We start from the raw sequence: 144,179 nt of genomic DNA, 5'->3' as shown, positions 1-144,179 counted from the left end.
GTCCCCACTACAGTTCTCAGATCAGCAGATGACCTTGATCAAGAGCAACTAAGTTGGCTTATCAGAACTCCCCCCAGCACTGCCACTCATCCCATTTCCCCCACCAAGGAGTAAGAGAAGGAATAAAAATATAAAGAATACATGGAAGGCAGAGGAAAAGAGGGGGTGGATGAAAAAGCGATAGAAAGAATAAGATGAAGAACAAAAACGATGGCTAGATAGAGGGATGGGGGAAAAAACAAGAAATTAGGATAGAGAGAGATAAAAGAGAAAGAGAGGAGAACAAAGAGAAATAGTGGTACATCCTAAAATGTACCATAAGGGGTTTTAATACTGTATGAGTGGAAGGGACTCAGGGAGCGCTAAATTTCCGCAGGGGCGCAAATTACTTGTCTTGCCTTGGGTGCTGACAACCCGCGCTACGAAAATAATTTACTGTTAGGGGTCCCCACAACTTGGGAAATTTTATCAAGGGGTCACGGCACTAGAAGGTTGAGAACCACTGGTCTAAGGGAAGACTTCCTTCACTTACTGTTGTGACTCACTCAAAGATACGGGATTGAGGGGGAAATTAGGTGGTACAAACCTTCTCTTAGAGCCTCCAAGACATAGCAGCTAGCGACTCATCCTACGGCCAACTCTCATCCTACGGCTTCCCTCAGCTGTGGAGGAGTGTCAGCTCTAATGCCCAGCTGCTGTGGCGTGGACGCTCTACGGGAAGGTTTGGACCACCTAATTTCCCCCTCCATCCTTAAGCATCATGAACTTTTGTACTGGTCACTCCTCAACAACACTCAGGCCCCGTACACACGACCGAGTTTCTCGGCAGAATTCAGCCAGAAACTCGATCGGAGCCGGATTCTGCCGAGAAACCCGGCCGTGTGTACACTTTTGGCCGAGGAAACCGACGAGGATCTCGTCGGGCCAAATAGAGAACATGTTCTCTATTTCCTCGTTAGTCAATGAGGAAACTTGGCTCGCCGAGATCCTCGGCGGCTTCACAAGGAACTCGACGAGCAAAACGATGTGTTTAACCCGCAACAAGCCAATGCTTTCGACGTGAACGTAAATGACGCCCAGCCCTATTCGCGAACGACTTACGCAAACGACGTATTCGACGGAAAATTTGACGCTGGCCTGACGTCCATACTTAACATTGGTACGCCTCATATACGCCTCATAGAGCAGGGGTAACTTTACGCCGGAAAAAGCCTTACATAAACGGCGTATCTGTACTGCGACGGCCGGGCGTACGTTCGTGAATAGGCGTATCTAGCCGATTTACATATTTCCAGGCGTAAATCAGCATACACGCCCCTAGCGGCCAGCGTAAATATGCAGTTAAGATACAACGGCGTAGGAGACTTACGCTGGACGTATCTTATACAAATTCTGGTGTATCTGATTCTATGAATCAGGCGCCAAGATACGACGCCTTAGACTCAGAGATACGACGGCGTATCTCCTACGTGAATCTGGGCCTCTTTAGCAAACTTTGGTTTTCTAAATTCCAAGCCAACGTTCAGAGCCACAACAATTTTTGGAGAGACAATAGGTGTTTTGGGAACCACATAGAGAGTCGTTAGTACAGGGCCGGTATTGTGCGTCCGGGGTAAGTGAATGATGAATTTTTAATGGCGCGCCATCAATCAGAGCTTTAGATGTCCTGATCCTCTCTATACGGGTTACTGGACCTGTATGAGTGATGGTGGTGGAATTTTTCTCTATGCTCAGGATACATCCTTTTCCTTTTACCCATTATCCTCCCAAATCCTCTTCCCCCCCCTCTGTGAAGGGACCTTTCCTATGTAAAGCAGTCTCTTCAGCATAACTATGGCCCCGGCTATTGGAATGGAGATAACAGATTGAATTAGCTGTCTTTATGGCATTGACGGAGGCAGCAGGGGGGATATTGAGGTGGGGATGGTTAAGGGGGAGCCAGACCTTGCCTGCTTTTAACTTATTAAAAAATAGTCAGCTGCGTTGGACCACCTTAAATAATATCGCTAAACCCAATCGCTCATATAAGCTTTTAGCATCATTTCAAAATGTTGCGGTACAATATATTTTATTACATTTTCGAGAGAGAATAGCAAAGGTTAACCACTTCCATACCGGGGGGCACTTACGCACCTTCCCGCCCAAGCCAATTTTCAGCTTTCAGCGCTGTCGCAATTTGAATGACAATTGCGCGGTCGTGCTACACTGTACCCAAATGAAATTGTTATCATTTTGTTCCCACAAATAGAGCTTTCTTTTGGTGGTATTTGATCACCTCTGCGATTTTTATTTTTTGCGCAACAACTAAAAAAAGACCGAAAATGTTTAAAAAATGTATTTTTTTTTCTGTAAATTTTTTGTAAATAAGTACGTTTTCTTCTTCAATTATGGGCACTGATATGGCGGCACTGATGGGCACAGATGAGGTGGCACTGATGGGCACCGATAGGTGGCACTGATGGGCGGCGCAGGTATGCGGCACTGATGGGCACTCATAGGCGCACTGGGCACTCTTTGGTGGCACTGATGGGCACTCATGGGCGGCACTGATGGGTGGCACTGATGGGCACCTTTGGGTGGCACAGATGGGCACTGATAGGTGGGCTCTGGGCATAGATGGGCACTAAGAGGTGGCACTGATGGACACTGGGTGGCACTGAGGGGTGGCACTGATGGCTTTGCTTTTACATCATTAGTCAGTGCCCATTTGTGTGCCCACAAAATCCCCAAAATTCTTAGTCTTAGTTCTGTACATCCAATCAATTTCCTCGGGGTGCCTACTTTCCATTCGTTAGAGCAACATAAGAACGATCATAGCGGCAGGTTCCGCCGCTATGATCGTTCTTATGTTGCGCAGAATCGCCGGCAACGAATGATATCTGAATGATGCCTCTAGCTCATTCAGATATCCCCCCACAAATCCCAGGACGTCAAATGACATCCACCCAGGATGGGAGCTCCCATCTGTGGACGTCAAATGACTATGGGCGGGAATTGAAGTGGTTAAGTGGTTAAAAGTGAAAAAATAAATATCCTAATAAAAAAAAAATCAATAAAAAAAAATCAATAAAAAAAAATCGACTTACATAGGTGCGTAGTTAGTCTAGTTGAAAAAAGACACAAGTCCATCTATTTCAATCGTTAAATGTGAAAAAAATCCTAATTAAAAAAAAAAAAATAATAATAAAAAATATCAATATATAGAAAAAAAAAAACCTTAACCCCAATAGCCATTAGGATAACCAAAAACTTTCCAATGAAATGTTTCTGGTGCATGGCCAAGCTTAACCTATTACCCTAGCTGTTTGTTTTAGGGGTTTGCAGCCCCTTTTGTGCCCTTGCCGTGGAAGCGGCGGCACCTGTCTGCCATACTCTGAGTTCTGAACACTTAGTCATCCGGTAATAAATAGTGACACATCCTTGACCTAGAGACAGCGGGAGAGGCCAGACCCCAAGGTGGTCCCCCTTCACATAACACTCCAGTGCGGACCGTCTCCCAGTGGTCTCGGCCTTAAAAAAAAAAACATTCCTCAAATGCATCGTATTTCTCCTGTACAAACTGTCTGACATTAATGAGTTTTCCTTCTGACAGAATCGGCAGTTTACTGGCACCCTTTGACCCCGGAGTAAGGCCTACGTATCCTCGCCAACAGTCAGGTCCATCTTGGGAAGACCCGCCCTTTCTGGTCAAAGGAAACACAAGAGTGAAGAAATATTGGAGGGAATCGCTAATTGATAGCAATTACAATTTTATTTATTCAAGTTCTTTCCCTGATATTTTGTGCAGACAAATCGAATAAATACCCGTTGTCAAATTAAAATATAAAAAAAAACGTGAGCCGCACTCCAAAACGTAGGTCTTCTTTCTGTGTATAAAAAATTGTATAAAAAAATACATACATTATTAGTAGGGTTGTCCCGATACCACTTTTTTAGGACTGAGTACGAGTACCGATACTTTTTTTTCAAGTACTCGCCGATACCGAATACCGATACTTTTTTTTAAATGTGTCCCCAAATGCAGCCATGTCCCCCCACAAATGCAGCCATGTCTCCCCCATATCCAGCCATGTCCCCCCATATCCAGCCATGTCCCCCCATATGCAGCCATGTCCCCCCCCATATCCAGCCATGTCCCCCCCAGATGTAGCCATGTCCCCCCCCATGCAGCCATGTCCCCCCATATGCAGCCATGTCCCCCCATATGCAGCCATGTGTCCCCCCCATGCAGCCATGTCCCCCCATATGCAGCCACGTCTCCCCCCATATCCAGCCATGTCCCCCATATGCAGCCATGTCTCCCCCCTATATCCAGCCATGTCCCCCCATATGCAGCCATGTCTCCCCCCATATCCAGCCATGTCCCCCATATGCAGCCATGTCTCCCCCCTATATCCAGCCATGTCCCCCCATATGCAGCCATGTCTCCCCCCATATCCAGCCATGTCCCCCATATGCAGCCATTGTCTCCCCCATATCCAGCCATGTCCCCCAAATGCAGCCATGTCTCCCATATGCAGCCATTGTCTCCCCCCATATCCAGCCATGTCCCCCGTATGCAGCCATTGTCTCCCCCCCATATCCAGCCATGTCCCCCCATATGCAGCCATGTCTTCCCCCATATGCAGCCATGTCCCCCATATGCAGCCATTGTCTCCCCCCATATCCAGCCATGTCCCCCATATGCAGCCATTGTCTCCCCCCATATCCAGCCATGTCCCCCATATGCAGCCATGTCTCCCATATGCAGCCATGTCTCCCCCCATATCCAGCCATGTCCCCCATATGCAGCCATTGTCTCCCCCCATATGCAGCCATGTCTCCCCCCATATGCAGCCATGTCTCCCCCCATATCCAGCCATGTCCCCCATATGCAGCCATTGTCTCCCCCCATATCCAGCCATGTCCCCCATATGCAGCCATTGTCTCCACCCATATCCAGCCATGTCCCCCTTACCTGCATCCCGCTGCCGCCGACTGGTTAATACGCACGGGGAACATTACAGCTTTGAATAGCTGTAATGATTCACGCCACGCTGCGTATAGACACTCCCCCTTGCTCGGGATTGGACAGTTCACCCGAGCAAGGGGGAGTGTCTATACGCGGCGCGGCGCGAATCATTACAGCTATTTAAATGAAAGCTGTAATGTTCCCCGCGCGTATTAACCAGTCGGCGGCAGCGGGGATGCGGCGTTACGGCGGCGGCGGTGGGGGGGGGAGAGTATTCTATTTCGGTATCGGGGGTATTTGCGGGAGTACGAGTACTCTCGCAAATACTCGGAATCGGTCCCGATACCGATACTAGTATCGGTATCGGGACAACCCTAATTATTATTATTATACAGGATTTATATCGCGCCAACAACATACATTGATGTCTCCATCCAAAACCAACCTTCCTTGATGTGTTTCGGCACTGCTGGCCTGCTCAAGGATAGGGGAGATCCTGCAGTGACGAAACACGTTAAAGGGGTTTTCCACCTTTTTTTTAAGTTTATTAAAAGTCAGCAGCTACAAAAAGTGTAGCTGCTGGCTTTTAATAAACAGACACTTACCTGCTCCACGGTTCCAGTGACGCGCCGTCATTCCTAGTGTGGGCACCCGGCAGTGACAGCTTTCGGTTTCACGGCCGGGCACCCACTGCGCATGCGCGAGCGGCACTGCGATTTGGACAGGCGCTCGCCTACAGGGAGAGGCTGCAAGAAGGCGATTAAGCTAGAGAAGGGGAGGGGGACAGGAAGTCCCCTTCTCCTGAAGCCCCCACTCCCCTCCCAAAAAAGGGGGAGTGGGTTAAGCGGAAGTTCCATTTTTAGGTGAAACTCCGCTTTAAGTCTTTTTAACCACTTCAGCCCCGGACCATTTGGCTGCCAAATGACCGGGCCACTTTTTGCGATTCGGCACTGCACTGCGATTCGGCACTGGGTCACAAACAAAATTGGCGTACTTTTTTTCCCCACAAATAGAGCTTTCTTTTGGTGGTATTTGATCACCTCTGCGGTTTTTATTTTTTGCGCTATAAACAAAAATAAAGCGACAATTTTGAATTGTTATTAATTATTTTTTGCTATAATAAATATCCCCAATTTTTTTTTTTTTTTAAAAAGCAATTTTTTTCTCAGTTTAGGCCGATACGTATTCTTCTACATATTTTTGGTAAAAAATTGCAATAAGCGTATATTGATTGCGCAAAAGTTATATAGCCAGATTCAGAGAGAGTTACGCCGGCGTATCAGTAGATACGCCGACATAACTCGGAATCTGCGCCGTCGTAAGTTTAAGTGTATGCTCAAACTGAGATACACTTAAACCTATCTAAGATACGACGGCCTGCAATATTTACGCTTGCCGCTAGGTGGCGCTTCTGTTGAGATCGGCGTAGAATATGCAAATGACTAGATACGCCAATTCACGTACGTACATGCGCCAGTCGCAGTAAAGATACGCCGTTTCCGTAAGAGGTACGCCGGCGTAAAGATAAAGCTGCCCCCTATGTGGCGTAGCCAATGTTATGTATGGCCGTCGTTCCCGCGTCAAAATTTGAAAATTTTACGTCGTTTGCGTAAGTCGTCCGTGAATGGGGCTGGACGTAATTTACGTTCACGTCGAAACCAATACGTCCTTGCGGCGTACTTTGGAGCAATGCACACTGAGATATGTACACGGACGGCGCATGCGCCGTTCGTAAAAGAACATCAATCACGTCGGGTCACCAAACATTTACATAAAACACGCCCCCCCATCCTCATTTGAATTAGGCGCGCTTACGCCGGCCCCATTTACGCTACGCCGCCGTAAGTTAGGAGGCAAGTGCTTTGCGAATACAGTACTTTCCTCTCTGACTTAAGGCGGCGTATCGTAAATACGATACACTACGCCGCCTTAAAGATGCGCCGCCCTACCTGAATCTAGCCAATAGCGGCTACAAAATAGGGGATAGTTTTATTGCATTTTTATTAATATATATTTTTTTACTATTATTATCAGTGATTTTTATCGTGACTGCGACATTATGGTGGACACATCGGACAATTTTGACGCTATTTTGGGACCATTGTAATTTATACAGCGATTAGTGATATAAAAATGCACTGATTATTGTGTAAATTACACTGGCAGGGAAAGGGTTAACCACTAAGAAGCGAGGAAGGGGTTAAGTGTGTCCTAGGGAGTGATTCTAACTGTGTGGGGGCTGGGCTACATGTGACATGACACTAATCACTGCTCCTGATGACAAGGAGCAGTAGATCACTGTCCTGTCACAAGGCAGAACAGGGAGATGCCTTGTTTACATAGGCACCCCCCCCGTTCTGCAGCTGTGTGACACGATCGCGGGACACCGGCGGACATAAAGTTCGCGGGTCCCCCTGGCACCGTCATGAAGCTCGTGGCAGGTGCCTAAAATTTCCTATAAGCTTTAACACATCAATTCTCATTCGGGGTTCCATCGAACGGTACGGTAGGGTTCCTCCAGAGATGTCTATGGTCCATTGAGCTGTGGCTAATTGGCCTCCTATCTGATGGAGCCCCCATAGTTCCAAGTCTGGAGCGGAGCCATGGGTTCATGGATGTTCATTGTCAAACTAATCCCTAAGATTTCCTATAAGTTTTAACACATCCATTCTCATTCAGGGTTCCATCGAACCGTAGAGTTCTTCCTGAGATTGCTAGGGGTCCCTTAAGCTGTAGCTGATTGGCCTCCTATCTGATGGTGGCGCCATAGTTCCAAGTCCAACACCACTTGGCAAAGCCAATAGCATGACACCAATGATCTTTTTAACTTGCTTTGCATATTTGTATTTGTATAATTAATAACCCTTTGAGATCATACCAAGAAGTTCCTTGTTCAAACACATCCTGTTATAGGGTGACAACTCTCTGTCCCTATTTCCCAATTGTGCTCCTGCGTTGTCACCTGGTCACATGGGTTTCTGGTGCAGTAACTGGGTCCCATTCTTTACCCCCCTTGCTCCAACTGCCCATGGTTGGCATCAGTGGCGTAGCGTGGGTTGTCAGCGCCCCGGGGGCAAGGCAAGTAATTTGCGCCCCTTAACTTGCGGAATTTTAGCACTCCCCGAGTCTTGTCCCTTCCCTTCCTACAATAGTATTGACCAGTCTGATTCCTAAACTGACCACTACACTAACCTTCCTGATACCTATACTGACCACTATACTACACTGACCACTACACTACACTACACTGACCACTATACTGTCCACTACACTACACTGACCACTATACTGACCACTACACTACACTGACCTACCTGATTCCTATACTGACCACTACACTACACTGACCTCTATGCTGACCACTATACTGTCCACTACACTACACTGACCTACCTGATTCCTATACTGACCACTACACTACACTGACCTCTATGCTGACCACTATACTGTCCACTACACTACACTGACCACTATACTACACTACACTGACCACTATACTGTCCACTACACTACACTGACCACTATACTGACCACTGCACTACACTGACCAGACCACTACACTACACTGACCTACCTGATTCCTATACTGACCACTACACTACACTGACCTCTATGCTGACCACTATACTGTCCACTACACTACACTGACCAGACCACTACACTACACTGACCACTACACTACACTGACCTACCTGATTCCTATACTGACCACTACACTACACTGACCACTACACTACACTGACCACTATGCTGACCACTATACTGTCCACTACACTACACTGACCACTATACTGACCACTGCACTACACTGACCAGACCACTACACTACACTGACCACTACACTACACTGACCTACCTGATTCCTATACTGACCACTATACTACACTGACCATTTTACTGACGACTACACTACACTACACGACTCTAGCTGGTCTTCTACTCTCTCTCTCTCCCCGGCCGTATTCAGCAACCCCCCCCCCCCCCCCCCGGGGCCAGCAACACGACTCTCACAATCACAAGGGAGTCTCACCTTCTCTTCTTTGGTCTCCATCGGTCCAGAGCAAAGAAGGAGAAGAAGACATCGGCGGCTCAAAATCTCAATTTCTTGTGTCCCCCGCGCTTAGCCAGGTTCAGACTCCGGAAACTCTGTGATTGGGCATATGGGGTCATATAGGTGGGGTTGGCCTGTTAACGATTGTGGTTGCTCCTGAAGTCCCGCCTTCGCCCAATCACAGGGTGCCGGAGACTGAACATGGGCGGAGGCGGAACTCCAGAATCTACCGCGATCGTGGACAGGCCAGCCCCCGCCACCGCACATGACCCCATATTTCCAATCACAGGGCACCTGAGACTGAACATGGCGGCAGGACACTAGGGCACAGGAAAGTACATTTAGGAGGAGGCAGCCAATGTGACACATACTGTACTAAATGTTGCGCCCGGTGCCACGGCCCCCTCCGCACCCCCAACGCTACTCCACTGGTTGGCATGAAGTGTGCACTGCCCATGCATGACCAATCACTTGCTTTCCTATGGCTAGAAGGCAGTTGCATATGCACAGTGGGCCAGATTCAGGTAGATTTGCCCCTTTCTTGCGGAGGCGCAGGGCAACGTTTTTGCCCTGCGCCCCCGCAAATTTACTGCGCTACCCGCGATTCACGGAGCAGTAGCTCCGTAAATTGCGTGTGCGCTGTGTAAACTTGCCCTGCATAAGGGCGCCTAATGTAAATGATCCCGTAGGGGGCGGGAATCATTTAAATTAGGCGCGCTCCCGCGCCGAGCGTAGAGCGCATGCTCCGTCGGGAAACTTTCCCGACGTGCATTGCGGCAAATGACGTCGCAAGGACGTCATTTGCTTCAAAGTGAATGTGAATGGCGTCCAGCGCCATTCACGAATCACTTATGCAAATTACGTAAAATTCGAACGACGGGTATACTTTAGCATTGGCTGCCCCTGCTATTAGAAGGGGCAGCCTTACGCTAAACACGCCGTACGGAAAGGACGTAAATTGCGTACGCAGGGCTCGCGCAACATTGTGAATCGGTGTTAGTATGCAATTTGCATACTATACACTGAGCACAATGTGAGCGCCCCCTAGCGGTCATCGCAAGAATGCAGCCTAAGATATGCGTGGCATAAGAGCCTTATGCCACGCAGATTTTAGGCTGCAGTCGGCGTTACGATGTTCCTGAATCAGGAGAATTCGTAACACCGGGGCAAGTAAGCAATTGTGCTGTGTAACCTATGGTTACACAGGCGCAATTGCTTCTTGAATCTGGGCCAGTGTGTTTTTGTGTGAGCTGTGGGTAGATGGGGGTGTAGAGTTGGTATGTTGGAGCATGGTGTGACAGCAGTAGCTGTCAGTACCGACATGAAACTGCGGCCCCTGGTTGCTAGCCACTGATCTGTAGCTTGCATGTATGTATTGAGGGGGTCATCCTACCCTACAGCTTTGCCCTGGACGGCTGTCCCTTCTGCCCACCCCTTTGTCCTGGCCCTACTCCAGTGGTTGTTTTCAACACAGGCTGTTGTCACCCTCAGAAAACCCGTCCTGAGAAATGCCCTGCAGTGTGTGCAAAGAGGCTGCAGGAGATGCAAAAAGGTTAAAAAAATTTAAGTAAATATTTTATTAAAAAATGAATGGCAGTTGTTAATGACCCACCATGCTTCACCAAACAATGTCATTCAGTTACGGTTTACATCTGCTTTAGAAAGCCTGTATAATTCTGTTCCCAAAACAACATATTCCCCTTTTATCTGCTTGCCCCCTCCATGTTATTATTACCAAATCTCGTACATGTTGTGACCCCGCTGTGCTCCGTCTATTCTTAGACCCGTATAAATAAAGTTATTACGCGCTAATCCTGTGCATTAAACCTCATGATTCAAATAAACCCAACTTTAATCTCCGCCATTCAAAGGGACCTCTCTAAACTTTTGATAGAAGGAGACTGTTTGGACACACTTTCACGGCTCAGGCTGATGGATGGTGGGAGGTGGGGGAGGAAAAAAGGGTTAGGACAAATCATGTAATAATGAGGGCTGAAAGGGTGGGGGGGCATTGCTGAACATAAGAGTCCGAAGGATCTAAGAGGAATGAGGCCTCCTCGGCCTTTGACCCGGCTGTCAGTGATAAAGTAGGTGCTAATACAATTCTCACATGGCTGCCAGAACTCAGAGGAAAAAGAAGACATACGTGGAAGTTTTGTCCTTGGAGATGAAAGGAGGCGCAGCGTCTGACAGGCCCAGGATCTGGTTGGTATGGGCCTCCTGGTCTGGCTGGGCAAGGGTGAGGATTAGTCACGTCAAGCGCTGTGGTCAACTTGTGAGGAGACACCGAGTCTGGGCCTTTCCTAATCCAAATGAAGCTTTATTAATCAGCTTTGGCTTCTTCAGTCAAGAGGTCCGGTGTTGGGTTGGCCAAAACTTCAGCTAGGGTAGATATGGCTGAATGCAAACTTTCTAAAGAGTGGGCAACTAAATTGAACCTTGAGATGGGGCTGGGACTGGTAGAAGCAGTTGTCAGATATGCATATGCCAAAGTTGCCTCTTTATGGTGGCCTTGCTTCAAGTTCATTATAATGAATATCCCACCACTTGAAGCAAGGCCACCATAACTAGGCGTAAGTCTGTTATTTTTATTTTTTACATTTTTTAGCAGGGTTGCTTAAGTATGGCCATGAGGCCATGAGGTACTAGGATTTGAATGCTGTGCCCTGTTAGCCGGCACTTCAGTCCAGGAAGTAGGTAGTAAGAAACACAAGGTAAAGTGCCCCACCAATTGTTGTAGAGTCCATCAATTCAAATGTATTAGTCTTTATCCAGGCTGCTTGACTGGGGCAACACTTCTATATCACACAGAGTACTAAGTCCCTGAACCCTCTTCCGAGAGTCCTCTTTATCAGACTGGTGAAGGGGGACTTTGGCAACCCAGGACATATGTTGGCTTTAACATCTTGTGTTATCCCAACTAATTGGCCTACACGGGGCATATTTCTTTCCTGCAACCACAGGTTGCAGGAAAGACATTTGCACAATGCCCCCATCAATTGCCGGCAGAGGCGGACCAAACAGTTATCCTGACTGGGCTTCATATGACATCCAGCAGATCAATAGCTAGACTTCAGTACAACCAACCTGCATATAGATGGATTGAAATTTGTCCGATTCCTGCTAAACCGGCTTAATTCCATCCATCTAAAGACAGCTTTAGTGAGAACATTGTGCTCAATGAAATAGACCTTGTCCCATGATAATGGACTAAAAAAGCCTGAGATCCATTGTCTCAAAACTTTGCTCTTCAGGAAGTAGGTGGTTGACCTGGATGTTACCCAAAGAGAGATGGCACTGTCCTTCTGCAATGAGAAGCCTTAACCAGAACATTGTGCTCCATGAATTATTAGACCTCATCCCATGATATTGTATTAAAATAGACTAAGATCCATTGCCTTATAGCCATAGTCTTTAGGAAGTACAGTAGGTGGTAACTCTGGATGAAGACTAAAGAAGGATGGCCCTGTTCTTCTGGAAAGAAAAGCCTTAGCCAGAGCATTGTGCTCTATGAATTTGACCTTGACCCATGATATTGGTTTAAAATTGCCTAAGATCCATATCCATTCTCTTTAGGAAGTGGGTTATAACCCTGTATGAAACTTTAAGAAAAATGGCCCTATCCTTCTGGAAGGAAGAGCCTTAGCCAGAACATTGTGCTCCATGCAGTAGACCTTACCCCATGATATTGGACTAAAATAGACTACAATCTAGTGCTTATAGCCATACTCTTTGGGAAGTAGGTGGTAACTATGCGTGAAACCTACTGAAAGAGTAGATGGTGACCCTGGATGAAGCCTAAAGAAAGACGGACCTGTCCTCCTGGAAAAAAAAGCCGTAGCCAGAACATTGTGCTCCCATGAATAGACCTCATGCCATGATATTGGGCTAAAATAGCCTAAAATCTAGTGCTTATAGTCACACTCTTTAGAAAGTAGGTGGTAACTCTGTATGAAACCTAAAAAAAATGGATCTATCCTTCTGGAAGGAATAGCCTTAGCCAGAACATTATGCTCCCATGAATAGACCTCATGCTGTGATATTGGACTTAAATAGCCTAAAATCTAGTGCTTATAGTCATACTCTTTAGGAAGTAGGTGGTAATTTTGCATGAAACCTACAGAAAGATGGCCATGTCCTTCAGGAAAGGAATATCCTTAGCCAGAACATTGTGCTCCATGCATTAGACCTCACCCCCTATGATATTGGACTAAAATAGCCTACTATCTAGTGCTTATAGCCATACTCTTTGGGAAGTAGGTGGTTACTCTGCGTGAAACCTACAGAAAGAGTAGATAGTGAACATTATGAATAGACATCATGCCATGATATTGGACTAAAATAGCCTAAAATCTAGTGCTTATAGTCATACTCTTTCGGAAATAGGTGGTAACTCATGATGAAACTCACAGAAAGATGTCCATTTCCTTCTGAAAAGAAAAGCCTTATGCCTCGTACACACGACCGGTTTTGCGAGCAGAGCTTTTGGCCGGGAATCCCGACCGTGTGTATGCTCCGGGCAGTTTTTCCAACGGAAAAAATGTACCAAAAACCGCCAGACAAAAAAGGAGAACCAGCTCTCTTTTTTCCTGCCGGGAAAACCAGCGGACTTTTCCCTGGCGGTTTTTGGCAGTTTTTCTATGAGAAAAACTGCGATGAGGCTTACACATGGCCGGGATTCCCGACCAAAGCTCCGCAGTTTTCCTGTGGAGAAAACCTCTCATGTGTAGGGTTAAAGACTGACCGAGCAGGTCCTCGGCTTTCCCCTCGGGATTCGGAAATTCTGCATGTGTGTATGGGGCATAAGCCAGAACATTGTGCTCCATGCAGTAGACCTCACCCCATGATATTGGACTAAAATAGCCTACAATTTAGTGCTTATAGCCATACTCTTTGGGAAGTAGGTGGTAACTCTGTGTGAAACCTACAGAAAGATGGCCATGTCCTTCTGGAAAGGAAAGCCTTAGCCAGAACTTTGTCCTCCATGCAGTAGACCTCACCCCATGATATTGGACTAAAATAGCCTACAATTTAGTGCTCATAGCCATACTCTTTGGGAAGTATGTGGTAACCTTAGCCAAAACATTGTCCTTCAGGCAGTAGGTAGTGACCCAGGATGAAGCCTAAAGAAAGACGGACTTGTCCTTCTGGAAAGAAAAGCCTAAGCCAGAACATTGTCCTCCATGCAGTAGACCTCACCCCATGATATCGGACTAAAATAGCTTACAATCTAGTGCTTATAGCCATACTCTTTGGGAAGTATGTGGTAACCTTAGCCAGAACATTGCCCTTCAGGCAGTAGGTAGTGACCCGGGATGAAGCCTAAAGAAAGACGGACTAGTCCTTCTGGAAAGAAAAGCCTAAGCCAGAACATTGTCCTCCATGCAGTAGACCTCACCCCATGATATCGGACTAAAATAGCTTACAATCTAGTGCTTATAGCCATACTCTTTGGGAAGTATGTGGTAACCTTAGCCAGAACATTGCCCTTCAGGCAGTAGGTAGTGACCCGGGATGAAGCCTAAAGAAAGATGGACTTGTCCTTCTGGAAAGGAAAACCTTAGCCAGAACATTGTCCTCCATGCAGTAGACCTCACCCCATGATATTGGACTAAAATAGCTTACAATCTAGTGCTTATAGCCATACTCTTTGGGAAGTATGTGGTAACCTTAGCCAAAACATTGCCCTTCAGGCAGTAGGTAGTGACCCGGGATGAAGCCTAAAGAAAGACAGACCTGTCCTTCTGGAAAGAAAAGCCTAAGCCAGAACATTGTGCTCCATGAACTAGACCTCATCCCATGATATTGGAACAAAAGTGGCCTAAGTTCCAGTGCCTCATATCTTTACTCTTCAGGAAGTAGGTGGTGACCCTTGATGATGCCCTCAACATAAAGGGAAATCGCTAGTGATACGTCCACTTAAAATGGCTGTACAGATCATTTTGTGGACATATTAAGGTAGATATATTATTATTTTACCTAATATTTTCCTTCCAGCCTCTAAAAAAATACTAGATTTGACAAATTGGCCCAAATAGAGCATTGCAGCTGCCATAATATTACAGAAATGTACTACAAGACCTTATGATTATTTTCACAGTTGTCTGAATGGAAATTGATGCACAAATATTATAATTTTTGAGACTTCCAGATAGGACAAGTCCACAATAATGACTTCTAGGAAACTTTTCTGTTATCCAGTTTGTTACAGTAAGCACGTCCACCAATTAATCATTCTGGGTATCTTCAAGCTTTCCTCCCATGGTACCCCCTTTCATCCCGTTGTTCTGGAGATGTAAAGAATGAGGCTGATTCAAACACCGCCGTTCTGATAAAAAGACATCTGGCCACCGAAACTCTTTTATTACCACAGAAAAAAGATGCTTTAGACCCCGGGGGCCTTGTGTGTCTGTGAGAACCTTGGCTATGCTTTGTCAAACCCAACTCCATTTCATATTGGATCTCGATGTTATCCATCACGCAGAGGAAAATGCCTGTGTAGGGGAGGTTTACTTAAGCTATTAATAATTAAACGTTCCCATTCACGTGGACAGGAAGCATTCAAGCATTCCTGTTTCTCCCCATTTGGCCATTTTTTTTTTTGGGCGATCCTTCATGTTCAGTTGGCTGACTTTCTTTTGGAGGAAGTATTGGACAGATGAGAAGAAGACAGTGGCTAATTTTTCATGTTCCTGTCACCATCCTTAACCCCCGGCAGCATGGGGCGAGGAACAGTTTGTCTACTGTTAAGGACTTGAATTAAACATTCCAAAAGGTCAAAAGGGCCTGGAGCTTTTGGTTGAGGCTTAACCAGCTTGGCTAAACGGGGCGCCAGAAACCTGCTCTAGTTATCAAGAGTCTCAACGATCATACTACCATGGGCAATGGTCACTAAAGATACTACAGTGGTGGTTGGTGCTAAAAAAATTGGGGGGGGGGGGGAGCGCAAACAAACTAATACATTTTTGAAAAAAAAACATCAACTGCAGCCACTGTGCCATCAAATGCAGCCACTGTGCCATCAAGCGCTGCCACTGTGCCATCAATTGCAGCCACTGTGCCATCAAGCGCTGCCACTGTGCCATCAAATGCAGCCACTGTGCCATAAAACGCTGCCACTGTGCCATCAAGCGCTGACACTGTGCCATCAAGCGCTGACACTGTGCCATCAAATGCAGCCACTGTGCCATAAAACGCTGCCACTGTGCCATCAAATGCAGCCACTGTGCCATAAAACGCTGCCACTGTGCCATCAAGCGCTGCCACTGTGCCATCAAGCGCTGCCACTGTGCCATCAAGCGCTGCCACTGTGCCATCAATTGCAGCCACTGTGCCATCAAATGCAGCCACTGTGCCATAAAACGCTGTCACTGTGCCATCAAGCGCTGACACTGTGCCTTCAATTTCAGCCACTATGCCATCAAATGCTGCCACTGTGCCATCAATTGCAGCCACTGTGCCCATCAAACACAGCCACTGTGCTCATCAATTGCAGCCACTGTGCCATCAAATGCTGCCACTGTGCCATCAATTGCAGCCACTGTGCCCATCAAACGCAGCCACTGTGCCATCAATTGCAGCCACTGTGCCATCAAAAGCTGACACTGTACCATTAAATGCTGCAACTGTGCCATCAAATGATGTGACTGTGCCCATCAAACGCTGCCCCATTTCCATCAAATGTAGCCACTGTGCCATCAATTGCAGCCACTGTGCCATCAATTGCAGCCACTGTGCCATCATGACTGTGCTCATCAAATGCTGCCACTGTGCCAAATTCTGCCAGTGTAAGTGTGCCCCCCGCCCGCTGGCCGTCTGCCCGGCACTTACCCTGTCTTGTGGAGCAGCGGGTGACGGCGACGAGCGGGGTCCTTCATGTCTCCTGCACTTTTTCTCCCGTCCTCTCCTCCCATCAGGTGTACAGACCCCGGAACTCAGCACGGGGATGGTGGGAACCCTTCATAATGGGCACAGCAGGTGTGAAGATAAAGGAAACCCTTATAATGGGCACAACAGGTAGGCAGACCAGAAGTGCAGAGATGGGTGGAACCCTCATAATGGGCACAGCAGGTGACTGTACCTGTGTATCACAGAGCGTTGTCACCCTATAACAGGAAGTACCTAAACAGGAACCTCCATGGCAGGATCATCAGGGTTTGTCTTTTTTTGTAAATAGCTGCGGATTAGAAAATATAAAAAAATGACTTTCAAAATGACATTAACATTTGACATTAACTTTAATACTTTTTCTAGTGATTTGTATAATGCAGTGCAATGGAGCAGATATATACGAGGGTAAAGAATGCAGATAGTTCAAATGCATTCAACGTTCACAGTGATATAGCAATAAGAAGATACAATAGACACAGAGCTCCCTGTCCTTATTAGTTTACAATGTAGACGGGAAATTTGCACTCTCTAGACAGATAATTTAAACAATAAAAAGTTTATAATAATTGGCTTACGACAGCTACATAAACTAATCAGATGCTGCACCCATCAACTGACAGCCAACGGCCTCACCCAGCACTGTGAACGAACTGCGAGATGCATCAAAGACACCTTCCGGGTTTCCATGAAACCTAGCCCCAATCTCCATGTTTCTCTAGCAGAGAGCAATTAGGTCATAGAAATGAATTGCCAAAAGGTGGTACCCGTTCTACCAGCCAGACAAAGGATAAGGCAACCAGGGATGGGCCTGAGGGCTTGTATTTATGCCAATATGCCAGTCATCAATGTAAAACACATGAATCATTTTCAGCCCTTTCAAGTACTCATTAAGAGGTAAGATGATATAAACTGAGAAGTATTTGGGATATTGTTTTTTGCCATCAATGGTTTACGAAAAGTTCCCACCAAGATCATAAAGGGTAACTCAACTGGTGATCCTGCTAATAAAACACTTCCTGTCCCAGGGTGAAAACACTCCATAATTGGAGCCACATTGTCACCCTAGGACAAGACCCCCTCCCCATCACCTCGTAAGTAGGGTTGAGCTTGGGTTCGATGTGAACCTAGGAGTTAGGTGTTATCGTTGGTTTTTGACATTGACCCAACATGGCCATGTGCCCATATTGGGGCAGATTATTGCCATTAATGGGCAGGTTTAAAAAGTTCCCCACCAAGATCTTAAAGGTTGTCTAAACCCAAGAGCTCAACTGGTGATCCTGCTAATAAAACACTTCCTGTCCTAGGGTGACAACGCTCAATAATGGTACTGTATGTATTAGGCATGTGCAATTTTTTAAGTTACGAATACGTTTTCCGTTATTTTAGTTGATTCGTTAACATACGAATGAACGAACGGTTTAGCGCAATTAATAACGAATAACGATATTTTCAAAATAACGAATATGAAAAACAACGAAGATACGAAAGAAGAAAGAAACGAAAACATAGAAACAACGAAAATACCGAACCCAAAAAAAATAATAATTATGAAAAACAAAATGAACGAAAATGCAAACTTACTAATATTCGAAGACCGAAAAGAAAACAACCGAAATGCCGAACAAAGAATAAAAAACGAAAATCAAAACTAACGAAAAAAAAATTACGAATCTTCGGAAAACGGAAATGAAAACAACGAAAATACGAAATAATGTAAATTAGCTTTCGTTAGTATTGAAATATTTCTGGACATTGACCAATAGCCACTGAGCGCTGTCCCTTTCCTCTGAAGAGGTTTGTTCCTTCCCCCAATGAGCTTCTTTCTCATTACCTCCTGGCTCCTTGTGTCTTTTTCTGTGTTAGACTGCAGTGCATCTAATTTCTAGATTTGTATTTGTAATATCTGACATATTTTAGTTTTCTTCTACGTCAGACTTCATTCTAGACAGGGTGTGTGTGCTAACTAAGACAGTCAAGTCAATCACAGTAAAATCCGAATTACAAAATTACGACGAGTAGTGTGTCGAATAAACGTAAAATGTATTCTAACAGAATTACGAATGCAATAAAATCTACAAAAGTAAGTTTTTACAATCAAAGGAAATTAGACACGAAAATACGAATGATCATAAAGCAACCAAAATATATTTCTTACGAAAATACGAACGCGGCATGATGGAAAATATAATGTAAATATGAATAGCAAAACAACGAAAATTAAACTAACGTAAAAACTAAGGAACGAATAAAATCATTTTAAAAATATGAACGCGGCAGAATACAAAATATAACGAAAATACTAATCTCGATTCAACGAAAAATAAACTAACAGAAAAAAACGGAAACGGAAAAAAGAGTGTTACGAAAATACTAAAGAGTACGAATACGATAACTAACGTCTTACGAAATTACGACTCGTTACGAATCACGATAAACAAACAGAAATGAAACAGAAATAAACAAAATTTTTTGCTGTGCACATGTCTAGTATGTATGTAGGAGTGGCATGATCACCCTAGGACAAGACCCCCTCCCCAACACCTTGTAAGTAGGGTTGAGCTTGGGTTCGATGTGAACCTGGGAGTTAGGTATAATTGTTGGCTGTTGACATTGACTTAATATTGCAGTAAGCCCATATTGGGGCAGATTATTGTCATTAATGGGCGGGTTTAAAAAGTTCCCCACCAAGATCTTAAAGGTTATCTGAACCCAAGAACTCAACTGGTGATTCTGCTAATAAAATACGTCCTGTCCTAGGGTGACAACGCTCCATAATGGTACTGTATGTATGTAGGAGTGGTGTGGTCACCCCAGGACAAGACCCCCTCCCTATCACCTCGTAAGTACAGTTGACCTTGGGTTCAGTGTGAACCTGGGAGTTAGGTATTATTGTTGGTTTTTGACATTGACCCAACATGGCCATGTGCCCATATTGGGGCAGATTATTGCCATTAATGGGCCTGTTTAAAAAAGTTCCCACCAAGATCATAAAGGGTAACTCAACTGGTGATCCTGCTAATAAAACACTTCCTGTCCCAGGGTTACAACACTCCATAATTGTACCATATGTATTTAGGAGCCACATTGTGACCCTAGGACAAGACCCCCTCCCCATCACCTTGTAAGTAGGGATGAGCTTGGGTTTGATGTGAACCTGGGAGTTAGATATAATTGTTGGCTGTTGACTTAATATTGCCATGGGCCCATATTGGGGCAGGTCATTGCCATTAATGGGCGAGTTTAAAAAGTTTCCACCAAGATCTTAAAGGTTATCCGAACCCAAGAACTCAACTGGTGATTCTGCTAATAAAACACTTCCTGTCCTAGGGTGACAACGCTCCATAATGGTACTGTATATGTATGTAGGAGTGGCGCGGTCACCCTAGGACAGTGATGGCGAACCTCGGCACCCCAGATGTTTTGGAACTACATTTCCCATGATGCTCTTGCACTCTGCAGTGTATTTGAGCATCATGGGAAATGTAGTTCCAAAACATCTGGGGTGCCAAGGTTCGCCATCACTGCCCTAGGACAATACCCCCTCCCCATCACCTCGTAAGTAGGGTTGAGCTTGAGTTCGATGTGAACCTGGGAGTTAGGTATCATTGTTGGCTGTTGACATTGACTTAATATTGCAGTAGGCCCATATTGGGGCAGATTATTGTTATTAATGGGCGGGTTTAATAAGTTCCCCACCAAGATCTTAAAGGTTATCTGAACCCAAGAACTCAACTGGTGATCCTGCTAATAAAACACTTCCTGTCCCAGGGTGACAACGCTCCATAATGGTGCTGTATATGTATGTAGGAGTGGCACGGTCACCCTAGGACGAGACCCCCCCCGTCACCCCGTAAGTAGGGTTGAGCTTGAGTTCGATATGAACCTGGGAGTTAGGTGTTGTTGATTTTTGACATTGACCCAATGGGGCCATGTGCCCATATTGGGGCAAATTATTGTTATTAATGGGTGGGTTTAATAAGTTCCCCACCAAGATCTTAAAGGTTAACTAAACCCAAGAACTCAACTGGTGATCCTGCTAATAAAACACTTCCTGTCCTAGGGTGACAACACTCCATAATGGTACTGTATGTATGTAGGTCACCCTAGGACAAGACCCCCTCCCCATCACCTCATAAGTACGGTTGACCTTGGGTTTAATGTGAACCTGGGAGTTAGGTATTATTGTTGGTTTTTGACATTGACCCAATATGACCATGTGCCCATATTGGGGCAGATTATTGCCATTAATGGGTCTGTTTAAAAAAGTTCCCCACCAAGATCTTAAAGCAGAAAATTATAGTTGTCCCCAGGGGGTTCTGCCACAAACAGGTGTATACCGGCCAATGTTGTTTTTAGTCAATACTGTCAACGCGCATTGATACCTGATGCCTCCTCTGTAGTTCCAGCTCCTGGAAACTCAGAGGGAGGCGCCGGGAGTAGTGCAGAGAGTGGCAGGTGAAGAGGGAGGGGATTGCTAATCGCAGCTCTGATCACAAACTGTAGTAGGGAGCACAGAGCCACTGTCAGTTTTTTTTCTCATTGTGCCAATGCTTGGGAGATTCACCCTCTCGATTTATCAATGTGACTAACCCGGGAGGACAGTGTGATTTTTTTCAAATACTGTATATGTCATTTTAATACACAAAACCAATAACAAATTAAACTTTTTTTTTTAACAAGAGAAATAAATAAAAATGTAACTTTAAAAAAACGTAAAACAAATTAGGATAAGACTCTACTACCGAAAAAAGAAAAAGAAAACAGGCGATGCTAATTGAATTAAATATGGAGACGGTGGGTCTGGGGGATTATGTAATCTCTGAAGAATGTATGTATCTAGGGGGGGTTTGTGTAACAGAGTCTGTCTCTGGCATTTCGCACTCTCCCCACCCTGCGTACAGCTGCTACAGGTGAGCTTGTCCTGTCCTCATACAGCACGTAAAGTCGCTATTTCCAATAGTGAATCACTGACCTGGAATGAGTGTGTGAATATCAGGTTTGCCAACACTGGCCGCATGCTTCTTCTAACTGTTGAGGCCGGATGCAACCAGGTAATTAGCATTTTCCGAAGAAGGTTAGCAATAGTAACCTACATGGCGTTATTATCTCCTGGAAGGTGTTCTTAAATTTTTTTTAAACCACTTAAATTCATGGGCCATTACCGTATATATTTGAGTAAAAGCCAAGTTTTTTAGCACTTTTTTTGTGCTTTAAATGCCCCCCTCGGCTTATACTCGAGTCACCTTTTTGTGCCTGATCTCCCGGACTTTGGGGACCCGGAACTGGCACACATGTAGCCCCACTCTTCCTCTACAAGTGTGCAAAGTTTGTTGTCTGGGGGACCTATGGCCGGGGAGCACCGATTTTTCAAAGCCGGCACCCATTCCATAGACTCCCATGTTAAACGTCAGTCTAGTCATGGACACCGTGAGGCATGGGCACAGTGAGGCATGGGCACAGTGAGGCATTGGCACAGTGAGGCATGGGCACAGTGAGGCATTGGCACAGTGAGGCATGGGCACAGTGAGGCATGTACACAGTGAGGCATGGACACAGTGAGGCATGGGCACAGTGAGGCATGTACACAGTGAGGCATGGGCACAGTGAGGCATGGACACAGTGAGGCATGGACACAGTGAGGCATGGGCACAGTGAGGCATTGGCACAGTGAGGCATGGGCACAGTGAGGCATGGGCACAGTGAGGCATGGGCACAGTAAGGCATGTACACAGTGAGGCATAGACACAGTGATACATAGACATGGACACAGTGAGGCATGGGCACAGTGAGGCATGGGCACAGTGAGGCATGGGCACAGTGAGGCATGTACACAGTGAGGCATGGACATGGACACAGTGAGGCATGCAGATGGACACCCTAGGCTTATACTCGAGTCAATACGTTTTTCCCATTTTTTTTATAGTAAAATGATGTGCCTCGGCTTATATTCGGGTATATACGATACACCTTCCTGCCCAAACCAATTATCAGCTATCACATTTTGAATGGCAATTGCGCGGTCATGCGACGCTGTACCCTAACAACATTTTTATCATTTTTTCCCCACAAATAGAGCTTTCCTTTGGTGGTATTTGATCACCTCTGGGGTTTTTATTTTTTGTGCTACAAATAAAACAAGACCGAAAATTTTGAAAAAAAAAAAAAGTTTTTCTTAGTATCTGTTACATAACTTTGTAAATAAGTATGTTTTCTCTATCACCGATGGGCACTGATAAGGTGGCACTAATGAGGTGGCACTTATATGCAGCACTGACAGGCACTGATAGGTGGCACCGATATACAGCACTGATGGGCACTGATAGGTGGCACTGATGGCCACTCATAGCCAGCACTGATGGACATGCATAGGCGGCACTGAGGGCACTGATGGGCACTTATAGGTGGCACGGATAGGTGTCACTGGAGGGCACATATAGGTGATGGGCACTGATAGATGGCATTGATAACCCGCTCCCCACAGTACTGTTTAGAGACAATAAACCTCTTTTGCATTCAAAAAGTGTCTGGCGCCCATCCCTCCATCTTGCATCACACCCACAATGCCTTGTAACCCACTCTATAAAGACAAATGTCAGCTATCCCTGACTCGGGAGGTCACCATTGGGCTTTTGGTGGTCCGGAACCTTGCTACATATATATATTTGTTTATCTAAGAACATAAGCGCTCTCAATCCCTTCAATATGGAGTCGTCTTTACCTTTCCGTCAACGTATCTTCTACAATCTTCAAGACTTTTTTTTTCTCATGACCCCCTTTCTCCTCTGGGAACATTGCTTGGAAATAAAGTCGTTTAATACTTCGCTAAGCCCCGCTAATGATTATTTAATGCCGGGACTTTCTCTCTTTGATGCGCAATGCATGAGCCGCAGGCCTGTGCCGCTTTGAAGTTGCAGGCGGCAAGCCGACTTTCTACCAGAGGGAATTAGTGCCGGCTTATGAGTGAACGCTGAGGATTTGATCCTGCGCTAAAATCGAATTATCTCCGGCCGGTGCTGTTGCTCTTCTGATCTCGAATTTGACTTTATATAATGGGAAACTTCTTATTTATTAGTTATGGTTTAGACTAGGGCCCGGTAAATTTTTCCAAAACATTTCAGTGAAAGAAAAAGTTTATACTCAATAAAATTATAGGGATGCAGAATATTTATTAAAATTCTGGAAGGCTCTGAATGGGGCTGGGTGTCACTGTGAAGGGATTGGGGTTGTGGAGGGGGTTGGGGGACTTTGGAGAAGCCTTGGTGGCCTTGTAGTGAATGAGGTTTTTTGTAGGGAGCTGGGGGTCTCTCCAGGAGGTTGGGGACTTTGTAGGGACACTGTGAAAGACTGGCAGGGGATGCAGGGGTTGGGGGACACTGTGGGAGTTTAGGGGTCAGTGTGGGACACTGTTAGAGGTTGGGTACATATTGGGGGTCACTGCAGGGGGCTAAGGGGCACCGCGGGAGGTTGGGGAAAATTTGGGGGCTGAGGGGCACTGCTTTCCACCACAGATGGTTGGGGGGGGGGGCACTATGGGAGCTGGGAAGCACTGTGGGAGGTTGGGGGCAATGTGGGAGCTGAGGGGCACTGCTTTCCACCATAGATGGTTGGGCAGCACTATGGGAGCTGGGAGGCACTGTGAGAGGTTGGGGCAATGTGGGAGCTGAGGGGCACTACTTTCCACCACAGATGGTTGGGGGGGGCACTATGGGAGCTGGGAGGCACTGTGGGAGGTTGGTGGCAATGTGGGGGCTGCGGGGCACTGCTTTCCACCATAGATGGTTGGGGGGCACTGTGGGAGCTGGGAGGCACTGTGGGAGGTTGGTGGCAATGTGGGGGCTGCGGGGCACTGCTTTCCACCATAGATGGTTGGGGGGCACTGTGGGAGGTTGGGGGCAATGTGGGAGGTTGGGGGCAATGTGGGGGCTGAGGGGCACTGCTTTCCACCATAGATGGTTGGGCCACTATGGGAGCTGGGAGGCACTGTGGGAGGTTGGGGGAAATGTGGGGGCTGAGGGGCACTGCTTTCCACCATAGATGGTTGGAGGGCACTATGGAAGCTAGGAGGCACTGTGGGAGGCTGAGGGGCACTGCTTTCCACCATAGATGGTTGGGGGGCACTATGGGAGCTGGGGGGCGCTGTGGGAGGTTGAGGGTAATGTGGGGGCTGAGGGGCACTGCTTTCCACCATAGATGGCTGGGAGGCACTGTGGGAAGTTGGGGGATCTGCAGTTGCCTGGAGTCCCACGAGGAAGGAAGCCATGGCCTGGCAGCTCGGTGGTTGAGAACCAATGATTTAGGGTGCACTCCAGTCAATGATGAGTAACAATAAGGCCTTGTATTACATAGAGGGAGTAAAAAAGTACCTACTCAGCCCTTTGGCGCCTTCTGTTTATTATCCTATGCTAGTCATCTGGGCACGGCATGCTCCTTGCTGTCACATGTACAGAAAGGTTGATGTGTCATATTGCAAGTGCTGAAAGTTTCTCACAGCCATCCTGAGTTTAAAGCTGAACTCCAGCCTCCCCTTCAGTCTCTCACAGTTGAACAGGCTCTTCTCCTCCACTGAAATGGCTTTTTCTGATTTCACTGCACACTGTGAGCTTATCACAATGTGCATTAGAAGCTGCAGCAAGACAGATCCCACCTCATTTCCTTTCTGGAAGACGTTCAAGATCATCTAACCCTTTCCTTCCCAGTCTTACTGTCTCTGGCCCACCCCTCTCATTTCTTTGATTTCGTATTTTTCAATCATGGAGGTTCAGCATCATATGTGTGCATTATCTAGAGCAGTGACGGTGAACCTTGGCACCCCAGATGTTTGGGAACTACATTTCCCATGATGCTCATGCACTGTGCAGTGTAGCATCATGGGAAATGTAGTTCCAAAACATCTGGGGTGCCAAGGTTCACCACCACTGATCTAGGGGGTCTACATTCAAATGAAGCCTGCCTGGGAATGCTCACTTCTCCGGACAGACACACACCAAATCAAAGCATTTTGATATTTGCATAACTCCTCCAAAGAGCCATCCGATTACTTATGTTAGGGTTGAGTGCTCTTGAGAAGGTTACTGAGGGAGAGAGCTGTGCAGCAATTCCATAGTACAGAGCCACTCAAATCGGCTCTGTACACTCTCTATGTGAACTGAATCAACTAATGACAGCTTGGTTCACTGCCGTTAATGGGCACTAAAGTGGTCAATTACGTTTTACGGCTTGTTAATATTACAGAAATAGTTTAACCTCCCTGGCGGTCTTCCCGAGACTGACACGGGGTTAGATTTTCTTGCTACTATCGGTAACCCCGTGTCAGTCTCGGGCTTGCCTCGCTAGATCCACAGGCACTTTTTACTTACCTTGTCCCTGGATCCAGCGATGCCACCGCGCTGTGTGAGCGAGCGGGACCTCGCTCGATTCACATAGTGCCTCCGTGTGACGCCGATCTCTGTTCCCTGCGACGTTACGACGCACGGGGACGGAGAACGGCGCCAAATTCAAAAAAGTAAACAAACACTATACATACAGTATACTGTAATCTTATAGATTACAGTACTGTATGTAAAAAAAACACACCCCCCCCTGTCCCTAGTGGTCTGCCCAGTGTCCTGCATGTCATTTTATATAATAAAAACCTTTTTTTCTCCCTGCAAACTGTAGATTGTCCATAGCAACCAAAAGTGTCCCTTTATGTCAAAAATAGTTTTAGATCAGCTAAAAAACAGCGATAATAAATTATAATCACTTGCAGAATTGTGCGATAGCGATTTGTGGGGAAATTCGTCATAAAAAAATAAAAGTAATGACAGCGACAATTCTGCAACTGAGCAAATTTCAGTGATTTTGATTTGATTACATTATTGAATAATTTTTATTATAATTATATTATTATTTGTTATAATTATTTATAAATATTTATTATATTATAATTTATAATTTTGTTTTTAAAAAAATTTAATACACGGGATGCCTATTAGAATCTTGTTTGGTCAGATTTAAGTGAGTTATTTCTAAAAATTACAGACCTACAATATAAAACGCCAAATTTCCTTGCAAATAATGGTACCGCTTTTAGCATGTTTTTTCTGAAAGAATCATACCGCCAGGCAGGTTAATGTCCATAGCCTGGGAACTGGCCCCCATAGACTTTATTGAGAACATCTGAAAAATGCATATTTTTTTCGGGCGCTCCCATTTAAAAGTCTAATGGCGCGTACATATGACCGTTTTTCGCGATGTAAAAAATTATTTAAAACGATCGTGTGTGGGTTCCAGAGCATTTTTCTAAATTTTCGCGTAGTTTTTAACGTTGTCGTTTTTAACGTCGTAAAAAATGGTCGTGTGTGGGCTTTAACGACGTGAAAAAAACGCTCAGGAGCAAATTATGAGACGGGAGCGCTCGTTGTGGTAAAACTAGCGTTCGTAATGGAGATAGCACATTCATCACGCTGTAACAGACTGAAAAGCACAAATCGTCTCTCACCAAAGTTTTACTAACATGTAATCAGCAAAAGCAGCCCCAAGGGTGGCGCCATCCGAATGGAACTTCCCCTTTATAGTGCCGTACGTGTTGTACGTCACCGCGCTTTGCTAGAGCATTTTTTTTTTCACGATCGTGTGTAGGCAAGGCAGGCTTAACAATAATCAGGTTGAAAAAGGGAAAGGGGGGAAAAAAGTGCATCATGCGTAAACTGCGCATACCCAGGGCCGTCTTTAATGTTGATTGGACCCTGGGAAAAAAAATTCACAGACAGGTTGATGGTGTCTTGGAAGGGCAGCAGCCATTCAGGCTGGGAACTTCTCCTACTGGACAAGCACAAAGAAGCTCCAAGCCCCAGACTATTTATGCACTCGCCCAGCCACCTTCTGGGCACACTCCTCTAGGGATTGGCTGAGACAACATACCGTATTTATCGGCGTATAACACGCACTTTCTCTCCCTGAAAATAGGGGGGAAATCACGGGTGCGTGTTATACGCCGATAGCATACCTCGGAATCACCGAGCCGTCATGTCCTGTTTACTCGGCTCTGACATCACACACACGTCCCGCCTCCGCCACCGACATTGGACCAGTGTTCTGTCAATCACAATAGCTGGTCCAATGGCGATGGTGGCAATGCCATGATTAAGCACTAGCTCAGTGCGAAACGCGTCGGCTATCTACCTGTTCCTTTGTTGCACCTTGTGAAGTGATGTACTTGCTGTGTTTTTTTTAATAAAAGACAACCGTTTGGTCATTGGAGTGCGGCTATCCATCCTCTTTCTTCTTATCTTATGCATGGTCAGTGCATCGCCAGCACCCACGGTATCCTGAGTCAGTCCATTTCTACATAGTGACCCACCTGGAGCGGTGATCCCTTCTCTTCTCTATTGGTCCAATGGCGATGTTGGAGGCGGGACTGTGTATGTGATTGAGAGTCGAGTACTGTAAACAGAAGATGACAGCTCGGTGATTTTGGCGGCGCTCGTCCCCCTCCTGATTTCCTGCACTGCATGAGAGATGGTAAGGCTGCAGATAGGCATCAGGCTGCATTGGATGGGGGCAGATCAAGCTGCAGATGGTCACAGAGGCTGCATTGAAGCTACAGGTGGGCATCAGGCTGCATTGGATGGGTGCAGATCAGGCTGCAGATGGGCACAGAGGCTGCATTGGATGGGCGCAGATCAGGCTGCAGATGGGCACAGAGGCTGCATTGAGGCTGCAGATGGGCATCAGGTTGCATTGGATGGGCGCAGATTAGGCTGCAGATGGGCACAGAGGCTGCATTGAGGCTGCAGCAGATTGGCACAGAGGCTGCATTGAGGCTGCAGATGAGCATCAGGCTGCATTGGATGGGCGCAGATCATGCTGCAGGTGGGCACAGAGGCTGCATTGAGGCTGCAGATGGGCATCAGGCTGCATTGGATGGGCGCAGATCATGCTGCAGGTGGGCACAGAGGCTGCATTGAGGCTGCAGATGGACACTAATCAGGCTGCATTGATTGGAACTGACCATTATTTTGCTTCAAAGTGGTTTATTCGAAAAAAAACGAATTACATTGGAGCTAAAATGAACTTAATCTAGCTAGCTTTCCTATCAATCTATCTAATAGGGAACTACATTAAAGTGGAGTTCCACCCATAAATATAACATTACATCAGTAGTTTTAAAAAAATGTCATTAGTCCTTTACAAATTTTTTTTTTTTTTTTTAGATGCCTTCAAAGTGTTGTTGCTAGGCAGAATAGTTAATCTTCCCACTTCCTGCACCTAGGTGCTTAATGCTTTCTAACCTAGACCGCACAGACTCCTGGGAATGTAGTGGGTGTAACTTTCCAGGAGTCTGTGCACTCCCCAGTCTCAAAGAATCATGTGACTTGGACAGCACAGGTGCCGAAACCTGATCTGACACTGCTTGTGCAGCACTGAGCATGTGCGAGATCTGAAAGGCTGAAATCCAGGAAGTCATACAGTCTGGCTTCATGATGCCCACACTTAAGGTGGCCCCAGTCAATTTCTATTTTATAAAGTGTCTAAATGCTGTAACAACCTAACAAAACGGACCTTAGTTTACAGACTAACTTTACTAGAATACATTAAGCTTGTGTATTACAGGGGTATTTATATTTAAAAAGTGAAATTGTGGCCGGAACTCCGCTTTAATAAATAATGCCCCAGGGTAGCCCCACTGACACAACTGGTGGCTCTTCTTCAAGACTTTCCATTATCCCCTCCCTTTCATGGAGGTTTTTGGACTCCCACACAACACCAAAAGCCATATTTTTCACAATTGTTCTCTTTATTTAAAAAAAAACAAAACACATATTGACAAATAAATACAGAAGGACGCATATGCTAGAAAAATGAGAGCGACGTGAGAAATTTCTACCTCAGGACAGAAAGCTTCATTAGTTAGCAGGACTACATTCTTTAGCTATACGTTTACATAGAAAAATGTATAAAATGTCCGAAGCCGGTCTAATAAAAAAAAAAGAGCAAATTAATGGCCTTATTTATCAAAGTGTCTAAAAATAATAGATTGCCGACTAGTTGATCTTTTTGCTTTTCAGAGCGGTTTAGAAAATGAGAACGGAAAGGCTGATCTGATTGGCTGTAAGGAGCAAAGCAAACAAGTACTGTGTAAGCTCCAAGTTGGTCTGGATGGAGCTTACACAGGGCTAATGGCAGCCCAATGCACTAAGGCAGGGATATGCAATTAGCGGACCTCCAGCTGTTGCCAAACTACAAGTCCCATCATGCCTCTGCCTCTGGGTGTCATGCTTGATGCTGTCAGAGTCTCGCTATGCCTCATGGGACTTGTAGTTTGGCAACAGCTGGAGGTCCGCTAATTGCATATCCCTGCACTAAGGCAACACAGTGGTTGATTTAGTAAAGGCAAATGGACTGTGCACTTTTGAAAGTGCAGTTGCACTCTGCAAGGGCAGTTGCTCCAGAGCTTACTAAATAATAGGGAGCTCTGCTGACTTCCATCATCCAATCATGTGTCAGCAAAAATGCTGTTTTTGCAATTTTCCTTGCCCATGATTGGATGATGGAAGTCAGTAGAGCTCCTCATCATTTACTAAGCTCTGGAGAAACTGTCCTTGCAGAGTGCAACTGCACTTTTTTAAAGTACACAGTCCATTTGCCTTTAGTAAATCAACCCACAGTGTCCACACAAGTGTTACAGCGCACCACCACGTGCACTACTGTGCATAGTAATGCGCTGCATTGCCAAAAGTAAAAATTTTTGGGCCTTTTGGTGCATTGCCTAATGCATGAAAAAAAGGTGCCTAATGGGAGCTGCGGTGGCTCAACGCGATTGGCACTGCGCTGACAAGCCATTCACCTCTGCAGCTAGGGGTTCGGATCCCGGTCTCGGCTACATGTGAATTGAGTTTGGTGGTCTCAGCCCGGCTCCCGGTGGGTGTGCTATGCGAGGTAAGCCTGCGCTTAGTATGCCCACCCCCCTCCCACAAAAACCACCACACTTACACGCACTCTAAATTGGGTTAACATGCACGCACTTTGACCACGCGGTCTCTAAAAAGAGAGGCGAAGGACTAATGGGGCTGGTTGAGCGGGCTAGATCCTCTCACTCCCTTATAGGGAGTCCCTCTGCCCCGTTGGGCTTCAAAGCGGAGCAGGTAGGACGGTCTGTGTGGGAAGACCCCCTCACACACCCGCCATTGCCACCCGGGGCATGGAGAAAGGTGGCAGATTGCCTCTGGGGGAGGCCTGCCTACTCCCAACTCCTGCAGTCCGGCTCCTCTCTCGAGTATACGCACAAAATACACTTAAAAAAAAAAAAAAAAGGTGCCTTAACTCATGTGCGATTATGCAACGCACCAGAACGCCAAGGTCTGAATGGGCCCTAAAGATAAGTATAAGCATCTAGTGGGCGGGGACTATAGGTGACCTGTGTACAGGTTCATTTTGAAGTAGAAATTCAACTTTTTCACGTTTTTGGATTGGCAGGAAGATAATTCAAACTTCTGCCTTGTTTTAGTGCTTGTAAGTAGAAGATGAGAACACCATTCCATTGACGTGTCACAGTCCAGAGGTCTCCTTTAATCAAGGGCGGAATGTGGTAGATTTGGAATCAGGATTGAAAAAATTATTGTTCAAAAGGAATAACTTTAATGAAAGTCTAAGGCCCCGTACACACGACCGAGTTTCTCGGCAGAATTCAGCCAGAAACTCGGTTCAGAGCTGAATTCTGCCGAGAAACCCGGCCGTGTGTACACTTTCGGCCGAGGAAGCCGACGAGGACCTCGGCGAGGAAATAGAGAACATGTTCTCTATTTCCTTGTTGTTCAATGGCAAAAGTCGGCTTCCACACTGAACTCGACGAGGAACTCGATGTGTTTGGCACGTCGAGTTCCTCGGTCGTGTGTACGGGGCCTAAAAGGTGTCAATTCCAATTTGGTGGCATGTTTTTACTCCTTTCTGGAGACTTCATCTCACTTCCTGTCCTGTCAAATGGCATGCCCTGGGACAGGAAGTGAGGCAAATCTTGGTCTAACTCTTCTCCAACCCAATTCAAAATGCTAAAGTTGTGGTTAGCTGTTTACGTGAAACCCTTTGCTGCTTCAACTGCTTGAATCAATCATACCCATTTGTGAATACAAATATGAGGTTTATGCTTTATCGCGGGTGCCAGTGAATTCTGATTTGGAAAATATGCCTAAAAAGGGAAATGCAACTCAGGCCTCGTACACACGACCAAGTTTCTCTGCAAAAACCAGCAAGAAACTTGCTGGGGGTTTTTTTTTTGCCGAGGAAACCGGTCGTGTGTACATTTTTCGACGAGGAAACTGTCGAGGATCCCGTCGAGGCAAAAAGAGAGCATGTCTTCTTTTTCCTCGACGGGAATGGAGAAACTTGCCTTGTCGAGTTCCTCGTCAGCCTAACAAGGAACTCGACGAGGAAAACGATGTGTTTCGCCCGGCGAGTTCCTCGGTCGTGTGTACGAGGCTTCATACCATTCTGTAGCACTATGAAGCTTTGTCGCAACGTTTGCCTAAAACATACTTGTGGAAAATTCTCTAGAGATACAATCTTAATTATGTGCCCGTGGGTCTTCTAGAAAATTCTCAAGACAAAAGTAAAAAAAAAATCTGAAAAACACAACACAAGGCCAAAGGCAGTCTACTTTGAAGTCGTATTTTTTTTTTTTCAAACAAATTCCTTTTTCAGCTATATATTAGTATAAACGCTAATAAATCAAGTCTTAACCGCGTTTTATTTTTGTATACCTACTAACCTGCCTTCGTCATCTTTCTAGTCAACTATCAATGTACTGGCAAACAGACAAACGAGGCACGTCCTCGGTACGCGGTGACGTCAGCACGCCAACCTCCTATCAATGTACTGCTTTTGTTGTGAGTGTGAGGCCTCGTACACACGACCGAGGAACTCGACGGGCGAAACACAACGTTTTCCTCGTCGAGTTTCTTGTCAGGCTGTCGAGGAATTCGACAAGCCAACTTTCTCCATTCCCGTCAAGGAAATAGAGAACACGCTCTCTTTTTGGCTCGTCGAGTTTCTCAACAGTTTCCTCGACGAAAATGTACACACGACCGGTTTCCTCGGCAAAAAAATATCTCCCAGCAAGTTTCTCGCTGGTTTTTGCCGAGAAACTCGGTCGTGGTGTACGAGGCCTGACGCATTCTAGTTTGACTGCTCATCTTAAAATGGTTCATAGAACGAGATGGCCGTACATTCAAAAATGGCCGAATGAAACCGCTTTCTGGCGCTTCACATTTAAAAATAGGTTCATGGAACCATCCGAGTGCTTCCTACGCGGCGAGTGCTTTGGTTTTTGTGTAATTCTATACATAAAATTGCCTATAATTTTGGAAAAATGAAATGCAGTCATCAACTGCCTATAAATATTCAGAAATTAGTAAATCTTGACAACTCACCTTCCCAAAAACCAATAATTCAACATCTAGCCATAAATTAATCCCACCCTCGACTAAGTTAAGCCCGGACCAAACATGTCCATAGTTGGGCAAAGAAACACTTAGGCCCAGATTCTCAAAGGGCTTACGACGGCGCAGCGCCATGTACGCCGTCGTAAGTCCTAATCTGGGCCGTCGTATCTATGCGACTGATTCTTAGAATCAGTTACGCATAGATATCCATTCGATCCGACAGGCGTAGGGCTCTTACACCGTCGGATCGTAACTGCAATTTTTTTTCCCCGCTAGGTGGCGCTCCCGTCGATTAACGCGTTGAGTATGCAAATTAGCTAGATACGCGAATTCCCGAACATACGCGCGGCCGACGCAGTAAAGTTACAACGTTTACGTTAGGCTTTTCCCGACGTAAAGTTGCCCCTGCTATATGAGGCGCAGCCAATGTGAAGTATGGCCGTCGTTCCTGCGTCGAACATTTATAAAATTACGTTGTTTGCGTAAGTCGTCCGTGAATGCTGCTGGACGTAATTTACGTCCACGTCAAAACCAATGACGTCCTTGCGACGTCATTTAGAGCAATGCACGCTGGGAAATTTTAGGGACGGCACATGCACAGTTCGTTCGGCGCGGGGACACGCTTCATTTAAATGAAACACGCCCCCTACCCGCCGAATTTGAATTCCGCCGGGTGATTTACGCTACGCCGCCGCAACTTTACAGACAAGTGCTTTGTGAAAAAAGCACTTGCCTGAACAACTTGCGGCGGCGTAACGTAAATCAGATACGTTACGCCCGCCCATGTTTACGCCGATCTACGAGAATCTGGCCCAGAGTCCATCAGGGGCCCAAAAATCAGTCTTATCAAAATAGGGACGGTTGGGTTTGTGAACAAGGCTAGTGAATTACACGTAACACATTCTAAAAAAAAAGAAATTCTCGGCTTCATCTTATTACTTCAGATATTGCCCTCTCCCCACCCCCTCCTCCATTCACAGTCATTACAAGATTGCCTGGTTTGGGCATCAGTGTCAAATAAACAAAGTCTAGATAAGAAAGTGGTCATCTCCGACGTCTTCCAAAAGAACCACCCAAGGGATTTGGCCATTTTAGGATGAGCATGGGCTTGCTGTAATCTCTGCTTTAGAAGAAATGTTTATTTTTTTTTCTTAAATTCAGAAGATGGGCTGTACAAGGCCAAAGTTTCTTTCATTCTGAGGATTCAGGGGTTTATTCTCTGATGTAGATCCGTTTGCAGACCACGTCGTCAGCTATCATGAACTGAAAGAATACAATAAGTGAAAACATTAAACTTCCATACTATGACCACCAAAATTATTGTGCATACCATCAGTTCTTTTTTTACTTTAAAGGCAAAGCAAAGAGTAAGGAAAATCACCGCTCAAGGTGGGTCTGCTATAGGGTCATACACAGGTGTAGGATTCCAAGGGTGCTGGCAGTGCACTAGGCAAGCATTGGCGTAAAATGAAGGATGGATGGCCGCACTCCAAACCAAACAGGTTGTCTTTATTTAAACGAAACGTCGGTTATCCTCCTGTTTCTGTTGCTGTGATCTGGTATGTTTTTGCTGTTCGTTTAAATAAAGACAACCTGTTTGGTTTGGAGTGCGGCCATCCATCCTTCATTTTACGCCAAGGCAAAGCAAAGAGTATTGTCATTGGCCCAGATTCAAGTAGAATCGCGCAATATTTGCGTGGGCAAAGAGCAAATTTTTTTCTCTGCGCCCACGCAAATATTGCGCTTTGCCCGCGATTCACGGAGCAGTTGCTCCGTAAATTGCGCGGGCAATATGCTAAGCAGCTGGGCGCAAGGCTGCCTAATGTAAATGATCCCGCCGGGGGCGGGAATCATTTAAATTAGGCGCGCTCCCGCGCCGAGCGAAGAGCGCATGTTCCGTCGGGAAACTTTCCCGACGTGCATTGCGGCAAATGACGTCGCAAGGACGTCATTTGCTTGTAAGTGAACGTGAATGGCGTCCAGCGCCATTCACGGTTCACTTACGTAAACGACGTTAAATTTGAACGTCGCGAGCGGGAGGCGCAGCTATACTTTAGCATTGGCTGCTCCTGCTATAGCAGGAGCAACCTTATGCTAAAGGCGCCGTACGGAAACTCCGTACCTTGCGTGAGAAGGGCCCGCGCAACTTTTGTGAATCGGTGGTAGTATGCAATTTGCATACTACACGCCGATCACAAAGGCCGCGCCCCCTAGCGGCCAACGCAAGAATGCAGCCTGGGATGTGAAGGCATAAGGAGGCTTATGTCTGTCATATCCTAGGCTGCAGTCGGTGTAACGAGGTTCCTGAATCAGGAGCACTCGTTACACCGGAGCAAGTAAGCACTTGCGCCGCGCAACCTATGGTTTCTTGAATCTGGGCCACTGAGTGCACATTTTGGGTTATTGTGGTGTCTACTAAAGTGAAATTGTTTTTTAATCCTTCCATGTCTAAGCCTATTTCTGACATGTAGAAGAATACGGCCAAAAGTGAGGAAAAAATTTGTTAAAAAAAAATTGGGGATATTTATTATAGCAAAAAGTTAAACATTTTGGGCCAGATTCACAGTGAGAGTACGCCGGCGTATCTACTGATACACCGGCGTACTTTCAAATTTGCTGCGTCGTATCTTTAGTTTGAATCCTCAAACCAAGATATGACGGCTTCTGGCTTCGATCCGACAGGCGTATGGCTTCGTACGCCTTCGGATCGTAGGTGCAATACTTCGGCGCCCGCTGGGTGGAGTTTGCGTCGTTTTCCGCGTCGGGTATGCTAATTAGCTTTTTCCGTCGATCCACGAAGGTACGCACGGCCGTCGCATTCTCTTACGTCGTCTCTAGTCGGCTTTTCCCGGCGTATAGTTAAAGCTGCTATTTCGTGGCGTATAGATAGACTTGCCATGTTAAAGTATGGCCGTCGTTCCCGCGTCAAATTTTGAATTTTTTTTTTTGCGTAAGTCGTCCGTGAATAGGAAAGGACATAACTCACGTCTACGTTCAAAAAATGACGTCGGTGCGACGTCATTTCGCGCAAAGCACGGCGGGAAATTTCGAAAAGAGAGCATGCGCATTTCAATCAGCGCGGGGACGCGCTTCATTTAAATGAATCACGCCCCCTACCCGCCCAATTTGAAATACGCGCCGAGAAATACACTACGCCGCCGTAACTTACGGCGCAAAATCTTCCTGGATTCGAAATTCCGCCAGGTAAGATACGGCGGCGTAGCGTATCTCTGATACGCTGCGCCAGGGCAATTCTTTGTGATTCTGGCCCTTTGTGGGTTTTTTTTCAAACTTTTCACTCTTCTTTTGTTTATAGCTCAAGGTTTAAAAACCGCAGAGATGATCAAATACCACCAAAAGAAAGCTCTATTTAAAAAATACTAAAAATTGAATTTGGGTACAGTGTTGCATGACCGCGCAATTGTCATTCAAAGTGTGACAGCGCTGAAAGCTTAAAATTGCTTGGGCAAGAAGGGTGGTGAAAGTGCCCAGTATCGAAGTGCTTAAAGCGGATCTCCACTCTAAAGTGGAGTCCCGCTGATCGGCACCCTCCCCCCCTCCGGTGTCACATTTGACACCTTTCAGGGGGGAGGGGGGTGCAGATACCTGTCTACAGACAGGTATCTGCACCCACTTCCGGCCCTACGATACGGGCAAAGGACGGGTTTTTCCTCCGCTTCCCGTCCGTCCCCCGTTGTATGCTGGGAACACTCGGCTCCCAGCACACAGCGGGAGCCAATCGGCGGGCGCAGCGCGACTCGCGCATGCGCCGTAGGGAACCGGGCAGTGAAGCCGGAGCGCTTCACTTCCTGGTTCCCTCACCGTGGATGGCGGGGGGAGCAGCAGGGTGACGAGCGATCGCTCATCCTCTGCTGCGATCGGCGCTGGACTCCAGGACAGGTAAGTGTCCTTATATTAAAAGTCAGCAGCTGCAGTATTTGTAGCTGCTGGCTTTTAATATATTTTTTTAGTGGCACATCCGCTTTAAGTAAAAAATTTAAAATTTAGGGATTTTCTGTCAATTTTCTGTCCTGGTAACCAGGACAAACAAAGAGTAAAATTTACATAATTTGGACAGAATATAAAACTGGCAAGAGTTCTCATCCTTCTCAACCATCCAAAATTAGAGAAAAATAAATTGGTATGAAATATTGTACAGTTTTTTATGTGACCGATTTTTACAATTTTCCCCTTCCTTCCTTTGGAGAAGAACTCTGTTTGACTTGCAATTCTATTGGTCAGCACATATTTAAAGCGGGAGTTCACCCCGAAATTTTTTTTATAACAGTAGATTGGGCTTAATTACGTGAAGCAGAATCGGGTGTTTTGATTAAAATCAATGTAGTACTTACCTTACAAAACAGGTAAGTACTGCATTGATTTTAATCAAAACACCCAATTCTACTTCACGTAATTAGGCCCAATCTACTGTTAAAAATTATTTTTTTGGGTGAACCTCCACTTTAATTTAAATGTAATTGCCTTTTAAGTATATAAACATTTAGGTAGATTCAGTAAGAGTTAGGCTGGCTTATCAGTAGATAAGCCGACCTAACTTAGAATCTACGCCGACTTATGTTTAAGTGTATTCTCAAACAGAGATACGCTTAAACATATCTAAGATAGGACGGCTTGCGCCGTCCTATCTTAGGTTGCAATATTGAGGCTGGCCGCTAGGTGGCGCTTCCATTGCGGTCGGCGTAGAATATGTAAATTAGTAGATACGCCGATTCACGAACGTACGCCCGGCCGCCGCAGTACATTTACGCAGTTTCCGTAAGGCCTATCAGGCCTAAAGTTATTCCATCTATTAGATGGAATAGTAATGTTAAAGCATGGCCGCCGTTCCCGCTTCGAGATTCGAAATGTTTACGTCGTTTGCGTAAGTCGTCCGCGAATAGCGATTTACGTCGTTTACGTCCACATCGAAATCAATAGGCCCGTGCGGCGTACTTAGCCGCAATGCACACTGGGAAATGTAGGCGCCCGGCACATGCGCAGTTGAAAAAAAACGTCAAAAACGTAAGGTCAAGCCCCATTGGCATAAAACATGCCCCCTTACACACATTTGAATTAGGCACCCTTACACCCGCCCTCTTCAGGCTACGCCGCCGTAACTTAGCAGGCAAGTACATTGTGAATCATGTACTTGCCTAGCTAACTTACGGCGGCATAGCCTAAACACGCTAAGCTACGCCGCCGCAAGTTTAGGCAAATGTACCTGAAGGTACCTATAAGTTCTGAAGTTGTATTGGGAAATGCATATTTTTTTGGGAAAGTGCTAAGATCCATAGACAGGTTCTCTTACCAGGATGAGTTCCCCATCGTTGGTCAGCTCTCTGGACCAGGAGGTCTTGGGTCCGTCGCCTTTCAGAAGTCGCTGCTCACATACCATTTTGTTCTCGCTCTCCCATTTGGCCAGGCTCTGAATAGACACAAAGAGAAAACAAAAAAAAATGAGGCACTTCATTAAATAACAAACAGGCTCTCCAGACAAGGACACTTCAAACCAAAAAGAGCCGTCCATCACGTAGAGGAGACAGCAGCCTCCTCCTGGAAACATATCTTTGAGGAATCTAACACCCTCCATTCAATCCTTTCTTTTAGATTTCCCCGAGTTAGCAGACTGGAAGAAAGTGACAGGGATTGACGGAGGATGGATCACCTATGGACAACTGAAATTTAAGAATGGTTGACCATTTAGGATAGAATGGCTGTAGACTTTCTCCTCCGCTGATCGGCCTTTGTCTTTTTTTCTTTTATAGGTCAACAAACAACCATTCAGATGCCGACTAGCCAGAATGGAAGCTGAGATCAATAAGGGCCACAATGACATGGACATCACCTTTATATGAACACTACTATTAAGTTCTCCAACATCTACGGCCTCGTACACACGACCGAGAAACTCGATGGGCGAAACACACCGTTTTGCTCGTCGAGTTCCTTGTGAAGCCGTCGAGAAACTCGACAAGCCAATTTTCTCCATTCCAGTCAAGGAAATAGAGAACGTGCTTTCTTTTTGGCTCGTCGAGTTTCTCGACAGTTTCCTCAACGAAAATGTACACACGACCCGTTTCCTCGGCAAAAAAATATCTCCCAGCAAGTTTCTTGCTGGTTTTTGCCGAGAAACTCGGTCGTGTGTACGAGGCCTAAAGCCTCGTACACACGACCGAGTTTCTCGGCAGAATTCAGCCAGAAACTCGGTCGGAGCTGAATTCTGCCGAGAAACCCGGCGTGTGTACACTTTCGACCGAGGAAGCCAACGAGTTCCTCGTCGAGCCAAATAGAGAACATGTTCTCTGTTTCCTCGTTGTTCTATGAGGCAAGTTGGCTCGCCAAGATCCTCGGCGGCTTCACACAGAACTCGACGAGCAAAACGATGAGTTTTGCCCGTCGAGTTCCTCGGACGTGTGTACGAGGCCTAAGTGTCCAGCATTTGCCTGGGATCATGGTGGATGGTCAAATCTATGGCAGATCCTACAGCCATGATGGAGAAGTGGATCACCCGAATGCATATTATAACCAGGGCCGATCCTAGGGTCACAGGCGCCTTGGTGCAGAAATATTTCTGGCGCCCCCACATATGTGTCGTCATTTTACTAACTCCTCCTCTTTACAAATGTTTCTATGGCAATGAATCAACCATAGAGATGCTCCCCCACAAAGTCTTCATTACCCTGGGATCCTTACATGATCTCTTAACAATAAACAAAATACAGGAAGAGAAGCAAAGTACTTTATTGGGACCTGGAGAAGGGCCTCTGTGATGGACACAGAGAGGGCTTCTGTTAGAGAGTCTGTTAGATGTTCGGCGCCCCCAACTCTACAGGCGCCTGGGTGCAATGCACCCTGTGCACCCTGCCTAGGATCGGCCCTGATTATAACCACAGTACACCAGCTTCAAAAAAAGTCCTTAGCTTGGATATGAAGATTAAAGTGTACCTGTTACTTTGCTGCTTATGCCCAGTTGGCATTTGTTCTTCCAACGCTTTGGCATTGGGATTAGCCACTGAGGCACCCAGTACTTCATCATAGGAGGAAGGCAGGAAAGAGACACATGTTTCCCTGTACTTGGGAATTTCACATTGCTCCAGTGGGCAAGCTAAGAAGTTAAAGTGGTTGTAAACACTTTACAACCACTTTAACCTACAGGTAAGCCTAGATTAAGGCTTACCTGTAGGTGCTTGAAATATCTCCCAGACCTGCCCGGTCTAGGAGATATTTGCAAATCGATGTACATCGATTTGTTCTGCGCATGAACAGGCAAATGAACATTTATATACGTCCCTTTAAACTTGCCGCGAGCTACGTGATCGTGCCCGCGGGACCCACTCGATGTCTGCCGGTGCCCCGCGATCGTGTGTCGCGGAGCTTCAGAATGGGGGATACCTGTGCAAACAAGCATCTCTCTGTCCTGCCTTGTGAAAGGACACTGATCTACTGCTCCCTCTCATCGGGAGCAGTGATCAGTGTCGTGTCACAGTAAGCCCCGCCCCCACACAGTTAGAACTCATCCCTAGGACACACTTAACCCCTTCCTAGCCCCTAGTGGTTAACACCTTCACTGCCAGTCACATTTACACAGTAATCAGTGTATTTTTATAGCACTGATCGCTGTATGAATGTGAATGGTCCCAAAATAGCACCAAAAGTGTCCGCCATAATGTCGCAGTCACGATAAAAATCACTGATTGCTGCCATTACTAGTAAAAAAACAATATTAATAAAAATGCCATAAAACTATCCCCTATTTTGTAGAGGCTATAACTTTTTTTTTACAAAAATATGTAGAAGAATACGTATCGGCCTAAACTGAGGAATAAATTCGATTTTTTATATATTTTTTGGGGATATTTATTAAAGCAAAAAGTTAAAAATATTCATTTTTTTTAAATTGTCGCTCTATTTTTGTTTAGCGCAAAAAATAAAAACCGCAGAGGTGATCAAATACCACCAAAAGAAAGCTCTATTTGTGGGTAAAAAAGGACGCCAATTTGTTTGGGAGCCACGTCGCACGACCGCGCAATTGTCTGTTTAAGCGACGCAGTGCTCTGGTCTTTGGGCAGCCAAATGGTCCGGGGCTGAAGTGGTTAAAGCAGGCCATACACTGTTTGATATTCACCCGGTCCCCGCTTGACTGGCCGAATTTCGATCAGTGTGTGGCTGTCCCTGCTCCTCAGAATTTGATAATTTAATCAACTTCTGTCAATGGGACATGTTGGAAATTGTATCTTGGCTGCAGCCAATGAACAAAAAACGAACCATCTATGGCTGGCAAAAGAGAAAACTTCCTCACTTTCTTAGTTCCTGTTGTGTTTACAGGACAGGAAATTAAGGCAAATCTCCCCAATGGGACACATTCAGCAAAAACAGGGGGTTTTATCTATTCCCTACTCTAATGTTACTCAACTCCAGTCCTCAAGGCGCCCCAACAGGTCATGTTTTCATGATTTCCCGCAGAGGAAACAGCTGTGGAATTTACTAAGGCAGTGAAACTGATCAAATCACCTGTGCAAAATAATGGAAACCCTGAAAACATGACCTGTTGGGGCGCCTTGAGGGCTGGAGTTGAGAAATGCCCCGTACACACGTGCGGGATTTCCGACGGGAAAAGTTCCCATCGGAAATCCAGAGGGGAAAGCCGATAACTCGCTCGGTCAGTCTTTCCCCCTACACACGGCCGGTTTTCCCGACAGGAAAACTGCGATGGAGCTTTGGTCGGGAATCCCGGACATGTGTATGCTTCATCACAGTTTTTCCCATAGGAAAACTGCCAAAAAACGCCAGGCAAAAGTCCGCCGGTTTTCCCGAGGGGAAAAAGGAGAGCTGGTTCTCTTTTTTTGTCCAGCGTTTTTTGGGCGGTTTTCCCATTGGAAAAACTGTGAGGAGCATACACACGCCCGGGATTCCAGGCCAAAAGCTCTCCTCGCAGTTTTCCTGTCGGGAAAACCGGCCGTGTGAACGAGGCAAAACACTGCCCTACTCTATCCAAAATGATAAAAAGTTTGGCCCAGATTATCGTATAATGGCGTAACTTAGCGCGGGCGTAACGTATCTCATTTACGTTACGCCGCCGCAAGTTTTTCAGGCAAGTGCTTTATTCACAAAGACCTTGCCTGTAAAGTTGCGGCGGCGTAGCGTAAATCACCCGGCGCAAGCCCGCCCAATTCAAAATAGGCGGGTAGGGGGCGTGTAGCATTTAAATTAAGCACGTTACGGCATGCGCTGTCTGTAAAATATCCCAGGGTGCATTGCTCCAAATGACGTCGCAAGGACGTCATTGGTTTCGACGTGAACGTAAATGGCGTCCAGCCCCATTCACGGACGACTTACGCAAACAACGTAAATTTATAAATTTCGACGCGGGAACGACGGCCATACTTAACATTGGTTGCCCCTCATATAGCAGGGGCAACTTTACGCCGGGACAAGCCTAACGTAAACATCGTAACTTTACTGCGTTGGCCGCACGTACGTTCGGGAATTCGCGTATCTAGCTAATTTGCATACTCGACGGGGAAAACGACGGAAGCGCCAACTAGCGGGCAAAAAAAAAATTGCAGTTACAGTTTTTCTCCATTGTTTTGGCTCATTTCTTGAAACAGAAATGACATTCTCAAAACAACATGGACAAATCTCCAAACCACTTCGCAATTGTTCACAACTGAATGGCATTTCTCATTCATTTCATCAAATTGCAAATGTCTCAGTACATGTCTCACTGTCTCAGTACATTTTTCAAATGATTTAGTACAAGTAGCCTACATTTAGCACAATTTCCAATTAAATAAATCTTGTTGATCTAAACTGATTGTCATTTCTTCAGCCTTATGGTCGTTCTCTCCAAAACGTGTCAGCGTCATTTCATTGTTTAAGTCATCACATGCACAATAGTCTGTTCAATTGTCAAAATGATTCAGGAACATAATACCATGAATACCATATATGAATCTCTTGGAACATTTGATAAAATGATTACAGCAATTGACAGTCAGGTGCAACTAGAACTTACGAAGGAGGAGTTGGAGTTGGTCTCAGATGACCAATCAAACAGTATGTTTAGTTACTGTACCTGACAGGTGCTGTCCATAACTGTGAATGCTGCCAAACATGTATATATAGAGCTTGACCATGCAGGACCAGTACACTTTCTGAACATGGAGTCACCTGGCCAAGTAAATGAACAATGGCAACTGTCTGCTCGAGGAAGAAGAAGAGGAGGAGGAGTAAGGGTACGTGGTGGTGGAATAGGGGGAGGAGGCCGAGGAGCACGAAGACACCATGCTGTCCCTGATGAAATTCGGGCCACAATTATAGACCATGTCATCAACCATGGCCTCACAATCAATGATGGAATTATATAATGTATAGGACAGGACACTGTGCATAGAGCAACAAATATGTTTATTCATTTACATATTCATTTAGTGTGTGTGATAGGCCTACAGTATAACAGTATCTTACCTCAGTGGGATGTTACGTATGATACTAACAATGACTAGAAAAATATTGTAGATGTAGCGCCTGTGTACTTCCAAGTACCGGTGCTATTACTGTAAAAGTTAAGGGATAATCAGAGTGTAGTTGACTCTGATTCTGATTGCAATTTTACAAAGGGTCTCTGTTTCAGCTGGGCTGTGCTGCGGGTCCATTCTGTGGTTGCTGGGGTGTCATACCACCCCGGGGCGACAGTGGAGTCCAGGCTGGGGTGCCTCTTGCCAGCAGCCAATCGGGAGGGAGTTTCTCTCGCTGGGCATGCTGGGGGATACTTCTGGAGCAGACGCCATTGAGGCAGGGTTCTTTTCCTGAGGTGGCACCCACCTTTAGGGTGACCACACATCACGGCCCCCAGGGCGAGATGGCCTACCAGACAGGGGTGCGCGTGCCACGCGGTGTTCCTGGTTCCGGGACCATGTTGGCCCTGAAAATTTAAAGCTGTGGCGGGGGCCCCAGTATTCGACTGGGTCCCCAATTCTGAGAAGAACATGTACCCCAGGTTTGGAACCACTGGAATACTGGCCAGTAGTATATTGAACTTGTGGAACATAGAACATTCCTATGTAGCTGTCTGTAACTCTAGTGTATGACTCTTCTGTATGACTGATTTGATGTTTTATTTTTTTACTCTATTGTAGAGAATAATGGCACTGGAAGGAAACGAGACCTCTCACATACCCGTGTATGTGGATGAGGCTGGCTTCAACCTGGCCAAGGGCCAAAGACGTGGCTGTAATTTTATTGGCCACCGGGACACGGTGGATGTCCCAGGACAGCGAGGGGGCAATATAACTATGTGTGCTGCCATTTCTGAGAATGGTGTGGCCACTCACATCCCCAGTATTGGCCCATACAATACACAGAAGCTCCTCATCTTCTTGGACCGCCTTCATTTGGATTTGATCCCTGAAAATGAGAGAGGTCTCATAGGGCCTCACCTACCACAAAATATAATTGTATGGGGCAATGTGAATTTTCACCATGGCCCGCTTATCAGGGCCTGGTTCACTGCTCATCCAAGGATGGATATGGTGTTCCTACCACCTTACTCTCCTTTCCTCAATACTATTGAGGAGTTTTTCTCCACTTGGAGGTGGAGAGTGTATGAGCATCGGGCTCAAGATCAGAGGTCCCTGCTCCATGCAATGGACGCTGCCTGTGAGGATATTACAGGAGATCAGTGTAGGGGATGGTTGCAACATGCACGCTGTTTCTTCCCTCGTTGCATCGCAAGGGAGAATATACGCTGTGATGTTGACGAAAATCTGTGGCCAGACAGACAGTAGCGTGTGGATGGGCAGGAGGGTGAGGACGGTGGACAGGAGAGGGAGGGTGAGGACGGTGCCCAGGAGAGGGAGGGTGAGGACGGTGCCCAGGAGAGGGAGGGTGAGGACGGTGGACAGGAGAGGGAGGGTGAGGACAGCGACCAGTGAAGAGATGTTACAGTAGTTGTAAAACTCCAGCTTTATTTACAGCATTGTAGGCTACATGTAATTTTCCTTGTTTCATGTTTGTGCATTTATATTTCCGTATATATTATGCTGTATACATTTTCTTTTTACTCTGAAGTATGGAAGTTACCGTATTTATCGCGGTATAACGCGCTCCCGCGTATACCGCGCACCCCTAAAGTTGCCCCGAATCTTTTTTTTTTACTTACATTTTTGGTGTCTTGCGCGGTGTCCATCGGCGGCCTCGTCGGGTCCGGCGTCCGTCTGCGGCTTCGGGTGTCCTCTTCGTCAGGTCCGGTGTCCTTCTGCGGCTTCGGGTGTCCTCTTCGTCGGGTCCGGCGTCCTTCTGCGGCGTCCTCGCGTCCTCCCCGCTCGTTTCCCGCGCCGAGTTTGAATACTGCGCCGACATATACCGAGCGCAGTACACTCGTGTATCGTCGGGCAGGCTCGGCAACTCTCGCGCTGACGTCCTGTACGCTCAGAACGTCAGCGCGAGAGGCGCCGAGACTACCCAAAGATACACGAGTGTACTGCGCTCGGTATATGCCGGCGCAGTATGCAAACTTGTGGCGGGAAAGCGGGTATCGGCGTATACCGCGCACCCACGATTTTGCACTGATTTTTAGGGCAAAATAGTGCGCGTTATACGCCGATAAATAGGGTACTTTGTGTGTGAATGATAATGGTTACAATACTGTAAAGTAATTTTTCCTTGGCAGTATGAGTGCAATGTGTGATGTCAAACCTTGGAGGCGACCCTTCCCCCAATTTTTTTTATTTTTTTTCAGTTTTATACACAATTGTATTCAGTTAGCTAGACAAAAACTGTACAGTAACCATTGTCAATGAAGGACTGGGCTAAGACTGAAAGGTGGACATGAGGGATATTTCAATGGTCCTCTGCCATAGAGAGAAAACATCGAAACATTTTGACTTGCAGTGCTTACACAATGCCAAAGGGATGAAGCATTTTGGGGGCACTGACTATTTGAATGAGAAAGAAATTTAGTTTTGACACATGAGTGAACTGTTTTGGGAAAGATATGAATTTTTGAAGGTGAACCATGGTGTTGTGCCGAACCATCCAGGTTATTTTGGCAAAAGTACCAAGAGAGCTGAGAACGTCCGGTCTGTATCAAGAAATGAGCCAAAGCAATTGAGAAGAATATTTGCCATTTTGAGGGCACTGACTCTTTATATGGGAAATGAATACGGTTTTGAAGCAAGAGTGAACAGTTTTGGGAGAGATATGAGCTTTTGCACGTGAGTTATAGTGTTGTGCTGAACTGTAAGACTGTTTTGCCAAATGATCTTAGAGTTTTGAGAATGTCATTTCTGTTTCAAGAAATGAGCCAAACCAATAGAGAAAAACTGTAAGATCCGACGGCGTAAGAGCCTTACGCCTGTCGGATCTAATGGATATCTATGTGTAACTGATTCTAAGAATCAGTCGCATAGATACGACGGCCCAGATTAGGACTTACGACGGCGTACATGGCGTTGCGCCGTCGTAAGCTCTTTGAGAATCTGGGCCTTTAAGCTTTAGATGTTTTGGAATTCACCCCAATGATTTTTTGTACAGTATCTCTGCCGTCTTTGTAATCAGATGAAAAAATCTCCAGCACAAAAAAAAAAAAAACACGATTTGGGCAGATTATTTGGCACAGAAGGAGCGCACGAAAGAAGAGGCAGTGAAGCAAGCCTTGCCGGGCCCCGTCTGATGAGGCCAAAGAGTCAGATATCGGGTAATGAGATCGCAATCATGGTTGAGTTGAGAAAGCAGAGCGTGTGACCCGTTCCAGACTTGTCATGCTTCAGGGAGCTCTCCGCCGCCTTTTGTGAAGGATGGCACCGTGCCACATGCTGCCTGGGCCCTTTATTAAAACGCGATGAATCATATTTTGTCTGATGTTTTCTGGGTCTCATATTCGTCCCTAACACATAATCAGTGACCTCAGTGAGATGAGATTCTTCGGAGTGCACTAATTCCCAACAGTATTCTAGGCCGGACTTTATTCTTCCATTTTGTCCGCAGTGGATTGAAGGAAGACGTAGGCAAACGTTGAATATAGTGGTTTGGGTGTCAAACTTTTAGTATATGTGTTGCCAAAACGTTTCTTTGTTGGGGGAGTGGGGAAGGGTTAAAACCTAATTTTAACAGGGAGTGCAAGGAATTCTCTACAAAGATCTGAGGATATTCTGGCAACCGCACACCATTCCGAGGTAAAAGATCACCAAATAACAGCAGCCTCAGCTCGCTCCATTCAAACAATGCACCCAACCTGTTTCGTCCCGCCCCTGGGGCTTAATAATGGAGTTGGGGGTGTCCTGGTGGCCAAAAACCGCTCTGTGTAGTCAATGACAAGGCCTCCAAACCTGCAACCACTTTCAGAGTCTTCATAAGTTGTATCATAGCAACACTAGGGGGTGAAGAAGGGGTTAAGTGTGTCCTAGGGAGTGATTCTAAGTGTGTGGGGGCGTGGCTTACTTTGACACAACAGAGATCACTGCTTCCGATTAAGGGGGCAGACGATCACTGTCCTGTCACTAGGCAGAACAGGGAGATGCCTTTTTTACAAGGTATCAACTTTGAAGACCCTGAAGGTTGTTCGAAAAGCACTCTGTGTAGTAAATGGCAAGACCTCCAAACCTCCAACAACCTTTAGGGTCTTCATAGTTTGTCCGTTGCTATCCTACCACTTATGAAGACCCTGAAAGTGGTTGCAGGTTTGGAGGCCTTGTCATTGACTACACAGAGCGCTTTTTGACCACCAGGACACCCCCAACTCCACGATTAGGTTCCAAGGGTGGGACGAAACAGGTTGGGTGCATGGTTTGAATGGAGGCTGCTTTCATTTGGTGATCTTTTGCCTTGGAATAGTGTGCGGTTGCCAAATAATCCTCATATCTTTATAGATATTTCCTCGCACTCCCTGTACGACTTCCGTATGCGTTTTCTTTGCTGCACGAGGTTGCGGGGACGGGGGCACTTTAAAAAAAAAATTCTTATTTATTTCATTTATTTTTATAATTTTACATCAAAAATTTATCACTTTTATTGATGTCACAAGGAATATATAACGTAAACACCCCTGGTGACAGTAATAGGTGGTGACAGGTACTCTTTATGGAGGGATCGGGGGTCTAAAAGACCCCAAATCCCTCCTTTGCACTTTAAAGTATTCAGATCGCCGAAAACGGCAATTGTGAATACTGTGGGGTAGATTCAGGTAGAATGGCGCTTCTTAGTGCGGGCGTAACGTATCCTATTTACGCTACGTCCCTGCAACTTTTACAGGCACGTGCCGTATTCTTAAAAAAAATCAGGCTTGACCTGACGTGATTGACGTTTTTCCCGAACGGTGCATGCGCCGTCCGTGGAATTTCCCAGTGTGCATTGCTCCGCAAGGACGTCATTGGATTCGACGTAAACGTAAATGACATCCAGCCCCATTCACGGACGACTAACGCAAACGACGTAACTTTTAAAAATTCGACGCGGGAACGACGGCCATACTTTTTAGGGACGGCGCATGCGCAGTTCGTTCGGCGCGGGGATGCGCTTCATTTAAATGAAACACGCCCCCTACCGCCGAATTTGAATTCCGCTGGGTGATTTACGCTACGCCGCCGCAACTTTACAGGCAAGTGCTTTGTGAATAAAGCACTTGCCTGAAAAACTTGCGGCGGTGTAACGTAAATCAAATATGTTACGCCCGCCCTGAAATACGCCCATCTACGTGAATCTGGCCCAATACGTTTTCCCATTTTTTTGTGGTAAAATTAGGTGCCTCGTCTTATATTCGGGTCGGCTTATACTCGAGTATATACGGTAAGTGGTTTTTAGCCGCATCGGTTGTTATCCCTGGAAGGCCAACCGCTCTAAAAAACGATAGCCTACAGCTGCGGGCATCATCTCGGTATAACCCCTTAAAGCCGAGGCCGCATATATGCATACGCTTGGCACGAAGGGGTTAATAAAAAAAGGTAGATAGAAACATCTTGGAAAAGGTAGTAATGGAAAATCCAAAGTCTTATTGTTGTCTCCCGAACAGGAGACTCAGCCTTCCAATGGGTACACCTGTTCTGGTGATAACTGTCTAAGACGGAATATTCTTTCAATGTGGGGAAATTCATACTCACTTCCTGTTTGTCCCCAGAACAGGAAGTGAAAGAAATGTACCTACTAATAGGGAATAAACCACTGCTCACTCTATCCAAAACCTAAAAAAAAAAAAAAAAATTGGCTGTAGATACGCTTTTGAGTTCCCTGTAATTAGTCGCTACACAGTCCATTATTCCAAACGAAGCTTGAATTTTTCCAAAGGAGACACCATCGCCCTTCTCCAGTTTCAAAAAAATAAAGGACCCCGAATGGCTTCCTTGAACAGCCTTGCAGCCAAAAATCACTTGTACGCTCACTGAGCTTATGTATTTCGTCGGGCACAGTCTCAAGCCGGTGCCGAATTTCATCATGGCAAGGTTTCAACATAACCTCACTTTACCCAACCACAAATTGCTTCATCCGGAACCTTCCCGTACAAGTGCTGAAGCTGGCGTTTGATAAATATCCCATCAGGTCCCGAGGAAAACCCCAAATGCACGGTAGACGAGGGGACACGAGAGGCGTGAAGATTTAAATTTCCGCTTTCTCATACCTTTGCAGAAGGAAACCGTTTAATGCTTCTAAACCGCAAAGGCTAGCAGATCGCTGGAGAGGCCCCAAACGAAGGAACCGAGATGGAGGTGAACCGTGTAAACCGACACGTGTTAAATAAATAGCGCTATGAGTCATTAGCCTAGACGGGGAAGTCGAATGAGCTTTTTTTTTTTTTCTTGCTCGTCACTTGTCTTTTAATACGTCGCGAGATCTTCCAGCACGCCATAAAACACGATCGGATTTGGTAGATGAATTAGCAGTTTGGGGATGGCAGGGAAAACTTTTGCTCCTAAAACAGAAAATCTTTTTTTTTATTTTTTATTTTATTTCTTTCTCCTTTTTTTTTCGCTGACAACAATGAGCGCTGTGTTTCGAGCACCTGCCTTTCGAGCGTCCCGAGTCGTTATTTTATGGGTAGGCTTCTGACACTCGCAGGCAAATATGAGCATTGGGATTAAATGGCATATGGTCGGTCATAAAAACAACTCGTCTTTTGGAAAAATCTCACATGTCTATATAAAAAAAAAAGGATTTTAACAACTTTTGAAAATTTAGGATGGTGCAAAGCATGATGGGGAATCAAGGTGCTTCCTGGGATTAAATATCAATTTCTTCCAAATTGCACAATTTCTAGTAAAGGCAAGGACATCAGCCAATCGGATGATCAGATTTATTTTCCCAAGACGCACTTTTTTATGAATGACAATGGGTGTGTTTCCCCCGAAAATAAGACTGGGTCCATAGGTGTGCGCAGCCTATTGCATTAGTGCGTGCACCCCAAAGCTCAAACACACAAATATACTGTATATATATATATATATATATATATATATATATATATAAATGTTACGTAATAGTAATTTGTAACAACCAACGCATTTCGGCATAGCACTCCCCTTCATCAGGGCTAAAAACCAAATCATGTAGGCATGTTGGTTGTAAAAGCCTTTATCATTATCTGTTTTCTTTTAGGCCAGAATGTGAGACCTACATACATGCTACACCTTCTTACATCAGTCTGCACCTCTTCTTTAAATTCTCTGGGCTATGGTTCTTTGAAAGGCCTCTCACACAGCCAGTTAGGGCCTTTGTGTTATATACTATGTTATGTAGAATAATCACACTATGGTGTCATTCATTTACTATACATATGTCAGCCACTGAACATTAACCCATTTGTTGTATTTTCCTGCAAATGACCACTCTTCCAGCCAGTATATAAGCTAGGAGGTGCCTGGCACACGGCGGTCAAACTCAAAACCAATGCTTGTCTCCGGTGCTGTCACTAGCCTAAGAGACAACTGGCCTGTAGGGGGCCCCTGTGCTCTCAGCCTGCACCTAAACACCGGAGATTCATGCTAAATGCCCAGTGTGCATGGAGTCTAATACAGACCAGCTGATTTGAGAATAGTCCTACCAAAGTACAAACGCCCTTCTGCCCAGTCTTATTGACCAATAATGGGTCTCTCAGAAGAAGCAGAGTGGGCGTCTGCAGAACGTTTTTCAGGGGGGGGCATAATTTTAAGGTCACCCATGCTCTGACGCTTTTCAACAATGTCATTGTCACATTATCATGGTCAGAGACTGCAGACGTAGTACAGGAGATGGTCAGAGACTGTGGACATGGTACAGGAGACAGTCAGAGACTGCATACATGTGGGGGTGACAGAGAGTGATAGAGGAAGGTGACAGAGAGAAACAGAGAGGGGGTGACAGAGAGAGAGAAGGGGGTGAGAAAGACCAAGGGGTGACAGAGAGAGCGAGGGGGTGACAGAGAGGGGTGATGGAGGTGAGAGAAGGGGCCAGAGAGAGAGGCAGCTGGCAAGACCCATTTTCATTCTGGGTGAGGACAGGAGGAGCTCTGTTTCTTCCATCGGATCTATGATGTGACATGGAGCGGTCCCTGGTTGCTTGCATTTCCTGCCCGTCCTAGTTCTGTGAACCCTGGTTAGTCTGTCCTCCAGGCCTGGGAGCAGGGAGGAGGTTTTAGGAGTCATGGGGTTCCAGGCTCTGGGAGGCACCTGCTGTTCCCGGCGTCTTGCTGCTCTCCTTTCCCGTAGCCTCCGTCTCCTGAGCTGCTCACACTGTTTAGACCGGGTGATGTCATCCACCCCCATGAGGCCTTCGCTGTCCCACTCCTCGCACCAACTGTCACGGCCCTGCTAAACTGTGTACAGGTGCGAGCAGGGCCAGTGCTAGGATAAGGACCGAGTGGGGAACCCTGATCTGATCCCTGAGTCCGGGGGGGGGGCACTTGCCCCCCCCCCTACCCGCGGACGCCCATGTGGGCAACCTTTGGTGTGGTATGAATTTGAGCTGGACATAGACGCACAAGGACGGTCCACTCTGTACGCACAAACCTACTGACTACCATGGTGACCCAGGTACTTTTTTCTTCTGTTGAAACAATAGTCCTAGTGTAGATCTTTACCTTGCATGGACGACCATCTACAGTCTGTTCTTCAAACTCCTCCCCTATTGTGAAGTTAATTTCGGTGGTTCGGACGGTGGTGTATGTCTTAATGTAGAACGTCTCGTCCTTCTGCTTTATCTCCACTGCCGGTTTCGAGGCGGCGGCTACCGCGATCTTCCTGAGCATCACATTGACTCCTAGAAATGCAAAGGAGAAAGAATGAGTTAAAATTACATTGGTATGACAATGCTGAACATAGACTATCACACTTTCAAGACACAACAGGAAATGTGAGGAGATCCCTCCAAAGTGAAGGAAATACCCTCTTAAGCCTCGTACACACGGCCGAGGAACTCAACGGGCGAAACACATCGTTTTGCTCGTCGAGTTCCTTGTTAGGCTGTCAAGGAACTCGACAAGCCAATTTTCTCCATTCCCGTCAAGGAAATAGAGAACATGCTCTCTTTTTGGCTCGTTGAGTTTGTCGACAGTTTCCTCGACGAAAATGTACACACGACCGGTTTCCTCTGCAAAAAAATATCTCCCAGCATGTTTCCTGCTGGTTTTTGCCGAGAAACTTGGTCGTGTGTACGAGGCCTAAGACAGTTGTCACTGGAACCAAACTTAACCTCTATTCCCATTCTTGTGACAACTAGGAATGAGCTTGGGTTTGGCCTGAACCTGAAAAAAGAAAGGTGTCGGTGCCTGCATAGTTAGCCAGGGTGTGCTTCGTCCACTATTTGCACATACACAAATGGGCAAAAATTATAGTGACATCATTGACCTGATATGGCTACATGGTCATATTTGGTTAGTATCATTGACCTAATATGACCATGTGCCCATATTAGGTCAGTGATGTCACAAGCATCTCCTTACAACATGACCATGTCCACATGATCATATTAGGTCAATGATCCCCGTATTAATATGACCGTGGCCACGTGGTCATATTAGGTCAATGATGTCACAAGCGTCTCCTCACCACATGACCATGGCCACATGGTCATATTTGGTCAATGATGCCACAAGCATCTCCTCTCCACATGACCATGTCCACATGGTCATATTAGGTCAACAATGTCACAGGCATCTCCTAACCACATCACTATGGCCACATGGTCATATTAGGTCAATGATCCCCACGTGGTTATACAAACTAGTTACATAGTTGGATGCTGGATGACAATGGATGCTGGACCCTGGGATCCCTGTAGCCTCACCCAACACATAGTGCCACTGGTAGGCTTCACTATCCTAATGCCACCTTGGGATCCAATGCGGTCCCCCTCCCTCCTTGGTTCATCATCATGGACACTCCCTGCGGAGGTTACATGTGGCTTTACACACATGTCCCAGTTTGGACTACCAGTCCTGGGGCCCCCTACACGTAACACATTCTTTTGTATTCAAGGTCCATCCATACATATGCGTGCCCCCTGGCACCCACCTCACTCGCCTGTGGGGTTTTCTAGACATGCTTCTGATGAAGCGGCTGAAGCCGCGAAACTAGTCAAGATGATTGTCATGACTCTCAACCCACTGTTCTTCTCCCCTTTTTGTGGATTACTATACTGGTGTTGTGTTGGTCGTTATTTTTATTTTTTGTACCCCCTGTTGTGTCTGTTGTGTCTCTCACCAAACTTTTACTTAACACGCAGTGACATGAGATTAGCAAAAGCAGCCCCAAGGGTGGCGCCAGTGGAACCGAACTTCCCCTTTATAGTGCCGGCGTACGTGTTGTACGTCACCGCGTTTGAGAACGACGAGATTTTGTCTTGACAGTGTGTACACAAAGAAAGCTTGACAAGATTCTTGACAAGCCTGACAAGAACCTCGTCGAGGAAAACAATGTTTCTTTTACGACCAGATTCTCGGTCGTGTGTACGAGGCCTCAGTCTGACTTTCTCCATTGGAAATTCCGATCGTGTGTACGGGGATTAAAGCTGACCATATAGCCAGTAGAATTTTGGTAAAATGTTCTAATAGTTGGTGGTCAAATTGATGATCGTTTTCGAAGGAAGGAGAAGGATGGAAAATTTCCTGAATGAAATACTAATTGGGAATGTAATGCACATGTGTATCACATGGAATTTGAGACATTGGCAAGGGCAATTGAACCAATTCTTTTAAGTTTTCTTACAAAATTTGCCAAGTCCATAATGGTTCTATCAAATCCTTCGACAAGCGATTTTCCTGAATTTCTGTACAAGTGAACTTCTACTAGTGTAGGGAAAACACCAGGGCTTTTTTTCAGCTGGATGGCGGGGGAACGCAGTTCTGGCACCTCCTGAAAAAAGGCCTCGTACACACGATAGGTTAACCAGAGGACAACAGTCTGATGGACCGTTTTCATCAGTCCAAACCGATCGTGTGTAGGCCCCATAGGTTATTTAACCTTAGGTTAAAAAAAAGCCAACTTGCTTTAAAATGAACCGATGGATTCCTAACCGATGGGAAAAAAACGATCGTTAGTAGGCACGACCATCGGTTAAAAATCCACGCATGCTCAGAATCAAGTCGACGCATGCTTGGAAGCATTGAACTTCGTTTTTTTCAGCACGTCGTTGTGTTTTACGTCACCGCGTTCTGACACGATCGTTTTTTTAACTGATGGTGTGTAGGCACGACGTACCATCAGTCAACTTCATCGGTTAACCTAGGACAACGGTCCTTCAGACCGTTCTCATCGGATGGACTGATCGTGTGTACGAGGCTTAACTGTATGTAATGGCAAGGGGTGCTCGGGTGTGCTACAGGGTATTGATGCTCACTGCTGGGGATGTATTTTTGAAGGGGGGTCTGTTGTTGCTGAGGAGGTCTATTGTTTCTAGTGGGGGGGGGGCTATTGATGCTGGGGGGGTCCGTTGTTGCTGAAAGAGATCTACTGTTGGGGGAGGGTTCTATTGTTGATGGCTGCCAGAGAGTCTATTAATGCTGGCTGTGCAGAGATCTGTTAATGCTGCCGGAAGTCTATTGTTGCTGGGGGGGGGGGGATTTTGTTGTGGGGTGGTCCATTGTTGTTAGGTGGATCTATCGTTGCTGGTTTCAGGCGATCTATTTTACAGATTTTCTTGATATCAATACCAAATTCCATACAAATTACTTAGCAGTACAAAATTATACTTGGTTCTATATAGCTAGATTCAGGTACAATGGAGCAAACTTGCGGCGGCGTAGCTTAGCGTGTTTAGGCTACGCCGCCGTAAGTCAGCTAGGCAAGTACATGATTCACAATGTACTTGCCTGCTATCTTACGGCGGCGTAGCCTAAAGCGGGCGGGCGTAAGGGCGCCTAATTCAAATGTGTTTGAGGGGGGGTGTTTTATGTCAATGAGGCTTGACCTCACGTTTTTTACGTTTTTTCGAACTGCGCATGCGCCGGGCACCTACATTTCCCAGTGTGCATTGCAGCTAAGTACGCCGCACAGGCCTATTGATTTTGACGTGGACGTAAACGACGTAAATCCCGATTCACGGACGACTTACGCAAACGACGTAAAAAATTCAAATTTCGACGCGGGAAAGGCGGCCACACTTGACATTACTATTCCAATAGGGCCTAGCTCTAACTTTACGCGGCCTATCTCTTCCACAAACGGCGTAAAAGTACTGCGTCGGCTGGGCGTACGTTCGTGAATCGGTGTATCTCCTCATTTACATATTCTACGCCCACCGCAATGGAAGCGCCACCTAGCGGCCATCCAAAATATTGCAATCTAAGATAGGACGGCGCAAGCCGTCGTATCCTAGATATGTTTAAGCGTATCTCTGTTTGAGCATACGCTTAAACATAAGTCGGCGTAGATTCTGAGTTAGGCCGGCTTATCTACTGATAAGTCGGCCTAACTCTTACTGAATCTACCTAATATTGTCTAAAAGGGGCGGTACTGGGAGGTGGGTAGGGGGCGGAGAAAAAGGGTGACTCGGAAAGAGGGTAATTCCTGCACCTATTGTCTGAGAAAAAAAGCACTGGATAACACTATACATAAATATGAAATGAATATATTTTGAGGCAATTTGTATAAATTATTATAACAGTTGTGGTGGGCCTCAGCTGTGGAAGACGATTGTGGTCAGGCTTTTGGGGTCACAAAATGTCATCGCGCCAGTCGTCTGGTGGAGGCGTCAGAACACAGATGCTGTTCCTCAGACAGCGAGTTCCATTCCCATTTGTCACTGGCTTTTCTGTCATCGCGCTGAGGGAACCTTACACCATTTACCATGACGGACTCATTCCTGTGACCTCCTCACAGCTGCCTGCAATTAGACTGCGCTCTTCCTGATCACCTCCGACCATTTAATTTGCGGAGGCTGATGGGCTTACTTAAAGGAACACTCCATCAAACACAAGTGTTTTTTATTTTAATATGACTTGGGGGAGGGGGGGGGGCAAGAGTTGACCTGCTCATTTTATTCTTGGCATTCATCTTGTATCATAATTTTTTTTTCCAGAAAAGTCTTAGGTCGCAAAAAGGTTCGTAAAGAGTTCCCCCCGGTCTGAACTCTGACCACTTTTGTATTCTGAATGGGAGTCTAAAGAGTACAGATGTCATGTGACAAGAGGGTAACGTTAACCGATTGCCGATTGCCTCCTGTACTTATACGTTAGCAGAATGGCACGGCTGCCCAAACAACGTACCTGTACGTTGCTTTGAATTTCGCGCCCTGCCGCAAGCTCCGTGACCGTGCCCGCTGGACCAGCGGACTCGATGTCCACCGGTGTCCCGCGATCGTGTCACGGAGCTGCAGAATGGGGAGATGCCTATGTAAACAAGGCATTTCCCTGTTCTGCCTAGTGACAGGACACCGATCTACTGCTCCCTGTCATCGGGAGCAGTGATCAATGTCGGGTCACTGGTAGCCCATCCCCCCACAGTTAGAATCACTCCCTAGGACACACTTTACCCCTTCCTCGCCCCCTAGTGGTTAACCCCTTCCCTGCCAGTATCATTTACGCAGTAATCAGTGCATTTTTTTATAGCACTGATCGCTGTATAAATGACAATGGTCCCAAAATAGCGTCAAATGTGTCCGATGTGTCCGCCATAACGATAAGGCAGGGGTCTCCAACCCCCGGGCCGTAGCCCATTTGCAGCCGTGCCGTGAAGGCTGCACTTTCGGAGGTTCGGCAGGAGCGGGCGAGCAGAGAGATGACATCACCTCTTGTGGCCCGCCCCGCGTCACAGCTGTTCCGCCCACACAGCCGGCCGGGAACACAACACTGTCTGAGGTGTGTGAGAGCAGAGAGATGATGTCATCTCTCACCGCCCGTCATGCCCCACCACCATCCAGTCCTCACAGCCGGCGCGATCACTACACTGAGGTGCGGTGGCCGAGAAATGAAATATCTCACTGCCCGACCCCCATTGCCGCATGTTTTTTTACAATCCTTTTATCTTGGCATTGCTGATATCCTGCAGTCCTGAACGTCCCCACCTAACAAGTGACAGTCCCCACCTGGCAAGTGACAGTCCCCACCTGGCAAGTGACAGTCCCCACCTGGCAAGTGACAGTCCCCACCTGGCAAGTGACAGTCCACACTTGGCAAGTGACAGTCCACATCTGGCAAGTGACAGTCCCCACCTGGCAAGTGACAGTCCCCACCTGGCAAGTGACAGTCCCCACCTGGCAAGTGACAGTCCACATCTGGCAAGTGACAAGCTACATCTGATGGCAAGTGACGTGGCAAGTGACACACTCGGGGTTCCCACTGATTCTGCTTTACGGTGAGTTGAACTATTTCTATTTTATTACAATGTAATAATAGAAATTATGCGTTTCAATCATCCTGACACCATAACAACCATGGTGCTGTGATGATTGAAGCGCCAACACCAGCCATTTACCCAACAAAACGCCCGCAAAAAAAAAACGCCCTGACGTGGCAAGTAAGAGACAACATTGAGCAGCTCTTGGCCAAAGCAACAATAACCATTACCATAACTGGAATTTTCAATGAACCAGAACGTTTCGCTCTCAGACGGCGTGCTAGGGGGAAGAGGTGACAGTGACACGCAGTAGGAGGTGATGATGGCACTAAAGTGCACCTGCATTCCTCCTGTCAGCCTCCAGCATACCTTGATCATTCAACCTTCGAAAGAAAATCTCAGGGTATTTCTGCAAAAAAAATAACTGACATAGCTGTGTCACCTGGAGTCAGCGCACTTGATGAATGGGCAAGGGGCGAGGTGAAGATATCATTTTGCAGAAAAACAAATTGTTTTACTGTTCCATGCCAAAAAATATCATTTGTACAAACTCTGTATGTCAACACCATATTACTAAAGACCCGCCATAGATAGGAGACAAGCTTGGAAACTCTTGTGTAACTACAGAAAGAAAAGAAAGAAGAAAAGAAAGAAAAAGAAAGAAAGAAAGAAAGAAAGAAAGAAAGAAAGAAAGAAAGAAAGAGAAAGAAAATAAAGAAGAAAAGAAATAAAGAAGAAAAGAAAGAAAGAAATAAAGAAGAAAAGACAGAAAGTAAGAAAGAAGACAATAAATAAAGTAAGAAAAAAAGAAGAAAGAAAGAAGAGCAAGAAAGAAAGAAAGACAGAAAGAAATAAAGAAGAAAATTAAAATTAAAGAAAGAAGAAAGAAAGAAGAAAAGAAAAAAATGAAAACAATTATAAAGGAGAAAATAAATAAAGTAAGAAAGAAGAAAATAAAGAAAGAGAGAAAGAAAAGAATAAAATACAAAAAGAAAGAAAAGAAAGCAAGAAGAGAAAGAAACTAAGAAAGAAAGAAGAAAAGAAAAAAAATAGAAATGAAAGAAAGAAAGAAAGAAAGAAAGAAGAAAAGAAAGAAAGGATGACAAGAAAGAAAGAAAAAAACAAAAGAGAAAATAAATAAAGTAAGAAAGGAAAGAAAGAAAGAAAGAAAGAAAGAAAGAAAGAAAGAAAGAAAGAAAGAAAGAAAGAAGGAAATAGAAAAAGAAAGAAAAGAAAGAAAGATGTTTGTGTTATTTGTTGTTTTTGAAGAGTAGAGGATACAAAAGAAGTGAAAGACTGGAAAAGAAAGGAATAGAAAGGAAGAGAAGGGAACAGGAAAGGAGAGGAAAGAAAATAAGAAGAAGAAGAAAAAAAAAGATGGGAAGAGAAGAGAAAGGAAGAAGAGAGGATAAAAGTGAAAATATGGGAAGAGAAAAAAAAGAAATGGGAGAGGAGAGACGAGGAGGAAATAAAAAAGATGTGAAAAGATTGGAAGGGAAAAGGAGAGGATTCAAAAAAAGGAGTGAAAGACTGGAAAAGAAAGGAGAGAAGAGAATAAAAAAGAAGCAAAAAGAAAGAAAGGGATGAGGAGAGGATAAAAAAGAAGTGAAAAGATAGGAAGAGAAGAGGAGAGGAGAGAAAAGAAGTGAAAGATTACAAAAGAAAGGAAGAGAAGGGAAGGGAAGAGGAAAAGAGAGGAAAGAGGAGAAGAAAAAAAAGAAGAAAAAAAAACTGGAAGAGAAGAGAAATGAAGAGTAGAGAAAAAACGCGAAAATGTGGGAAGAGAAGAGAAAGAAGGGGGAGAGGAGAGAAGAGGAGCAAATAAAAAAAGATGTTAAAAGATTGGAGAGGAAAGAAGTGAAAAGATGAAGAGAAAGGAAGGAAAGAGGAAAGGAAAGAATAAAAAAAAAAGCACAAAGAAGGGAAGAGGAGAGAATAAATAGAGGAGAGAAGCGGAGAGGATAAAATAAAAGTGAAAAGATGGGAAGAGAGGAGAAAGGAAGGGGAAAGGAGAAGAGAGGAATGAATGGAAAAGAAGTAAAAAGTTGGAAGTAGAAGAGGAGAGGAGAAGAGAGAGGAGGATAAAAAAGTAGCTAAAAGAAGGGAAGGAAAGGGGAGAGGATGAAAAAAGAAGAAAAAGAAGCCAAAAGAAGGTAAGGGAAAAAGAAGCTAAAAGAAGGGAAGGGAAGAGGAGAGGATGGAAAAAGAAGCCAAAAGAAGGTAAGGAAAAAAGAATCTAAAAGAAGGAGGGGAAGAAGTGAAAAGATGGGAAGAGAAGAGGAGAGGAGAGGAGAGGAGAGAAAAGAATAAAAAAGAAGCGAAAAGAAAGGAAGGGGAGAGGAGAGGATACAAAATAAGTAAAAAGATGGGAAGAGAAGAGGAGAGGAGAGAAGAGAAAGAAGGGGAAGAGGAGAGGAAATAATAAAAAAAAATGCAAAAGAAGGGGAAGGGAGAGGAGAGGATAAAATAAAAGTAAAAAGATGGGAAGAGAAGAGAAAAGAAGGGGAGATGGGAAAAGAGGAACAAATGAAAAGAGAAGAGGAGAGGGAAGAGGAAAGAAGAGAATAAAAAAGAAGCAAAAATAATGGAAGTGTAGGGAAGGGGAGAGTAGAGGAGAGGAGAGAATAAAAAAGAAGCAAAAAATATGGGAAGGGAAGAGGAAGAGAAAGAGGAGGAGAGAGGATGCACAGACAAATATGGCTGAAAGGGAAAAAAGATAGACAGATGACTAATAAATAAAAATGAGTCAGAGAAAGAACAAAAGAGAAGAGATATACTTGGACAGACAGATATAATAAAGAAATAAATATGGATACAAGAATAGATGGATGACAGATAGATAGATAGATAGATAGATACATAAATAAATAGATAGATAGATAGATAGATAGATAGATAGGACAAGATAGATAGATAGATAGATAGATAGATAGATAGATAGATAGATAGATAGATAGATAGATAGATAGATAGATAGATAGATAGATACATAAATAGATAGATAGATAGATAGATAGATAGATAGATAGATAGATACATAAATAGATAGATAGATAGATAGATAGATAGATAGATAGATAGATAGATAGATAGATAGATAGATAGATAGATAGATAGATAGATAAAGATATATTTTAGATAGAATCTTAAGCCAGAGATTCTTTGTCGTATGGCCGGTGGTATTTAATTTTTACGCCTGGCTGACGAAACATGCCGGCACACTGAGCACAGTACAAATAAAGAGGGATAGTAGAAGGAAAGGTTCGGGTATTCTTGGAAGAGTAACAATAAAGGAATTGTACAGCTCTATGTACAGCAGGCTAAACAAGCTGACTGTTGAGATGTGATTAGTGCGGCCCACAATGGGATGACTGGTATATCTTGTGAGGTCTTTACCCTCCCAGGAGGCACGAGGTTACAGCAGACATATGATTTCTCAGAGACAGAAAAGGAGGTCACGTCTGTAATGGAGACGAGCATGATCCAAGAAAAAAAAAAAGGAGAGAGAGCTGTCATTTTCTCCCATAAAACCTATCTTGTTTGTGATGAATGAATAGAGAATGAGAGCCCTTGTTTGCTCCGGGGGTTTGGCTGGCAAACGAAGTAACGCTGGCAAACATTCCATTCATGTTCCTCCCTGCATTTATACAGCATCATATCATCAAATCAAAAACCGATCCTGTCACCTGTGGCCTGCTGTAACCCTTGTCCTCTCTCGTTCCGAGGCCTACAGGCATATCATAACTTGAAAACAGGGAGGAGGTTGTCAAGAAGGCAAAGGTGCCCGGAGTCCCTGTCGCTCCTTTAAGTACATTTTTGCCCCTGGTCATCCAAAACATTGGACCTAGTGGGCCAACTCAAGGACCACCCACTAGCAGGTCCGGTAGTGATGGAGTCTTTTAGCTGAGAATGCCCATTAAAAAAAATCCCATTTCGGACTTGTTGCTCCAGAAGACAATCTAGACCGGGCTCCTTTGAAAAAGGGTGGGGAATTAGGCCTTCCAGAAAAGTAGACCCAGTGGGCCAACTCACTATCCATTACCAGGCAAGGTATTACATAGTTAGGCAGATTGAAAAAAAGAGTCCCTGTCACCCAAAATGGGCTTCTTTAAGTACGTTTTTGCCCCAAGTTATCCCAAAAAATTTACCTAGTGGGCCAACTCAAGGACCACCCACTAGCAGGCCTGGTAGTGATGGAGTCTTTTAGCTGTGAATGCCCATAAAAAAATAATCCCATTTCGGACTTGTTGCTCCATGAGACAATCTAGACCGGGCTCCTTTGAAAAAGGGTAGGGAATTAGGCCTTCCAGGAAAGTAGACCCAGTGGGCCAACTCACTATCTATTACCAGGCAAGGTATTACATAGTTAGGTAGATTAAAAAAAGAGTCCCTGTCACCCAAAAGGGGCTTCTTTAAGTATGTTTTTGCCCCAAGTTATCCCAAAAAATTGACCTAGTGGGCCAACTTAAGGACCACCCACTAGCAGGCCCGGTAGTGATGGAGTCTTTTAGCTGAGAATGCCCATAAAAAAAAATCCCATTTCGGACTTGTTGCTCCAGAAGACAATCTAGACCGGGCTCCTTTGAAAAAGGGTGGGGAATTAGGCCTTCCAGGAAAGTAGACCCAGTGGGCCAACTCAAGGGCTATCCATTACCAGGCAAGGTATTACATAGTTGGGCAGATTGAAAAAAGAGTCCCTGTCACCCAAAAGGGGCTTCTTTAAGTGCGTTTTTGCCCCAAGTTATCCCAAAAAATTGACCTAGTGGGCCAACTTAAGGACCACCCACTAGCAGGCCCGGTAGTGATGAAGTCTTTTAGCTGAGAATGCACATAAAAAAAATCCCATTTCGGACTTGTTGCTCCATAAGGCAATCTAGACCGGGCTCCTTTGAAAAAGGGTAGGGAATTAGGCCTTCCAGGAAAGTAGACCCAGTGGGCCAACTCAAGGGCTATCCATTACCAGGCAAGGTATTACATAGTTAGGCAGATTGAAAAAAGAGTCCCTGTCACCCACTAGCAGGTCCGGTAGTGATGGAGTCTTTTAGCTGAGAATGCCCATTAAAAAAAATCCCATTTCGGACTTGTTGCTCCATAAGACAATCTAGAGAGGGCTCCTTTGAAAAAGGGTGGGGAATTAGGCCTTCCAGAAAAGTAGACCCATTGGCCCATCTCAAGGACCACTCACTAGCAGGCCCGGTAGTCTTCTAGCTGAGAATTGGCATCAAAAATGAATCCCATCTCTGATTTCTTGCTCCATGAGACAATATAGACTCGCTCAAAAAAGGGTGGGGAACCAGGCCTTTCAGAAAAGCAGACCCAGTGGGCCAACTCAAGGGTTATCCATTACCAGGCAAAGTATTGACGGACCCTTCTAGCTAAGGTTGGCCTTTAACAATCAATCCCATCCCTAATCTTTTGCTTCATAAGATGTTCCCGATGGGGCCCCTTCAAAGAGGTCTTTGCCCAATGCCTTTCTGAAAAGTAGACCCAGTGGGCCAACTCAGGGACTATCCATTACTAGGCAATGTAGTGATGGCACCTTCTAGCTGAAGATAGCCATCGGCATTAAATCCCATTCCATATCTGTCACTCTATAAGATTGACAGATTCTTATCTCAGCCTACAAATGGGCTTGGGCACTATGAGAGCTTAATTTAGTTGTCTCCACAGAATGTGGAAAACCTGGACATGGGCACTATGAGAGCTTAATTTAGTTTTCTCCACAGAACGTTGAAAACCTGGACAGGGGCACTATGAGAGCTTAATTTAGTTTTCTCCACAGAATGTGGAAAACCTGGACATGGGCACTATGAGAGCTTTAATTTCGTTTTCTCCACAGAATGTGCAAAACCTGGACATGGGCATTATGAGAGCTTAATTTCGTTTTCTCCACAGAACATGGAAAACCTGGACATGGGCACTATGAGAGCCTAATTTAGTTTTCTCCACATAATGTCGAAAACCTGGACATGGGCACTATGAGAGCTTAATTTAGTTTTCTCCGCAGAACGTTGAAAACCTGGACATGGGCACTATGAGAGCTTAATTCAGTTTTCTCCACAGAATGTGGAAAACCTGGACATGGGCACTATGAGAGCTTAATTTAGTGTTCTCCACAGAACGTTGAAAACCTGGACATGGGCATTATGAGAGCTTCATTTGGTTTTCTCCGCAGAATGTGGAAAACCTGGACATGGGCATTATGAGAGCTTAATTTGGTTTTCTCCGCAGAACGTTGAAAACCTGGACATGGGCACTATGAGAGCTTAATTTAGTTTTCTCCACAGAACGTTGAAAACCTGTGAGAGCTTATATAAATCCTGTATAATAATAATAATAAAATAATAATACGAAGATGCCTCACCAACAATAAAAAATCTTCTTCAACTGTCTTCTGGAGGGCATGTGCAATCTTCTCCTTGCCTACAAATGGGCATGGGCACTGTGAGAGTTGAGTATTGTTTTCATCATTTATAGTGAAACAAATGACAATTAATAACGGGGAGCAATCTGAAGATACAAAAGCTATTGTTTGAGATCCCTAAGTGGGTAATTGACTCCCCCCACACTTCTCTAGCAGGCTTGGCCAGGAATTGTCATCCAAGGTCACGTAGTGGCCCTCAAACATAAGAACATTCCTCAATGGCCGGAGGCACCCTACATTTTTCAAAGCTCTGTTTTAATCCAGCCCTGACACGAGCACTTCAAAGGAAGCTATCATCTTGACCCGATAAACGCCTGAAAGTGTGGAAGAAATCAGAAGGCTATCAAGACTTTCTCTTTTTTGTTGCATCCCCGTTGGCTTTGATCTTTCCAGAAGAGGTTTAACACGGAGGTGATAAGCCATAAAGCAATAAAAAGCTCTCAGAGATTTAAGCAGGCCTCTGTGACAATGGAGGAAGCAGTAAAACTTCAAGGGCTGTTCTCTGCCTTGTCATTTGGAGCCCAGGATTGGGATGGTGGCAGGAAAAAATGAAGGGTGGTCCTCCTCCATATTGTTTGATGTAGGAGGACACAATCAAGTGTACAGAGGTTAAACGGAGGGTGATGAGGGAGATTGTAATGACCTAGGAGGATATAGGAGAGGTCAGGCAAACAGACATTTAATGGAGTGAACACCATAAACCGGGGCTTTTATGTGGAAGAATAATGTTAAAGAGGACCTGTCTTCAGGATGCCCATAGATGGCATATCTGTCAGTTGGAAGGGTGAAGAAACAAAAATTTTTTGTTTCCGTTTCAGTGTCAGAGCGGTTGTCCCCATTGCACCGCTCCTCACTATCGTCACTGAAGGAATCTGAACAATATGGCCAAATGGGCAGCGCAATGGCCAGTGGCTATGTAGACAAGACTCCAGCGGTTTTGCAGTGCTGTGGTCAAGGGTGAAGTCCACTGCCCTGGCCACTTACTGCAGAGCAAGGCCTGACGTCAATGAGGTAGCACTTAGGATTGGCCTTAAAAAAAATTACAAGATAAAAATCTATGGCCCGGATTCACATACATATTTATGCCGGCGTAGCGTATCTAATATACGCTACGCCGACGTAGTGCAGAGAGGCAAGCACCGAATTCACGAAGCACTTGCCTCCCAAACTGCGCTGGGTTCCCTCGGCGTAAGCCGTCGTAATTGGAAGTGGGCGTGAGCCATGCTAATGAGGCGTGACCCCATGCAAATGATGGGCCGAGTGCCATACAAGTACTTAAAACGAATGGCGCATGCGCCGTCCCGTGTACGTATCCCAGTGCGCATGCTCAGAATCACCTCGGAACTACTCCCTAAGATAAGACGGATCATTGCCTACGACTTGAACGTAACCTACGTCCAGCCCTAATAACGTACTACGTTAACGACGTAAAATATGTCGGCTTGTGTTCCCTGGTGCAGCCATTTGCATGGATGCTGCTGACTTACACCTGCCTTATGGGGCATAACTTTACGCCGGACGTAGGACTTTACGCGCACTGCGTCGGACGGACGTACGTTCGTGAATCGGCGTATCTCCCTCATTTGCATATGTGAATAGAAAATCAATGGAAGCGCCAAATACGTCCAGCGTAAATACGCGCCCACTCTACGCCGGCGTAGGCAAGTTACGTCGGTCGGATGAAGCCTATTTTCAGGCGTATCTTGGTTTCAGAGTCCGGCGCATAGATACGACGGCGCATATTTACACTTACGCGGCGTATCTCGAGATACGTCGCGTAAGTGCTTTGTGAATCCGGGCCTATCTATCTATCTATCTATCTATCTATCTATCTATCTATCTATCTATCTATCTATCTATCTATCTATCTATCTATCTCACAATGGTTAGCTATATGCAGAGCGTATTACTGTAATAAGTGGAATACATTCCTCTGATGAAATTAGTAATGGCTCCAGATATATCCACCATGTAATCTTCACACAGCTCTATAAATATATTTCCATCCGCTGGGGAGATGATAATGTGATATGAGAGCGTCCAGTACAGGAATATCGTGTCACCTGATTATCAATCATACAAGTCAGGAGAGAATAGGGAGCTCCAATTAGGAGAGATAGATAGATAGATAGATAGATAGATAGATAGATAGATAGATAGATCAAATAGAGGTGATATATGGAAAGATAGATAACTAGATTTGGATAGATAGATAGATAGATAGATAGATAGATAGATAGATAGATAGATAGATAGAGAGATAGAGAGATAGATAGAGAGATAGAGAGATAGATAGACAGAGAGATAGATAGATAGATAGATAGATAGATAGATAGATAGATAGATAGATAGATAGATAGATAGATAGATTAGAGATGATAGATAGATAGATAGATAGATAGATAGATAGATAGATAGATAGATAGAAAGATAGATATATGAGGGACATATGGAATGATTGATAGATAGACAGATATAGAAATAGACAGATAGATAGATCAAGTAGAGGTGATATATGGAAAGACAGATAGAGAGATTTGGATAAATAGATAGATAGACAGACAGACAGACAGACAGACAGATAGATAGATAGATAGATAGATAGATAGATAGATAAACAGATAGATAAATAGATAGATAGATAGATAGATTAGAGATGATAGATAGATAGATAGATAGATAGATAGATAGATAGATAGATTAGAGATGATAGATAGATAGATAGATAGATAGATAGATAGATAGATAGATAGATAGATAGATTAGAGATGATAGATAGATAGATAGATAGATAGATAGATAGATAGATAGATAGATAGATAGATAGATAGATAGAGAGACAGATAGATAGACAGATAGATAGACAGATAGATAGATAGATAGATAGATAGATAGATAGATAGATAGATAGATAGATAGATAGATAGATAGATAGATTAGAGATGATAGATAGATAAATAGATAGATAGATAGATAGATAGATAGATAGATAGATAGATTAGAGATGGTTGGAAGATAGATAGATATATAGATTAGAGATGAAAGATAGATAGATAGATAGATAGATAGATAGACAGATAGATAGATAGATAGATAGATATGGGATAGATAGATAGATATGGGATAGATAGATAGATATGGGATAGATAGATAGATAGATAGATAGATAGATAGATAGATTAGAGATGATAGATAGATAAATAGATAGATAGATAGATAGATAGATAGATAGATAGATAGATTAGAGATGGTTGGAAGATAGATAGATAGATAGATAGTCCGGCTCGGCTCACATAAGAGAGAACACGTAGAACAATCGCGGTGACGCCCGGAGCCTGCACTCTACGTGTAGCTCTGACAGTATCACGTTTCAGACAGTGAGATTGATTTACCAAAACTGAGAAGCGCAAAGCCCGGTGTATCTGAGCCTGACAGCCAATCAGCTTGTAAATTCATCTTGTTCCATAAAGCTTGGACAATAAAACCTGGAAGCTGATTGGTTTCTATGCAGAGCTGCAACGGATTTTGCGCTCCCCCCCCCCCCCCCCCCCCACACAAGGGCTGAGATCTGAGATCCGGGGACAGCGGGGTGATAACACGGAGATAACGGACAGGCGTCTCTGGTAGTTTCATGTTTCAGGTGCTTGTGGAGCAGACAGTTGAGTTCAGATATGACACATACAGCTTCCGTTCTTCTCCGAACCAATAGGAAACGCAAGCTGGGTGTTACCTGCTGCTAGCTCCGCCCCCTCTTTTTTCAGGAGTGACGCTGCGGTGCGCCAAGTCTGAGTTCAGAGGCAGTGGGAAAATCCTGCTGAATTTTTCGGAGAATCGAGCGTTTCTAAACGTTTCCTTGGAAAGCGTCGATCTCGAAGGTTAACATTGAAACCCGATCCCGGCGTCACCTGCAGGCGCGGTTTATATTTCCATCTCTTGTATCCGGACTTTTTAGGATGGCGTTGTGATAAGGCGAGGAAACCGGGAGAGCCAATGACAAGGCGGCGAGTGTTGGGGGATGGGGGGGTGGACGGCTGCCAGAGAAGGTGAGCTAGACGAAGACAGAAACCAGAGACGGCGCTGCCAATGGCGGACGGATCAAAGAATTTTCTCGAATAATCTTCTACATGTTAAAAAGAAAACAAAAAAAACTTGGCTAATAAACGGCGAGATAAAATTCCCGCCATTCAGAGAGGAGCGATCCTCCGCAGCGTCGCCCTTCTCTTTAACCACTTGCTGCCCGCCCACCGTCAAATGTGCGGCTCTCGTTCTGGGTAGATGTCATATGATGGCGCCCCAGAACGCCCGCGGGCGCGACCCCGGTCTCTGTAAAGAGCCACGGCCGCGCCTCTTTAACCATGTGGTCGGCTGTGTCCAATCAAAGCCGGTCACATGTAAATGCGGAAGTGCCGTGAATGGAGAGTGTGGTGAGGAGTGCCGATCAGCGGAATCCCCCCGCAGGGGAGAAGAGGGCACTGATTACAGGAAAGCCCCAGCAGTGCCACCAATCAGTGCCCATAAGTGATGCCAGTCACTGCCTCCCATTAGTGCCCATCAGTGCTGCCTATCCGTGCCGCCTATCACTGCCCACCGGTGCCACCTATCAGTGCCTATCAGTTCCACCTATTAGTGCCCACCAGTGTCACCTATCAGTGCCACCTATCAGTGCCCACTACTGCCAGCTATCAGTGCCTACCACTGCCACCTATCAGTGCCTATCAGTTCCTACCCTGTTTTTGGTTTCACCCCTGTTTTTTGTATTTTGTTTTTTCAGTGCTCTCATTTGCCAGACCAACCATAGATAGGGGCGGTTCTATGTTGCTTTCTGCTCCCTGTCTATTAATTAGCACACCTGGGTTCCTCCTTTGGAGGCCTTAAAAATCTCAGTTAGGACTGCAGTTACACAGAGTGCCGTGACGTGGCCTGCAGCTTCCCAGACATTTGCAAATGACTGCAACTGAACCTCTGTTTTAATTACATACAGTTAGACAGACTAATTTGGTTTTGTGCTTCTTTGGTTTGGTATTTTTGAGCCTGGTCTTTATGGTAAGAATTTTTACATTTGCCATTATATATATATATTTATACTTAATCGCATATTGCTAATCGCATCTCATTTAAAGTCCCAACCGTCCATATTTTATCCTTACAGGGATGGAGGCCTGTGGTGACCCAAACCACATGCCTCATATAAAGTCCCAACCCCATTTTTTACATCAGTTCCTACCCCTACCACCTATCAGTGCCTACCAATGCTGCCTATCAGTGCCCATCAGTGTCACCTATCAGTGCTCATCAGTGTCACCTATCAGTGCCCACCAGTGTCACCTATCAGTGCCCATCAGTGTCACCTATAGGTGCCCAATAGTGCACATCAGTGCCCACCAGTATCACCTATCAGTGCCCATCATTGCCACCTATCAGTGCCTACCACTTCCCTTATCAGTGCCCACCAGTGCCACTTATCAGTGCCCACCAGTGTCACCTATCAGTGCCCATTAGTGCTACTTATCAGTGCCCATTAGTGTCACCTATCAGTGCCTACCAGTGTCCACCACTGCCACCTATCAGTGCCCACCAGTGCCACCTGTCAGTGCCCACCACTGTCGCCTATCAGTGCCTACCAGTGCCACCTGTCAGTGCCCATCAGTATCACCTATCAGTGCCCATCAGTGCCTACCAGTGCCACCTATCAATGCCCACCAGTGCCGCCTATCAGTGCCCACCACTGCCACCTATCAGTGCCCACCAGTGCCACCTATCAGTGCCCATCAGTGTCACCTATCACTGCCCTTCAGTGTCCACCACTGCCACCTATCAGTGCCCACCACTGCCACCTATCAGTGCCCATCAGTGTCACCTATCAGTGCCCTTCAGTGTCCACCAGTGACACCTATCAGTGCCCATCAGTCTCACCTACCAGTTGCCATCAGTGCCGTCTATCAGTGCTTATCAGTGCGGCATATTTAGTACCTCATCAGTGAATGAGAAAAATGACTTATTTACCTGTGCGTCACGTTGGCGTGCCACAAGCGCAGTAAAAGCTCGATGGATCCTAAGCCTGGGAACACTATAAAGGCTTCACCTGGTTTTCTGTGGGGAACACATATAGAGAGACCAGCTGTGCCCCACCCACCAATCACTGCGCCCGGGCACAGTGCAGCTCACAGCAGCCTCAGGAGACAAGCATTGATTTCAGTTCATTATTAAACTTCTGGACGAGCTCATAAAATCCATCCCCCCCTCCTGTGGTGGCAGATTAATCGGGAGAACCCCCCCTCCCCTCCCCCCGGGGGGACCAGACAGAGAACTTAATTAAAATAGAAGGGTGTTCCCCCTCTAATAAACAAGCTGTTATTTCTTACAGCTGGGGATGCGACACGCCGACCCCGGGCCGTCTCACTCCTCGCGCCGCGTCTTGCCGCGGAACAATTAAATCCCATTAAGTTTCGGGGGGCGGCCGGAGGGGCCCGGCGGTGAAAAAAAATCTCTATTTTCCCTCTCAGCGGGGAATGCGTGTCGAAGCCGTAACTCAAAACAGCCGGCGTGTCTCCAGCTGGCAGCCCTCTGCCCCCCCCCCCTCGGGTCTGGGGCCAACCTTCTGCCAATCGCTCCACCGGCAACCCGCTGTCCATGGGAGAAGGGGGCGATCCGCGCTCTGCACCTGTTCCGTGCCGTCTCCGCGACGCACCGCAGGGGGGGATCTCTACTTATCCCATCGGTGGGGGGCATCCTACACTACGGAACGCACTGGGGCGGAGCTCCGGGGGCAAATACAGACGAGGGAGAGGCTTCACCTGGCAAAGGATTTGTAGTTCTGTCCATCCAGTCCTGAGATTTACACAGCTCTGCCACACAGCACAGCCCTGTCTGGCAGGGGAGGAGACCCGATTGGTCTCTGCTGCGAATTAAGAAACACTTACAGGTCTCGTCCCTTCCCCCCAACCTGTGACTGGACAATGAAAGGAGAAGCAGCAGCGTGATTGCTCTGTCACTCTGCTCTCTCCTCCTATCAGCATAGTCCTTGTGCTGCTTCTTCTTCTCCTAGTCTGAGCTCTGCTATATAGGGACTGCAAGAGGCTCATACCAGGCCATATACAACACTATATTATGTTATACTAGATTATATTATGTTATGTTATATTATTTTATATTATGTTATATTATACTAGCTTATATTATTATATTTTTTTATATTTTATATTATATTATACTATGTTATGTTATATTATAATATATTATAATATTTTATATTATATGATGTTATAATATATTATTTTATATAATATTGTATTGCAATAATACTATGCTAGATTATATTCTATTATAATATATCACATTATACTATTATATTGTATTATACTACAGAATTGTATGTTATATTATAAAAATATATATATTTATATTATATTATATTAAAGGATGTTATAATATATTATTCTATATACCATTGTGTTGCGTTATTCTATACTACATTATAATATATGATAATACATTGAATTATACTATTATATTATACTACAGAATGTTACATTGTAAAGCGCTTTGAGAGGCCTCCTTTAAAGGCGCTATATAAAATAAAGTTTATTTATTATTATTATTTAAAAAAAAAAAAAAATTTTACGTTTTACATTTATATTATATTGTGTTACAATATACTATATTATATTATGTTGTACTATTATTATAATTATAATTATTATTATATTATAATATATTTTTAAATTTATTTTATATTATGTTATACTATTATTATTATTATTATTATTATTATTATTATTATTATTATATTATAATATATTTTTAAATTTATATTATATTATGTTACAATATACTATATTATATTATACTATTATTATTATTATTATTATTATTATTATTCTTCTTATTATTATTATAATAATATATTTTTAAATGTATATTATATTATGTTATACTATTATTATTATTATTATTATTATTATTATTATTATTATTATTATTATTATATTATAATATATTTTAAAATGTATATTATATTATGTTATACTATTATTATTATTATTATTATTATTATTATTATTATTATTATTATTATTATTATATTATAATATATTTTTAAATTTATATTATATTATATTATATCATCATTATTATTATTATTATTATTATTATTATTATTATTATTATTATTATTATATTATAATATATTATAATATATTTTTAAATTTATATTATATTATGTTATATTATGATTATTATTATTATTATTATTATTATTATATATTTTTAAATTTATATTATATTATGTTATATTATGATTATTATTATTATTATTATTATTATTATTATTATTATTATTATATATTTTTAAATTTATATTATATTATGTTATATTATGATTATTATTATTATTATTATTATTATTATTATTATTATTATTATTATTATTATTATATTATAATATATTTTTACATTTATATTATATTATGTTACAATATACTATATTATATTATACTATTATTATTATTATTATTATTATTATAATATATTTTTAAATGTATATTATATTATGTTATATTATGATTATTATTATTTTTATTATTATTATTATTATTATTATTATTATAATATATTTTTAAAATGATATTATATTATGTTACAATATACTATATTATATTATGTTATACTATTATTATATTATAATTTATTATATTAATAATCCACTGGGGAGTGTTGGGGCTCCTCGGGCTACATACAATAACTGGGCAGGTAGGTAGGTATTCAGTCTTATCGCCCAGCAGAAGATAAAAACCAATCACAGCCTTCAAGTCCCACCAATCAGAGAGGACCTGTCGGTAACTTTACATACATTCCTGACACGTCACCATCATTCCCCTGTGAAGCTCGTCATTCAAAAGCCATCCTTGAGCGCAATCAAGTGACTTCTCCTGGGCTGAGATGATGTCACCAGTCTGCTGCAGGCAGGAGGAAGCATTTCCTCAGTCTCCCCTCCCCCCCCAGGGATCACTGCTAGTCACAAGCTGACAGGCTGCAGTCAGGGGGCTGATCTGCGTCAGACATTTGTGAACACAGCCAAGAACTGTGATCGCCTCACCTCTGAGCCCAGAAAGTAGATGATGACCCTGGATGATGCCTGAGCAAAGATGGTGCCGTCCTTCTGGAGAGCAGAGCAGATGAATGCTGGTGTTACTTGGCATGCATTTCAGTAAGCCAGGAAGCCTGAATGTATTCTATAGGATTCAGGGATTTCCAGATCTAAAAATGACAGCTGAAAAGGGGGGGGGGGGCACACCGCGGTAATAAATACATACAGTTCGGGTTACATGACTTTATCCCGCCATAAATCAGGCGACGGCGGCTTTTCCAGAATGATTGCTGGCAGAAAACCCGCGCCGGCTTCCTCCAGGGATAGAGCAGCGCTGATGGAAAGGGATACACTGCTCGTTGACCGGAGCAATAAAACATGGCTGCCGCCGCCGCGCCCCCCCCATCCCCCTCCAGGCTACAATACAGAGATATCCGTAACGCGATGGACGCGGGGGGGGGGGTTAGTGATAGAAATATTCTCCTTCGAGGGAAGGAAGTGTACGTTTCCATATTAAATGCCTCGGCTGATATTTTATTCATGGCGTTCACCCGGGCGGCGAGGAAAACGGACCCGGCTGACCCGGATCGTCGACCTTACCGGGGCGTGAAGCGGGGGGGGCGAAGGGGCGTGTCGGACATCAGAGACCGACCGCAGACACGTTTTTAAATGTCGTTTATTTGGTGCGCTTACGGCATGATAAAGTGGCCCCTCGATGTGTCGTTATAGCATGCCGTTAGTCTAAAGTTCACCCTGCTTTATATATTTCATCCCCTGGTTCCTTCTTCCTGTCCTGATCCACATGTAGATTACGTTGTTTTTTAAATTTTTCGATTTTTATTTAATGTCATATTTTAGATCTGGTAAGGCCTCTGTGCCTCTCTATGCATTGAAAGTAGATCATGAGAGGTGGGAGGGGCCTAAAATGAACACAGCCCCCCTGCCTCAGTACTCCTCCCAAGAGGAGCCCCTGATGAAAAGCGGTGGGAGGAGTTATGCAAAGAGCAGAATGTCGTGATAGCGTTAGAGGGCGCTCTTAAGCAGGCTGTATTTGCATATGGACCGCCCTGGGTAATGCCCACATGTGATGCATTGAAAGCAGATCATGAGAGGTGGGAGGGGCCTAAAACTAACACAGCCCCCCTGCCTCAGTACTCCTCCCAAGAGGAGCCCCTGATGAAAAGCGGTGGGAGGAGTTATGCAAAGAGCAGAATGTCTTGATGGCATTAGAGGGCGCTCTTAAGCAGGCTGTTTTTGCATATGGACCGCCCTGGGTAATGCACACATGTGATGCTGATCCTGTATGATTGGTAGAATTTAAATCTAGTGAAGAAAATGGGCGGAGCCAGGGACAATCAGGCTGGGCAGGAAAGTGCTAAGATGATGCAAGCAGTGGGAGGAGTTATTTGAAAAGCAAAAAGCCTTGATGGCACTAGAGGGCGTTTTTAAGCAGGCTGTATTTGCATATGGACCACGCCCACATGTGATGCTGGTCCTGTATGATTGGTAGAACTGAAATCTAATGAATAAAATGGGCGGAGCTAGGGACCATCAGGCTGGGCAGGAAAGGGATAGATGATGCAAGCAGTGGGAGGAGTTATGTAAAGAGCCTTTATGGCACTAGAGGGCGCTCTTAAGCAGGCTGTATTTGCATATGGACCACCCTGGGCAACGCCCACATGTGATGCTGATCCTGTATGATTGGAAGAACTGGAATCTAGTGAAGGAATAGGGGCGGGGCCAGGGACAATCAGGCTGGGCAGGAAAGTGCTAAGATGATGCAAGCAGTGGAAGGAGTTATGCAAAAAGGAGATTGTCTTGATGGCAGTAGAGGGCGCTCTTAGGCAGGCTGTATTTGCATACCCTGGGTAATGCCCACATGTGATTCTGATCCTGTATGATTGGCAGAGCTGAAATCTAGTGAAGAAAATGGGTGGAGCCAGGGACAATCAGGCTGGGCAGGAAAGGGATAGATGATGCAAGCCGTGGGAGGAGTTATGCAAAGAGCAGAATACCTTGATGGCAGTAGAGGGCGCTCTTAGACATGCTCTATTTGCATACAGACCACACTGGGTAACGCCCCCCTATGACTTATGAGGGTATGACTTTATGAAAGTCGGTATTTGCATAGCAATAGGCCCCGCCCCTGCCTACATATAGGTTTTGCATCCTTAGATCTGTGCCTACTGGAGACGTGGCTCATTCTGATTGGTATTTCTATCAAGGTCCCTTTGCGTAGTCACCGCACTCATAAAAGTGATGTTGTTATGGGCGGGGCCGGGTGGGCGGAGTCAGTCCCTAGCTTCTATGGTTGGGATACAGCTAAAGCGAGAAGCTCCTTGCCATCATTCCTGACCACTATGGAGTTTCAGGTGTCCCCGCCCACCGCCGTGTGTCCCAGCTCCTCCCCTTACATTCTCCATAATTAAAATAGGAATGGTAGGAGACCCTTATAACGCGCACTTTAAGGGCGCAGACTCGGGAATCTGTGTAACTCTCCAGCAACCACCAAACGCTGAAACATCATTTTGGGGTGGAGTGACCCTTTAAGGGTGAAGGAAAGTGTTAAGGAGCTATGGTGTCCCGTGACAGCCAATCAGAAGCATGGGATTTGGCAATGTGCGGAACAGACGAGCCATAAAGTGAGATCACAAATTTCCCCGGAACTCCAGATGCTTTTCCCCGACTTCGCCAAACAATCCTAATAAAACAAAACCTTCCCTCGGCTTTCATATCTCGAGGAGTTTACAGGGAATGTGGAAGCTTCTGAATGTTTCCTGAACCTCCAAGACTGGCTGAGATCACTCAATTCATAATAATGGAAGGGGCATTCTTCTCACTGATCACCAATGTAAGGGACATTCTTCTCACTGATCACCAATGTAAGGGACATTCTTCTCACTGATCACCAATGTAAGGGACATTCTTCTCATTGATCACCAATGTAAGGGACATTCTTCCCACTGATCACCAATGTAAGGGACATTCTTCCCACTGATCACCAATGTAAGGGACATTCTTCTCACTGATCACCAATGTAAGGGACATTCTTCTCACTGATCACCAATGTAAGGAGCATTCTTCTCACTGATCACCAATGTAAGGAACATTCTTCCCACTGATCACCAATGTAAGGGACATTCTTCTCACTGATCACCAATGTAAGGAACATTCTTCCCACTGATCACCAATGTAAGGGACATTCTTCTCACTGATCACCAATGTAAGGGACATTCTTCCCACTGATCACCAATGTAAGGGACATTCTTCTCACTGATCACCAATGTAAGGGACATTCTTCTCACTGATCACCAATGTAAGGGACATTCTTCTCACTGATCACCAATGTAAGGGACATTCTTCTCACTGATCACCAATGTAAGGGACATTCTTCTCACTGATCACCAATGTAAGGAACATTCTTCCCACTGATCACCAATGTAAGGGACATTCTTCTCACTGATCACCAATGTAAGGGACATTCTTCTCACTGATCACCAATGTAAGGAAAATTCTTCTCACTGATCACCAATGTAAGGAACATTCTTCTCACTGATCACCAATGTAAGGAACATTCTTCCCACTGATCACCAATGTAAGGAACATTCTTCTCACTGATCACCAATGTAAGGAACATTCTTCCCACTGATCACCAATGTAAGGAGCATTCTTCTCACTGATCACCAATGTAAGGGACATTCTTCCCACTGATCACCAATGTAAGGAACATTCTTCCCACTGATCACCAATGTAAGGAACATTCTTCCCACTGATCCCCAATGTAAGGAACATTCTTCTCACTGATCACCAATGTAAGGAACATTCTTCCAACTGATCACCAATGTAAGGGACATTCTTCTCACTGATCACCAATGTAAGGGACATTCTTCCCACTGATCACCAATGTAAGGGACTTTCTTCTCACTGATCACCAATATAAGGGACATTCTTCCCACTGATCACCAATGTAAGGAACATTCTTCTCACTGATCACCAATATAAGGGACATTCTTCCCACTGATCACCAATGTAAGGAACATTCTTCTCACTGATCACCAATATAAGGGACATTCTTCCCACTGATCACCAATGTAAGGGACATTCTTCTCACTGATCACCAATGTAAGGGACATTCTTCCCACTGATCACCAATGTAAGGAGCATTCTTCTCACTGATCACCAATGTAAGGGACATTCTTCCCACTGATCACCAATGTAAGGGACATTCTTCTCACTGATCACCAATGTAAGGGACATTCTTCCCACTGATCACCAATGTAAGGATCATTCTTCTCACTGATTACCAATGTAAGGAACATTCTTCTCACTGATCACCAATGTAAGGAAAATTCTTCTCACTGATCACCAATGTAAGGAACATTCTTCTCACTGATCACCAATGTAAGGGACATTCTTCTCACTGATCACCAATGTAAGGAGCATTCTTCCCACTGATCACCAATGTAAGGATCATTCTTCTCACTGATTACCAATGTAAGGAACATTCTTCTCACTGATCACCAATGTAAGGAAAATTCTTCTCACTGATCACCAATGTAAGGAACATTCTTCCCACTGATCACCAATGTAAGGAACATTCTTCTCACTGATCACCAATGTAAGGGACATTCTTCCCACTGATCACCAATGTAAGGATCATTCTTCTCACTGATTACCAATGTAAGGAACATTCTTCTCACTGATCACCAATGTAAGGGACATTCTTCCCACTGATCACCAATGTAAGGGACATTCTTCCCACTGATCACCAATGTAAGGGACATTCTTCTCACTGATCACCAATGTAAGGAACATTCTTCCCACTGATCACCAATGTAAGGGACATTCTTCTCACTGATCACCAATGTAAGGGACATTCTTCCCACTGATCACCAATGTAAGGATCATTCTTCTCACTGATTACCAATGTAAGGGACATTCTTCTCACTGATCACCAATGTAAGGAACATTCTTCCCACTGATCACCAATGTAAGGGACATTCTTCTCACTGATCACCAATGTAAGGGACATTCTTCCCACTGATCACCAATGTAAGGATCATTCTTCTCACTGATTACCAATGTAAGGGACATTCTTCCCACTGATCACCAATGTAAGGAACATTCTTCTCACTGATCACCAATGTAAGGGACATTCTTCCCACTGATCACCAATGTAAGGGACATTCTTCCCACTGATCACCAATGTAAGGGACATTCTTCTCACTGATCACCAATGTAAGGGACATTCTTCCCACTGATCACCAATGTAAGGATCATTCTTCTCACTGATTACCAATGTAAGGAACATTCTTCTCACTGATCACCAATGTAAGGGACATTCTTCCCACTGATCACCAATGTAAGGGACATTCTTCCCACTGATCACCAATGTAAGGAACATTCTTCTCACTGATCACCAATATAAGGGACATTCTTCTCACTGATCACCAATGTAAGGGACATTCTTCTCACTGATCACCAATGTAAGGGACATTCTTCTCACTGATCACCAATATAAGGGACATTCTTCTCACTGATCACCAATGTAAGGGACATTCTTCCCACTGATCACCAATGTAAGGGACATTCTTCTCACTGATCACCAATGTAAGGAACATTCTTCCCACTGATCACCAATGTAAGGGACATTCTTCCCACTGATCACCAATGTAAGGGACATTCTTCTCACTGATCACCAATGTAAGGGACATTCTTCTCACTGATCACCAAAGTAAGAGACATTCTTCCCACTGATCACCAATGTAAGGAACATTCTTCTCACTGATCACCAATGTAAGGGACATTCTTCTCACTGATCACCAAAGTAAGAGACATTCTTCCCACTGATCACCAATGTAAGGAACATTCTTCCCACTGATCACCAATGTAAGGGACATTCTTCCCACTGATCACCAATGTAAGGAACATTCTTCCCACTGATCACCAATGTAAGGGACATTCTTCCCACTGATCACCAATGTAAGGAACATTCTTCCTACAGACCACCAATGTAAGGGGCATTTTTCTAATTACCCCCCAATGGACTAATCCTGGAAGGGTAAAATTTGGGTAAAATTTGACAAAGACTGATCACCGGTATGGATACATTAATAGGGAGTGTAACACGTCCTATGATTGTATGTGGAATTTCAGAGCACAAACTATTCCACAAGTCGATCATCTGCAGCTGCCAAACTCGTGTACATCCCCCGTTCAAATCGAAATTTCCCTGACACTGGGGAGGGCAGGCTTGTTATTTGGAATGAATCGCGTTACAATGTAACTCATTAGCAACTTAAGAGAGACGTCTTCTTCAGACCAAGTGCACGGGGTGTTTGCATCACAATGTGGGAGGAAGTGTGAGCTCTGTGGGTTTGGAAAGGGGAAAATCTTTCTATAGGAGATCAAGCTGAATATATCCTGAAAATATCCTGAATAAAGCCTGAATAAAGCCTGAATATATCCTAAATATATCCTGAAAATATCCTGAATATATCCTGAAAATATCATGAATATATCCTGAATAAAGCCTGAATAAAGCCTGAATATATCCTGAATATATCCTGAAAATATCCTGAATATATCCTGAAAATATTCTGAATATATCCCGAATATATCCTGAAAATATCCTGAATAAAGCCTGAATATATCCTGAATATATCCTGAAAATATCCTGAATATATCCAGAAAATATTCTGAATATATCCTTAATATAGCCTGAAAATATCCTGAATATATCCTGAATATATCCCAAATATGTCCTGAATATATCCTAAATATATCCTGAAAATATCGTGAATATATCCTGAAAATATCATGAATATATCCTGAATATATCCTGAATAAAGCCTGAATAAAGCCTGAATATATCCTAAATATATCCTGAAAATATCCTAAATATATCCTGAAAATATTCTGAATATATCCTGAATATATCCTGAAAATATCCTGAATATATCCTGAATATATCCCAAATATGCCCTAAATATATCCTAAATATATCCTGAAAATATCCTGAATATATCCTGAATATATCCTGAAAATATTGTGAATATATCCTGAATATATCCTGAATATATCCTGAATATATCCTGAATAAAGCCTGAATATATCCTGAATATATCCTGAAAATATCCTGAATATATCCTGAAAATATCCTGAATATATCCTGAAAATATCCTGAATATATCCCGAATATATCCTGAATATATCCTGAATATATCCTGAATATAGGCAACAAATCTAAAAGCTAGATATATAATACTGTATATTTCAAGAGCATGTGCTTCCAGGTACTTGCAAGCTCATGGGCTGAGGATATCACGATAGGAAACAATCGCCGGGGGAAATATTCCACCCGAAAGTGATATTTTAGGTATAGGTGGCGCTCGGTCAGCTTAGTGAGCCATCTCTTGACTTCCTATAGGTCTTGGATATTCCAAAAGTAAGATCTCTATGGGATTAAATGGAGCACCAATTGTGATCCAAACTCCCGACTTTGTTCCTGTCCACCTGTGGGTTTAGGGTGTTCCCACCCACATTTCTCCTCATACTGGGCAAAGTAGGTTTGCAGACCCAGAAGGTCAGCTTAGGGATGGTGGGAACCCCTCATAATGGGTGCAGCAGGTGTGCAGACCTGGGATCTCAGTGTAGGGATGGTGGGAACCCCTCGTAATGGGCACAGCAGGTGTACAGACCCGGGAACTCAGCACAGGGATGGTGGGAACCCCTCATAATGGGCACAGCAGGTGTACAGACCCGGGAACTCAGCACAGGGATGGTGGGAACCCCTCATAATGGGCACAGCAGGTGTACAGACCCAGGAACTCAGCACAGGGATGGTGGGAACCCCTCATAATGGGCACAGCAGGTGTACAAATCCAGAAACCCAGCACAGGGATGGTGGGAACCCCTCATAATGGGCACAGCAGGTATAGAGACCTGGGAACTCAGCACAGGGATGGTGGGAACTCCTCATAATGGGCACAGCAGGTGTACAGACCTGGGAACTCAGCACAGGGATGGTGGGAACCCCTCATAATGGACACAGCAGGTGTACAGACCTGGGAACTCAGCACAGGGATGGTGGGAACTCCTCATAATGGGCACAGCAGGTATAGAGACCTGAAAACTCAGCACAGGGATGGTGGGACCCCTCATAACGGGTACAGCAAGTGAACAGACCTGGGAACTCAGCACAGGTTTGGTGGGAACCCCTCATAATGGGCACAGCAGGTGTAAAGACCTAAGATCTCAGTGTAGGGATGGTGGGAACCCCTCGTAATGGGCACAGCAGGTGTACATATCTGGGAACTCAGCACAGGGATGGTGGGAACCCCCCACAATGGGCACATCAGGTGTACAGACCTGGGAACTCAGCACAGGGATGGTGGGAACCCCTCAAAATGGGCACAGCAGATGTACAGACCGGGGGGGGGGGGGAACGACTCACATACTTTTCACCATATAGTGTACATCAACCTTTGTGATAAAGGAGCTTGCAATATAATGTTCTTCTCTCAGTAACGCAGATATGAGAGCCAGTTCAAGCCTTTTATCTGCTGACACAATCCATGTATTAGAATAATGTATCAGACATGGATCTCTTCATCTCTGTGTATTAGGAGAGCTTAGGACATATACTAATCCAACGAACATTACAAGGAAAAAAGTATCCATCTGATATCATAGGATGAGGCATCGTCTGTGTATTAGAAAGAAGTATAAGATTCAGCTTTCTCATTGTCTGTGTGTTAAAATAATGCATCAGACATTGATCTCTTCATCCCTGTGTATTAGGAGAGTTTAGGACATATACTAATCCAATGAATGTTACAAGGTATGAAGTATCAATCTGATATCTTAAGATGGCATATTGATCTAATCATCTGTGTATTAGGTCACAATATAGGAATGATCAATTTGATGTTAGGATGTATTAGAATAATGTATCAGACACGGATCTCTTCATCTCTGGGTATTAGGAGAGGTTATGACATATACTAATCCAATGAATGTTACAAGGAAATAAGTATTAATCTGATATCATAGGATGAGGCATCATCTGTGTATTAGAAAGAAGTATAAGATTCAACGTTTTCATAATGCATCAGACATTGATCTCTTCATCTCTGTGTATTAGGAGAGGTTAGGAGATATAGTAATCAAATGCACATTACACGGTATGAAGTATCAATCTGATATCTTAGGATGGGATATTGATCTAATCACCTGTGTATTAGGTCATAATATAATGTATGATCAATCTGATGTTAGAATGTATCTGTGTATCAGAATAATGTATCAGACATTGATCTCTTCATCTCTGTGTATTAGGAGAGGGTAGGATGCATATTAATCCAATGAATATTACATGGTTAATAATCAAGTCAATCTGATATGCTAGGACAAGGCATGGGGTATTGATCTGATTAATTGTGTATTAGCTCACAATATATGAACAATCTGATGTATCTGTGTAAAAGAATAATGTATCAGACATGGATCTCTTCATCTCTGGGTATTAGGAGAGGGTAGGACTTGTAATCGTTGGATTAATATATGGTAAAATGATCTCTTCATCTCTGGGTATTAGGAGAGGTTAGAACTTGTAATATTCATTGGATTAATATAAGGTAAAGGTATCTCTTCATCTCTGGGTATTAGGAGAGGTTAGAACTTGTAATATTCATTGGATTCATATAAGGTAAATGTATCTCTTCATCTCTGGGTATTATGAGAGGTTAGAACTTGTAATATTCGTTGGATTAATATATGGTAAAATGATCTCTTCATCTCTGGGTATTAGGAGAGGTTAGAACTTGTAATATTCATTGGATTCATATAAGGTAAAAAATATCTTTTCATTTCTGGGTATTAGGAGAGAGTAGAACTTGTAATATTCATTGGATTCATATAAGGTAAAAGTATATTTTCATCTCTGGGTATTAGGAGAGGGTAGGACTTGTAATATTCATTGGATTGATATAAGGTAAAATTATCTTTTCATCTCTGGGTATTAGGAGAGAGTAGGATGCATATTAATCCAATGATTATTACATGGTAAATAGTATCAATCTGATAGGCTAGGACAAGGCATGGGGTATTGATCTGATTGTCTGTGTATTAGTAAGAGGTATAGGATTCAATGTTCTCATTATCTAAGAATTAGGATAATGCATTAGACATAGAACTCTTCACCTCTGTGTATTAGGGGAGGGTAGGATCTATATTAATCCAATGAGTATTACAAAGCAGAAAGTATCACTCTAATATCCTAGAATGAGGCATGAGGCAATTGATCTGATTATCTGTGCATTAGGAAGATGTATAGGATTCAATGTTCTCATAATCTGTGTATTAGGATAATATATCAGACAAGGATTTCTTCATGTCTGTGTATTAGGAAAGGGGAGGACATAGCGCAATCTAATAATTATTACAAGATATGAAATGTCAATCTCATATCTAGGCATTGGATATTGATCTGATTATCTGTGTATTAGTTTACAATATATGAACGATCAATCAACCTGATTTTAGGAAGTATCTGTGTAAAATAATAATGTCTCAGACATGGATCTCTTCATCTCTGGGTACTAGGAGAAGGTAAGACCTGTAATATTCATTGGATTAATATAAGGAAAAGGTATCTCTTCATCTCTGGGTATTAGGAGAGGGTAGGACTTGTAGTATTCATTGGATTAATATAAGGTAAAGGTTTCTCTTCATCTCTGGGTACTAGGAGAGTCATCTCTGGGTACTAGGAGAAGGTAAGACTTGTAATATTCATTGGATTAATATAGGGTAAAGGTATCTCTTCATCTCTGGGTATTAGGAGAGGGTAAGACTTGTAATATTCATTGGATTAATAAAAGGTAAAGGTATCTTTTCATCTCTGGGTACTAGGAGAGTCATCTCTGGGTACTAGGAGAGTCATCTCTGGGTACTAGGAGAGTCATCTCTGGGTACTAGGAGAGTCATCTCTGGGTACTAGGAGAGTTATCTCTGGGTACTATGAGAAGGTAAGACTTGAAATATTCATTGGATTAATATAAGGTAAAAGGATCTCTTCATCTCTGGGTATTACTAGAGGGTAAGACGTGTCATATTCATTGTATTAATATAAGGTAAAGGTATCTCTTCATCTCTGGGTACTAGGAGAGTCATCTCTGGGTACTAGGAGAGTCATCTCTGGGTATTAGGAGAGGGTAGAACTTGTAATATTAATTGGATTATAATAAGGTAAAAGGATCTCTTCATCTCTGGGTACTAGGAGAGGTTAGGACTTATATTAATCCAATGAATATTACAAGGTAAAAGTATTAATCTAATATCATAGGATGTGGTGTGGGATATTGATCGGATCATCTTTGTATTAGGAAGGGGTGTAATGTTCTCATTATCTGTGTATTAGGATAAATATATCAGACATGGAGCTCTTCCTATCTGTAAACTGGGAGAGGATAGGACATATAATCCAATGAATACTACAAGATACCAAATATCAATCTGATATCAATACGTGGAATATTGATCTGATTATCTGTGTATTAGGAAGAGATGTAAGATTCAATGTTCTCATTATCTGTTTATTAGGATAATGTTTTGGACATGGATCTCCTAGACTGTGTATTAGTAGGGGGTAAGACATATAGAAGAATGAATATTACAATCTAATATCTGTGTATGGGATATTGCTCTGATAATCTGTGTATGGGATATTGATCTGATAATCTGTGTATGGGATATTGCTCTGATAATCTGTGTATGGGATATTGATCTGATAATCTGTGTATGGGATATTGATCTGATAATCTGTGTATGGGATATTGATCTGATAATCTGTGTATGGGATATTGATCTGATAATCTGTGTATGGGATATTGATCTGATTATCTGTATATGGGATATTGATCTGATAATCTGTGTATGGGATATTGATCTGATTATCTGTGTATGGGATATTGATCTGATAATCTGTGTATGGGATATTGATCTGATAATCTGTGTATGGGATATTGATCTGATAATCTGTGTGTGGGATATTGATCTGATAATCTGTGTATGGGATATTGCTCTGATAATCTGTGTATGGGATATTGATCTGATAATCTGTGTATGGGATATTGATCTGATTATCTGGGTATGGGATATTGATCTGATAATCTGTGTGTGGGATATTGATCTGATTATCTGGGTATGGGATATTGATCTGATAATCTGTGTGTGGGATATTGATCTGATAATCTGTGTGTGGGATATTGATCTGATTATCTGTGTATGGGATATTGATCTGATAATCTGTGTATGGGATATTGATCTGATAATCTGTGTATTAGGATAATGTATCAGACATGGTGGATCTCTCCATATCTGTATATTAGGAGGGGGGTAGGACATACCATAATCCAATGAATATTACAAGACATAAAATATCAATTTGATATCATAGGATGTGTCATTGGATATTGATCTGATCATCTGTAAATTGGGGCAAGGTATAAGCATATATGAATCTGAGACCTGTATATTAGGGCACAATACATGAATGATCAATCTGATGTTAGGATGAAGAGTGGGATATTGATCCAATCCTTTGTGCAAAGGGAGCCACTTCAGACCTTTGCGGTCCACCGCGGCGCATGACCGTACCGTATTTCACGCGCTATCACGCATTGCGTCATGGCAGCCGATTCACATTGTGCTGGCAGCCAGCGCATGGCAGTGTAAAGAAACCCGGACCTGCTGCAGGTCTAAATAAATGAAACCGCATCACAAATGACCGAGCGTTACTGTGCGCTGCGGTCAATGTATAGATTTAAAGACCCCCTTAGGACAAGATGTCAGATATAAATTATGTGCATTAGAGTGCAATAGAGACGTCTAATGTCTTTGTATTACCATACGGAGATGAAAAAAAATCAATGTATCAGAACACGTAAGGAGATTTTTTTTGGTCTGTGCCGAATAGAACTCTTTGATGTAAATCCTTCTATATTATGATGAGTCGTATTATGACAAGAGAGCTTGGTATCTGTATTAGGTCCAGTCTTGGTATCCATACCAGGACCAGTCTTGGTATCTGTATTAGGACGAGTCTTGGGATCTGTATTAGGACGAGTCTTGGTATCTGTATTAGGACCAGTCTTGGTATCCATACCAGGACCAGTCTTGGTATCTGTATTAGGACGAGTCTTGGGATCTGTATAAAGACGAGTCTTGGGATCTGTATTAGGACCAGTCTTGGTATCCATACCAGGACCAGTCTTGGTATCTGTATTAGGACCAGTTTTGGAATTAGTACTAGACTGGTCTTCATATCTGTACTAGGTCCAGTCTTGTTTTCAGTATTAGGATGGGTCTTGGTGTCTGTACTAGGTCTGGTCTTGGTATCTGCATTAGAACTGGTCTTGAAAGCCGTACTAGGATCAGTCTTCAAATCAGTACTAGGACCAGTCTTGGTATTCATACCAGGACCAGCCTTGGTATCTGTTTTAGGATGGGTCTTGGTATCTGTATCAGGACCAGTACTGATATCTATATTAGTACAGGTCTTCATATTACTATGAGGAACATTTTTGTATCATTCTTGGTGTCTGTATTAGGACAGGTTTAAATATCTGTCTTGGTATCTGTATTGGGGTGGGTCTTGGAATCTGTATTAGGATGGGTCTTGGTGTCTGTACTAGGTATGGTCTTGGTATCTGCATTAGAACTAGTCTTGAAATCAGTACCAAGACCAGTCTTGAATTTAGTACTAGGACCAGTCTTGGTATTCTTGGTATCTGTATTAGGACGGGTTTATAAATCTGTACTAGGACCAGTCTTGGTATCTGTATTAGGATGGGTCTTGGAATCTGTATCAGGACCAGTACTGATATCTATATTAGTACAGGTCTTCATATTAGTATCAATCTTTGTACCTGTATTAGGACAGGTTTTGATATCTGTACTAGGACCAATCTTGGTATCCGTACCAGGACCAGTCTTGGTGTCTGTATTAGGACGGGTTTTGGTATCTGTACCAGTATCTGGACCAGTACTGATACTAATATGAAGACCCGTCCTAATATAGATATTAGGATCAGTCTTTGTATCTGTATTAGAACCGGTCTTGGTATCTGTACTAGGACCAGTCTTGGTATCTGTATCAGGACGGGTCCAGGTATTTGTACTAGGACTGGTCCTGGTATCTGTATTAGGATCAGTCTTGGTATCTGTATTAGAACCAGTCTTGGTATCTGTACTAGAACGAGTCTTGATATCCATATAAGCACCAGTCTTGGTATCCATATAAGCACCAGTCTTGGTATCTGTACTAGAACCGGTCTTGGTATCTGTACTAGGACCAGTCATAGTATCAGTATTAGGATCGGTCTTGGTATTTGAATTAGAACCGGTCTCGGTATCTGTATTAAGACCAGTCTTGGCATCTGTATTAAGACCAGTCTTGGTATCTGTATTAGGACAAATAAAAATGATCTAATATGTAGAAATCTATCGATATTCTTGTTTTAGAACAAGATATTTGTGTAGTAGATCACGTCCCCCCTGTATATCACGTCTCCTTTGTATATCACGTCTCCCTTGTATATCACGTCCCCCCTGTATATCACGTCTCATTTGTATATCACGTCCCCCCTGTATATCACGTCCCCCCTGTATATCACGTCTCATTTGTATATCACGTCCCCCCTGTATATCACGTCCCCCCTGTATATCACGTCTCCCTTGTATATCACATCTCCCCTGTATATCACGTCCCCCCTGTATATCACATCTCCCCTGTATATCACGTCCCCCCTGAATATCACGTCCCCCCTGTATATCACGTCCCCCCTGTATATCACGTCTCCCTTGTATATCACGTCCCCCCTGTATATCACGTCTCCCCTGTATATCACGTCCCCCCTGTATATCACGTCCCCCCTGTATATCATGTCTCCCTTGTATATCACGTCCCCCCTGTATATCACGTCCCCCCTGTATATCATGTCTCCCTTGTATATCACGTCCCCCCTGTATATCACGTCCCCCCTGTATATCACGTCCCCCCTGTATATCATGTCTCCCTTGTATATCACGTCCCCCCTGTATATCACGTCCCCCCTGTATATCACGTCTCCCCTGTATATCATGTCTCCCTTGATATCTATTAGAAAGAAATACAAATAAATTGATATCTGCCTATCATCCTCCAGGTCTATATTAGGACTAGGAGGTAAATTTAATAAATTACAGACTTGGATTATGGATCATCACGCCCGACCCGAAAACCTAAAGCTGCCCTAGGCTAACTCGGCACACAATAAGCAGCGAGGAAGACGTATCGCCGGTACGTGCGCTCTCACTCACCCAACGCCTTCAGGAGCTCCTCGAAATTTTCAGAATATTTCATCTTCCAGTTCCCGGAGAAGTTGGGCATCTTTGGGTTAAGTCGGAGGACCAGACGACGAGGAGGAAAAGAAGACGGAGGTATTCTGCACGCAAAAAAAAACGAGAGATCACGCCCGGGGCTCAGTCACCTTTCTGCAATTTTCAGATGGAATAATAAAAAAAAAAAAAAAGGTTGATGAGATCAGCAGGAGTCTAAACGTGTCAGTCTGGGATATCCTCTTTGTACAACGGTGGCTCCCTGAGTCAGCCTGCCTGCCCAATCTCTGCAGGTTCAACAAATGCGATCCACAGCATGCTGCTGTCTATATATACTCACCCCCCCCTCCTCCTCCTCCTAGATCTCATACTTCCCTCTGCCATTCACACCCCCCACCCTCCCCACCGCGATTCTGTGCTTCCCCTGGGAGGAGCAACACAACAAAACCTTCACCAGTCCCACCTGGTGGCTTTATCTTACATACCACCACCTACTTAGAAAGTAAAACAAAAGGCAAAAAAAGAAAAACTGTTTAACTTAAGCTGAAAATTAACTCACTGTAAAAGATTAAGCCGAGCTGACAGCTGCCCAATTTTTTACATCTATGGATGACGCCGGTGGTGGCCAACGAAAGGACCAAGGGTCATATTCTCAAACAAGTTACGCCGGTGTATCTACTGACACACCGGCGTAAATCGAATTTCCCGCCGGCGTATCATTGTTTTGTATTCACAAAACAAGATACGCCGGATTTAGGCTAGGATCCGACTGGTGTAAGTCACTTACACTGTCGGATCCTAAATGTAATTCGCCGCCGGCCGCTAGATGGCGTTTACGTTCAGGTCTCATTTGTTTATGCAAATGAGCCTGATACGCCGATTCCCGAACGAAAAATCGCGTCGCGTAACCGTCGCTTACGTCGTTTGCGTAAGCGTAAGGTTACCCCTGCTATATGAGGGGTAACCTTACGCCAGTCCCACGTATGCCATGTTAAGTATGGCGTCGGGTCCGCGTCGTCTTTTCCCGTCGGGTACGTCGTTTTACTAAGTCGTTCTTGAATACGACTTTACATCAATGGCGCACACGTCGGCATCATTGACGTTTTCCGTCGAGAACTGGAGCATGCGCACTGGGCTATTTTAAGCGCAGTTCAAACGGCACGGGGGCGCGCTTAATTTAAATACAAGCCGCCCCCTTGGAATTACGCCGGGATACGCCGGGCCAATTACACTACGCCGCCCCAAACTACGGAGCAAGTGTTTGGGGAATACAGCACTTGCTCCTGTAAGTTGGGGCGGCGTAGTGTAAATGGCTTACGCGCCGCCGCCGCAGAAACTACAGGAATCTGGCCCTATGTGGACAGGACGGACAAGTGTCTGCCGGGTTTTGCGCCCTTAAAATAAGCTGCGTCTTAATCCTTCCCTTCTTCGCTTTGCATAGGGAAAAAGTTGGCAGTGCTGAGCATTTGCAGTTACAGCGAACAGGCAGGTCTAGGGGGAGGATGTGTGGCCCTTGGGTTCCTTCATCCCCTGCCTTGGCGGGTCTATTTTCTGGAGGGACCTTCACCTAGTACTCATTAGTTGGCATCCGTTGACCATAAGGAGCAGGGTCCACTGGCATGGGTATCCGCAGAATGCGCTTCGGCAGTGGCAATACGCAGTCACATTTAACTCTTTCTTTGACCGCTAGCGGCCGAATAGCGCAGCTAAAACGCTGGTAAAGCGCCGTTTTTTACCGATAACGCGGCCAGCTGGCAGTGTGAAATAGCTCTTGAGATAATTCAGCTTCACTCCATGCCCATAAAAATATATAGTAGAGAGAATATACAGACCCCCCCCCCTTCAGCACAGATGGACCCCCCTTCAGCACAGACCCCCCAATCTGCACAGACCCCCCCTTCAGCACAGATGGAGCCCCCCTTTAAGGCCCCATACACACGAGAGGATTTATCCGCGGATACCGTCCAGCGGACCGTATCCGCGGATAAATCCTCTCGAGGATTTGCGCGGATTTCCATCCGATGGAGTGTACTCACCATCGAATCGAAATCCGCGCCGAAATCCTCTGGCGATGACGTGTCGCGCCGTCGCCGCGATGATGACGCGGCGACGTGCGCGACGCAGTCAGATAAGGAATTCCACGCATGCGTCGAATCATTACGACGCATGCGGGGGATCCCCTCGGATGGATCGATCCGGTGAGTCTGTACAGACCAGCGGATCGATCCGTGGGATCCAATTCCAGCGGATAGATTTGTTGGCATGTCAACAAATTTTTATCTGCTGGAATTCGGAAATATCCGCGGATAAAGATCCGCTGGAGCATACACACCAGGGGATCCATCCGCTGAAAACGATCCGCTGAGATTTTTCAGCGGATGGATCCTCTCGTGTGTATGGGGCCTAACACATACCCCCTCTTCAGCACAGATGGACCCCCCCCATTCAGCACAACCCCCCCTTCAGCACATACGGACCCTCCCACTGTGTACACATAAAAGCTGGAGGGGGAGGCGGCTTCACTCTACTCGCTGTGCCTGTATGACATCCGGCCCGGGACCGCTCAGAGAGAAGGGGATGGTTGGTCAGGTGCAGTGGTGTCACCACGCACCAGATCCCCCCCCCCCCCCCTTGCAATGCCACGGCCAGCAGCTCGCCTTTTCCTCCCTGTTCTAACCTGCCTGTCACCGCGGCACTGTCACTGCTTCAGTCGCGGAGGGGTGTCTTCACTCTTCAACATCTTCTCGATTCCAGGGGGGTCAATTGCCCCCCCCCCCTTGCCCTATGGAGCGGACACCCATGTCCACTGGGTCTTTTGGCTAGCTGGACCTAAGTGTGGTTTGCCCCTGTATTAGGATGGGTCTTGTTATCTGTTTTAGGAATGGTCTAGGTATCTGTATCAGGACCAGTACTGATATCTATATTAGTACAGGTCTTCATATTAGTATTAGGACCAATCTTTGTATTTGTATTGGAACCGGTCTTGGTATCTGTACTGGGACCAATCTTGGTATCCGTACCAGGACCAGTCTTGGTATCTGTATTAGGACAGGGTTAAATATCTGTACTAGGACTGGTCTTGGTATCCTTATCAGGACCGGTTTTGCTATCTGTTGGCCAGATTCACATAGAATTACGTTGCTCCATGGCAGCGTAATGTATGTGATTTACGTTACACCGCCGCAGGTTTACAGCGTAAGTGCCTGATTCTCAGAACTCTTACCTGTAAACTTGCGGCGGTGTATCGTAAATGCGCTCGGCGCAAGCCCGCCAAATTCAAATGGGGCGGGCACCATTTAAATTAGGCGCGTTCCCGCGCCGAACGTACTGCGCATGCTCCGTCGGGTAAATTACCCGACGTGCATTGCGCTAAATGACATCGCACGGACGTCATTTGTTTTGACGTTAACGTAAATGGCGTCCAGCGCCATTCACAGACGACTTACGCAAACAACGTTGTGTTTTAAATTTCAACGCGGGAACAACGGCCATACTTAACATGGCTTAGGACAACTAGGGCTCAGCCCTAATTTTACGCGGCGTAACTCGACGGAAACAACGTAAAGTTAGATCGACGGGCAGCGCGGACGTTCGGGAATCGCCGTAACTATTCATTTGCATATTCTACGCCGACCGCAATAGCCTCGCCACCTAGCGGCCGGCCTAGAATTGCATCCTTAAGATCCGACAGTGTAATTCCATTGAATCTCAGCCGGTTCAGCAGGAACCTGCCGAGATTCAAACCATTCAAACCATTAATGGGCAGGCTGAATGTACCAAGTTGATCGATCGATCAACTTGGGTATCACCAGGCTGCCAGATCCTCTTGCAATTATCACTAGCTGCTGCTATAGCCACTTGTGATAATCACTGTCTTCTCCGGCAACCCCCCCCCCCCCCCCACTGGGAGAAGTCAATAGCCCAGCAGAGGGCTTCCCACATCAACACTGGCTGTGTTGATAGGGGAATCAAGCAAATTTCTTTCCTGCAACTTGTGGTTGCAGAAAAAAAAATTACTCCGTGTATGGCCAGCCTAAGTCCACTTTTGTGTGTGTGTGTTCACATACACTTTTTTGGTTCACTTTCGTTTTTTGCGCACCGCGGGCTCTAAAAGAAAAAGCAAATACAGTGAACAGGCAGGTGGCAGCAGTGTTCCGATCATTCTTAAAGGGGAGTTCCAGCCTTTTTTTAAGTTTATTAAAAGTCAGCAGCTACAAAAAGTGAAGCTGCTGGCTTTTAATTAACAGACACTTACCTGCTCCACGGCTCCAGCGACGCGCCAGCCGGGGCTCCGCTCCTCGACCCCCCTCGCCGACCGGCATCTTCATTCCTAGTGTGGGCACCCGGCAGTGACAGCTTTCGGCTTCACGGCGGGGCACCCACTGCGCATGCGCGGACGGCACTGCGCATGCGCGAGCGGCGCGGCGCCATCCGATTGGACAGGCGCTCGCCTACAGGGAGGGGCTGCAAAAAGGCGATTAAGCTAATCGCCTTTCCAGCCCCTCGGCGGAAGGAGGAAGTGGGACAGGAAGTCCCCTTCTCCTGAAGCCCCCACTCCCCCCCCCAAAAAAAATTACATGCCAAATGTGGCATGTAAGGGGGCAAGGAGTGGGTTAAGCGGAAGTTCCATTTTTAGGTGGAACTCCGCTTTAACTCCTTGGCGCTAGCATACATGCGGTCTCTCAGTGGGTGGGCCTTAATGCCAAGCGGCAGGGCCGTCTTAATAGCATCATGGGCCCCTGGGCAAAGTAATGCTCTGGTGCCCCTACAATGATGACAGTGCAGGTAAACAGACATCAAGTAGGTAGGAGGCAGACTGCCTCCCCTGTGTAACCATCACTCTGACACGATCAGTTTTTTAACCGATGGTGTGTAGGCACGACTGACCATCAGTCAGCTTCATCGGATGAAAACGGTCCTTCAGACCGTTCTTATCGGATGGACCGATCATGTGTACAGGGCTTTAGGGTTACAGAAAGGGTTAGTGTTGGGGTTACAAAGAGGGTTAGTGTTAGTGTTAGGGTTACAGAGAGGGTTAATGTTACAGAGAGGGCTAGTGTTGGTGTTACATGATTGATGGTTAGTGTGAGGGTTACATTTACATTTAGTGTTAGGCCGCGTACACACGATCGGTCCAAACCGATGAAAACGGACTGAAGTTCAGTTTCATTGGTCCAAACCGCCCGTGTGTACGGCCCATCGGTCTGTTGTCCTCCAGTCCAAAAAAAGAGAACTTGCTTTAAAATCGAACCGATGGACGGCTGACCGATAGGTCCAAACCGATGGTTAGTACGCAAAAGCATTGGTTCAAAACCCGCGCATGCTCAGAATCAAGTCGACGCATGCATGGAAGCATTGAACTTCGTTTTTTTTCAGCACGTCGTGTGTTTTACGTCACCGCGTTCTGACCCGATCGGTTTTGTAAACGATGGTGTGTACGCACATCAGACCATCAGTCTGCTTCAGCGGTGAACCGATGAAAACGGTCCGTCGGACCATTGTCATCGGATGGACTGATCGTGTGTACGCGGCCTTAGGGTTACAGGGAGGTTACTGAGGTTACATGAATGGTTAGTTTTAAGTACACAGGGAGGAATAGGGTTACAGGGTGGGTTAGTTCTGTGTTTGAAGGAAGGGTTAGATTTAGAATTACGGGGAGGGTTAGCATGAGGGCTACAGGGAGGGTTAGTATGAGGCTTATGAGGAGGTTAGTACTAGGGTTACAGTACATAGAGGGGTTGCTAAGATAGGGCCCTAGAATAGGGAATCACCCTTTATCATGGGCTTCTCTTCAATTTACATTGGAGAAGAAAACCTAGGCCCGGATTCACAAAGCACTTATCTACAGATACGCCGCGTAAGTGCAAATATGCGCCGTCGTATCTATGCGCCGGACTCTGAAAACAAGATATGCCTGAAAATAGGCTTCAACCGACCGACGTAACTCTCCTACGCCAGCGTATCGTGGCTGCATATTTACGCTGGACGTAGGTGGCGCTCCCATTGATTTCCTATTCAAATATGGAAATGAAGGAGATACGTAGTTTCACGAACGTACTCGCGACCGGCGCATAATATACGCGGTTTGTGTAAGTCGTACGTCCGGCGTAAAGTTATTCCCCATAGATGAGGCGCAACCCATGCAAAGGTATGGACCAGGGAACACAAGCTGTCGTATCTTATGTCGTTTACGTTGTACGTGAATATGACTAGGCGTAGGTTACGTTAACGTCATAGGCAGTGATCCGTCGTATCTTAGGGAGTAGTTCCGACGTGATCCTGAGCATGCGCACTGGGTTGCGTCCACGGGACAGCGCATGCGCCGTTCATTATATGTATCTGTCTGAGACCCAACCCATCATTTGCATGGGGTCACGCCTCATTAGCATGGCTCACGCCCACTTCCACTTACGACGAATTACGCCTAAGAAACCCAGCACAGATTGGGCAGCACTGGCTTTGTGAATCCAGTGCTTGCCTCTCTGCGCTACGTCGGCGTAGCATAAAGAAGATACGCTACGGCGGCATAAATATGCGCCGATGTATGTGAATCCGGGCCATAGACTTCTCTGACTTGACCAATGACTGGGGCAAGACAGTAAAGCAGAGAACTCCATTGAAGGTCTCTCACTCTTGGAGCCAGGGCCGATCCGCCCTATAGGCTTACTATGCAAGCCGCTTAGGGCCCCGCAAAGCTGCGGAGGGCCCCCCAAATTACTAGAGGCCCCGCCTGGTGAGAAGTCACCTCGCTTCTCAACTCGCTGGCTGCATGGGAGAAGAGGTAAGAAGTCAGCACCCCCCGCTTCTCACTTTAATGTGACATGTGACAACTTTAATGTGACATGTCATTTTGCTTAGGGCCCCAGTGAGGTCAGGATCGGCACTGCTTGGAGCCCCAGTAGAAACAGGAAGCCGGTAGGTGACACAACCCAGTATCAATTTCTGGCAGACTGAACTTTTAAACGTACCCGATCTTTAATGGAACCTTTCTGTCATGACCCCTGAAGGGTTAATGTGAAGTGTAGGCAGTGGGGGGTAATTTGCCATAATCCACCAAAAAATATTATTGCCAGCGCGACTGAACCTTATCGGAGTCAAAGGATGCCGTATAAATACTTGAGGCACTTTCAGTGTCTGTGGCAGGATCAGAGCGCAATGTGTGAGGAGGATGGAGTGCTGCCCAGGCATGTCTCCGGGGATAAGAACATGTGTACACTGCTGTCATATGGGGGCGAACTGTTCCCAATAGTCACACAAACTGTCAAACTTAATCCCCTTTTATAAACCACTACAAGCAGGAAATCATTCCAAACACATTAGCTGACGTCTTTCATCCAAGACTAATTTTCTTTATTATTTTTTCTGTTAATGGAGATGAAAGAGAAACTTCAGCCAACAAGTAAAGGCGACCCGTGTGCTGCTAATGCTGGCCAGGAAGCACCGCAGCTGTGCGTAAGTAAAAAAATAAAGTACACTCAGTGCCGTCTTTATTATGGACATCTGGCTAGTACCAATTAAAAACCCACTTTTGCATTTGGTATGGATTTGTCTGGATTAGCCAATCTCAATCAGGGTTCTGTAGAATCATATAGCTGGATTCAGAGAAAGTTAGGCCGGCGTATCAGTAGATACGCCGTCATAACTCTGAATCTACGCCGTCGTAAATTTAAGCGTATTCTGGAAACCAGATACGCGTAAATTAGGCTAAGATACGAGCGGCGTAAGTCTCCTACGCCGTCGTATCTTAGGGTGCATATTTACGCTGGCCGCTAGGTGGCGCTTCAGTTGAGTTTGGCGTAGAATATGCAAATGAGCTAGATACGCCGATTCAGAAACGTACGTGCGCCTTGTGCATTTTTTTACGTCGTTTAAGTAAGGCTTTTTCCGGCGTAAAGTTAGTCGAACAAATAGCTGGCCTAGCCAATGGCCATCGTTCCCGCGTCGAAATTTGAAAATGTTACGTCGTTTGCGTAATTCGTCCGTGAATGGGGCTGGACGTAATTTACGTTCACGTCGAAACCAATACGTCCTTGCGGCGTACTTTGGAGCAATGCACACTGGAATATGTCCACGGACGGCGCATGCGCCGTTCGTTAAAAACGTCAATCACGTTGAGTCACCAGTCATTAACATAAAACACGTCCCCCTGTTCCACATTTGAATTAGGCGCGCTTAGGCCGGCCCATTTACGCTACGCCCCCGTAACTTAGGAGGCAAGTGCTTTGTAAATACAGCACTTGCCTCTCTGACTTACGGAGGCATAGCGTATATGCGATACGCTACGCCGCCTGAAAATTAAGCCAGTCTTTCTGAATCTGGCTAATAGAGTTCCTTCAGAGGTTGGTAGGGGTTCCTTGAGTTGTGACGGATTGACTTACCATTTGATGGTGCCTACATAGTTCCATGGCCAATGCCACTTATGCCTCGTACACACAGCCGGACTTTCCAAGGAAAAAGTCAGATGGGCTTTTTTTCTCTGAAAATCCGGCCGTGTGTGGCCTCCGTCAGACTTTTTTTGTCGGAAGTCCGAGGGACCTTAGATAGAGAACATGTTCTCTTTATTTCCGTCAGACTTCCGACAGACTCATGGCGGACTTTTGCACGGTCAAAAGTCAGACCGTTTAGAGGAACCAACAGCATGACATCAATGGTCTTTTTTAGCCTTCCGTAAGAGTAGCACTATGATCACCACTGTAAGACGGGCATTCTTCTCACTACCAACTGTCATGTTATTTTTACCACTGACTTCCGATAATTTGGTTTTAGCTGAGGTACCTTGAATCCTGAACATTATTTCATGGGTTATAATGTTGAGAAAGACTGATCTTGATGCTGGGAATGCTTGTTGGATAATATAGTCTACGGTGACCCCAGAGGAGTAGGGAATGCCTTCATATATGTTGTTCACACATTTTCAGCAAAGGATGTGTGACTGTGAACAGCATATCTGAAAGGATTCTATACTCCTCTGGGGCAACCATGGACCATATTACCCAACAAGCATTCCCAGAATCTAGATCAGCCTTTCTCAACCTTCTAACCCCAGAGGAACCCATGAAAAACATTTTGGGTCTCAAAGAACCTTCACATCACCTTAAGACCATTTTGTGATTTTAGCTGAGGTTCATTGAGACCTGAAAATTATTTTATGGGTTCCTCTGGGGTTAAAAGGTTGAGAAAGACTGACCTAGATAATGGGAATGCTTGTTGGGTAATATGGCCCATGGTTAGCCCAGAGTATGGAATCCTTTTAGATATGCTGTTCTAGATGCTGAGAATGCTCATTGGGTACTTTGGTTCATGGTGTCCCCAGAGGTGTATGGAATCCCTTCACATATGTTGTTCACAAATTTTCAGCAAGGATGCGTGAACAACATATCTGAAGGGATTACATACTCCTCTAGGGTCACCATGGGCCAAAGTACCCATTGAGCATTCTCAGAATCTAGATCAGCCTTTCACAACCTTCTGACCCAAGAGGAATCCATGAAAACTATTTTGGGTCTCAAGGAACCTTCACACCACCCTAAGGCCATTTTGTGACCCTAACATCTCCATGTTCCCAGCAGAAACACAGACTTTTCATGCCCATAAACCATGAAAAAATGGCAGATCTCAAGGAACCTCTACACCCCCCAAGGCCATTTTGTAACCCTACTATCTCCATTGTCCCTCAATGCCATTTTGTGATTTTAGCTGAGGTTCCTTGAGACCTTAAAATGATTTTATGGGTTCCTCTGGGGTTAACAGGTTGAGAAAGGCTGACCTAGATAATGTGAAATGCTCATTGGGTAATTTGGTCCATAGTGACCCCAGAGGTGTATGGAATCCCTTCACATATGTTGTTCACACATTTTTAGCAATGATGCGTGAACAACATATCTGAAGGGATCCCTCTGGGGTCACCATGGATCAAAGTACCCAATGAGCAATTTCAGCATCTAGATCAGCCTTCTGACCCCAGAGGAATCAATGAAAACAACTTTCGGTCTTAAGGAACCTCCACACCATCGTAAGGCCATTTTGTGACCCTACTATCTCCATTGTCCCTCAAGGCCATTTTGTGATTTTAGCTGAGGTTCCTTGAGACCTGAAAATTATTTTATGGGTTCCTCTGGGGTTAAAAGTCTAAGGAAACAATTTTTGGTCTCAATGAACCCTAAGGCCATTTTCTGACCCTAACATCTCCATGTTCCCAGCAGAAACACAGTCTTGTCATGCCCAGAACCAATAAAAACATTTCAGGTCTCAAGAAACCTCCATACCACCCTAAGACCATTTTGTGACCCTACTATCTCCATTGTCCCATTTTAGTGAGTCAGCTGTAGGGGTGCAACGGATCACAGTTGATCCGTGATCCGAACGGGTCACCCCCTTCAAATCGGAACACACTGTGATCCGCGGATTACCACGGCTCCGGAGCTAGGCCGAAGCCGCGGCCTTTCCTATTGTTATGGCCGCGGCTTGGGCCTACCTCCGGAGCCGCGACCATAACGCTAGGAAAGGCCGCGGCTTCAGCCTAGCTCCGGAGCTGCGGCCATCTTGGTACACCCGGCGGCGGCCCTCCTCTGTTTAAACCCACAGAGTAGGAGCCCTCACTCATGGGACACACCGCTCGGGGAGTGTCTGTACTACCTGAGGGGGGGTGTCTTGCCCGAGTGGGGGGGAGTGTCTGTCGGTACTACCTGGAGGGGTGGGTCTCTGTACTGAGAGGAGGGGGGGTCACTGTACTGAGAGGAGGGGGGCACTGTACTGAGAGGAGGGGGGGTCACTGTACTGAGGAGGGGGGTCTCTGTACTGAGAGGAGGGGGGGTGTCTGCACCGAAGGGGTAGGTACTATAGTTGGTGGGGGGGGTTACATTGGGGGGGGGGAGATGTGGATATTCCTGTGGGGGGGGGAGATGTGGATATTCCAGTGTGGGGGGGAGATGTGGATATTACAGTGGGGGAGAATTATTTTTTTATTTTGCCGATCCGAAAAATGATCCGATCCGTGACTCCTGATCCGAGGAACGATCCGAACCGTGAGTTTTTTGATCCGTTGCACCCCTAGTCAGCTGTAGCTCATTTTTCTACGTGTTAGAATGAAAGGAACCCAATGTGGTCGGCTGTTGTTGGCTATCCTCTTCAAAGTCCCATGTGTTCAGAGATAACTTCCTGACATCTTAAACAAGTCTCTCTATTACCCTCTGACCTCTCCTATTAATGAGGTATATCCGTCCAAAGAACCCGGAGGTCAGAAGTCTCAGAGACTAACCAACCACCACATCTGTCACCAGTAATCATTCCTCGGCCAAAATCACATAGATCACACCTCTATCTGTAGTCTAGTATTTGGTCTATTTATACATTTGGATTCACACATTTTCCAGCTGAATCCAATTACCAAAATGTGTAAATCCTGGGTGGAACATTTTAAAAATAGACCCCTAAAGTGTGTCTAATGCCAAAATCTTTTTTTTTTTTTTAGTTTTGGATGTTAAAAGGTGATAGAACCCTTGTCAGGTTTGTATTGCTGTCTGTCTCACAAAGCAAACGTATCGTCTGGAGTTGTCACCAGGATTGAAAGTGATGGGAAATCCAAAAGTTTTGTTGCCACCAGAAAACAATTATAGGAGAAATCTTCTAATGGGAGCACGCTTGTTCCACTGACAACTGTCTAAAGCCTCGTACACATGATCCAAATTCATGGCCATAATTGTCTGATGGATGTGTTGTGTTGGATAATCCGACCTTGTGTATGCTCCATCAGACAATTGTTGGCTGAATTAACGACAAATGTTGGCTGTTCATGCTCACCAATTGTTGGGCAATAAATCTGTTACGTCGGTTTATCCGATCGTCCAAATAAAATCATAAGTGCAAACACGCATGGTCGGAACCAATGCTAAAGATCAGACAACAATAGCAGAAGTTGATCAAAGGGTGGCGGTAAAGAGCTGAAAAAACACGAGGTTTGGTGAATGTTGGCTGAAAATGTTGTGCCGTGTGTATGCAGAACAAGTTCACGGCCAATGCCCTTCGGACCGAAATCCACGGAAAAGTCCGCTGGAAGTCCGATCGTGTGTTTGAGGCATAAGAAGAAAATCACTTTCAGCTGGATGCACACTAGTAGAATTTTGTTAGAAATTTTTCATTTTTTTTCCCGATAGACTACAAAAACTGATTCAAAGTTGGGATTGTGCTAAAAAAAAAAGATTGTAGAAATTACAGTGGAGAAAGTGAAACCAAAAGGTGTTGGGGTCAGATGTGAATTTTAGAAAAAATGCTGGTACCTTAAACATTAGATATTACATTATAAAAACTGGATATTACAATTTATCCATACATCAACAAATATATTGCTAATACTTGGTAAAAAAAAATGGTAAACTTTGGAGTAAAATTGGCACAAAAATTGGAGAATTGGTAAAGAAAAAATGGTGAATTTAGGAAAATTTGGGTACCTTAACTATTAGATACTACGTTATAAAAAGTGGACATTACAATTTATTCTTACCTTAAATACATATATAATAAATAGTTTATTGAATTGGTGAAAAAAATTGCTAAAATTTGGGGTAAAATTGGTATAACAACTGGAGAATTGGTATAAAAAAAAAACTCTGGATTTTCTGGTTCTCAAGGTCAAATATTCATCAACTTTTTTGGGGGAATTAAGAAAAATTCTGGTATCGTAGCCATTAGATATTATATTATAAAAAATGGACATTACAATTTATTCTTACCTTAAATACATATATAATAAATAGTCCATTGAATTGGTGAAAAAATGTACTAAATTTGGAGTAAAATTGGTATAACAATTGGTAAAAAAAGAAACTCTGGTTCTCAGAGTCAAGTTTCACCAACTTTTTTAGAGAATTAAGGAAAAAATCCGGTACCTTAACCATTAGATATTACATTATAAAAAGTGGACATTACAATTTATTCTTGCCTTAAATACGTATATAATAAATAGTTTATTGAATTGGTGAAAAAAAATTGCTAAAATTTGGAGTAAAATTGGTTTAACAATTGGAGAATTGGTAAAAAAAAATAAAAAAACTCTGGATTTTCTGGTTCTCAAGGTCAAATATTCATCAACTTTTTTGGGGGAATTAAGAAAAATTCTAGTACCGTAGCCATTAGATATTGTATTATAAAAATTGGACATTACAATTTATTCTTACATATGATAAATATATTAAACAAGTTCTTTAAATTGGTTAAAAAAAAGGTAAAATTATAAAAAAAAATGGAAAATTGGAAAAAATTAATACATATATAATAAATAGTCATATAACAAAAAATGGGGGGGGGGGAGAAGTGTATCACATGCAGGAAAATAATATAATAAATAGTCCATTTAATTGGTGAAAAAATTTACTAAATTTGGAGAAAAATTGGTATAACAATTGGAGAATTGGTAAAAAGAAACTCTGGTTCTCAAAGTCAAGTGTCACCAACTTTTTTAGAGAATTAAGGAAAAAATCCAGTACCTTAACCATTAGATATCACATTATAAAAATTGGACATTACAATTTATTATTACATAAAATACATATATAATATAAAATATAATAAATAGTCCAATCAATTGGTAAAAAAATTAACTAAATTTGGAGTAAAATTTGTATAATTTTAAAAAAATCTGTTTCTCAGAGTCAAGCGTCACCAACTTTTTTAGTGAATTAGGGAAAAAAATCTGGTACCTTAAACATTAGCTATTACATTATAAAAACTGGATATTACAATTTATCCTTACATTAATAAATATATTGCTAATACTTGGTAGAAAAAAAAAGGTAAACTTTGGTGTAAAATTGGCACAAATATTGGAGAATTGGTAAAGAAAAACTACATTATAAAAAGTGGACATTACAATTTATTCTTACCTTAAATACATATACAGTATAATTAATAGTTTATTTAATTGGTGAAAAAAAATGCTAAAATTTGGAGTAGAATTGGTAACAATTGGAGAATTGGTAAAAAAAAAAAAAAAAACCTCTGGATTTTCTTGTTCTCAAGTTCAAATATTCATCTACTTTTTTGGGGGAATTAAGAAAAATTCTGGTACTGTAGCCATTAGATATTATTTTATAAAAAATGGACATTGCAATTTATTCTTACCTTAAATACATATATAATAAATAGTCCATTGAATTGGTGAAAACATTTACTAAATTTGGAGAAAAATTGGTATAACAATTGGAGAATTGGTAAAAAAAAAAACACTGGTTCTCAGAGTCAAGTGTCACCAACTTTTTTAGACAATTAAAGAAAAAATCCGGTACCTTAACTATTAGATATTACATTATAAAAATTAGACATTACAATTTATTTTTACATAAAATAAATATATAATATAAAATATAATAAATAGTCTATTCAATTGGTGAAAAAATTAACTAAATTTGGAGTAAAATTTGTATAACAATTGGAGAATTAGTAAAAAAAAATTCTGTTTCTCAGAGTCCAGCGTCACCAACTTTTTTAGTGAATTAAGGAAAAAAATCTGGTACCTTAAACATTAGCTATTACACTATACAAATTGGACATTACAATTTATCTTTGCATATAATAAATATATTTTTAACCAGTTAATACTAATAAATAAATTAGTGTTAACATGTTGCAGTGTGAGATCACTAGCTTTTCGTTTATTTTTTTTAATTTACTTTTTTTTCTTACCGAATGCGTACATAGCAGCATACAAGTACTTTTGACACATATTTTTTTTATTTTTTTTTACAGTACATTGTTTTTATAAAATAATTTGGTAAAACGTAGTATAAAAATTGGAGAATTTGGAAAAAAAAAACATTTTTTAGGGTCAATTGTTCACCAAATTTTTGGGCGAATTAACAAAACATTCTGGTACCTTAAACATTAGATTATAAAAATTGGACATTACAATGTATCCTTACATATAATAAATATATTAAACAGTTATTTGAATTGGTAAAAAAAAGGTAAAATTAGTATAAAAATTGGAGAATTTAAAAAAAGAAATCTCTGGATTTTCTGGTTCTCAAGGTCAATTGTTCACCAAGTTTTTTAATGGATGAAAGAAACTTTCTGGTACCTTAAACATTAGATATTACATTATAAAAATTGGACATTACATTGTATCCTTACATATGATAAATATATTTTTTTTTTTTTTTTTTTTTTTTTTTTTTTTTTTTTTTTTTTTTTTCTTTTTTCCGCCTCAGAGAACTTTCAGGATATTCAATCAATTTGCGTTCATTTCGCAGTCTCCTTAGTTCGCATCATGGTTGGAAAATTTATTTATCTATTCATTTCATTTTCTTCCCCTTTTTTTTTTTTTTTTTTTTTTTAATATATATCAGTTAATATACAAAAGAAGAGGGAGGAAAAAAAAATACTTAAATACAAAGATAGGTACATTAGTTTCCCCAAGCCAAACAAACCCTCATCCCACCCTCATGTCACCCCCCGCCCTTCTCCCCACCTACCCACCCTCCCCTACCTCCGGAAGTCAGTCTCCTATTGAATCACTCTTTGCCCGATAATCTTCCTACTCTATGTCAAATCATCTGATCATCCTGTCAATATACCTTGGTGTAAGTTTAAAGTTGGCCCAGTCCTGCCATTTTCGTTTAAATCCGCCTTCTCCTTCCTCTCCCAAAAACCTGAGCTGTTCAGCATAATATATGTCATTGATTCTGCAAAACCAACTCTTCTCTGTCGGGCTCATAGGGTCCTTCCATTGTTTGGGAATCAGACTCTTTGCTGCATCTAGTACGTGAGGAAGTAAAGTTCTCATGTACTGTTTAGTTGACATTTCTGTCCCATGGAACAAGCAGACCCATGGATCAGGAGGTATTTTAATTCCGGTTATCTCCTCAATTACCAATAATATATTATTCCAGTATGTTTTGATTTTTGGGCAGGTCCACCATATATGTGACATAGTTCCCACTTCAAGACAGCCCCTCCAGCAATTTTTGGAGGTGTCGTCTTGATAACGGTGTGCTATGGCCGGGGTTATATACCATCGTGCTAAACACTTGAAATTCATTTCGATCAGTGCACAATTAAATGAGGTCGTATGGGTCCTTTCTAATATTTTCCTGACCTCTATCTCGGTTTTACCCGTTCCCAATTCCTCTTCCCATTTATTAATATAATGAGGGAGGCCGGGGTCTTTTAATCGCATCAATATTTTATAAATTGCGGAAATCGCGCCCCTTCCCCCTGGGGCGGAACACAGGCGCTCCAAAGGAAGCAAGTGTCTATCTGATCTCAGGGGGGAGGGGAGGGAATCCACGAAATGCGTCAACTGCTGGTATCGCCACCTGTTCAACTCAAACAAATCTTTTTTTTTACTTAGTTCCTGGTAGGTAAGAATTTTGCCATCTTTTAATATATCTTTTAATTGTGCATGTGGTTTTTTAATCCAATTACCAAACAGGTCCATTTTCCCTGGTATAAAAAAAAGTGTGTCATATAGAGGGATTAGTGGGGAATTATAGCCCCATCGATGTTTTTTATGTGCCCTATCCCATATAAACGTGGATGCCAATGTGATTTGGTGCATGTGCGGATTTATTTGTCTAAAATGTGGCGGTATCCAAATCTCTTTTCCTAACCGTGACTTATTTGAACAACTTTCTATTCTCACCCACCTTTTCTCTTTGTTATCTCTGACCCAATCGATCACCCGTGCCATGTGTATAGCCCTATAATATGTGTAAATATCCGGTACCCCCAGACCACCATGTTCCTTATCTCTAGTTAACACCTCCATACTTATGCGCACCTTTTTGTTTCGCCATATGAACCTATTTAGTAACTGTTTTAGTATTTTAAAATAGACACCCGGTAATGCAATTGGTAACATTTGCATTATATATAGTATCTTAGGGAGTGTAAACATTTTAAAACAGTTTATTCTCCCTAGTAGGGATCTTTGTCTCAGTGCAATTCTCTTTAGGTCTTTTTTAATATCATTTAATAATGGTATATAATTCTGCAGGTAAATTAAGTCAGGGGATGAAGTAATATTGACTCCCAAATATTTTATCTCGGTATCTTTCCAGGTAAATGGGAACTCTTGCTTATATCTCCGTATATCCTGTGCGTTCACGCTAATATTAAGGATTTCTGATTTTAGAGGATTGATTTTAAAGTTGGATACATCTCCATACAATTTGAGGGTTTTTAATAGATTCGGGAGTGTTATAGTTGGATTCGTTATATATAATAAAATATCGTCGGCGAACGCTGCGAGTTTATGTTCCCCATCATTTGTTTGAATCCCCCTGATGTCGGGGTTATTTCTAATCCCGGCCAGCAATGGTTCCAAAGATAAAATGAATAAAAGAGGGGACAGGGGGCACCCCTGTCTAGTCCCATTGAACATTTCGAATGACCCTGACAATGTCCCGTTCACCTTAACTCTTGCCGTTGGGTGTTTATACAAAGCGCTTATCCACCCCATCATTTTTGGACCGATCCCGATAAATTCCAATGTGTTCAATAGAAATCCCCAGTCTACCCTGTCGAAAGCCTTTTCGGCATCTATAGACAGGAGTAGACCTGGGGATTTACTATCTTTTATTATCTGTGTCAACAGAAGTGTTCTGATGCTGTTGTCCCTACCTTCCCTCCCGGGGACAAAACCTACTTGGTCAGTATGTACTAAATCTTTCATGATTATTTTCATTCTCCCTGCTAGGATTTTGGCGAACAATTTTACATCTGCATTTAATAGCGAGATGGGTCTAAAACTAGAACATAAGGAGGGATCTTTACCTATCTTAGGGATTACTGTAATGGCAGCTTCCAAAGCCTCTTGACGGATATCCCAATTTAAACCAATACCATTTATATAGGAGCACATCCTGGGGACAAGAATGTCACTGAACTTTTGATAGTATGCAGTTGTTAGCCCATCGGGGCCTGGGCTTTTCCCCTTTGGTAACTCCTTTAAATTATTACGAATTTCCATTTCCGTTATAGGTTCTTCTAGAAAACTAATTTTGTCCTCTGGTATTTTATTTAAACATGTGTTACTTAAGAATTTTTTTATATTAACACTTCTCCTTTTTGTTTTTTCTGAAGTATCCCCTTGCGATATCGAGTACAACTTCCCATAGTATTCTTGAAATTCTCTTGCTATTTCTGATGTTGTGTATACCTTACTCCCTTTGCCTGTTTGAATATTTTCTATATAATTACTCTTAAATTTGTTTTGAAACCTTTTTGCTAGGTATTTACCGGACAAGTCCCCCAATTGATATTTCTCTTTCTTACGTCTGAAGGATGCCGCTCTATTATCATATTCAATGAGATCTCTTAATTCCTCTCTTTTTAAGATAATGGTACGATCTGCTTCCTGCTCGCCTGTTAGTTTATGGATCTGTTCAAGATCCAAGATAGTTTTATATAGCTCATCATATTTTTTTTTAGTTTCTTTTTTTTTCGCTGATCCTATTGCGATCAGTATGCCCCTAATATAGGCCTTGTGAGCCTCCCAAACTATTGATTCCGACATATGTTCGGAACAGTTTGTCTTAAAATACCATTCCAATTCCTGTTTTATCCTTACTACAACCTCTTCGTCCTGTATTAAATCCTCATTAAGTCTCCATTTGGTATTACTTTTAGGGGTTCCCTCGTTTTTTAAGTTGATTGAAACTGGCGCATGATCCGACAGGGTCGTTATCCCAATTCCCGAACTTGTCACTACATCCAGTGAGCTATGATCCACTAAAAAAAAATCAATCCTAGAATACGTCCCGTGCACAGCGGAGTAGAATGAATAATCTCGTATTTTCGGATGCTGAATTCTCCAAACGTCTATCAATTGGAGTTGATGTAATTTTTTTTTAAGTAATTTTCTTTGTACATCTCCAGTCCGCTGTGCACGGGACGTAGAATCGAGGTCCGGATCTAGGCAGAGATTCATGTCACCCGCCACAACTACCTTGCCTATCCTAAAGTCCATAAACATATCAATGACCCCCCTTAGAAATCTCATGGAGTTCTTATTTGGGCAGTAAATGTTTGCAATAGAATAGTCCACTTCGTTTATTTTTCCTCTAAGTAGGAGATACCGCCCCTCGGGATCCACTTTTCTCTCTGCCAGGACGAATCTAACTTCCTTAGCAAACCCTATGGCAACCCCCTTTGCTAATTTAGTCGGTGAGTCTCCATAAAACCATAGTGGATATTCCGGAGAACTTATTTTAAGGTTTGACTCCTGCGAGATATGTGTCTCTTGTATGAGTACTATGTCTGCTTTAAGATGTTTGATTTCTCTTAAAATATTACCCCTTTTTAACGTGGAATTTAATCCCCTTACATTATATGAGAGTATTTTTAAGGTTCCCATAGTTCTATCAGTTGAGTCATGTCACTCGTCATCTTACATGGATAGGATTTCCAATAGGCATCAGAGCAAAGCCACAACAGGCAGCTTATTTCTAATACTGCAGACCGGAGATACTCCCCCCCAAACCCTCTCCCGCACCCCCCCACCTCCCCCCATATACTCTGTGCTAAGACCCCGATATTCACCCTAACCCTCCCCCCCTCCCTCCCTTCCCCCACCAATAGGGGCATTACGGCCTAAAATAGGCACCTGGATCCGTGGCCAACCTGCACCACCCGGCCCACGGTTCTCGCCCCGGAGGTTGAGCTCTGTAAGTGCGACCACATCCGGAACTGCCCCCCCCCCCCCCCCCAGCCGGGGGTTGTGGGTGGGTGAGTAGCCCCAGGACCCCCGAAGCCCCCAGGCCCACACCAGCCAGTCCCCCCCCATCCCCCCCCCAGCCCCCCCCCCCCCGCATCTCCCCCCCTATTCATCCTATGTGGATTTTTTCCTGATTATCTTCCTCTTTTGTTTCCTGGGATGAGGTTCCATGTCTGATGACCTGGTATTGGTGATGTCTTCTCTTGTGGTTCATTCCATCCAGGTATCTCTATCAATGGAATGTCTAGTCTCTTACAAAACTTAGTCATCTCTTCAGGGAACCTTAAGGTCGCGGACCTGCCCTCCTTCTTCCCGATTAAACACGCTGGGTAACCCCAGGAATATTGGATACCATGTGCTTTTAAATGTTCGAGTAATGGTTTTAATAATCTCCTTCTAGAGAGGGTCTCGGTGGCAAGGTCCGGAAAAATCTGTAATTCAGTCTCATTGAATGTAACCGGCCTGATAGTTTTAAGACGCTGCCATATCTGTTCTTTATCTTGGAAATTGTGAAATCTTGCGATCACGTCTCTGGGAATTCCGGCTGCCAATTCAGTCGGTTTTCTGATCCGATGAAATCTTTCAAATTTGATTTTTTCCGTTTCCGTTTTACACAGGATGGGGCCGAAAAGTTTATCGAGTTTTACTTGGAGATCTTCTCCTTCCAGGTCTGGTAGGCCCCGGATCCGCAAATTTTTCCTCCGGTTCCGGTTTTCTTGGTCTTCCAAACGATACCTCAGATTCCTTTGTTCTATTTGTAGTTCCTTCATTTGCATTTTTAACTCTGACATCTCAGCTGCTTGGCTATCCAGTTTTTCTTCGGTTTCTTCCACTCTTCTCAGTAAGTGACTCATGTCTTCGTGTACTATCGTTATTTCATTTTTTAGCGAGAGCTCCATGCGTGAGATTGATAATTCTAGTCGCGAAAACATTTCTAATAGCTCAGTTTTTGATGGGGGAAGGTCTTTATGGGTGGCACCGAGAGGTCCTGCAACATCTTCCTCAGACTCTCTGATTGTCACTGATTCTGAGTACCTTCTCTGTCCGTTTTTTTGTTGGCCCAGTGATGATCTACTTTTGGCCCCAGATGTTTCGCTAGGGCAATCTTTGGACGTGTCTTGTGTCATGTATTTTTTTATGGTGCCAGGGCTGGCACTTATTTTGGGGTCCTTAGCCACCGCACCTCTTACTGGGCGGCCTCTCATTTCCTATATTCAGTTGATAGACCTCTGAAGATAGAAAGGTGTCCTTTGTTTTCCTCAAATTTTTCTCTTTCTCCCTTATCTCACTTCTCCTGCTCAGTCGTCTCCCATCCTCTGGTATTTAAAGTGTAGTGAGAGCCTGCGGACTGTAGGAGCAATGTGGGCTGGTAGGTGGTAGGTGAGCTTGAGCTTAAGCTGGGGGGTGGTAAGAGGCAGGAAAAAAAAAAAAAAAAAAAGCTACGTCTCCCCACACACTGTTCTGGCACACTATTCCCCACACACCCCACGCCCCTTGTGATCCCTTAAAGTGGCAGTCCACTCTCGCTATCCACTTCGGTTTCTGCTTCAGCTTCAGCCTCGCTCACTAAAGTGCCCTATAGTGCGCTGTCTCCTGATACGCTGATCACCACTCCGTCGCTTATAATTGTAATCCTTACAGATGACTTATTGTTACTTATGGTTACTTATATTTGCATACAGTTGCTGTATAATTAGTATGGTTAGCTTGTGGTTGGCTGATAGTTAGTATCTATATTAGCATTTAGTTAGTGACAGTCTTCAACGGCCTTAAAACGGCCAACCATTTCAGCTCTTATCATCGCTTGCTGGAGAACAATTTTACAGTTGACAAATGGTTGGTGTATGAGATCGCACCAGATAGCACTAGACAGCACCAAATAGCATAAGACAACACTGGGCCAACTAGGCCGACGTCAGTCTTCCGTCTATCCTCCTCCACCAGCAATCCGCTGCCGCTGTAACCACATTCACTATGATGCCTTTGTATATGCCTTTGTATATGCCCTGTATGCCTTTGTATGCCTTTGTATGGTTAGCAGAAGGCAATTGACATCCAGGTAGCATATAGGTTTTATCAATGAATGCAATGAATACAATACTGAGAATGGAAACCAGCAATAAAAAATGACACTCACTGTCCTTCTGTAGTCCAGCACACGGCAGTCTATCAGCAGTTTATCAAAAATCTAGCAATAATCAGTGGTCAGTGGTCAGCTGCTGCTTCTCTCACTGAGGTACTCTGCAACTCTGTATGCTGAACCGCGCCGACACACCGACACACCAGGGGGCTCTCACCACCTAATACAGCCTGTAGCAGACGGAACAGACTGCAGTCTGCAGATTGCAGACTGCAGTTTCCTCACCGCTCCTCAGCTCCTCAGCTCCCCCGACCGTACAGCGCGCCCAGCACTCGCCCAGCACACAGAGCCCGAGCCCCTCGGCTCCTCCAGTACCTGTGAGCGTCGGAGCTCACTAACTCACGTCTCCTGGGGGGTCTTCACGATCCTCACAACCGCTCTCCACAGCGCAGCACAAGGCAGCACAACAGCGCATCCGGCCGGCAGAACGAGAGATAGAGGGAGCGGGGGGGGGGGGGGAGGCACGGCGGGGGGGAAAGGAAGGGACACAGCCTAGTGCGCGCCCGAGCAATCCATGGAGCCCTCGGAGCTCATCACAGCCAGCAGCGTGCTAGCAGCGCGTCCCGACGAGCGCCCTCATCAGGCCCCTCCCTCTACATATGATAAATATATTAAACAGTTCTTTGAATTGGTAAAAAAAAAAGGTAAAATTATTTTAAAAAAATTGGACAATTTGTAAAATAAATCTCAGAATTTTCTGGTCCTCAAGGTCAATTGTTTACCAACTTTTTTGGTGAATTAACAAAACATTCTGGTACCTTAAACATTAGATATTACATTATAAAAATTGGACATTACAATTTATCCTTACATAAGATAAATATATTAAACAGCTCTTTGAATTGGTAAAAAAAAAAAAAATTGGAAAATTAGAAAAAATACATCTCTGAATTTTTTGGTTCTCAAGGTCAAGTGTTCACCAAGTTTTTTGATGGATGAAGGAAACTTTCCAGTACTTTAAACATTAGATATTACATTAAAATGTATCCTTACATATAGTGTCATATAATTATATTATAATTAACAAATGTATTAATCGGTACATTAAATTGGTAAAACTAATTTTGGTAAAATTTGGAGTAAAATTGGTACAAAAATTGCAGAATTAGTAAAAAAAGTCCCTTGGATTTTCTGGTTCTCAGGGTCAATTGTTCACCAACTTTTTTGGTGAATTAACAAAACAGAAACTTTGGGGCAGATCCACGAAGAAGTTACGACGCCGTATCTATTGATACGGCGCGTAACTTCTATTTTGCTCCGCCGTATCTTTGTTTTGTATCCACAAAACAAGATACGCCTGAAGCTGGGCTAGATCCGATTGGCGTACGTCTTATTACGCCGTCGGATCTAAGGTGCATATTTACGCTGGCCGCTAGGTGGCGCTTCCGTCGAATTCCACGTCGAGTATGCAAATTAGTTAGATACGCAAATCCACAAACGTACGTCCGGCCTGCACATTTTTTTACGTCGTTTCCGTAAGGCTTTTTTCGGCGTAAAGTTACCCCTGCTATATGAGGCGTACTCAATGTTAAGTTCCCGCGTCGAATTTTGAAAATTTTACGTCGTTTGCGTAAGTCGTTCGCGAATAGGGCTTTGCGTAGAATGACGTTCACGTCGTAAGCATTGGCTTGTTGCGGGTTAATTTCGAGCATGCGCACTGGGATACCCCGACAGACGGCGCATGCGCAGTTCAGAAAAAACGTCATTTACGTCGGGTCAAGTAAAATTAACATAAAACACGCCCACATCTTTAACATTTGAATTCCGCGCCCATACGCTGGCAGATTTACGCTACGCCGCCGTAACTTTAGAGGCAAGTGCTTTGTGAATACAGCACTTGCATCTCAAAGTTGCGGCAGCGTAGCGTTAATACCATACGCTACGCCTGCCGAAAATTACGATCCGCTACGTGGATCTGGCCCTTTGTTTCTCAGGATCTAATCTTCGCCGACTTGTTTGGAAATTATTATTTTAATAATCACCCCTCCCCCTTAAGCACACTTCCTCCTGGAAATGAACCAGTAAAAGGGTCCTTAGGCTCTTTAGCAGTTCACCCCCATGCTCCTCTTATACACCATTACATAATTTGCGTAGTAAAGGAAGCATGCAATTTCCTTATTGGGCTAATTACATGGCAACGCCCCTCCTTGTCATATCCAATTATATGCACTGATTTCCCCTTGGCAATTGAGGAGTGAGACAACCACAAGTCAACTCAAAAGCGAAGGTTTTCCTGTGTCTGGTTGATTTTGCTTCGCTTGCTCACCCTAGGAAAAAGAGTAAAACTTTTTGCCCCGCTTTTATTTCTGTCTGTGACCCCGTTGGAGAGATTTCCCCTCACTTCCTGTCCTGGTGACACCAGGGCGAGAATTGGAGGAGAGGTTGTCGTCCAAAAAAGCAAAGTATCATTGAATACCACCATGAAACTTATAATAGGCCTTTGAAGGACATTTGCGTAAACCAATCACCATCCCGGTCATGACCAAAGTCCCTCGCAGTGGGTGAAGAATCCCTGGTCAGCACTGAACACTGAGCTGGGCGTCCTTAGTATGCTCTGTAAATATGGGGATTGTGGGAAAAATGGTTGCCAGGATGATTCACCAACTTTAGGGCTCATTCACACCGGTGGATGTTCATACCGGAATTCCGCCCTCAATAATTACACCTTGAGCTGGTTGCTAGGATGCTGGCATTGCCTGCAACATAGTAACCAATGATATCTGGAAACCCAGCAGCCAGTATCTTAGCAACCAACTTCTTTGTGTCTTAGCAACCTACTACCAAAATGGTAGGGGCATCAAAAATGGCTACATAGGGTTGTAATGGTAGCAGGGCTGCTCGCCAGAGATCTTACCAACTTTAGGGCCCATTCACACCGGTGGATGTTCATACCGGGCACTCCGTCCTTAATGAATACACCTTGCGACATTATTGAGCTGGTTGCTAGGACGCTGGCATTGCCTGCAACATAGTAACCAATGATATCCTGAAACCCAGCAGCCAGTGTCTTAGCAACCAACTTTTTTGTGTCTTAGCAACCAACAACCAAAATGGTAGGGGCATCAAAAATGGCTACATAGGGTTGCAATGGTAGCAGGGCTGCTCGCCAGAGATCTTACCAACTTTAGGGCCCATTCACACCGGTGGATTTTCATACCGGGCACTCCGTCCTTAACCTCCCTGGCGGTATGATTCTTTCAGAAAAAAGGTGCTGAAAGCGGTACCATTATTTGCAAGGAAATTTGGCGTTTTATAGGTCTGTAATTTTTAGAAATAACTCACTTAAATCTGACCAAACAAGCTTCTAATAGGCATCCCGGGTATGACATTTTTTTAAAAACAAAATTATAAATTATAATATAATAGATAATTATAAATAATTATAACAAATAATAATATAATTATAATAAAAATTATTCAATAATGTAATCAAATCAAAATCACTGAAATTTGCTCAGTTGCAGAATTGTCGCTGTCATTATTTTTTTTTTTTTTATGACGAATTTCCCCACAAATCGCTATCGCACAATTCTGCAAGTGATTATAATTTATTATCGCTGTTTTTTAGCTGATCTAAAACTATTTTTGACATAAAGGGACACTTTTGGTTGCTATGGACAATCTACAGTTTGCAGGGAGAAAAAAAGGTTTTTATTATATAAAATGACATGCATGACACAGGACAGACCACTAGGGACAAGGGGGGGGTGTTTTTTTTACATACAGTACTGTAATCTATAAGATTACAGTATACTGTATGTATAGTGTTTGTTTACTTTTTTGAATTTGGCGCCGTTCTCCACTCCCTTGCGTCGTAACGTCGCAGGGAACGGAGATCGGCGTCACACGGAGGCACTGTGTGAATCGAGCGAGGTCCCGCTCGCTCACACAGCGCGGTGGCATCGCTGGATCCAGGGACAAGGTAAGTAAACAGTGCCTGTGGATCTAGCGAGGCAAGCCCGAGTCTGACTCGGGGTTACCGCTCGCAGCAGGAAAATCTAACCCCGAGTCAGACTCTGGAACACCGCCAGGCAGGTTAATGAATACACCGTGCAACATTATTGAGCTGGTTGCTAGGACGCTGGCATTGCCTGCAACATAGTAACCAATGATGCCCTAAAACCATGCAGCCAGTGTCTTAGCAACCAACTTCTTTGTGTCTTAGCAACCAACAACCAAAATGGTTGGGGCAGCAAAAATGGCAGCTTCTTTGGTTGCTAGGATGCTGGCAGCATGGCCACAGTAGCGTTGGTTGCTGTACCGGCAACCAAAATGGGTAGGGGCGGCAAAAAATGGCTACATATAGTTGCCATGGTAACAGGGCTGCTCGCCAGAGATCTTACTGACTTTGTTCAATGTTTTGGGGGAAAAAATTGCCACTGATTGCTAAAACACTGATATTGCCTGCTCCATAGTAACCAATGACATTCTGAAACCCACCCGCCAGTGTCTTAGCAACAGCTCTTATTTGGTTGCTAGGATGCTGGCAGCTTGGCCACAGCATCATTGGTTGCCTTACCAGCATCCTAACAACCAAAGAGGGGCAGCAAAAATGTCTGCATAGGGTTGCCGTGGTGACAGGGCTGCTCACCAGAGATCTTACTGATTTTTGTCAGTGTTTCGGGGGGGAAAAAATAGCCGCTGATTGCTAAGATGCTGTTATTGCCGGCACCATAGTAACCTACGACATTCTGGTGAGCTTCATGCACAGATGTCTATCCAAGTCGCACCCGAAATCGCCCAAAAGTGGGTGCCATTGAAAGGAACAGGGATCGCAAGTCCTTCCCACGTTCGGAATGCCAGAGATTACGCCCGCGATCTGGGGACGCTGTGGTGTGAACGGAGCCTGAGTGGCAGGTCACATTGATTCGGCTTTAAAGTCGCTGGATTTAGACAGCCGACCATCCGGCGTCACTTAATTGCGACTTGCTTGCGACTTTTATTGCCAATAAAGGGGTGCGACTTGTCATGCGACTTTGAACTCTCTAGTCATGGCAGTGGGAACCGGAGCCTATGGGGGGCCAGTTTACACCATAGAAACACAGTCTGGATGCGTTCCAGATACTTTTCTGTATGCGCGTTTTTGATGCGATTAGGGCCAGTTCACACCGCATGCAGTCCAGTGTGTTTTTTTTTTCCGGCATCAAAAACGCATGGAAAGTAGGTTATATGGTTTTCAATGGCATAGTTCACACCAGTGCGATCAGTTCAAGGAAAAAATGTAGAACATGCTGCATTTTTCATGCACTGGACTGTACTGGAAACGCTGTCAAACGCATCAAAAACGCACTGGAATGCACTGAACACTGTCCTTATTTAAGGTTAAGAAAAAATAAGTAAATACGGCTTTGATTGAATTTTATATGTTATATTGAAATTTAATAAAGAAATTGAAAAAGAAAAAAAAAGAAGGGGAGAAATTGCACTGCACTGCATCAAAAACGCATTAAAACGCAATAGAACGGATCAAAAATGCGCAGGCGGAAACGCATCTGGAACACATCCAAGCTGTGTTTCTATGGTGTGAACTGGCCCTAAATAACCACACCACAAAATTGCCCTCCAAATCCGTTCCGGATGCGTTTCCGCATGCGCGTTTTTAACGTGTTTTTGATGCGTTCCGGTGCGTTTTTTTATGCATTTCCGGGTGCTTTTTTCTTCTTTTTTTCCTGTTTTTCCCCCCACTATACTAGGGTCCAGTGCGTTTTTGATGCGTTTTTCATGTGTTTTACTGTGTTCCAGTACAGTCCAGTGCAGGAGAAATGCAGCATGTTCACTATAATAGGGTCCAGTGCGTTTTTGATGCGTTTTTGATGTGTTCCAGTGCGTTTTTGATGCATTTGTTCATGTGTTTTACTGCGTTCCAGTACAGTCCAGTGCAGGAAAAATGCTTTTTTTTTTTCTGAAACTGACCGTACTGGTGTGAACTCTGCCATTGGAAACCATATAACCTACGTTCCATGCGTTTTTGATGCAAAACAAAAAACGCACTGGACTGCCTGTGGTGTCATTGAGTTTTCCAGTGCGTTTTTTGTTCTGCATTAAAAACGCATTGGAAAGTAGGTTATATGGTTTCCAAATGGCATAGTTCCCACCAGTGCAGCCAGTTCCAGAAAAAAAAATGTGTGTTCCAGTGCGTTTAGCTGCGTTTCAGTGCGTTCCAGTTCGTTTTTGATGCGTTTGACAGCATTCCAGTACAGTCCAGTGCAGGAAAAATGCAGCATGTTCACTATAATAGGGTCCAATGCATTTTTGATGCGTTTTTGATGTGTTCTAGTGCCTTTTTGATGCATTTTTTCATGTGTTTTACTGCGTTCCAGTAAAGTCCAGTGCAGGAAAAATGCTTTTTTTTTTTTCTGAAACTGACCGCACTGGTGTGAACTCTGCCATTGGAAACCATATAACCTGCTTTCCATGCGTTTTTGATACAGGAAAAAAAAATGCACTGGACTGCATGTGGTGTGAACTGGCCCTTAACCATTTAAGGACCGCCTCCTGCACATATACGTCAGCAGAATGGCACGGCTGGGCACAAGCACGTACCTGTACGTTCTCTTTAAGTGCCCAGCCGTGGGTCACGACCCGGTCCGAAGCTCCGTGACCGCGGGACCCGATCGCCGCTGGAGTCCCACGATCGGTCCCCGGAGCTGAAGAACGGGGAGAGTTGTGTGTAAACAGGGCTTCCCCGTTTTTTAACTGTGGCGCAGTCATTGATCGTGTGTTCCCTAATATAGGGAACCACAATCAATGACGTCACACCTACAGCCACACCCCCCTACAGTTAGAAACACAGATGAGGTCACACTTAACCCCTTCAGTGCCCCCTTGTGGTTAACTCCCAAACTGCAATTGTCATTTTCACAATAAACAATGCATTTTTATAGCACTTTTTGCTGTGAAAATGACAATGGTCCAAAAAATGTGTCAAAATTGTCCAAAGTGTCCGCCATAATGTCGCAGTCACGAAAAAAAATCGCTGATCGCTGATTTTAGTAGTACAAAAATAATAATAAAAATGCAATAAAACTATCCCCTATTTTGTAAACGCTATAAAATTTGGCGCAAACCAATCGATAAACGTTTATTGCGATTTTTTTTACCAAAAATAGGTAGAAGAATACGTATCGGCCTAAACTGAGGGGAAAAAAAAATGTTTATATATATTTTGGGGGATATTTATTATAGCAAAAAGTAAAAGATATTGCATTTTTTTCAAAATTGTCGCTCTATTTTTGTTTATAGCGCAAAAAATAAAAACCGCAGAGGTGATCAAATACCACCAAAAGAAATCTCTATTTGTGGGGAAAAAAGGACGCCAATTTTGTTTGGGAGCCACGTCGCACGACCGCGCAATTGTCAGTTAAAGCGACGCAGTGCCGAATCGCAAAAACTGGCCGGGTCCTTTAGCTGCCTAAAGGTCCGGGTCTTAAAGAGGGGGTTCACCCTATACATTTTTTTTTTCTAGCATTAAATTAAGCATAGTAGCACGAGCCTTTATTTATTTTTTTTGCCCCGTACTCACTGTGTAATCCTATAGTGAAGATTTCGACTCCCCGCGGGGAATGGGCGTTCCTATCCAGAGGGAAGATGATTGACGGCCGGCTCTGGCGCGTCACGCTTCTCCGGAAATAGCCGAAATAGGACTTGGCTCTTCACGGCGCCTGCGCCTAGTCTGTGCGCAGGCACCGTATAGCGCCGTGAAGAGCCGAGACCTACTCCGGCTGTCTTCGGGGAGCGTGACGTGCCATAGCCGGCCGTCAATCACCTTCCCTCTGGATAGGAACGCACATTCCCCGCGGGGAGTCTGAATCTTCAATATAGGATTAAACAGTGAGTATGGGGCAAAAAATAAATACAGGCATACTGTAGCTCGCGCTACTATGCTGAATTTAATGCTAGAATGTTGTTATTGAGGGTGAACCACCGCTTTAAGTGGTTAAAGAAGGATTTGGCTTTGGATGCGCTTTAATGCTACAGAAATTGCACTCGGTCTTTAATCCTCAGCCGCATCCAGAAGCCCAAACCTCTGATTTTTCCCACAGCTGATTATTCTGCAATGTAAAAATAAAAATAAAGAAAGGGATGAGCTTTGCGACATCTTGTGATATTCCGCACAGGTCAGGATTCCTCTATAAACATAAAAGAATACACGCCGGTGATAATGCGACGCGGGAATCAGAGAAGTCACATGACTCTGCTGGGGTAACAGGAGCCGGATGATTGCAGTGGAAAGCTGATGCTCAGTGTGGTGTAGCAATGGCGCCACCTATAGGCTGAAATCAGAATCTACCCTGGTGAGATGAGATTGTACAGCCTGAGATGGATCGCAGACAGAAGATCGACTTCCCATCTGGCCTCAGTAAAGACATTTTAATGACCTCTGCCTTTAATTGCACTGCTGTGTTGCGGTAACGCCTGCCAATGCGCATTCGTTTTTTGTGCGTTTTGGTGCATTAGCAGCCCATTCATTTTGAACGGGTTGCTTTTATGTGATGCAAGCTGATGCATGGACGTGAAGGGAAAGGGAAACAGACAGTGGGGTGGATTCAGGTAGGGGCGCGCAAAACTGCGGCGGCGTAACAAACGCCTCCGCAAGTTTTACGGGCAAGTGCTTGATTCACAAAGCACTTGCCTGCAAAGTTGCGGCGGCGTAGCGTAAAAAGGGGCCGGCGTAAGCGCGCGTAATTCAAATGATCCCGTAGGGGGGCGTGGATCATTTAAATTAGGCACGTTCCCGCGCCGAATGTACCGCGCATGCGCCGTCCTTAAATATTTCCGACGTGCATTGCGGTAAATGACGTCGCAAGGACGTCATCGGCTTCGACGTGAACGTAAATGGCGTCCAGCGCCATTCACGGACGACTTACGCCAACGACGTAAAATTTGAAAATCGCGACGCGGGAACGACGTCCATACTTACCATTGGCTGCGCCTCCTGATAGCAGGAGCAGCCTTACGACGAAACCGGCTTACGCAAACGACGTAAAAAACTATCGTCAGGCGTACGTACGTTTGTGAATCGGCGTAAGTATGTAATTTGCATACTCTACGCTGACAACTACGGGAACGCCACCTAGCAGCCAGCGTCAGAATGCACCCTAAGATACGACGGCATAAGAGACTTATGCCAGTCGTATCTTAGGCTAAAGTCAGCGTATCTAGATTTCTGAATACAGAAAGTAGAAGATACGCCGGCGCAACTAAGCAATTACGCTGCGTATCTATGGATACGCAGGCGTAATTGCTTTCTGAATCTACCCCAGTGGCGGAACGTCCGTAGAGGGCGCAGGGGCGCCGCCCCCTCTCGCTCCCGCACCGCCACTGAAAACAATACATAGATCCATGCATTGCACGAATCTATGTATTGTCGCCGCTGCCGTCCACTATTCAGATGGCCGGCCCCCCCGGTGAGCGCCGGCCATCTGAATATCGGCAGCTGGTTGGCTGTGGAAGTGTCTATTAGAGCCAGCGGCCCCGATAGGCTTTCCAATTACAGCCTGATGGCTGTAATCGGCTTCCAAATAGTTAACCAGGGGACGCACGGGGGGTGCGTTCCCTGGTTAACACTGACAGGCGTCTCAGCCAATCAGGTTCACTGGGTCTGGTTACCGGTAACCTGATTGGCTGAAGCGACACATCGAGGGCGGGACTACATCGCGGGATCGTGGAGGAGGATCCGAGGATGGCTGACCGAGAAAGGTAAGTGCCAGGCGGCGGGGGGGGGGGGGGCAATCTGGCGGCATTTTAGGGGCAAACTGGCGGCAATTGATGGGCACAGTGGCTACCTTTGGCATGGCACAGTGGCGACAATTGATGGGCACAGTGGCGACAATGGCATGGCACAGTGGCAACAATTGATGGGCACAGTGGCTGCGTTTGGCATGGCACAGTGGCGACAATTGATGGGCACAGTGGCGACAATTGATGGGCACATTGGTGACAATTGATGGGCACATTGGCGACAATTGATGGGCACATTGGCGACAATTGATGGGCACAGAGGCTGACAATTGATGGGCACAGTGGCAACAATTGATGGGCACAGTGGCGACAATTGATGGGCATAGTGGCTGACAATTGATGGGCACAGTGGCGACAATTGATGGGCACAGTGGCGACAATTAATGGGCACAGTGGCTGACAATTGATGGGCACAGTGGCTGACAATTGATGGGCACAGTGGCGACAATTGATGGGCACAGTGGCTGACAATTGATGGGCACAGTGGCGACAATTAATGGGCACAGTGGCTGACAATTGATGGGCACAGTGGCTGACAATTGATGGGCACAGTGGCTGACAATTGATGGGCACAGTGGCGACAATTGATGGGCACAGTGGCTGACAATTGATGGGCACAGTGGCTGACAATTGATGGGCACAGTGGCAACAATTGATGGGCACAGTGGCTGACAATTGATGGGCACAGTGGCTGACAATTGATGGGCACAGTGGCAACAATTGATGGGCACAGTGGCTGACAATTGATGGGCACAGTGGCGACAATTGATGGGCACAGTGGCGACAATTGATGGGCACAGTGGCTGACAATTGATGGGCACAGTGGCTGACAATTGATGGGCACAGTGGCTGACAATTGATGGGCACAGTGGCGACAATTGATGGGTTTTTTTTCCGTTTGTTTGCGCCACCCCAAAAATTTTGAGCAACAGCCGCCACTGGAAACAGACATCAAAATATAGATAAATAAAATCAGTAAAATAAAAACCTGGCAGGGGTTACCCACTTTGACCGTTCCCTATCAATATGTTTTTTTTTTTTGTTTTTTACGTTTTGGCTGCAGATTTACTATATATATATATATTTTTAGATTTTCTATATTTTATTTGTCTTGAGTAAAACGAGATCATAGTGTTGAAGAATCAAAACAACATGGACATTTTTTTTTTTTTTTTTACATTCAAGCGTTATCTGCTGAGTAATCAGCAGTGGAAACTTCAAAGGCCCTTTTGTTTTTTTTGTTTTTAAATGTTAAAAATAAAAAAATATTTGTTTTTTTCCAAAAAAAAATATAATTTGCTTTGTTCACCGTTTGTTTTTTTATCATCTTTTTACAGTTATCTTTTTTTTTTTTTTTACAGTTTTGTTTAAATTTTAAAAATCAAAAAACATTTTTATTTAAATAATTATTTGCTACCTTTATCATATCTTATCTGTCTTGAGTAAAGCACAATCGTTGGGCCAGATTCACAGAAGAAATACGCTGGAGTATCTGCTGATACTCTGGCGTACTTTCAAATTTGCCGCGTCGTATCTTTATTTGTAATTCACAAACAAGATACGACGGCTTTTGGCTAAGATCCGACAGGTGTACGGCTTCGGATCTTAGGATGCAATACTTCGGCCGCCGCTGGGTGGAGATCGCGTCGTTTTCCGCGTCGGGTATGCTAATTAGCTGTTTACGGCGATCCACGAAGGTACACGCGTTCGCCGCATTCTCTTACGTCGTCGCTAGTCGGCTTTTCGCGTCGCAAAGTTACGGCTGCTATTGAGGTGGTGTAACAATAGACAGCCCATGTTAAAGTATGGCCGTCGTTCCCGCGTCGAATTTCAAATTTTTTTTTTTTTTGCGTAAGTCGTCCGGGAATACGAAAGTACGTTACGCACGTCGCCGTTCAAAACATTACGTCGGGGCGACGTCATTTCGCGCAAAGCACGGCGGGAAATTTCAAAACGGAGCATGCGCAGTACGTTCGGCGCGGGAACGCGCCTAATTTAAATGGTCCCCGCCCCATTTGAATTAGGCGGGCTTGCGCCGGACGGCTTTACGCTAGCCCGCCGCAAGTTTACACGCAAGTGCTTTGTGAATCAAGCACTTACGACGAAAACTTGCGGCGGAGTAACGTAAAGGACATGCGTTACGCCGCCGCAATTCTTTATGAATCTGGCCCGCTGTGTTGAAGAGTCAAAGCAATGTTGAAAAATGTTTCGACTTTCAAGCCTACATTTTGTTGAGTAATCAGCAGTGGAAACGTGAAGGTCCTTCTGTTTTTTTTTTAAAAAAATTGAAAATTATTATTTTTTTTTAATTTATATAAAATTTTATTTGCTATGTTTACCATTTGTTTTTTTGTTTTTTTTATTGTCTTTTTCCAGTTATCTTCTTTATCTTTTTTTTTTTACAGTTTTGTTTAAATTTAACAAAAATGTTTGTTTGTTTTTTTTATCTTCTTTTTACAGTTATCTTTTTTTTTTATAGTTTTGTTTACATTTTGAAAAATAAATACTTATATTTGAATTTTTTAAATATTATTTGGTATCGTTACCATTTTTTATTTTTGTTGTTTTTTTTTTCTTCTTTTTAGAGCCGGTTCACACTGGGGTGACCTGGGATCCGACTTCAAGTCGCCCCTAGTCGCGAAAATGAATGGAAGTGAATGGAGCCGTCTTAGGCTCCGCCCCGTAAACCTCTGTATGCTCAGTGGGGATCGCTCCATTGATCCCCCGCTGAGCCGGCGGGTGACAGGGCGGCCCCCGCACACAGTGCAGGGACCACCCTGTCTTTCCTCCGCTCTCCCCTATGGGGGGATCAGATGAACACGGACCGTATGTCCGCGTTCACCCGATCCGATCCGCAGACGGAAGGAAAAAATAGGGTTTTCCTCCGTCTGCAGAATGGGATCATTGCGGGGGCAGACGAGATCGGTTCATCCGCTGACACCCGCAATCTCATAGGGACCAATGTTTTTCCCTTTTTCATCCTCAAACGGATGGATGAAAAAACGGATCTACGATCCGCAAGTGTGAAAGGGGCCTTAATGTACACTACCGCAGTCGCTCAGACTTCAGAAAAGGTTCCTGCACTACTTCAATCCGACTTCTAGGCGACCTGTACCCATTGATTTCAATGGAAGTCGCCTCCAAGTCGGATCCCTGTTCACAGTGAGGCAACTTTACTTTGCCCATCAATTGCTGCCACTGTGCCCATCAATTGCCGCCACTGTGCCATCAAACGCAGCCACTGTACCCATAAATTGCCGCCACTGTGCCATCAAACGCAGCTACTGTGCCCATAAATTGCCGCCACTGTGCCCATCAAATGCAGCCACTGTGCCCATCAATTGCCGCCACTGTGCCCATCAAATGCAGCCTCTGTGCCCATCAATTGCCGCCACTGTGCCCATCAATTGCTGCCACTGTGCCCATCAATTGCTGCCACTGTGCCCATCAATTGCTGTCACTGTGCCATCAATTGCCGCCACTGTGCCCATCAAACGCAGCCACTGTACCCATCAATTGTTGCCACTGTGCCATGCCATTGTCGCCACTGTGCCCATCAATTGTTGCCACTGTGCCATGCCATTGTCGCCACTGTGCCCATCAATTGTCGCCACTGTGCCCATCAATTGTCGCCACTGTGCCATGCCGTTGTTGCCACTGTGCTCATCAATTGTCGCCACTGTGCCATGCCAAACGCAGCCACTGTGCCATGCCATTGTCGCCACTATGCCCATCAATTGCCGCCAGTTTGCCCCTAAAATGCCGCCAGATTGCCCCCCGCCGTCTGGCACTTACCTTTCTTGGTCAGCCATCCTCGGATCCTCCTCCACGATCCCTCGATGTAGTCCCGCCCTCGATGTGTCCACCATTGTGCCATCAAACGCAGCCACTGTACCCATAAATTGCTGCCACTGTGCCATCAATTACCGCTACTGTGCCCATCAACTGCCACCACCGTGCCTATCAACTGCTGCCAGTGTGCCCATCTACTGCCGCTACTGTGCCCATCCCCCGCCAGCCCGGCACTTACCTTGTCTCAGGGGGGGCAGCGGGTCACGGTGGCGATGTCCTCCATGCTCCTCGATGTCTTCTCCCGTCCTCTCTTCCCATCCTCTGCTATGATTGGACGCCTGATAGGCGGCGTCCAATCACAGCGTCTGTCGTTTCAGCCAATCAGGTGACAGGTAACAGACCCCGAGCACCTGATTGGCGGAGAGGCCGTTCAGTGTTAGGAAAGCTTGATCCGACCGATGTAAGTCTACTTACGCCGTCGTATCTTGGGTGCATATTTACGCTGGCCGCTAGGGGCGCTTCCGTTGATTTACGCGTCGAATATGTAAATGAGGTAGATACGCCGATTCACGAACGTACTTGCGCCCGTCGCAGTAAGCTACGCCGTTTACGTAAGGCGTACGTCCGGCGTAAAAGTTATCCCTCATAAAGCAGGGGTTAGTCATGTTAGGGTATGGACGCCGGAAAAGCCGTCGGATTTTACGTAAGTCGTACGTGAATGTTCACGTCGAAAGCATTGAGCCGATGTATCTTAGGGAGTATTGGCGACATGATTCTGAGCATGCGCGCGCATGCGCCGTTCGATCGGCCATTAATTTACATGGGGTTAATAATAATACAACACGCCCACTACCTTCTTAATTTGAATTAGGCGGGCTTACGCCGGCCCATTTACGTTACACCGGCGTAAATATGGGAGCAAGTGCTTTGTGAATACTCAGCTTGCCTCTCAATGTTACGTCGGCGTAGCGCATATGAGATGCGCTATGCCGGCACAAAACTACGCCGCTGTCTCTGAATCTGGCCCCTAGGGTTCAAAAATATTAAAATATGGGGGATGGACTAGGCAAGCAGATTTCTTCTATGGCAGAGAACCCTGGTCAGGCCACATCTGGAGTATTCTGTCCAGTTCTGGTCACCGGTCCTTAGAAGGGTTGTGCTGGAACTGGAGAGAATCCAAAGGAGGGCAATAAAATTAATAAGAGGACCTCAATTACGAGGAACAGCTGTAAACACTAAAGGCCAGATTCTCGTAGACTGGCGTAAAACAGCGGCGGCGTAACGTATCTCATTTACGTTACGCGGCTGCAAGTTTTACGGGCAAGTGCTTGATTCACAAAGCACTTGCCTGTAAAGTTGCGGCGGCGTAGCGTAAACTCTCCGGCGCAAGCCCGCCTAATTCAAATAATCCAGGTAGGGGGCGTGGATCATTTAAATTAGGCGCGTTCCCGCGCCGATCGTACTGCGCATGCGCCGTCCCTAAAATTTCACGACGTGCATTGCGCTAAATGACGTCGCATGGACGTCATTGGTTTCGACGATAACGTTAAATGGCGTCCAGCGCCATTCAGGGACGACTTACGCAAACGACGTACTTTTTTAAATTTCGACGCGGGAACGACGGCCATACTTAACGTTGGTTGCCCCTCATATAGCAGGGGCAACTTTACGCGTCGCAAAAGCTACGGAAACGTCGTAAATGCTCTGCGTCGACCGCGCGTACGTTCGGGAATCTCGCGTAAATACCTAATTTGCATAGACGAGGGGGAAAACGACGGAGGCGACACTTAGCGACGGGGAAAAAAAATGCATCTAAGATCTGACAGCGTAAGAGCCTTACAGCTGTCAGATCTAATAGATATCTATGCGTAACTGATTCTAAGAATCAGTCGCATAGATACGTCGGGCCAGATTAGGACTTACGACGGCGCAAATGGCGTTGCGCCGTCGTAAGCCTTTTAAGAATCTGGCCCTAAATTTATTTTGGCTGGTGAAGCGACGCCTAAGGGGGGAGATGATAGCGATCTACAAATACCTCAATAGGGATCCCAGCATAGGAAAAAACGGTTCGGTCCCAGGGAGTGTATGAGGACACGGGGGCCACACATTAAGACTGGAGGAGAAGCGGTTTAACCTTAACCACTTGCTTACCGGGCACTTAAACCCCCCTCCTGCCCAGACCATTTTTTTTAGATTTCAGCACTGATGCACTTTGAATGACAATTGCGCGGTCATACAACACTGTACCCAAATAAAAATTTCATCCTTTTTTCCCCACAAATAGAGCTTTCTTTTGGTGGTATTTGATCACCTCTGCGGTTTTATTTTTTTGTTGAAAAAATAAAAAAAGGCTGATTTAAAAAAAATATATATATTTTTTTATATTTTGTTATAAAATGTTGCAAACAGGTAATTTTTCTCTTTCATTGATGTACGCTGATGGGCACTGATGGGCACCGATGGGCGGCAAGGGTGGGCACATATAAGGCGGCAAGGGTGGGCACTGATAGGTGGCACTGGTGAGCACTGAGAGGTGACACTGAGAGGTGGCACTGATGGGTGGCACGGAAGGGCATTGATAGGTGGCACTGGTGGGCACTGAAGGAGGGGAGGGGAAGGATGGGGGGAGAAGGAGGCTAGGGGTAGGACGGGGAAATATATCGATATATCGAACGGTTGTCGCAACAAAACGAAAATAAAGCATTTTTTATGTCGGAGCTTTTGGAGCTCGGACTCTGCACATTCGTTATCGTTTGTTAAAACGAGCGCGAAAATCAATGAAATTCGGACGAAAATGCATTCGGACGAAAACGAATGCACATGTCTACCTATCATCACTTTAAGTGAGACGTAGACTTTTAAGCCCAGATTCGCAGGGAGCGGGCGCACATTACGCCGCCGTAGCGCAAATAATATACGCTACGCCAACGCAGCGCAGAGAGGCAAGCATGGAATTCACAAAGCCAGTGCTCCCAAAACTGCGCTGAGTTTCGAAGGCGTACGCCGGCGTAGGTGGAAGTGGGCGTGAGCCATGCAAATGAAGCGTGACGCCATGCAAATGATGGGCCGAGTACCAGACAGATACGTATCACGAACTGCGCATGAGCTGAGACGTGGACGCATCCCCGTGCGCATGCTCGCAACCACGTCGGAACAACTGCCTAAACTACGCCGGATCACTGCGTACGGCATGAACGTAACCTACGCCCAGACAGACACACGCTTGTGTTCTCTGGTGCACACCTTTGCATGTCTGCTGCCGGGTTGCGTCTCCTTTATGGGGAATAACTTTACGCCGGACGTACAACTTATGCGCACCTCGCCTAGCCTGCGTCGGGCTCACGTACGTTCGTGAATCGCCGTATTTTCCTCATTTGCATATTTGAATAGCTAAACAATGGGAGCTCCACCATGCATCCAGCCTAAATGTGCGCCCACTCTACGCCGGCGTAAGCAAGATACGTCGGCGGGGTGTAGCCTGTTTTTAGGCGCATCTTAGTTTGTGGGTCTGGCGCACAGATACGACTGCGCAGATTTGTACTTACGTGGCGTATCTTGAGATACGTCGGCGTAAGTGCTTTGTGAACCTGAGGCCCCGTACACACGTCCGAGGAACTCGACGGGCAAAACTTTCCTCATTGAACAACGAGGAAATAGAGAACATGTTCTCTATTTGGCTCGACGAGGAACTCGTCGGTTTCCTCGGCCGAAAGTGTACACACGGACGGGTTTCTCGGGAAAATTCAGCTCCGATCGAGTTTCTGGCTGAATTCTGCCGAGAAACTCGGTCGTGTGTACGGGGCCTTAGAGGTCATAGATATGGAAATATAGAGGATGTGCATGGTAAGATGAGACAACAAGAGGTCTTCTATGACAGCGAGGTGGACCTTGAGGTCATTCTATTCCACCCACCATTTGGCTTGACAGAAAAGTTTATGCACATCTCAGTGGTGCCTGGTGTTATAGGGTCTATAGATGCATAAATATGTAATGGGTGACATAAAACAGAAGTCTTCTTTGGCAGAAAAGTGGCCCCGGTATTCATTCCATCGACTGCTAGGTCAATATACCATCTGAGTTGCCTATTTGACTTGTCATGTCTTGACTTGCTTCCTTTTCCACCCCCCATCAAACACCGTTCCCATCATGTTTCTCGTAAATTCCATATTTCCCACAGGAAACATAAAGGACCGCACAAATACGGGAGGCAGGTTTTTTTTTTTTTTTGATCACCTCTCAGGTTTTACGCGAGGTCAGCAGGTTTACTGACACGCATTAAGCCAGGGAAAGTCATAGACTTAGGCTGGTAATAATACAGTCCCAAAACTCTGTATTCCTTCACAAATCCCCCCCCCCATCGCTGATTGCCCAGTTGCCCAATTCGCCCTCCCCTCCTCCGCCAACTCAGACGTGTCAGGGATCCTCTAGGTAGCCTTTAACCCCTTTTGCTGGCTCAGGAACGTGTCGGGTCGACATTCATGGGAACTGGAACCATTCCCACACGTACCTCTCGAAATAGCTGTGAAATTAATACCAGATTTTTCATAAAGTGCAAGTTTTTTTCCCACTTTTACCCTTTATGGCGGCATTCATTATGTAATACATTTGGATGACATGCGTAGCTAATGGTTGCAGGCAGGAAATTTGGTGTTGTTTTTGAAGGACATGGAAAACCGCAAATGGTCAACAGATCCAGGTCGGTTCTATGAAACTTATAGCAGTTTATGGCACGCACCTTGGCACAACGTTTTTTTTACAGTCGCTGAAAGAACATACACGTTTTCTGCAGATTTTGGCCCGGATTCACGTACGAGTTACGCCGGCGTATCTCCAGATACGCCGTCGTAACTCTAAATCCGAGCCGTCGTATCTATGAGCCTGATTCTTAGAATCAGTTACGCATAGATATCTATTAGATCCGACCGGCGTAAGTCTCTTACGTCGTCATATCTTAACTGCATATTTACGCTGGCGCTCGGGGCGTGTACGCTGATTTACGCCTAGAAATATGTAAATCAGCTAGATACACTAATTCACGAACGTACGCCCGGCCAACGCAGTACAGATACGCTGTTTACGTTAGGCTTTTCCCGGCGTAAAGTTACCCCTGCTATATGAGGCGTACATGAGGTGTACCAATGTTAAGTATGGAAGTCGTTCCCACGACGAATTTTGAAAATTTTACGTCGTTTGCGTAAGTCGTTCGCGAATAGGGCTGGGCGTCATTTATGTTCATGTCTAAAGAATTGGCTTCTTGCGGCTTAATTTGGAGCATGCGCACTGGGATACTTTTAGGGACGGTGCATGCGCCGTTCGTAAAAAGCGTCATTTACGTGGGGTCACATTAAATGTAAATAACACACGCCCACATCTACCACATTTGAATTAGGCGGGCTTACGCCGGCCTATTTACGCTACGCTGCCGCAACTTTGGTTTGAGAATACGGCACTTGCCTGTCAAAGTTGCGGAGGCGTAACGTAAATAGGATACGTTACGCCCGCACAGATACGCGCATCTACGTGAATCCGGTCCGGTCACGTGAATCCGGTCCTTTATTCTTCTTTACCCAATATTTATTGACTTTTGCTCCATCTTCATTTATATTTTTAGTTCTCTTCTTCAAGTTCCTTTTTTTTGTTGGTCAATGGTCATGACACAGAAAAGAAGGTCAGTCAGTACTCACAAGGCCAAGGGAACAGCTGAGCCCATTCAGCTTCTTCCAGAAGCCTTCTAGTGAGGCTGTGTGGACTGGATCCTTAGGTAAAGTCTTGGGGTACCAGGGAAACTTCCAGCAGGGTTGCCAACCATCAGTAAATTCACGTTAGTAAATTCAGTGGCCTGGATTCAAGAAGCAATTGCGCCTGTGTAACCATAGGTTACACAGCGCAATTGCTTACTTGCCCCGGCGTAACAAGTGCTCCTGATTCAGGAACCTCGTTACGCCGACTGCAGCCTAAGATCTGCGCGGCATAAGGCTCTTATGCCCGCATATCTTAGGCTACATTCTTGCGGTGGACGCTAGGTGGCGTTCACGTTGTGCTCAGTGTATAGTATGCAAATTGCATACTAACACCGATTCACAACGTTGCGCGAGCCCTGCGTACCGAATTTACGTCGTTTACGTATGGTGGTTTTCGCGCAAGGCTGCCCCTGCTATTAGCAGGGGCAGCCCATGTTACGTATACCCGTCGTTCCCGCGTCGCGAAATTTGAATTTTACGTCGTTTGCGTAAGTGAATCGTGAATGGCGCTGGACGCCATTCACGTTCACTTTGAAGCAAATGACGTCCTTGCGACGTCATTTGCAGCAATGCACGTCGGGAAAGTTCCCCGACGGAGCATGCGCTCTACGATCGGCGCGGGAACACGCCTAATTTAAATGATTCCCGCCCCCTACGGGATCATTTAAATTACGCGCTCTTGCGCCGGGCATTTTGCTCCGTGAATCAAGGGCAGCGGAGCAAATTTGCGGGGGCGCAGGGCAAAAACGTTGCCCTGCGCCTCCGTAAATAATGCGCAATTCTCTTTGAATCCGGCCCACAGTTTGTAAAATCCATAATTTTTACCTCTGTCCGTGAATGTCTGTAATAGACAGAAGTAAAAATAATAGATTTCACAAACTGTTCTTGAATTTACTAATGGTTGGCAACCCTGACATTCGAGGTGTGGGCCCCCCCGGCTCTGACACAACCGGGACCCCGATGTAAAATAGCATGAATCTGTAGAATGGCTTAGTGAGGGGTAGCCACCCCCACCATGACAGGTGGAAGCTCGGACTATTTATGTGCTCCTCAGCCACCACCTGGGATCACCTTGCCAGGGATTGACTGCAGCACCATACATTTTCATGCTGCCAATTTGTCTTGCTCTGCCCCCTTTGTTCCAAAACTCTCTAGAAGGCAGGGAAGAAAAATTACACTTACTGTGGCAGATTCAGATAGAGATACGCCGGCGGATCTCCTGATCCGCCGTCGTATCTGTGAGACCCGACGGTCGGATCTGTGAGATCCCACCGTCGGAGCTATGCGACTGATTCATAAGAATCAGTTCCGCATAGATCTCCCTTGGATCCGACTGGTGTAAGTGACTTACACCAGTCGAATCTTAGGCTGTAATCTCCCGCCGGCCGCTAGGTGTCGTCGCGATTTTTTACCCGTCGCATATGCAAATGAGGAAAACCGCCGATTCACGTCCGTACGCCCGCCCGTCGCTCGTTTTCTACGTCGTTTGCGTTCGGGTTTTTCCGGCGGATAGCTACCCCTGCTTCTATGAGGGGTAGCTAATGTTAAGTATGGCCGATGTTCCCGCGCCGATTTTTACATTTTCTACGTCGTTTGCGTACCGCGATCGGGAATACCGATGGCCGCAAACGACGTACCCGCCGCAAACAATGACGTCGTAGCGACGTCATTTGGAGCATGCGCACTGGGCTTTTTCGCCCCGGCGCATGCGCAGTTAAATCGGCGCGGGAACGCGCCTGATTTAAATTGTACACTCCCCCTAGCCGCGGAATTTGCATTCCGCCGGGGGGAGTTAGGATCCGACGGTGCAGTTTGCGAGGTAAGTGCACTTGCCTCGCTAAATTGCACCGGCGGATCGTAAACCAGGTAGATCTAGCGGATCTAAAGATCCGCAGATCTATATGAATCTGGCCCACTGTCTGTGAAATCCAGAACAGCCAAAAGAAATCAACAACTGCTCTGCTGATTACACAGGAGCCAAAAAGACTACATTTACTTAATTAGCACCACCTTGCCCATTCAGGGAAAAGGGACAGCATGTCTTTAAAGCCAACCTCTAGCTCTAAACTCAAAATTTGAGTTGGCATTAGCACAGAAATAAAGAAAAGGCCCGGATTCACAAAGCACTTACGCCAACGTATCTCGAGATACGCCGCGTAAGTCTATCTATGCGCCGTCGTATCTGTGCGCCGTGCCCACAATCTGAGACCGACGTAACTTGCCTACGCCGTCGTATCGTGGGCGCATATTTACGCTGGGCGCATTTTCCGCTCCCATTGATTTTCCAAGAACATATGCAAATGAGAGAGATACGCCGATTCACGAACGTAGTTGCGCCCGGCGCATAATATACGTGGTTTGCGTAAAGTTATTCCCCATATAGGAGGCGTAGGTTCACGTCGTAGGCAGTGATATGGCGTATCTTAGGCACGTAATACTGTGCTTGCATCTGTGCGCTGCGACGGCGTAGCATAAAGAGATATGCTACAGCGGCATAAATATGCACCGATGTATGTGAATCCGGGCCAATATGTCTACTTGTTCCAAGGGCAATGGTAGAGATTTCCCTTTTTTATAAGGAGGTATCCTAATACTCTGTGTTTAATCTAGGAGACAGTAAGTGAAAATAATTCTGGGGCAGATTCATGTAGATCTGCGGATCTTTAGATCCGCTAGATCTACCTGGTTTGTGATCCGCCGGTGCAATTTAGCGAGGCAAGTGCATGATTCATAAAGCACTTACCTCGCAAACTGCACCGTCGGATCCTAACTCCCCCCGGCGGAATGCAAATTCCGAGGCTAGGGGGAGTGTACAATTTAAATCAGGCGCGTTCCCGCGCCGATTTAACTGCGCATGCGCCGGGGCGAAAAAGCCCAGTGCGCATGCTCCAAATGACGTCGCTACGACGTCATTGTTTGCGGTGGGTACGTCGTTTGCGGCCATCGGTATTCCCGATCGCGGTACGCAAACGACGTAGAAAATTAAAAAATCGGCGCGGGAACGTCGGCCATACTTAACATTAGCTACCCCTCATAGAAGCAGGGGTAGCTATCCGCCGGAAAAACCCGAACGCAAACGACGTAGAAAACGAGCGACGGGCGGGCGTACGGACGTGAATCGGCGGTTTTCCTCATTTGCATATGCGACGGGTAAAAAATCGCGACGACACCTAGCGGCCGGCGGGAGATTACAGCCTAAGATTCGACTGGTGTAAGTCACTTACACCAGTCGGATCCAAGGGAGATCTATGCGGAACTGATTCTTATGAATCAGTCGCATAGCGCCGACGGTGGGATCTCACAGATCCGACCGTCGGGTCTCACAGATACGACGGCGGATCAGGAGATCCGGCGTCGTATCTATTGATGAATCTGCCCCACTGTCTGCCGAAAGTGACGTGCCTTTTCATTTTTGCTGTGGCCTCAAAGCAAATCAACGTGGCTGTGGCATGTCTGCAGCCCTGAGGGGTTGCATGCCCTAGCTTAGTTGGGTGGTGAGCAGGTCCCTTGGCCAACCGTAAAATTAGCAAACCTCCAAAAATTGGAATATCCAAACGAAAAGTCCCTTAATATATAACGGGGAGCTAAACCAGGGTCCAAAATGATGATGAAAAATTGTGCAGAATGGCGATTGATGTTGAGATGATGGTGCCCAAAAAACTGCCCAAGTTACTTCCTTCAAAAATTCAAATCTGCGCCGGCGTATCTTCTTTCTGTAGTCAGAAAGCAAGATACGCCGACATTAGCCTAAGATGCAACTGGCGTAAGTCTCTTACACCGTTGTATCTTAGGGTGCATATTTACGCTGGCCGCTAGGTGGCGCTTCCGTCGTTTTCGGCGTAGAATATGCAAATGACCTAGATACGCCGATTCACAAATTTACATACGCCCGGCGCTATTTTTTTTACGTTGTTTACGTTAGGCTTTTTCGGCGTAAGGTTACTCCTGCTATTAGGAGGCGCACGCAATGTTAAGTATGGCCGTCGTTCCCGCGTCAAAATTTGAATTTTTTACGTCGTTTGCGTAAGTCGTTCGCGAATAGGGCTGGACGTAATTTACGTTCACGTCGAAACCAATGACGTCCTTGCGGCGTACTTTGGAGCAATGCACACCGGGAAATTCCACGGACGGCGCATGCGCCGTTCGGGAAAAACGTCAATCACGTCGGGTCACCAAGAATTAACATAAAACACGCCCCCCTCATCCACATTTAAATTACGCGCGCTTACGCCGGCCCCATTTACGCTACGCCGCTGTAACTTAGAAGGCAAGTGCTTTGTGAATACAGCACTTGCCTCTCTAACTTACGTCGGCGTAGCGTAAATACGATACGCTGCACCGCCTTAACTATGCGCGCTCCTACCTGAATCTAGCCCATTGAGCAGAAACAGCCATTGGAGTAGCCTTTGGTCTCTTTGCCCTAGAAATCTTTTGGGAATCTCACGATCAACTCCACCCCCATTGGTTTTACCGAAAAAGCACCAAATTTACCCCACCGATTCCAAGCACTTAGACACACACTTAGGCTTTGTTTCGCAGCATTGTGTATCAAATACCAGAGATTTTATGTGCTCTTCTGATTTATGCCCTGTGAGGAAGACCAGGCTTCGGCCTGCGAGCAAATGTACAGCGTCAATAACACAGGGGAAAGGCTACATCTGGAAAGCGTTTACCGAAGATCCCCCCCCCCCCACCTCTTGCTCGATAAACCCCTCTTTCCTCTTTGGAAAAGCCAAGGGGATATTTGGCTAATATCGAAAAACAATGTTGAAGCCGAGCTTTTGCTTTTGGGGAAATTAAAATGCGCTTTAAAATTCATCTGCGAGAGGTTATTTGGGATGTAGTATAAAATATTTGGTGTAATGTAAATATACGAACCTAGGTTCTGTATTTCTGTTATAATTTGGGGGCTACTAAAACATTTGTGTTTTTTAAAGGCAAAGTTACAGTTAAATAAATACATATATCAATAAAAATTATTAAATTATATTTAAAATTATTTCTATAACTTATATAGAAAGGATGTTTGGATGTCTAGGTATAACAAATTCTTTCTATTGTCATTGCAAAATAATTGATTTCCTCTGTGCTCCTATCTGATTCTGGTTTCACTTTGCCACTAAGGGTTCAGTCTAATATAAGAGGGCCATATTCTCAAACAAGTTACGCCGGTGTATCTACTGATACACCGGCGTAAATCGAATTTCCCGCCGGCGTATCATTATTTTGTATTCAAAAAACAAGCTACGCCGGATTTAGGCTAGGATTCGACTAGTGTAAGTCACTTACACTGTCGGATCCTAAATGTAATTCGCCGCCGGCCGCTAGGTGGCGTTTACGTTCAGGTCTCATTTGTTTATACAAATGAGCCTGATACGCCGATTCCCGAACGAAATCGCATCGCGTAACCGTCGCTAACGTCGTTTGCGTAAGCGTAAGGTTACCCCTGCTATATGAGGGGTAACCTTACGCCAGTCCCACGTAGGCCATGTTAAGTATGGCGTCGGGTCCACGTTGTCTTTTCCCGTCGGGTACGTCGTTTTACTAAGTCGTTCTTGAATACGACTTTACGTCAATGACGCACACGTCGGCGTCATTGACGTTTTCCGCTGAGAACTGGAGAATGCGCACTGGGCTATTTTTAGCCCCGCGCATGCGCAGTTCGATCGAAACGGGGGCGCGCTTAATTTAAATACAAGCCGCCCCCTTGGAATTACGTGGGGATACGCCGGGCCAATTACACTACGCCGCCCCAAACTACGGAGCAAGTGCTTGGGGAATACAGCACTTGCTCCTGTAAGTTGGGGCGGCGTAGTATAAATGGCTTACGCTACCGCCGCGGGAAAACTACAAGAATCTGGCCCAATATCTGCAACCCATGCAGTTCATGAAACTGAAAAAAAAGAAGAAATAGTAGGATAGAATAGTAGAATTACACTCTTAGACCAGGAATGGGGCAGAGAGTGTGTCCCTTTTATAGAACTTTGGTATTATGGGGGTGGCTCTTTTCCATGGGGACATGGCAAGGTGTGTCTCTTTCTTTGGAATTACAAGGGGTCGTTCCTACCAGTTCTCTGTTGATATGGGTTGTGGCTGGGGGTGTCTCTTTTTAACTTTGGGATTAAAAGGGGCTTCTCCTTCTGGTTCCCTATTGATCAGGGGTATGACAGAGGAAGTGTCTCTCTCCTCGAAACTTTGATCTTACAATGGGTTCCTTCTTCCAGTTCGCTTTTGGGCAGGGGTGTGGCAGAGGGCATGTCCCTGTCTTTGAACTTTGGGATTACAAGGGGATCGTCCTTCCAGTCCCTTTTTGATCGGAGGTGGTAAAAGGTTTTGAACTTTTGGGAACTTCTGGGTTCCTTTTGATTGGAGGATGCATCTATTTCTCTGAACTTTGGTGTTACGAGGAATTCCTCCTTCCAGTTCCCTTTTGGGTGGGAGTGTGACAGAGGGCGTGTCTCTTTGAATGCATTTCTTCGAACGTTGGGATTACAGGGGGTCCCTCTTTCTGGTTCCCTTTTAATCAGAGGTGTGACAGACGGTGTATTTCAGTCTTTGAACTTTGGTATTCCAAGGGAATTCCTCCTTCCGGGTTCCATTTTGGGCAACGGAGGTGTGACAAAGGGAGTGCCCTTTTTTTGAATTTTGGGATTACAATGGGTTTTTCCTTCCATTTCCGTTTGATCAGGGGTATGACAGAGGAAGTGTCTCTTTCTTGTAACTTTTGTATTACAATGGGTTCCTTCTTCCATTTCCCTTTTGGGCAGGGGTGTGGCAGAGAGCATGTCCCTGTCTTTGAACTTTGGCATTACAAGGGGGTCGTCTCTCCTGTCCCTTTTTTGATCGGAGGTAATAAAAGATCTTTGAACTTTTGGATTACAAGGGGTTCCTCTTTCGGTGTTCCTTTTGATTGGAGGATGTATCTATTTCTCTGAACTTTGGTGTTACAAGGAATTCGTCCTTCCAGTTCCCTTTTGGGTGGGAGTGTGACAGAGGGTGTGTCTCTTTGAACATGTTTATTTATTCTTCAAATAAGGGATGTGGTGCCTTCTAAGGCCCCTTTCACACGGGGCGGATCAGTAATGATCCGCCCCTTGAACCTCCGCTTGCTCAGCGGGGATCGCTCTGTTGTTTCACAATATATGGTCACACCCCATTAGGCAGGGCCGGATTCCAGACAAGGCCAACAAGGCCAGGCCTCGGGGCGTCAGTGGGTGCAGGGGCGGCACTGTGGCTGAGAGGAGAGGACACTTTCACTTTCATTTAGGGAGTTCCCCCTGTCATGCGGATGGTGAGAGGAGAGAAAACAGAGGGAAGAGGAGGTGAGATGGTTCTCGGCAGCAGCAACCCCCCTCCTGGTTCTCAATGTCATTTTGTAATTTTTGCCAGCAACACCCCCCAGGTTCTCAGTGTCATTTTCGGCAGTACCAATCCCAGTCCCTCTACTTCTCAATGCATCTCAGTATCCTGCCGAAAAAATCCCCTGGCGGATAATGTCCCCCCTGTACTGCGTAGACGAGGGCGGCATTGAAGGACCCGGCCTTGGGGCGGCAAAGGGAGTAAATCCGGGCCTGCCATTAGGTGTATACAGCCATTGCCTTTTGGCTCACACGTAGAGCTACATTACCATCTACACAAAATTAGGACAGGTATTCTTATTTAGCAGTAGTAGTTGATGTTTCAAGAGCAGCCTCTTGGTAATTGCTGGTCCTGTGAGTGCAACCAGATGAATTAATGACTCTGTAAGAGCAATCACAGTCCTTCTTGAGTAGCAGTGGATCTCTCTCTAATGAGTTTGGCCCTTGATACCACGATTGATAGGCAATGAACCCTTCTTACAATGTCCATATGGTAGTTTCTACCCAGCTTTTCTCTGCAACACTCTTCAACAAGAAGAACATTTTACCTACCCATATACAGTACCTTCAGATGTCATCTCCAGTGGGCACTTCAAGTCCTTGGGCCTCTGGCACATGACCTCATAGAGGGTAAGGCCCAAGCAGAGCTCCTTCTAGACACATCTTCTCCAAGCAGAAGCCAAAGGAGGTAGAGAACACTCTGGTAAGGTGCCCAAAATATTTATCCACTCCCAAACCATACCTCTGAAGGACATCAGAGTTTGGTTGAGTCAGATACCTATTCATAATTTGTCCTTCTGATTACTGGAACCTCCATCACAGTAACAGGTATAAGCAATAAACCCATGAGCTTACGAAAGACCTACAGAACCTAAAAAAGGTAAATAGAGCTCAGGATGATTACAGACCTCGCCCATGTGACATTTGGGTTTGACCAGCCAACAATTAAGCCTGAATGTCAGGGTCTACAAGTAGAGAGAGGGTAAGGTCAAAGTAACGCTCTTTCTAGACACACATCTTCTCGAGGCAGAAGCCCAGCGGGTAGAGAACACTTTGGTAAGGTCCCCCAAATATGGATAATCTCCCAAACCATACCTCTGAAGGATGTCAAAGATTGGTTTGGTCAGATATCTATTCATAACTTGTCCTTCTGATTACTGGAATTGCCATCACAGTAACAGGCAGAAGCAGTGAACCCATGAGCTTAAGAAAGACCTACAGAACCTTAAAGAGGTAAACAGAGCTCAGGATGATTACATACCTCCCCAACGTGCTTACCTCTCAACCGTCCCGGATTTTGCTGGAATGTCCCGCGATTCGCAGTGCTATTGTCTACTGAATTCCCCCCCCCCCCGGTCAACAACTTTCATCCGCGGACCCCCCCGCTCAACAACTTTGATCCACCCCCCCCCCTGCTCAACAACTTTGATCCGCGGACCCCCCACCTGCTCAACAACTTCGTTTGGGGGGTATGCTCATTTGTCCCTCATTCTGAAGTTGAAAAGTTGGGAGGTATGCCCACGTGGCAAGTGGGAATGGACAGCTAAATATTAAGCCTGGGTATGAGGGGCTCTGACAGGGGCTGGGGTGCAGCATCAAAAAGGCGGCATAGCTCGGTAAGTATAAAAGCCTGGGTGGTGGGGAGCTCTTTGAATACACTGTCACTTTTCCAACATTTCATCTAAACTAAATAAACTTTGTAATATTAGGTTTAATTCTCCTTTAAGCCTTTGGAACAGCCTTGGAATTGAAGCAGCGGTGATAAAAATAGGAACCTAAACCTCCCCCCTAATTTTTCCTGGCACCATGGCACGCTCCGTCTCCTCAGATCAGTCTACAGATTCACCCAGCGTAAATGGTTTACTTTCTTTGCGGTCTGTCTGGCGTTCATTTCAGTCACTTCTCATTGTTTTTTCTTCTGGAAAACTGGAAGAAAAAGAAAGTTTGAAAGGTATCAGAAGACAGCTTTAAAGTGCCCGTTTTTCTGCAGTCATCCCGGTGCAGGCCCCACCAGGCGACCCGAGTGCTTAAAGAGGAGTTCCACCTAAAAATTGAACTTCCGCTTAACCCACTCCTCGCCCCCTTACATGCCACATTTGGCATGTAACTTTTTTGGGGGGGAAGTGGGGCTTCAGGAGAAGGGGACTTCCTGTCCCACTTCCTCCTTCCGCCGAGGGGCTGGAAAGGCGATTAGCCTAATAGCCTTTTCACAGCCCCTCCCTGTAGGCGAGCGCCTGTCCAATTGGACGGCGCCGTGCCGCTCGCACATGCGCACTGCCGCTCATGCATGCGCACTGCCGCTCGCGCATGCGCACTGCCGCTCGCGCATGCGCAGTGGGTGCCCGGCCGTGAAGCCGAAAGCTGTCACTGCCGGGTGCCCACACTAAGAATGAAGATGCCGGCCGGCGAGGGGGGGCAAGGAGCGGAGCCCCGGCCGGCGCGTCGCTGGAGCCGTGGAGCAGGTAAGTGTCAGTTTATTAAAAGCCAGCAGCTACACTTTTTGCAGCTGCTGACTTTGAATAAACTTAAAAAAAAGGTGGAAAACCCCTTTAAAAAAAAACAATCCTAGCCACACACAGTCCTAGGATGCCCTTAACCAAGCCAATGGCTCTTCAACTTCCACCTAAAAGGGGAATTCAAGCTACCACATCAAAAATAGGGATTTATTGCTAGTGTGTGAGAGATAACATCATACCAACAATTATATATGATTGTGTGAACTCACCTTGCTTCTAGTAATACCCCAGCTCAGCCTGAAAAGAAAGGGCTGCCAGTGGCCATGTTCCAGAGCATTCAGGTTTCCCACTGAGAAGTACAACCTCAGTGGGAGCCAACATGTTTCGGGGGTTCATGTCCCTTCATTAGGGCTTATGTATTGTGTGACCTCAAAAGGGCCTGGGCTCTGGAACCAGTGGCGTCACTAGGGTGGGGCCATGGCCCCCCCCAACATTATACTGTGCCCCCCAAATAAAAAAAATGGACTTAGCCACCCTATTGCTGGCTCCAGCTCCTCCTCCATCTCCTGAGTCTACTCCCAGCCACTGGTTGCTAGTGCCGCCTCGCATCTACAATCCAGTGACATCAGAGCCGGCATTGATAGCTCTCTCTCCCCTCCTTCCTCTCTCACACGAAATGATAAGAGAGGAGACACAGCAGTTCTGCTCCTTCTCCTGTGTGCGCTTCGAGGGAAGTCAAGTGTGAAGCTAACAAGCTCACACTTCCCACAGTACACACACAGGAGAGGAGAGAAGGAGCAGATCGGCTGTGTCTCCTCTCTCATCATTCCGTGTGAGAGAGGAAAGACTGGAATTTGAGACTGGAGTGACATTTATGTGATGCTTGTATATATAAAACTGGATGGTAACATGTTTAGGAGCATGGATCTCTGAAGCATTATTAATCTTTTATGCCATGAATTATTCAATTAAGGAATATTTTTGACTCTGACTACAGTATATGTGAGGCACCTTAGGTAGTCAGAGTCAAAAATATTGCAGTCCAGTGCATTTTTTCTGAATTAAAAACACATGGATAGTATGGTATATGGGTTCCGATAGCATCAGTGCTGTATTATGGCCTAGGCTGACAAGGCCCAGGCCTAGGGCGCCACTTTGCGGGGGGCGGCAAAAAAGCCTGTCCCCCTGTCGTCATCCCATCCTGTCCCTCTGTCCTCATCCCACCCTGTCCTCATCCCACCCTGTCCCCCTGTCCTCATCCCACCCTGTCCCCCTGTCCTCATCCCATCCTGTCCCCCTGTCCTCATCCCACCCTGTCCCCATGTCCTCATCCCACCCTGTCCCGCTGTCCTCATCCCACCCTGTCCCCCTGTCCTCATCCCATCCTGTCCCCCTGTCCTCAATCCCATCATGTCCCCCTGTCCTCATCCCACCCTGTCCCCCTGTCCTCATCCCACCCTGTCCCTCTGTCCTCATCCCACCCTGTCCCTCTGTCCTCATCCCACCCTGTCCCCCTCCCACCCTGTCCCCCTGTCCTCATCCCACCCTGTCCCCCTGTCCTCATCCCACCCTGTCCTCATCCCACCGCGTCCCTCTGTCCTCATCCCATGAAAATGACAGGGCGGGTCTTAAAAAGGAAGGGGTGTAGTCTTGACAGGAAGGGGTGCGTCATATATAAAGTAGGGGGTGTGTGAGTTTCGTCAGGCCTAGGGCAGCACAAAACCTAAATACACCCCTGGATAGCATAGTTCTATAGCAAGGTCCCAGAGCCCAAGAGGCCCAAGGGTGACCTCAAGGGTTAGGGAGAGCTGACATCCTTCCTTGTAGAGTGGGTTACCAGGCATGGTGGGTGTGATGCAAGAAGAATGATGGGCGCCAGTCACTTTTTGAATGCAAACAATAGATTTATTGTCTCTTGACAAACTGGGGTAAAGAGGGTTAGGGCCAGGACACCCTTGAGTAGATGCAATGATAATTGGCAGACTCCGAGACGTAGACAGCTATACAGGGAAAGGCCTCCAGTCGGAGGCCGTCTGTATAGGTAGGACCGCTGTCTCCTATGGCAACTTATCTTGTAGCAGTCACTAACAGTAATTATTCCATAACTCTTGGTAACACAGAACAGTCCTTTTACTTATCTCCCAGTATCCCACTGTAGATATTCACTCACTGAGCTCCCAATCTCTCACTAGACTTCCAGATCCCAGTCATCACTGGATCCCCTGAGCTCCTCCACAGCTATCCCGCTGTATACTCCTCAAGCGTCACTCCCGCTATCCTGCTGGGTCCCTGGCTTGCCACTTGCTGATGCTTTCCCACTTCTTCACTGTCCCCGGCTGGTGAGAAGACTGCTCTGGTACTTGCTTCAGCTTACTCATAGTGTCCGGAAATAAGGTGGATGGTCACTTAGTGGCGACTGCTTCCCCTCTACCTCCGACAACAACTGCTTCCCCATCGGGCTGAAACTTCTCAACACAGTTGGACTCCAATGCTGTAGTCCCAACCCCACACTGCTACTCCTGCTCCTGGATAGGCCTCACTCACCAGCCCTCCTGGCTGCGACCAGTTGTCCTCCCTGGAGTCTCTCAGCAGTGCACTCTCCAGCTGTCCTCTCCTTGCTCTCTCTTGTGCCTCCGGTCCAGGACCTTTTCACGTCTTCGTGAGAGCCCAGGCCCAAGGTCACCCCCCCCAGACTGGGGAGCTCACTCAAAGGCCCTGACAGCCTCAGCACTCTCTCACTCCATCACTTCCACCCTACAACTGCTCCCCCCTGGTTGACCCTGGGTATTTGAGGAGGCCTGCCCCCTGCCAATCCAAGTTGGGGAATGGTCAGGGCTCCCCAGAGCACCCCAGGTGACTCCACCTCCCCTCAAGCATCTCTGTCACATACCTGGTAGTAGAGCCCAATGTGCAGGGAGCGGCCTCTCGTAAGCCTCTGGCTCAAGGGCCCCTAATAGAGTAGACAGGGGTTCAAGAGTGCAAAGGGGCACAAGTGCCTGGCAGATAAGCTGGTGTAGAGGGCTGGATGCAGCAGCGGGGAGGTGTACTGTAGTCCGAGCAGGATGCAGGCAGCAGGCTGAGAGCTGAAGACGGTGGCACGGCACTTGTGGAACAAGAGATTGTCAGGTGGGGACTGGCCCGGGTCCAACACAGGCGGGCAGGTTAGGTACCGAAGCAGAATCCAGATAATAGTCAAAGTCCAGGCCGGGTCAGTTCATCAAGCGGGGAGCAATCAGGTTAGAAGGGGAACAGAAGCGAGGTCAGGACGAGCCGGGATCAGAGACAGGCAGCAAGCAGGAGTAGTCAAGGGAGAGCCGGATCAGGTAAGCAGGTAGCAATCAGAGTCACAGGTAGCAGGTAGCAGGTAGTCTCAGAAAAACGCTGTAGACCGGACAGCAAGGCAGCAAAGTATCTGATCTCTTTAAATAGCCTATTTGGCGCCAAGTGTTGTCACAGCGCTCGCGCTATTGCGCACGTGCATGCGCCGAACGGCTCCTCCGTGCACAGGCATTACTCTTACGCTGACAATCTCCGTCCAGAAAGCACTAGAACCTTCTGGAAAGAAGTAGGAGGTTGTAGTGTTGTCACCTGCGAGTCACCCAGCTCATCCAGCTACGCTGAACAACTTCCAACCCAGAATGAAAACAAACAGGCCTAGCACCAGCCAGGACTGCTTACATGTACCTATCCTTTCTAGCACACTACTAGAGGGTGCTACACAAGAAAGACAAAAAAAAAAAAAACGAATGCAGCCATCACATCTAAGAATCAGTAAGCTGTAATATAATAAATGTTTGCTTTTGGGATTTATTACTTCTCGCTAGTCTTTTTATGCTTTTTGAAGCGGCGGCAGCTTTTCCCATTAAACCTCAGGCTCTTGGCCTGCACTGTGAATGTCACAGTTCTATTGGGCCGCTGACAACTCAACAGAACTTGTATCTGGTTCTTTGAAGTTTCAGTCGTCCTTTATGTCTTTGGCTGTCCCGGTCTCAAAGAATGCCGCCACTTGGGCTGCTGCAATGCAAAAATCAGTACAAAATGTTTAGAAGCTGGTTTTACCATTGTTTCCAATATTCCCAATCAGGCTTTCCGAGAAAGTCCAACCTATTCCTACCGATGAATCAGTGTCATCTCATCTATTGTCGCGCTTCACTGTTTCATGTGGTGGGGAGCAAAGACATGGCGTGTTTAGGGTGACCACGTGTCCCGGATTGTCCGGGACAGTCCCGCATTTTGCAGGTCTGTCCCGGGAATCTTTATTGCAGGACAATACAGTGTCCCGGAATTAAACTGACACAGCCACCCCCCGGGC

At 45.0% G+C, this 144,179-nt stretch overlaps 1 protein-coding gene across 1 annotated transcript; it reads right to left on the bottom strand.

The window, feature by feature from the left end:
* Nucleotides 1-34,134: 34,134 nt before the first annotated feature.
* CRABP2 (cellular retinoic acid binding protein 2) lies at nt 34,135-89,244 on the bottom strand. Its single transcript, XM_040332172.1, has 4 exons — nt 88,914-89,244; nt 52,353-52,531; nt 38,619-38,735; nt 34,135-34,573 (listed from the first exon to the last, which is right to left on the bottom strand). The coding sequence occupies exons 1-4, from the start codon at nt 88,981-88,983 to the stop codon at nt 34,523-34,525; spliced, it is 417 nt and encodes a 138-aa protein (XP_040188106.1). The 5' UTR covers nt 88,984-89,244; the 3' UTR covers nt 34,135-34,522.
* Nucleotides 89,245-144,179: the final 54,935 nt, after the last annotated feature.

Source organism: Rana temporaria, chromosome 13 (assembly GCF_905171775.1).
Source record: "Rana temporaria chromosome 13, aRanTem1.1, whole genome shotgun sequence".
NCBI lineage: Eukaryota > Metazoa > Chordata > Amphibia > Anura > Ranidae > Rana > Rana temporaria.
Note: the sequence above shows the minus strand (reverse complement) of the source record. Positions and strands in the feature narration are given on the sequence as shown.

Bases quoted from the DNA above. Each gene is read 5' to 3' on its own strand.
- CRABP2 (XM_040332172.1), bottom strand. From the start codon at position 88,983: ATGCCCAACTTCTCCGGGAACTGGAAGATGAAATATTCTGAAAATTTC. The intron at 52,532-88,913 runs GTGAGTGAGAGC...TTGCATTTCTAG, and splicing joins GGAGCTCCTGAAGGCGTTGG to GAGTCAATGTGATGCTCAGG. The intron at 38,736-52,352 runs GTAAAGATCTAC...GTGTCTATTCAG, and splicing joins TAGATGGTCGTCCATGCAAG to AGCCTGGCCAAATGGGAGAG.